This window comes from Musca vetustissima, unplaced genomic scaffold, assembly GCF_032173495.1.
Source record: "Musca vetustissima isolate MV318-11 ecotype Yass unplaced genomic scaffold, APGP_CSIRO_Mvet_v1 utg17892, whole genome shotgun sequence".
NCBI classification, from domain to species: Eukaryota; Metazoa; Arthropoda; class Insecta; order Diptera; family Muscidae; genus Musca; species Musca vetustissima.
The window spans coordinates 1-127,938 of record NW_026889382.1 but is presented as its reverse complement, the minus strand read 5'-3'; the positions used below and the strand labels follow the sequence as shown (position 1 = coordinate 127,938).

Sequence of the window (127,938 nt, the reverse complement as noted above, 5' to 3'; positions counted from 1 at the left end):
CTAACTGAGTCGATCTGAACATGTGTGTCCGTCCGTCCGTCCGTCCGTCCGTCTGTCCATTATAATTTGTAAACACGATACAGGCCACAGTTATGGACCAATCTTCACGAAATTTTGCATGTAGGATGGGTTCTGGCCAATGAAGACCCCTATTGTTTTGGGAAAAGATCGGTTAATATTTAGGGGATGAAATGGACCAAAAACTTTATTTTTGCAGGGTTTTCTGGTCGCTCCAGAGGCCGCAATTATGGCCCAAACACCGCGAATTTTTGCATGGAGAAGGGGATCGGGTCAAAGAATAAGCATGCCTGTTTTGATAAAGATCGGTCAATATTTAGAGGGTCAAATGGACCCTAACTTTTGTGTGAAAAATGATAAAATTTGTATTCTATATAGTATATATTTACCACTGAAGGACATATACGCGAGAAGTTGACAGTATATCCAAGAGGAGTGGTTGACCTTTAAATTGATACCAATTATATTGTCGTAGGTAGGTAAATATTTACAGGTGCTTACGTATTCATATATTATTTAGTAACCTATTACCACACTTGAGGGCGGAAATATAGCGCTGATCGCTTTGAAATGTTCCACGTGGTTCCAGTTATGGTCAAGGATAAAGCCTAAATTGTTAGGTGATACTCAGATAATAATTTTTCGAATGAAGTGGACCGAAAACTTAATTATTTGTACTTTTCGAGTCGAAAGCCGAACATCACAACACAACCCACTGATTATTAGTAATTAGCTGACCTCTTGTCAGTCAAAAGTGTGCAAATATCGCGAAATATTGCCCAATCTCAGAATATAGAAGTACAGAATGTTAGATTTTTATGGAAGTTGTGTAGGGTATCGTATGGTCGGCTCCGTCCGACTATACTGCTCCGCTCACTGGTTTTACTTTTATGTTTAATTATATGCATATGACAGTGCTATAGGACGATATGTACTTTTTTCAAAATTCACAGACTCACACACACGCACGTAGAACAACAATTCCAGATAAATTGTGCTCTCATAACAATTTCAAGGAGAACAACAGAATTTAAAGTCACCGACCTAAATACCCGTAGCTAAAGTACAACAACAGTAACGACGACAGAATGAAAAACCAATTATACAAATAAATAGTATGACAACCAACAACAACAACAAGACAAATTTGAGATATCTTCTATGTATGTACGTGATGTTGTTCGTCGAACACAGAAATTGAACTGCGGGTTTGTTTTGTAATACTGAACACAATATTACGAATAACAAAAAAAAAATATTTTTTCACTTCATCATCGTTATTGGCGTGAAACATGTGTAATTAATGCGGAAAGAAATTAGTTAACCAGAAGAGACCAATAAATAATGAATTCATGTTGTAACAATTTGTCAAACTAGCCTCTATTCCATTTGGAGACGACTCTGCTTCTACCTCAGTTTACAATGTTTGAAAAATTAATTTGTTTGAAGAACATTCAAAAATTTGAAAGAATGTAGTTGACCATTTAAATGATTTTAAACGGAATTTATTTTACTTTTATCGATCAATTTTAATTTCATTTTCACCATTATCAACATAGGTCAGGATCAGGGTAAGACACTACTACTAGCGTAAGTCCACTTTGAAGGAACTTTGGATCGTAGCATTGAAAATCTGTAAAGTGAATTTTATGTCGTCTTTTTTATGCCATTGGGAAGTACGAGATCTATAACTGCAGTAAACTATTGAGATCGTTTAGTTCTGTATAATTTGTAAAAAAATTGGCAAAATGGGTTCGGAGATTCGAAACCTTTTGCCATTTGTGGTCACTAAGTGTAAATACGATCACTAGCACTTGCATCTTTAAGTAATGCATATTTACTACTTTTTATAAGTCTGTGTTTAATTATTTAAAGAAATATTTGAATTTATCTAAAATTTGCCTTTTATTTTTTGTTTTGTTGAAAAGAGCATTTTAATTCCCAGACACACACAGAGTGATATCTAATGTGTACAAATGTTGCTTCGAATTAGTTAAAACTAACAAAAAAGTGTATAAATGTCAAATCTTTAGGCTTTTTTATATAACTAGGCTATAAGTGGTATAAAACAATTCATATGCCGCATTTGAAAAGCGTTAATTTTATAATTTTATTTGAAGACATTCATTATAATTGTTTTGTATAATTGCATTAAGTCGTCATGTTTGCTGTTTTTTGTGTGTTGTTGTTCCTAACGAGGTTTTCCTTCAAGATGATGTTATCTATCGCGGTGTTATGTTTTGCTCACTAAACATTTGGCTTAGTTGTTTTGTGTGGCCGAGATCTTTTTTGCTAGCAAAAAAAGAGAAACGCTTACTACTTCGTTCGCTTGATGTGATTGTTGCTGTTGTTTTCGTTTTCTTTAATTGGCACCATGCCAAATGATTTATTATCCGTACTCATAAAGATGTTGACGAAGATTATGCCTTTTGGAAAAAGATATGAGCTGCTGCTGGTGTTTATGAGACAACTACACAACATCATCTTCATCATCATATTATGTGTCAAAGTGACTACAACAGGCATCACTAGTGTCACGACACAGTGAAAGATATGTTATAAAGTTTTAAGTTTTATTTTGTACATATTTTAATCGATGCGATGCGAAAAAGGTTTCTTTACTTCACTTGTGTCATAAGGAGTTCTCTGAGCGTCATTCTGACCAATGTGATTACATTGCATAGCGCTATTATTTGTGGATCACACAAAGACCTATTGATTTATTCGAGGTCAACAAGGTCTCACAAAAAGCGGTGGCATATGCAAAGGCGACCACACTGTTGGACAAAACTAAAGCAACTAAAATTGCATGATTAATAAATGCGGCATAACTTTTTCAAAAATAAGGATATCGTGTTGATTTTTTTCAGTTTTAAATCGGATACTTTATTCACATAAAATAAAAATAAAACAAAAGCAGTAATTCAAAATTCATTATAAAATAATAATAATTTATGGATAAGATCAATGTCTCAACTTTTGCTTGTACAAAACTAAAGAAACTCTACAGCAGATGAGCTAAAATGTTAGTTATTCTTATCGTTATAATTACTATGTTTTGGTTTCTACACCTATTTCGATTATTTTAAATCATTTTTAAATAGATTTTATTACAATAACGTGTGTCTGGTTTTCAATTTTGTCTTACTGCCAAAAAAATATAAAAATGACTACAAACAAATACCGCACTCCCCGAAACAGCTAATCATCAAAAAATGTGAAAATGATTTATCACAGAAAATGATTTCGAAGAAATATTCCACGAATAAATCCGTGATTTCTCGAATTATGAGTTTATTTTATGGAACTAAATCAGTAGTGACATTTCAGCACGGAGGAAGGCTGTAAAAGAACATCGGTTCGTACTAACCAAAAAATTCCCATAGCAGTAAACTCATATACTCATTTAAGAGTTCAACGGAATTTGTGAGACGACTATCGTTGGATATAACCTCAAGAACAAAGCGTACACGTGCTATGTTAGCAGGCCTACGTACCTCAAAACTAACAAAAAATGTCTTTTTTTTTAAATAATCGGAAAGCCTGAATGGCTTTTGCAAAAGCTCATACTAATTGGAATCCGACTTAGTGAAGAAATATTATGATCTCGGATGAATTAAAGCTAAATATTGAAGACTCATACATGAAAGAAATTACAGTGATAAAGTTCAAAAACTAATGGTTCATGCAACAGTATTGGCAAGCATAGACGAGGGTCAATAATGTATTGGGGGTTTTTTTTGTGGACTACGATATTTTTACGAGATTTATTAAGTAATGGTTCGGAATGTCTATTCAAATGTGTTGGAAAACGCTATGGGTCCCTTCGATGAAGTGTTTAGCCCGATAATTACCACCAAACATACACCAAAACATGTCAAGGATTGTTTGCGGGAGTCAAAAATCAGGGTTTTGTAATCATCAGATCTTTGCCCTATAGAAAAATTTTGGAAGTGTCAAAGATAGCAAAATCAAAAGAGTTTCACAAGCAAACATACATAACCTCTTCCCAAAGGTTCAGGACATTTGGGTATCATTCCATATGTCAGCTGGGGAGCACCCCTGGCTTAGGCGGATGCTGCCGTATTCCTCAATGAGACCAAAGAGGAATTCGCTCTGCCGGGTAAAATTTTCGTTTATGTCGGCCATAATTGGCGTAAAGTCGTCCCCTCCCGCAGTTGACTTTCGTTGCGACTCGCGTGGACATATGCTCATCGATTTGTGAGAAGAGTCCGTGTCCGATCTGACTTCATATTCCGAGTATTTGCGCTTGTGACATTTAAGACTGAGGGTGTCAAGGCAGCAACACCATCATTAGTCGAATATTTTTTTTGGTTTTTGTGGGTTTAAAAAGTTTTAAGACTCCATAGGCATAGGTTAAGAGAAGGGTCATGAGGCCAATCGTGCAATTGACTCTTTTCTATGGCAGGGAGAAGAAGCCATAATTATAGAGGCGCCAAAACACTTCGCCTCCTTGTTTGCACACGGTAATTTCTTCCGAGTCCCTCCACGACTGTTTACTCAATTCACAAGTACCCAATAAACAATATTGGGCTCCGCTTCCTATCGCAGGTATAATGTTAAGCGGCACTGTAACGGTGTTTAAAGATTATATCCGCGATCTGTATGTTATTGTCAGACAAACAGCTAAAAGTTGTTAAGCTAGCAGCGGGGTATACGTCTTTTTGTTATACTTTGTTGGGTTCGAGGGCATAGCGACCTAAGCGGATATCACTATATCTTCATATCCGCTACATTAACATTAAAAAAGCGAGAACTAGATGGTATGAGGAATTTTAGATCTCCCCATGCGGAGGTCTAGAATTGATTTCTACGAGTAGAAAAGAAATAAAGATATCTGTAGGGATAATTACAGGTCATTGCTGGATCAGGCATCACTTTTCAAAATAATAAAATTAAAAAGGTGGAATGCTGTGAGATCTTTCGGTATCCCATGCTTCAAAGAGAAGACATCACTAGACTGGTAGATGAGAGATATACACTCTAAAGTTGTTCGTTCCTGTACCATAATGTTTCATGCTACAGTTTTCAGTTGATTTTTAAATCGCGGAGGTCGCACATAAAATTCTTCTTTGCAATACATGATCCTGAGGTATTTGTCCAAACCCCTATAAACCCAATCACAACCTTAACAGAATGTGAACATTTCGCCTTACCATTGCCAACATTTGCCCATGTAAATATAAATTCCTACCTATTGTAATCCTTTAATACTCCTCGTACACGTATAATAATTTATTGAGGTAGCTGTTCGAAGATCTCCTTGAGGTGTTGTGTTTGTATGCAAATATGACAGTCTAGAACAGGCATGCTTATCCATATACGCTACGGTAACTGAGGGTCGATGGGTAAACACATAATTTGATAATAAACCATAATTTGATAATAAGATGACTGTATCACGCAAATGGAACAAACTGTCGGTCTGTTCCCTTACTGCAAGAATCTACTGATTTTTAATATTTTTTTCTGATATTATAAAGGAAAAAATGTTATCGTATTAAAAAATTGTGCATTTTTGCAAGTATGACAGTATTCCGATAATTTTCGATAAATATATTTTTATTGAATTATTAAACATTCTATAGTAAACACTGTTCAAACAATCCATAAGCCAGCCAGCAGCTACAAATTGAATTGGTTGGTTATTGCATGGCTTCAGATGTACTCAAGAACAACTGTTGCTGCTGTGCCGTCGATGACAAGTGAACTCAACACAAATTTGTTTAGCGAAAAAAATTAAAAAAAATATCAAGAAAAACGCCATTTATATTTAGCCATAAGCTTGGGTGGCGGGTTTGTCCCCATGCTGTAATTTCATTAATGACTCAGCTCTTGTGTCAAGACTACCACAACGACCAACAATAGCTAACTATACGGCTGCTACAACAACAATAGCTAACTAAACGGCAATGACAAAAAACTATATTTATGTCAACTTGACTATAGCATTTATATTATTTTTGTGCATTTGTTATTGTTGTTTATTTGTTGTTGTTGTAAGATATTATATTATATTATCATACTGCTTTATCAGTTCTATATATCGGTAAAAATTTATTTTTATCTGTTTATATTAGATTGTTATTGTTATGGGAATATAGGCTGAGCCAAAACAGTGATACATTTTTATTCTCTGGCCAATGTTTCTGTTCATCATTAATAAATACAACAAATATGGATAAATGTCATCTGTCACAAAACTTTTCCTTACTTCCCTTCCTACAATATTGCATGTATGCATTTTTTTCCATCTGAGTACTGCACACAATTACATGAAGGTGGCAAATCCATTGATGCACGCATGCTCTCTCAATTAGCATTGACCTTGACATTGTTGGCTATTGTGCCACTAAATTGTGTTGCTGTTGTCGTAACTTTGAAGTGGGAAAAAAGATGATGCATTTTCTTTGTACCCTTATTAGTAGATATGACGTAGGCACAGCGACTATATATATATTTTTAATATTTGCATATATTTATTTTTTTAGTTTTTATATTTATTACTCTTATTTATGAAATGGGTTTGAATTCATATTTCTTATTGGATACAGAATTTTCTTATAATCAGTATACTTTTATGTTTTGACTATATCGACGCCTCCGAACCATAGTATGCAAAACAATTGTTGATATTTTTGGAATCTTTTGCATTGCTTTTGATTTTTTATTAGAATTAAAATTTAATTACATTCTATAGTCATCAACATTGCATTCTTATCAAAGCCACAATAGGCAACAGACCTTAACTTTTTTTATTTTGCCATAAATACGACATTTATAATTGAAATATAAACAATTACACTCCTTTGTTTAAATCGCATGTGTGTGCGCATTGATTTCTTTCAATGACAATTTACACATAAATTTAAATGTAACTGGAGGTTTACTTACAGTTGTTTGCTCACATTCCAATTGTATTCAAATTAATAATTATAATAAGAATAAGCAAGAAAACATTTTCAAATTTATAAAGGAAATATGGAAGATATATGCAGGCCATGTAACATAGCAACTGTCTCGTATCACAAGAGGTCACCAACAAATGAATGGTGTACGGCTGTGCCGAGAAAATCAAAAATCCCAATGAAATGCTATGAATTTTAGTTTTTAGGCTTCGTTTACAGTATTCAAAGTTTTGCAGGAGCATATCATCACCTTTTTCAAATTTTATTCGAACATTTCAATTGCAATTCGATGTTATGAATAACAAATGAAATGTTATGTATTTTAAATCAAATGTTAGTATATAAATGGCGTCTACTGTGAAAGGCTAGGCCTTGAGCTTACCTACAAGCTGGATAGCAACTGTAGTGTTTTCCAAGCTGAAGTCTTCGCTATTTGGAAGGCAGTGGAATTGATAAAAAGTCTGGATGCAGCGATCGTTGAACCGGTGACCATCTTTGTGGATAGTCAGGCGGCTCTTAAAGAAATCAAATCATGTAATATCAAATCAGAGGTCGTCACCGAGTGTAGAGCAGTTTTGAAAACACTCACCGTGAAATCATGGGTAATGAAAAAGCAGACGAATTAGCTAGACGAGGATCTCGATCTACAGATCTAGCAATCGATTGCTCAATCAAACAACCAATCTGTCATATTTTTCGGAACTTTGGGGCGTTCTTAGACGAACTAGCCAATGAACTCTGGCATAACGAACCTATGTGCAATATGTCAAAATCTATATGTTCGACTATGTCGACCAAGAGAACAAACTCACTGTTGAACCGGAGCTGAAATTACAGTAATGATTCCTGTCATTTCTTTAATTTCAGCTTTACCTATACCTGTAAATTGGACCATAATGTTAATGATTACTGCAGACTCTGTGCTGACGAGGAGGAGACGGAGGCAATTGAGTATCTCTTGTGTCGCTGTCCAGTTCTGGCCTACAGACGGCACAGACTATTGGGTTCTCACTTTCCACCGTCTCTAAGCTACTTTTCAACTATGGAACCTGCTTAAACCTACAGCATCATTGGTTGGAAAAGTGCCACTTTAGCACTTAATATGTTTTTCTGTCCAATTTCTATAGCCATCGAAACTATTCTCACCTTCCTCCTAATACTTCTTGTTAGATTCTTATCCGTTCTTAGGGGTTTTTTTGCGGTTTTATGAATCTAACAAATCTGTAAATATCAATATTTATTTAAAAACAATCGCAAAGGAATTTGTGGACACATATTAGTTTAAGAAATACATATAAAATGACGTGGTATGAAATATTTTAGAAACTTCTTCGTCGCAATTTGTTATCTATGGAAAAGTCTTAATACCGTGGTGGTTTCAAGTTTAAAAAGATAAGATTTTAGTAATGTTTAGGACAATGGAATTACATATGGTCTCCTGTGTTTTCATTTTTATATCATTAAGATTAGTAAAAAATTATGTCTGATAACTGGTGATAAGATAAATAAATGTCCATATCTTATCATTTTTACAAAAAGGGTATTTTTATAAAAATTAAAATTGGGAAGGCAAAAGTGGACGGACAAAATTTTACGTAGTTGTTATAGACATTAATCTTTGCATATTTTTTAAAATGCGATACAAAACAAAATATTGACAATCAACTTTATTTTCTAAAATTCAGTTAAATTCAATAAAATTAAAAGTAATTTAATTTCAATTAACCCTTTCAGTGCTAATTAACCCTTTCAGTGCTTTTGTCGAATATATTCGACATTTAAAAGTACTCTCTTTCTTTGCGATTTTTCGGTTATCCTATGTACCGTTACTATTGATGTTTTTGTTTTTGCTGGAAAACAGGCGAAACTGGCCTAGGATTAAAATGACAATTGCTATTTTTTCAATACAAAATATTACATTTTTATTTCGACAAAATTTTTCTTTGACACTGAAAGGGTTAAAATAATAATCAATTTTATTGAAATAAGCATTTTACAGATCCAATACTTCCAAATTGGATATATTTTTCATTGCGATTAATAAATTTTATAACAAATTAAAAAAAAACATTATTTTTATTTTTTTTAAAATGCTAAATGAAGCAACCTATAACTACCGCGACACGGCTATTGCACTTTGTAAATAATTGTTCAGGATTTTTGAATATTTTAATCATTTTTCTCTAAACATCCTCCATGAAGTTCATTTTTTGTAAAAAGTAATATTTAAAAAAGATATATCTTATCTCTGTACACGACATGTTAACAATGGCAAATGAAAACACAATAAGAAAAAAAGCGAAAGAAAAACATTTGTTTGCTATTAAAAAACACATTGGAAGACAAAAGTGGGTCAGTGAGACCATATTTCAGTTTAACCTCAACACAGCTTAACAAAAGGAGGAGATGAAGGCAATGGCAAATGACAACGCCAGCATTAAATGAAGTCAAAGAACCACAAAAAATATAAGAAAACGAAAAAAAAAAACGCTAGCGATTAGTAGAATAGACGAAGGCAAACACGAGACGATGGGCGGGCAGTAGAGTGAAAGAAATCTAACCAAACCGAACCTAAATCTCTAAGTACAATATATATATGTAGATAGCTACACGATAATGTTAAGGAGGGTGGTGTAGTTGCTGTAAAAAATATAATTTGAGATACTATTTACATTACATCTTATTATCATAAGTTTAAAATAAATAAACAATGTTAAGTTCAGAGGGATCGAATATGTATTAAGATATATCAAATCTGACCTTCCTCATACGAAGGTCCCGTCATCTAATCAAAGTTATTTAATGTGGAGGAATTCTTTTCACTTTCAAAAGGTGTTCGTAGAAAATCCTTGACAATCTTTCCCTTTATTAAAAAAAATTAATAGCTTTCATATAGTATTGCATATAAATTAAAACCCCTATAATTTGGTCAATAATTACACATTCAGAAAACTGTTAGCTATTTTGTGATAAAAAATAGATTTTAGATTTTTATACATGTTGTGAACTGAACAAATGCTAAGAATTATTGAATAAATTTTCCAAATTTTCAGAATGCCCTATTAAGCTAATATACACGGGTAGCCAAAACTAAAGCAACTGAAATTTGTAAATTAAATAAAAGACCTGTATAACTTTTTTAAAACGGTTTTTTAAAAGTTTTTTAATTAAATGGGTAATTTATTCACTTTTAAATAATGCAATTTTTGCTTGGTCAAAACTAAAGCAACTTTTTGATTTTGCTATGATACTCCAAAGATAGGGTAAAGATCTGATGATTTTGTTGGCCATTATTAAAACCTGGTTTTTGACTCCCGCAACCAATATTCGACAAGTTTTGGTGTATGTTTGGAGGTTATTGTCATGTTGAAACACCCAAACAATCGGTATATATTCTTCAGCGAAGGGAACCATAGAGTTTACCAACACATTTGTAAAAACAATCCGATCCATTACTTCATAAAGTTCGTAAATAGATCAAACACCATAAACAACCCAATACCATTATTGACCCTCCTCCATGCTTACCAGTAGCCTTGCAATAGAGAGGCCTGAGTCTTTCATTTTTTAGGCCTTCTCACCGCATATTTGTTCGCGTCTGAGCCTTAAATATTAAACTTGAATTCATGATATTTCTCCATTGAGTCGGTTTCCAATTAATATGAGATTTTGTGAAAGCCAATCTGGCTTTCCGATTCTTTTCAGGAAATAAATGACTTTCTTGATGGTTTCCGGGTTTGTAGACCTGAAAAACTGACGGTCTTTTGCAGCCTTCCTCCGTGCTGAACTGTCACCACTTATATAGTTGCATAAAAGAATCTTATAATTCGAAAAATCACGAATTTATTCATGGACTATTTCTTCGAAATCATTTTCTGTGATAAATTATTTTTACAACCACTGGTAATTAGCAGTTTGGAACACTGTATTAGTTTCTAGTAATTTATATATATGTTTTGGCAGTAAGTCGAAATCGAAAACCAAACACTTGTTATTGTAATAAAATCCATTTAAAACGATATATAAGTATCGAAATAGGTGCATAAACCAAAACAGTAATTTTAGAGCTCATTTTTTTTATTATATAGAGTTGCTTTAGTTTTGTCCAGGCAAAAATTCTCTTATCCAAAAATTATTATTTATTTCATAATGAATTTTGCATTAATGCTTTTATTTTTTCAAAAGTGAATAAAGTACCCCATTTAGATCTGAAAAAACCAACACAATATCTTTAATTTTAAAAAAAATTATGCGGCATTTATTAACATTGCAATATTAGTTGCTTTAGTTTTGGACACTGGTGGCAAGACATGACATAAAAATAATCCTATTGTTATTCTTAAAAGTTTTTCCTTTAACTTGTTTCGACATTTAAACGTACCATACAGAAGTGTGATATGCGCGGACGACTTTGACGCGCATATTTTCATATGGAAGATTTTCACACCTTCTTGACTTACTGCCCCCACATCGTATATACAAGTTTAAACTAAGGCAACGACCATCACGACCACGAACATGATTAGGCAAATGGCGTCAGTCTCAACCCGTTACATGTTCGAATGGTGGGGTTTCCTGACAACTATGCCAAACAAAAAGTTTGTCAAAGTTTGTCTACTTCTCGCCTATCTATGATTGCAATATTTGGTTGTTGTTTTTGCTGAGTTTCGAATGAACTGTTGGCCTCATAACCGAGAAAAAAAAACTGAAAACATTCTTACATCCCTTTACAACATGTAAAGAAAGTGGATGCTTAAAGCAAAAAAAAAAAAAGGAATTCTTCAGGAGCCTGTCAATTCCGACCTAATAATTTCCTGAAGTTTTCCTCAGACACAGTACGGGCAATAATGGGATTTTAAAGTATTTTTAGCAGTTATAAGTATTTACAAACCAACCCATTAATAATTTTATGTAGTAATAAGTGAGTGAAAAACTGACAGGTCATCACCCAGACGAAGCCGCTGAAGCTAGAAATTTTGAGTGTGGGTTGTGGTTGGTGTGTAGGCGTGAGATAAGGTTGGGTTTTTGGAAATTCAAACTAGAAGGGTACGAAAAGTACCAACATATAGGGGAGAAGGGGGCACCTTTGAACGTGGGGCACCTTTGAACAGCGCTCATAAAATCTTGGTTTAAAATTTTTCCGACCCGCAACCACATTTTTGTATATGGCAATCTTGTTCTCTATCTGCGTAAACCACTTTGGCTTGCTTTTCAAGTTGTCGAAAAATTGTGCATGGGTGACCATGTTTTCGCAGTGTCGTTGTAAACTTTTATTCATTTGGTTGTAAGGGCGCAGGAAGAATTCTGTGATAGTTTTCTTTCGTCAAAAAAATTTTTTGCATTCCAACAATCATTTCAAACATAACTAATGTAATTTCTTTCATAAATATTTATTACAAAAAAAGTTATTATAAATTTCCGTAAAATGTCATGGGTGGGGCACCTTTGAACATGCCCATTAAACTCGAGAAAAAAACGGAGTTTTCAACATTTGGCTTCAATTTCTTAAAATTTCAAATGGGCTAATAAGATGACGAAATTAACTGTATTTTTCACCATATTAATTTTTGTTTTTAAGTCATTTTATGTTTTAATAAATTTTGATCTAAATTTTTTAAATTTGGAAATTTTTTTATATATTTTTTAATGAATAAATGCATTTCTGATATGTATGAATAAAATACATACATATTTGAACATAAACACCCTAAAAAACCATGTCGTTCAAAAATGCTAACCCTTGTTCAAAGCTGCCCCCCTGGGGGTGGCAGTTTTGAACACTTTGACTTCGTCCATTAAAACAGTAATAAAATATATTTATCAAGCTTAAAGTATGTCATATGTATATTCATTTTAAAGGTTACATATGTAACTATTAGTTAAAATTTATAAGAAACCAAAAATTATAAAATAAAAAAAAATTGTAAGGCTTGAAAGAAAAAAGTGTTCAAAGCTGCCCCCTCTCCCCTACTAAATATGGTACCCTTTGTACTAGGCAAGTGGGAGGGAAGAGATAGAATTCTGAAATTCGGAATTTGGGTCACTGATGGAAAGATGTACAAAAATGTTTTTGAAAATTCGGTCTATAAGTGTACGAAAAGTAATATACTTTACTAATTTTAGTTCTAATTGTAAATATATAGAAGATAGATAGAATGTTGACATTTTATATGGAATACAGGTTGGGAACTAGTGTTGATGTATGAAAATGGTTTTATAAATACGTACTTTTGTATATGAAAAGTACTAAAAGGTACAACTATTTGGTACTTTTTGCATTTAGTTAAGCGTATAGAGATGGAATCCCGAAAATAGGAATTAGGATTACTATTGGATTACAGAACTGAGGTAACTTTAAAAAAGTACTATTATTGGTACATGTTGAATTTAGGTGAACATATAGAACTGGAGTCTTGAAATTGGGAATTCAAATGACAGGATTTTGGATGAGCTGAAAACCTGAAAATTGGTTTTGAGGAGCTTTAGATACTAAAAATGGGAAGAAGGCTTGCTATTGGAGTGTAGAATTGAGATATGAATGTATAGTATTTATGTATACGAAATGGTACAACTTGATTATATGTGAACGGATAGGGCTTGATTTCAGAATTTTGGAATTAAAATTAATGTTTAAAATTTAAATTTATTAATGTAGGATTGAGATATTTTAGGAAATTCGAAAAGTACTAAATGGTACGAAATATTTTCCAATCTATTTTTGTGTGAACGAATAGGACTGAAATCCTGAAATTTGGAATTAATACTAGTGTTGGAATGTAGGATTGAAACATGGAGGTCGTTTTGAAATTTCGTAATTATGTGTACTAAATGGTACTAAACTTGGTACAATTTAGATTTGGATGAACGGATTGAAATTTCAATTAAGATTACTGCTAGAAACATGATTCAGGTAGTTTTACATATTCGTACTTAATACTAAAGTACTAAATGGTACTAAATTTGGTACAATTTAGATTTGAGTGAACGTTTAAATTGGGAATTAAAATTACAGGATTAAGGATTAGTAGTGTTATTTCGTACTTATAGAGACGAAACGCAATACATGGTACTAAACATGGTACAATTTGTTTTGTGTGAACGGGCAGGGCGGGAATCCTAAAATGTAGAATTAAAATTGCTGTTGGAGTGTAGGATTGAGACATGGAGAAAGTTTTGAAAATTCTTAATTATGTGTATTAAATGGTATTTAATTTGGTACAATTTGGATGTTGGTCAACGGATAGAGCTGGAATCCTTAAATGTCGATTTAAGATTATTATTGTAGTGTATATCTGAGATAGTTTTTTAAATTCGTACATACATTGGTACATATAGAGTTAGAATCTTGAAATTGGAAATTAAATTGGCTGTTGGAGTGTACGATTGAGGTAGTTTAGGAAATTCGTACTTATGGGTACTAAGTAATACTAAATTTTTTGAAATTAGAAGTACGACTGATGTATCAAGGTGGAAATGTGTACCCATTTGTTCGAAAAGTGTCGAATGAAACTAAACGTGGAGTCTGTAGGTATTTCTAAAATATATAATTGAAATTCTGACAATTTTTCCAATCTGTATAATGGAAATATGAAAAAGATTTCGGAGATTACTGCTTATGTGTATGAAGAGTACTTAATGGTAATAACATTAATATTAGATGTAGGAATACAGGTAGAATTCAAAATTATACAGTATTCACAATTTCCACAGAAAATATTTTTTATTTGTGTTTTATTTCCTTTCCGCATACGAAGTAGCGGACGCATCGCTAGTATGTTATAATACGTTATGTGTATTCCAAAATTATTACTTTTACAGACAATAAAGGGTCTTGAGACGTACATTCAGAATATTTATTTTTCACATTAAACTTTCGCGCAACGGATTTTTTCGATTTTCCCTGCAAGTATCAGTTGAAAGTGGGGATTCTGTGAACCAAATGCCATATTGGGTAAAAAATAAAACCGATGCAGTATGGAGATCCACATCAATTGAAAGGTCTCGAGACGTACATTCAGAATATATACACTTTATGAAGAAAAATAAAATTTCGCCTAACGAATTTTCTCGATTTGTTTGTCTCAATTATTAGTGGGGACACATCCTACGACTGCACATCCTACGACTGCACATCCTACGAGTACATCCTACGAGTACATCCTAAGACTGCAAATGATTTGTTCATTAAAAATATTTGTTAAAATTTCTTTTTTATCCCCTATCCACTTTTGTGTTTTTCAACTCTGTCTATGTTGAAAACAACGTCGATGCAATAATCTTCTTTCGAAATTCTCCAAAAGATAATGAAAAAACGAAACAAGAAAAACAGAAACATAACCAGAACAAAGCCAGTTGTTTGGCAAATTATCAAGTTTTTGTTTTTTTAGCAAATTGTTTATAACGAAAGTAATTAACAAAAATCACATAGAATTGAGATTTTGTTGTCGTCACTTTTCTTGGAGATGAATTCAATTCTAAATATGGTGTGAGTAATTAATTGCTTCTTGTCTTTTTTAGCAATGAACGAGCCAAAAAATAGCTTTTTCAAAATCTGGATGATAGGAGGAGACTTATAATAATCCTAGTTAACACGAATAAATCAATCCCTGCTATGAACAACAACAGATTTGTATAATGCAATTTAATGCAGAAATCTCATTATATTTCATATAAACATAGCTTACAGGTTATAGCCACAGAAAAATGAATTGGCTGTACATTTACATTTAAAGTTTTTAGTCGATTAATGGTTCCCTTATGAATAATTTTAGGTATTTTGAAATTGTTGTCATATATTTCTCACTAGGCTTTTTGATGAAACATGAAATTTGAATGTCCACATTACTAATTACAATGTGACAAAACTCAACACTTGCCCTTCATATAACGATTTTAATAAATTCCCCTCACTTGGAAGGTCCGAATGTATCGATGTTTTTTTTTAATGTGTTGTATGTATTCGCCTGAACGGTTGCAATATTTTTAAAACGCAAAATGTCGTTTTGAAAAGTTGAAAACAACAAAGCATCGTAAATATATTTATTACGTAGGTGTTTCAATGCTAAGCCGAGATTTTGAATATTAATTGAAATTAAAGAAGACGAAACAAGTGTTGAAGTATTTTGTGTAGAAATAAATTTATTTTTATTAAATGCTCACTGGAGTCTAGAGACTTGTTTGAATAGAATGAAATATTTTATTATTTTTGTAATTTCAATAAAAGTCACCAAACTGAATAAAATATTAAAACAGCGTTTTTTAATGAAGGCATCATTCGATAATGTGTAGACATTGTTTTGGAGGCGTTTTTTTGTAGACTTTCAATGTTATGAGATTTATAATAAATTGATCGTATTCAATGGTTCTAAAATTAATTTTTTTGAATATTTTTATAAAGTATGTCTAAATACTGGTTTAGTACCATTTTAATTTTTTGTTGCAACTTACCAGAAACCACATCGATTTTTTTAAACTACAACGTCCCCAATCCTTAAATTCTAGATTCTAGCTTTACTCGAATATACTTGTACTCTTATTGTACTAAATTGTGCACAATATAATACTTTCTGTATACATATAAATACCAGCCTCCCTATCACAACCCTATATGCAAGGAGGTGCTCTTCAACTTCTATATTTCCAAATTCCCTTCCCCTCCAGTTGGTATTAAACTCGTTACATACGCTGATACGATTCGTTCCATGCCTCTGACGTAGATGTAGCGGAAATCTGAGGCAAAATCAACTCGTACTTATCCTCTTAGAAACTTGCAGATTTTTACATCTAAATCAACAGCCACTATCTTCACATCGTGGACACGTGGATGTGTCCAGATGATCCAACCTACAACATAATGTGTTTCTCGCCAGACAGTTCAGTTCACCATATAGTGGTTCAGGATCTATCCTCTCGTCACATCCGGAAGGATATCAAGCGATACAGCAACGACATCCAGGAAGTCATTCCATCTGATATCGACCTATTGCCCAGAAGAACCAGAACCATCATAGCGCAGCTTCGGTCAGTATTGTCAGTCATCCTAAATGTGTATCAAGGAAGAGTTGCCGGGATCGAAGACATCTGTCCCAATTGCAATCACTCCACACATAAACCAACAACCTTCCATCATTTTCGACATACACTCACCATCCACATTCAATCCTGCATCCAACATCTGATTCCATTTACAAACAAATAGTAGACACATGTTCAAAATAAAAAGCATTGAACTATTTCAGGGAAAACGAGTCAGCCAAACTGTTACAACTACAGTTATCCGTATGCCAAATTACCTCCATTAGTTCACCCAATATCAATGGCAACGAATTTAGTACTTTTGGTACCCATTTCTGATGATCATTTAGATTTCTGAAACTACCTGTTCACCCAATACAAATGTGACAATTTTGAGTAGTTATACCCTACACAATTATGTTGTCAGGGTATTATAGCTTTGTGCAGGCCCAAGAGTATATATACCGATCGTCATATCTCGAATAGCTGAGTCGATCTAGACATGTATGTCCGTGCGTCGATACAGGCCACAGTTATTGACCAATCTTCACGAAATTTTGCATATAGGATGGCTCTGGCCAATGAAGATCGCTATTGTTTTTTGTAAAGATCGGTCAATATTTAGGGGATGAAATAAACCAAATACTTTATTTGCGTGTAATTTTCTGGTCGTTCCAGAGGTCGCAATTAGGCCCAAAATTTTCCATGAGAGTCCAGGTATGTTCAAGGACAACGCCTATAATTTCCGATGATGATCAGATAATAATTTTTGGATGAAATGGACCGAAATCTTAATTTTTTGTGTTTTTTTCTCGAGTCGATCTATAGGCCACAATTGAAAGCCGAACATCACAACACAACCCACGGTGAAAGGAAACTGGACAAGTAATTAAAAGGGCTGAACTGAATATTAGTAATATTCGGAAAATATATCAGTGTAAGGAAGAGGTGCTGTTGTCCTCTAATCGGGCAAGAATGTGCAACTATCACGAAATATTGTCCAGGCTCGGAATAAACATCCGCAGAAAGTTACAGTTCCGTAGTAGTTGTGTAGTGTATTGTATGGTCGTTCCCGTCCGACTATACTGCTCCGCTCACTGGTTTTTAATTCTCTTCGTATGTTTAGAGTAAAAATTTCTCCAAAAATCTTCTGTTCATTGTTCAAGACCACATGCTACATTTCCGAATTTTACGCGTTGTGTCATGGAGCAGTATTTAATTATTACTTATTAGTACTAGATTTTTTTTATTTACTTATTTTTTTGTGACCCATCCTTGAAAAACAGCCTGCCGCTTATAACGCCACACTTGTAGAATAATAAATATGTATAAATTCGCTTCCTTCACCCCAATGTACTCAATAAATTCCACAGATTTTGTGAACAAAAAAATCGAACCAAACAATCCGACAAAGCGTGGGTGTGACTTGGTCCATATGCCTATAATTGGTTTAAATAACAAACAAACAAAACATTTATCTTCGATTTTGAGTTGTGGTATGTAGGCTATTACCAGCGATGAAGGCTTCATCGTTTTGCCTTGCCATGTCTTTTGTTTTGCATTTGATTCATGTGTTCGGAAAAGTGTGGCTTCATTCTTCCACATCATCATATCTATTTTTTTCGTTCTTCGTGAACTACATTTATGTTAGTTGTTGCCGTTCTTCGTCGTCGACGTCCAAATATCTTGAAATATGAAATGTTTTGTAATGCAACGAAAACAACAGACGGACGAATGGATGGGCAGACGGAGGAATGGATGGGCAGACGGGCGGACGGTCGAACGTACGGGCATATGGACATTATGAGATTGGCACGCACGCAAAACGCGACTAAAACGAATTGTAGACATTCCGTCAGTCAGTCAGTGAGTCCGTCACCATGAAATAAAATACTTGTGTGTTTCCCTCTATGTTGTTATTATTTTTATTTTCTTCTTGTTGTTGTACTTATATCACGAATGCATGTAAGATGAATATGAACTGAATGGCAATACCGCAGAAAACAAAAAAACAAACAAAAATATGCCAATGTTGGAGGATGAATGCACTTGGCTTTGGCTTTGAGAGTTCACCGCACAAAAATAGTATGCCTTAATGGTGGTAATGTGGGCATATCGTACATACAACAAGCATGCATGATGCATATATCATCCGACCATCAACCAATCCATCCATTCAACCATCTACGGACGGGCTGACTCCTCTACTCATGACAGTGAAGGTATGTGCGAAGAGTAGGCGTTTTTAACTGTGTTACCGCACAGTTGCACTGCTTACAGCTTTGCAATGGAGGCGCTCACCATTTGCCAAGATTGGTTTTTGTTTTTATGTAAATTAATTTTGGTTTTCATCTGGTTTCATATTAAAAAAAAATAATGACGAAGTACAAAATATGGTTTTTAAAATCAACAAAGCTTGGACTTTTTGTTATATATTTAAGGGGATTTTTTAAATAAACGGTTTGGTGATTCATGTGAGGTTTTGTAATCTAAAAATTTGGTTTTTAATTTGTATGCGATTTGACCCAGTAAAATAGAGATTTTAGACTCACTTCGAAATATTATTAACAAATCTTCTCATCTTTTTTCTTGTATTTTCCCGATAAAACACTAAAAAATCCCTAACCTAGTTTTTCTATGAAATTGTAAACCGAGTGGGCCTTGTGTGTCAATAAAGTGGTGCATAATATTAATAAAGCTGAAGCTCTCGTCCTTTTTGTAAACACCACCACCTATTAAGCCGATTGAAAACAAATCGTCGATTTAAGAAGTAATGACAATATTAGTCATAAATTATTTATTGTTTAATTGAGCAGAAGTCCATTTAAAAATATACAGCTTAATGAATTCCGATTTTATTACTCGGACTTAAACGCATTTACCACTTACCTTCATATGGTGGGATTGAACTATTTCTTTTTTCGTTTCTTTTTTTGCGGCTTAAATGATTTTCCATTTAAGACCCTCTTCGAAATGTACAAATCGAACAAAGCAAACAAAACTGGCTTTTTCACATTGTTTATTTACAATTAAGCAGTAATTAATTATTATTTTACCTATATCGATGTACGTTTTTTGTTTGCCTTTTAGGTGTGTTATCGAGTAGACGACCACTTTTTCAGTCAGCCAGGCTGTTAGTATGTCTGTGTGTTATTAGCCACATAGCATGTCTTGAATATTAAAATTGTTTTACACTCTTGTTAATGATGTCGTCTTAAATTGTTGTGTTTTCTTTCTTTTTGCAGTAACCGCTATTGTCGAATATGATTATACGGCCAAGGAGCCGGATGAACTTGATCTTGTGAAAGATGCAATAATACACAGTATTAAACAAATGCCCGGCGGATGGTGGGAAGGTACTCTACAGTCGTCTGGCAAAACCGGAATGTTTCCCGATAATTTTGTACGTGTCGTCGATATGAATGAGGATAATACTGTCGTGCTAAGGTGAGTAATATAAATACTGTACAGAATGTATCGAAAATACTAATTTTTTCATTAAGGTCATTGCTGGGGCAAGGTATCAAATAAACAGAAGAATGTGCACTTTAAACTTCATGTCGGCTCTTACAAATATAGCTGCCGCAAATTTCATGTTTTCAATTTCAATTTCATTTCATTTCATTTATTTCATACAATGTAATATAAAAAAGCCAGCATGGCCAATAACTTATATTAACTTATATATAAAAAAAAAAATAAAAACCCAAACAAAGAATAAACTAAATAAATTAAAAATACATAACAGCAAAAAACAAAATTCTACATAATGAAATTTAATGCAAACCGCTAACATAACAGATTCCAAACAAGAACCCCAATCCACTGCACTCTACTTAACTGTTGCTAAGAAAAGTGGAGGGGAAAGGAAGCTTAAGGAACCATACATATAAATATACTATATATTCCTCTCGAGCCCAAGAGCAATATCAGAACCACAGACATTAAATTCCATATGTATAAATCTATAACATAAATGCTAACGAACTTAAATAAAAATGGCTCCCCAGCCAAAAATTAAAAAAAAAAGACAAAGTACCATTATGCAACCTGTAATCAGCGATTTCTTCAAAGCCAGCTTCATCAAATACGAGACAAATGCCCAAACAATTCCCTCCTATACGCAAAAGTGGAAGAGGTAAACTTACGAAGGCTCAAAGGGAGCTGATTCCACGATCTTACGACTCTAACTACAAATGATCTTTCACAAATTGCAGACGAAAACCTCGGATACAACAACTGAGGGTTCCGAGAGGATCTACACATCACAAACCTACTACACAGTGGTAAATCAACATTTCTCATAATTCTATAATAACACAAAAGGATACGATATTCAACATAAGTATAAAAGGATAGGCCAAGAAATTTAACAACAAATTGGGAAACATGATGACTACGACCCAAACCATATACATAACGAACAATGGAGTTAACAACCTTTTGGAGCCGATGCAAATGACCAGAATTAGAGCCCGAAATAACCTCCAAACAATAGTTAACCTGAGACATCAACAACGACATAGCTACCTTCACCCTAACACCAAGAGGCAAATATGCTTGGACACTATAAAGCCTCCTAAGCTGGAATCGCACACGGGACAACAGAAGATCAATGTGGGTCGAAAAACTAAGTTTGGCATCAATAATTACACCCAGGCACTTCATTTCACCAACAATATTAATAGTAAAGGAACTAACGCAAATATTAGGCATAGAACCGTCATAACAACAATTGAACAAAACAGCTTCAGTCTTATCCCAGTTTATATCAAGACCATTGGAAGAGATCCACATAGAGAGAGATTGCAACGTTGTGTTAGCAAGATTCTCCAACCTGGCGAGATCAGCACTCCTAAAGAATACATGTATGTCATCCGCATACAAGAAGAGACTACAATCACTAGCAGTAACAGAATCCATGATGTCATTAATGAACATAATAAAAAGTAATGGGCCCAGTACAGAACCCTGCGGGACTCCACACCGGATTAGACCAACATCAGATTGGACACCCTTGTGCACAACAAACTGGGATCTACACTCCAGATACGACGAAATTAGTCTACAGGCCGAAACGGAAAATCCAAATTTGACTCTAAGCTTGCGAATAAGCAGCGCGTGGTCAATTGAATCAAAGGCCTTAGACAAATCAAGACCAACAAGAAGACCAACATCAGAACCATCAAAAACATCACGAATAACATCAGTAAGGGATAATAAGTGTACCGTAGTACTGCAGCCACGCTGAAAACCATACTGAGAACTACTCAGGCATTTGTGATCACCAAGAAACTCCAAAATAGCATCTTTAATAATATGCTCAACTATCTTAGACATGGCCGGCAATACACTTATTGGACGCAAGTTAGACTGACTGTATGAAGACCCTTTCTTCGGAACAGGCACCACACGAGCCACCTTCCAAGCTTGCGGGAAGGATGACGTCATAAAAATACAATTAACAAAATGCAAAAAGTGAACAGATATGTATGGAAAAACACTCTTAAAAAATTTAATAGGAATGCCATCAAAACCTACAGCTCCAGACTTAATTTTGCGGAGAGCACTTTCAACATCCTCCATAAACACGCAGTAAAACCTAAATGACTCTCGAACCAAGGCACCATCAATTCCTACACTCACACCAGGATTAGATTTGCCAACATTACAAAAGTAATCATTAACAGTATTAACATCAATAAAAGGAACATCATCACCACAATCCAGACAACCAAAGGACCTAAGAGACTTCCATAATTGACTACTGTTCATACGACCGAACAACTTTCCATAATATTTTCTTCTTTCATTACGCATAACAGCCTTGCAACGATTTCTGCAGATACAATATATACGTCTATTGTCATCAGTAGGCCTTCTGCGCCATTCAAAGTAAGCTAAATCCCGAATCGAACGAGCTGACTTCACAACATCAGAATTCAACCACTCATCATTTTTGGGGCTAATATGACGAGTAGCAAGAGGAACAAAAGACAGCAAACTCTGAAATAACGTCTCAAACAAGGCCAGTTGGCTGTTTACGTTACTGGTGAGATACAGAGGAGAAAAATCAAAATTAAACACAAAATCACAAATACCGACCCAATCCGCATTACAAAAATCAAGATACTCGATTACCTTCTCTTCAGCAACTACAGGCAAATCAATCATCCCAAAGATAAGCGCATGGCGAGATATGCTAGGGCATTGCCCCTGCGAGGAAAAGCCCAGCCGCATGGGATCACTGATCAAACAATAGTCAATCAGCGAGGTAGAACTATGAGCAAGATCAAAGTGCGTAGGCTTGGAATTGTGGACAATAGAAAGCCCAAGAGACCTACATATGCCCCGCATCAACGTAGATTTCGAAGAATTAAATAAGTTACAATTAAAATCACCACAGACAAACACATTTGCATATGAATCAAAAATACCCTCATGAATGCTACGAAAGGAATCTACATCTCCATGCGGCAGGTATACAACGGCAACAAGCAACGTATATGCACCGAAACACAGCTCGACGCACAAAGACTCGCATACACCATAATGATCCGATTTAAAAACCACCTTATATGACAATCTGTCACATACATACAACATAACACCGCCACCTACACGTCCAATGCGGTCACTACGAAGAGCCTTATAGCCAGGAACTCTCAATGACCTCGATGAGACAGCTGAGTTAAGCCAAGACTCAGTCACACCAAAAAAATCAATTCCACTGCCAACAAGTAGACACTTTATCTCATCCAATTTGTTATTGAATCTAGACGGACGAATGCTTTGACAGTTCAAATGGGCATACGTAAGCTTACCATCACCACAATGAATGTTCTGCGTAAAGAATTGAGCATCGCTAATTACAGGCCCTAGATTCACATCAGGGCACATAAAAATTAAATAAGAGACTGGGGAGCATAATTATTAAAGTTCGATTAAACATTGAATGCATATCAAAATAATAATAAAAGAATAACAAATTAAACAATAAAGAATATACCAATTCAAAAAAATAAAATAATTGTTTTAAGAAAAATAATATTAAAATTCAGAAAAATGAGATCAACAATTATAAATATACATCACATGGCTATGTAACAGGAAACTGCACCGCCCCACAATCATTATCCAATACATTCCGCATCTGCGAATCTCGGGATCGATTGGCAAAATTAATAAGTTCCTGCTGCTCGAACCTAGTTTTCGTTCCATCAGGAAGAAGAACTTCAACCAAGGGCTGATCACCGTTAAGCAGCTTAAATTTCCTAATATGCTTCCTTTTAAGCAAATCTCTACAGGCATAGATAAGTTTGGAGGTCGACTTAATTAAGTGATCATTTATAAACACTCGAGACTCCACAATGCAATTCTCAATTACTTCCTTCAGAAGAATACGACCCTTTTTAGAGTAATTACGCATCAGTGAATCTCTATCCTGCACAGAGTTAAATTTCACCAACACCGCTCTACGGTCAGATATGTAACAACAGTGCTGCAAATCTCTAGGCACCAGTTGCATCCCACAAACCTTAGCAATATTTACAGTTAGCGCTCTAAGGTCTTTTATATTGTCCGGCAATCCTCTAATAATGACATTCGATCGATTCAGTCTGCGCTGGAGCATAGCATTATATAATTCCAATTCATGGACTCTGTCTATTAACTTCTTTTCCACACTAATAGAAGTGTTTTTCATTTCACTGACAGTTAACTTAAGATCACAAACGGACTGCTTCAGCTCAGTGATATTGCTCTTCACCTCAGAGAATTCAGCACTGTACAATTCAAAAAGAGCATCTGTTTGGGATTTAAACTCCTGCATACACTGTGCCATGTAAGCATCCATCTTTAGTTTCATGGTAGATAACATATCATTCTGCAAACTACGTAAGGCATCCGCATTAACAAGTGCAACACCATTATCAACAGAAGCACTAGAAACAGGCATCACACCAGCAACCGAACTAACACTAGCGCCATGATCAACAACACCAGCCACACCATCACCACCAGAAGCACGGATACATGTAATGCACGTATATCTCAGAGCCTTATTAACTCGAGCCTCACTTTCAGATACACCCACACAATCCAAGTGGAAGTAATTTGCACAGCCGGTGCATCCAATTTTGTATTTAGATTTTGCAATATGTTCATTGCAGACATTGCAAATACACTGCGACGGCATCTTCAGCAAAATAAACGCCAAAAAAACTGCAGCAACACGGAAAACCCAGCCAGAAAACACTTCAAGGATCACCAAGAATATATTGCTACTTAAATATAGCCAGGAACAACCGAATAAAACTCAAATTTCAAAACTTAAATTATTTTCCTTAAGAGCGCCAGAATTTATAGACTATCCATGTAGGGATCACAAACTCGAAAAAATTGTGGTTACGCTGAAGGTGCTAATTTTATTTTATTCAATAGATTCCCAAAGCAAATTGGCTTGAGGTCTTAGTCATTCTTTCCTATGTAATAAGTTGACGCTGTGGATTTTTGATAGATTATTGATTCCTGGCAAAAAATTATGTAAAAGACCTGTGTAACCATTGTACACAGAGCATCCTACCCGACTATGCCCTTAAAATGTTTATAACAAAATGTTTCATTTACAAAAAAAAAAAACATTCTGTTTTATCCTTGTTTATAGTGTAATGGTATACGAATTGTGTGTTTAGTAGTTGTAGTTCTATAAATATAAAATATTGTTAGATCTCAAAAAAGTGATTGAAAATTTGGTCTTATAAATCAAAGAGTTCTCAAAAAAACTAGTTTTATGCCGTTGATAGTCCTCTCAACAAACCTAATATCATACATACAATGATGATACAAAAACTAAAGCACCTAAAATTGCAAACTGAGTAAATGACCTGTAATTTTTTTAAAAATAAACTTGTAGTAAAAGTATATTTTCAGAAATAAATAGATCATGTATACACTTTTAATAACAACTTATATAGAAAACTAAATTGACCCAATTTTTCCGTGGTCAAAACTAAAGTAACTTTTTGATTTTTTCTTTTTAACAATTAAATTTAGATAGTAATCGACAGCATAACCATTATTTTTCATTACGATCTTTCTATAGGGTAGAGATCTTATTATTGTGCTGGCCATTATAAAACCCTGAGTTTTGTCTCCCTTTACCAATCTTTAACATGTTCGGGTGTCTGTTAATGATTATTGTCAAGCTGAAACACCCAAACAAACAATTTTTTTGATCTTCTCATGATAGTTTTTTCGTGTCTGATTCTTTAATATTAATTTAATATATATATATATATATATGGGCAATATTGCCAATTTTTTAACATAGCTGAAGCGGAGGTCCACCCCTTTATAACTTGGGAACTACTTAAGTATATGGTATAAAGTGAATAGTTTTGGGTTAATTGATCTGTCGTTGCAAACTGTTCATGATATTGACCTCCAAACTTTATTTTGGTGGAAGCTGTGTCTACTTTAATGTAAAGAAATGTGTAAAAAGACGTTAAGGCGAACCAGTTTTTTTATGTTATCTATCGATTTGTGACTAAGCCACTCATTGCACGGTCTTCGTGTCAAAATGGGGACTACGCCCCTTATGTATCATTTTTCAAAATTTTAACTGCATCTTGCTTTAAATGATGCTGACATTTTGAAGCTCGATTTTGAGTGTTTTTTTAATTTTACTTCTAGCTTTAATACGCAAACAGGAATTTATAAAAATCGATTATAAGATTATTGTAGTCGCGAATCTGCGTAATTTGTTATGTATTTTGTGTATGTAGTATGCACAGCTTCAGAGTAATACTCATCCGAAGGTGCGAATTTTGTGCGATCAAATTTCTAAAAAACCTATTTTTCGGGCCAAATTTTTAGATCTGTCAACTGAATGATATGGGTACCAGCGATCAATAAGGTTTTTTACGTTTCGTGAAAATCCATCTACTAGAACGGCGGGAACTGGTCTTCCAAAAACACGAAATTTGGCAAAAAATGTTTTTGAAAATATCGCGGATTTATTTGCGTTTTCTGTGTATCATTTCCGCTTCAATAAATGACCTCATACGGATTTTGATCTTTTTCGAAAAGAGAACTTTAAAAACTTCAGCCGAAAGAGATATGTACGCAATTTATCTCAAAAATAGATTTTGCTGGCACATCCATGGTTCTTAATCATAGGTGCCCAAAATTAAAATGCGTTAGTATGTGTGAGAGAAAACAGAACAGTACCGAACAAAATTGTGTGTACATTTTGGTGGTCGGAAAAATTACTGAAGAATTTAACTTTTGTTATTATATAATTGAAATCATTATTAAAAATGTTTTTATATGAATTACAAATTGTATATGTCACAAAAATCTAAAAAAGAATATAAAGTAGCATATACCGAGATAATAATCATATTGTAATACTAAATATTAATAGTAAATACTACGATAATTATCAAATATTTAATTCTTTCAAAAAAACAGCAATTGTTCTGTTGTTTTTAAACATACAAAACGCATTTTGAATAATAAAATAAAAATCCAAATATACTGAAACACTTTTAACCCTAAGTGTTATTTCGTCGATTTTCTAGTTGTGCGGACACGGAGTCGTGCGGGCACCCCAGCATGTGTTCATTTGTTGCCTGTCAAACAACGACTGACTGAAAGAGCATAACAATGCGTGTGAGTAGGCAGCTACTTTAAAGTATACTGATGGGCACCATAGTTCTTAATGGACCACATTGAAATGGTATAGATCGATGTATTTTTTTAGGGTGCACACCGAAATCGGATGCGCGTTAATGGCATATGGAGTTTTCGGAAATTATTCGCGTTTTACGATTTTTTGGGTACTTCAATGCGACATGTGGCACATCTTAGCCGTCAAATGAAATTTCGCAAAATATACATGGATTGGAAGATAAACTTCAGTACTTCCTGGAAACCGCATGCGCATCAAATGATTTTGAGAATTACGCGATTTAGACGCAATTTATCTCAAAAATAGTGTGAGCTGGCACATCCATGGTTCTTAATGGACCACATTGAAATCGGTATATATCGATGTATTTTTTTAGGGTGCACACCGAAATCGGATGCGCGTTAATGGCATATGGAGTTTTCGGGAATTATTAGCGTTTTACGATTTTTTGGGTACTTCAATGCGACATGTGGCACATCTTAGCCGTCAAATGAAAATTCGCAAAATATATATGGATTGGAAGATAAACTTCAGTACTTCCATGAAACCGCATGCGCATCAAATGATTTTGAAAATTACGCGATTTACACGCAATTTAAAATGTATATTTTATAATATTATTTTATTTTAAGATTTATTCCTATTTATAGAATTCTAAGATTTATCGGAAGGGTCTTGATATAATCCGCAAGGCGTATACTTATACACAAAAAGTGATTATTATATATGCCAATTTTTCGGCGAAATTCGGGTAAAATAGCAGAATAACCCCAACATTTTTTTCTGAAATTTCTTGTATACAATTAAAAAAATAAATATGATGACATTATTTTTTCGAACCAAAAACAAATATTTTTCCTCAATATCTTGTTTTGTTGTCGCTGTGATTTAGAAACCGCTACACGGACTTGTGTGATTTTGATATCATTTGATTCATCATGGTGTTTAGATTATGTAGATATTTTTAAATTATTTTTTAGGTGTGTGTATGTCATTAATATAATGAAAATATTGATGTAATCTGCTATATTTTTTTATTTTTCCCATATTTCGCGAATATGTGCAACTTTATCGTGATTATTATAATATATTCATATTCTTATTTTACGGAGGAAGATATATATCAACGTTTTTGGTCAATATAATAAACGGCGTAATTTTAAGATTTTTTTCTTATGCCCAAAATTAAAACCTCGAAAACTTTTGCGCGCATCAACCAAAAATTTGATCGCGAACGGTTTCGGAGTCAGAAAATTTTTCTCTATATGTGTACCAAAAATCATTGATGTGCCACAAAAACAAAAAAGCTGATTTTTTGAAAATGGAATATTAAAAAATTGGCAATATTGCCCATATAAACTTTTGCATAAACCAATCTGGTTTTCCGACTTTTTTTCAGAAATAAGAGGGCTTTCTTGATGGTTTCCGGGCAGGTATACCTGTTACGATAGCTTGTCCAAGCTCTGTTCTTGATGTTATATCCAACGATAACCCTCTTACCAATTCCGTTGAACTTTTAAATGGGGAATTTTTAATACTTTTACAATTAGTTTATCAGTACGATATGTTCCTATGCAGCTGAACTGTCACTGCATAAAATCAACTTATAATTCGAGAAATCACTGATTTATGCATGGAATATTTTTTTGAAATAATATTCTGTGCTAAATTCTTTTCACACTCTTTGCCAATTAGCTGTTTTTATCGGAGTTCTGTATTTGTTTCTAACCATTTTTATATTTTTTGGCAGTAATTCAAAATTGAAAACCAAACACATCTTATTTTAATGAAATCCTTTTAATGCTGATGTCAGAATGCGCGCGAGAAGCGATGCTATGATATGCCGCTAGACGACGCTATATAAACCTCTGCGTGTGTTTTATTATGGCATAACGCAAAAACTGTCAGAGTGGATGCTACGCTACAAGCGAGACAAAGCGAGTGCAAGCGATAATGCGTGTTGTGCAATGGTTTATAGCAAGAGCTAGCTTTGGCTCTTTTTGAGTTTCTTTGTTTATTATTTTAATTTACCGCTATTGATCGGTTTTTGGCATCGTTCTCTTGCATCTTATCGAATTTTAATGGCATGGATGAATCTGTCGGGATTTTTGTGGACTCAATTCCAAATTTAATTAAATAATAACAAAATAATTTGGAAAAAAATAAAGAAAATCGATGCAGAAATATTTGTTAATTTCATGAATTTGCTTTTAAAAATAGCTTTGAAAATATTTTGCGATATGAAAAATTCTTCCTCTGAATCCTTCTTGAGTCAATAAACACGAGTTTACAACAGAAATAGGCGATGTAAACCAACAACACGCTTTACTCTCTATAGCACTCACTCTGACATACTATAGCATTGAAGTAGCATGAACTATTATAGCATGTAGTATCGCATCGCTTCTCGCTTGCACTCTGACGTCAGCCTATAAATGATCTATAAGACTCGAAACAGGTGTAGAAACCAAAACATAGTAATTATAACTATAAAAATAAATTATATTTAAGGTCTTATCTGTACAGTAGAGTTGCTTTTGTTTTGTCCAAGCAAAAATTTGTACAATTTCCATACCCATAAATTATTTTTTATTAAAAAATTAATTTTTCATTACTGCTTTTGTTTTTTTAGTGAATAAAGTAGCTGATTTAAAACTGAAAAAATCAACACGATATGTTTATTTTTGGGAAAGTTTTACGGCATTTATTATCAGTTGCTTTGGTTTAGGCCACCAGTGTACCTTGGGTAGTAGGGGAGACTGGGGCACCTTCGGCACTTTTTTTTAGAGCTCTATATCTCAGTACTTATTCAAATATATAAAAACTTTATGGCTGATTATTGTCCTCTGACACTTAATTATAAAAAATAGTACCAAAAAGATATAAAAAAATAGTATTAGTTAAAAAATTTTACAGTTTTGTAAAAAAAGTCAAATTCGCCGAATGTGCCCCAATCCGGGGTAGCTTCGGCAGTTGATGAGGCACATTCGGCACCATAGTCATAGCCGGGTAATTGTCATCGCTATCAGTCTGGTTGAAATTCTGATCCTCTAAAGGCTCTATTTGGTTTTAATACGCCACACAATGTTTGAATTATAGGGCTTTTTCTCTAGCGGCGGACGTTTACATCTCAAGGTCGCACACACCATCAGAAATAGGGATTTTCTCTCGCATTTTCGACAATACAAGCACGTTTTATCTTATATATGCAATTTCGAGCCATATTAAAGGATTAGTTTTAAAGACAAACTCAAAAACATTTTAAGGAAATAATATTGCACAATCTGTATATGGCCGAATGTGCCCCACTTTAAAATGACGAATGTACCCCGAATGTACTTTTTATAGTTTTTTTTTCATTTTTTTTCGATTAGATTTGTAAAAACATTATATTTTTAAATATTTTTATAATAATACACATCGTAGTTAACCACTTTTTAATAATATTGTCTTAAAAATTTTAAAAGTTTTATATACGAAATACTTACGAAATGGAATTGAAATATTACAGAAACATATATAAAAATACAAAAACCTATGTATCTAAATAAGCTTATTAGCTATAAATTTCAAACTTTGTGTCAGTTATATATTTCGATATTCGATACCTATGTATCGAAACTAGTGATACGGTAAGAGCTTCATATCGAAAACGCGATTGCCAAAGGTGCGTTTTATAACTCTAATAGTCTTCCAAAATAAATTCTAAAATCCATACTTCTTTAAAATATATTCCTAATGACCCCAATAGTATGTCAATTTATTCCTTAAAAGAATCCGAACTTGAAGCTATATTCTTCAAACGTTATAGGTGGAATATAATAAAGCTATTAATAGTCTGGGAACGATTTTCTTAAAAAAAGTATATACTTATAACACTGAGAATTATTTACAAAATACTTTTTTTTTGAAATAATCCATGTGGAATTCCCCTAGGTGGAATATAATAAAGCTATTAATAGTCTGGGAACGATTTTCTTAAAAAAAGTCTATACTTATAACACTGAGAGTTATTTACAAAATATATATATATATATTTTTAATAATCCATGCATATGGCAATGACTCACAATGCTTTATAAGTATTACATAAAAGGAAACTGAAAATCCTTAAAAATATTTCAAAAAATTAACTTATAAAATTGTTAGTTCTATTATTAAAAGATTAACGCTTACGATAATGGCAGTCCTTTGAAAACTCAGCATTTTTTCCATTGGTAGTCCTTCAAAAAATATTATTTAAAATATCCAAGCTTTTGATATTGTAGTCTAGTCGTACAAAAACGCTGTATTTTACCACTGATAGTATTTCATTTTAAGTTAAGTTCTTTAGTATTTAAAAAATGCTGTTATAGCACTGAAGTTATTTCAGAAAATATAGACGGAATTTCAAGAAAGTTTTTAAAAAATCCACGCCAATAGCACTGATAATTCCTAAAAAGTTAATTATTAACAATTTTAAAATTCATGTCTGGTGTTCTAAAAATAGGTACTTGTTAAAAATATAATAAGCATTCCTGGATATGATTAATTACTAGTATAATGAATATATTTCAACCACTTATTCAATTCACTTTGTTTATCATATGTCACATAGGTCGAAATACATATGTAAATGTTACCATATTACATTGTTATTGTCACATTATTTCTACACATAAACTAATTGCCTGTATTTATGTCTGATTCTTATTCTTCTTCTCGTTTTCTTACAGAGACAAAACATCGACAAGTAATCGACGCTGTAAAGTTATCTACAGTTATACGCAAGTCAATGATGACGAACTATCACTGGCTGTGGGTGATGTCATTGAATTCCTTGGGGAGGTTAGTAAATAAACAAACAAAACAAGAACAACACACACAACTTTAAACAGGAACAGTTAAAACACACCCTCCGAAGGAAACCCACATGCACGGAACACATAGTAAAACAGCTGTAGTCATTTCAACTCGGAACAACTAAAGCAATTCCTTTCGGTTCGTTGGTTGCTTTGGTTAGTTGCATTTCCTTCTTGAGGGGTTATGTGTTGTGTACTGGTTTCCAACGACTGTTGCTGTGGCCTCAATTTAACAATTTTTCATTTAATTTTTAATTGGCTACTTCGTCTTATTCTTTTTCGTTTTTGTGTCGTTTTCTGTGAATATTTAGGTTGAAGAAGGCTGGTGGCGTGGACGTCTTAATAATAGAATCGGTGTTTTTCCTTCGAATTTTGTTAAAGTCATAGAACCATCTCCGGTGTTTGCCAGCAAACGGCCACCATCGTTAGCAAAACCAACAACAATAACAGGCACTGGCAGTGGGACAGTGTTGAGTTCTACGGCAATATTGAACACAGCAACCTCATCATCTATTGTGGCATCGTCATCATCAACATCCTCCTCCTCAACCACAACAACGAAGAAATTGAATCGCCTTAGTTTTCATAATTCCAAAGAGGATCTACTAAATTCCGGCACCACAATTGCGGCCAATTCGACAGCAACCTTGACGGCTGCAGATGATGTGGCTCCCAGTTTACCACCGAAACCCCAAAGAGAGCATTGTCGTGTGGAATTCCCCTATGCACCACAGAACGATGACGAATTGGAGCTGAAAGTGGGCGATATCATTACCATTCATAGCATGGAGTTGCCCGATAAGGGCTGGTGGAAAGGTGAACTGAGAGGCAAAATTGGTGTATTTCCTGATAATTTTGTTAAGCTTATAGCACCGACAGAAGGTGAGTCACCACCACCCAATGCAATATAAATCAGTTAAATTTTTATGACTTTTCGTTGTTCTGTTTTATTTCTATTTATTTGTTGAGCTTTATCAAGAAAAGAAAAGCGAAATGATTTTAGTTTTGTTTGTATTTTTTCCTAAGTTTTTGTTTTTCTATTTTAGTTTTCATTTTCTTATCAATATTTTGGTTTAAATCATTCCATAACTAGTAAATATTTGCCATAACAATTGCGAGTCTTTGCGCACACAATCGGTCATTGTAATATGAGCCAACCTATGGCTCATGGGGATACCAACGACGCATTCAGTTCAGTTTGATTCGGTTGAGCTTTGTGTGCATTGCAAGCAAGCAGCACGTGTTGTGTAAATTAACAATTGTATGTCAATTTAGTGAATTTGGGGTTGTGCGCGGTGTGGAGTGTCATATTGTAGGGGGAACTATATAAACAAAAAAACTTTGCCCTCTTTATATCGCGATACACATGTGTGCCACTGAAAATGTAGGCTATACATGGATATCAAATTCGCAAGACCTTATTAGAAATTCAATGAAAAAATATTGCGCTGTCAAATTGTAAACAGTGCTGTGTGTGATGCAATATTATGTGAGATGGCTATTGTTGCCATCTATTCCCATACATAGTGTAATCTTTTCAAGGTGTAATATTTTTTTGAATATTTTATAAACTATTTTGTTTTTTTCAAATGTTTAAACGAACAAAATAAATGTATGGGAAAGAGCGGTACTTTAGTGGTGGATATTTATAAGATAATAATAAGATTATGTTGTCAAAGATGAAAATATCACGTGAAACATAAGTCGCACTAAGTTTTGGGTGTAACGTCATAACAGTTTTAATCATAAATTAACTTTTTGCAAATTCTCTAAAATGTCACTATAAGGACATAAATAAATAATAAATATAGATTTTAAGACGAACTGTGTGTTTTTGGACTATATGTGAAATGTTCATAGTCTTGAACTATATTTGAAATTGACCATCGAGGTCCCTCTTGTGATCTAGTATTTGCACAAGTCACTTATTTGGCCCAAGGATGAACCCTATTGGGGGAAATTGGTTCATATTTAGATATAGCTTCCATATATTATCGTCCAATTTTATCTAAGTGGTGCAACAATCACCAAATATTAGTCCGATTGGGGCAAAATTTTACACAGCTTACTGAAATAGGTCCATATTTATATATGCGAAGTTTTGTGGAAATCGGTTCAGATTTAGATATAGCTCCCATTGTATATATATTCGTGCGATTTTATGGAAATGGTGCAACAAAACACCCAAATGATTGTCTGATTGAGACAATATTTTGCATAGCGTACTGAATTGGGACCATTTTAATGTCTGTGAAGCTTTTTTGAAATCGGTTCAGATTTAGATATAGCTCCCGTATATAGTTTCGTCCAATTTTATTTAAATAGTGCGACAACATTTTGTGCATTGTACTGAGTTAGGTCCAGATATACAGATTCGAAGTTTTGTTGAAATCGGTTTAGATTTAAATATAGCTCACATTGAAGCACCGAAGAGCATATGTTTGTTCGATTTACACGAAATTTAGAAGAGGCGAGGTTTAGAGTTATGTGTATTATCGGATGTAGATATATCTCCCATATATATTTTCCTGTGATTTTATTAAATTATGCACCGAGGAGCCTACATCTGTTCCATATACACGAAATTAAATTGTGGGCTGTGCTCCATGCTGCAGCATACCAAATGATATATGCCATGGTTGGTTTAAAAATGTGTAAGGTTCTAATTGGTTCAAATATCTATGTAGATGACACAGTTATTGTCGTCCGATTCCATTTCAAAGGTCCTCCAAGTATATGTCGTTTATATCTACAGTATATTGTATAAATTAGCATCATCCTCTACATGCCTTTTCTAGGAATTTTTCTCTTTTTTTAACAAGAAACTTAAATGTCGTTTAAAATGTATACAATCGATAAAAAATAATACATATCAATTATGATTGATATAATCATAATTCGTTGTTCAATTGATGTCAACGATTCATATTTTCTTAAGTGAAAGTTTAACTTAAGCTCTCATTTTTTTGCCCGCCTATGAGACTATATACAATTTACTAGTTTGTATATAATACTGGAATTCATTTATGTATGCAGTAGAAACTATTGCAACATTTCAATATTTCATTTTATTTCCACACATAACATAAAGGAGTTTTTTTGTGTGTGAGAGTTTTTGCTGCTGTCATATCAATAATCATTTGTATTTCCATTAAATACGATTAACTTGTTGGTGTGCGTTTTGTTTTTTTTTTCTGGGTATTTATTGTTGGACGAAGAAAGCCAGCCGTCATTAAAATATTATTGCAATACCCACCCCCCGTTCATGTTATCAGGTAGCTACTGCTCGCTCAGTTAGATGGCTTTGGCTAGCAAACCATCATTTGTTCGAAATCATCATAAACTAGTAGAAAATACACTAAACAAAGAGACAGGAGACAGCCTGGTCGAGCGATGTAACGACGAAATAGTGGCAGTTGCCACCAGCACCAAATTCCAACAAGAAATATTTTTAAATAACCAATACCACCACTGACATGGGAGGAACGAACGAACGAACCAACATAACGTTGGTGATTGTTGGCGTCTAGTTGAATTTTAATTTATTGATCGATATGTTGCAACAAATGATAATAATTGAGAAAAGGTTTTTTTTGTAGTCTTGCCAATTTTTTCAAAAGTAAAATGGCATAAATGTTTGGGCATTTACGAAAGGAATATTGGAGAGTTTGAAGTTAGTTGGAGGCATTGATTAACATCAGTGATTATGAATTAATATGTAGGAGGGCATATTAAGTTTAGCGTTTAGTTGGCAAGTCTTCTAACTAACATTTGAAAATAAGAATTATGCAAAAAAAATTAGTGAGTTTGATCAGTTTTACCACTAGTCTGTAAAATGGTTGGAATTCAGTTTATATGTCAAGGAAGCCAGCCTGGATGTAAAGATGAAATTCTCCTTGTCTTCCTTATCTCGCACTACACGATATCTACTGATCTATGGTTGATGTGAGCCTGTTGATTTTATCTAGATCGAGGTAATTTATTATTTCAAGGTCCACCAACCTTTCCTTTGTCAGAAGAAAATTGGTTAATCGGTCGGTAGTTATTCAGGCCACAATGACTACACTGTATAGCCTTGATATGAATGATAACTACAAGCAACCCCTAAACATTTTTCTTTATATAAGTTAATCCTATTATGCTACGATATGTAGAATATCTCAGAGTTTAGAAGCAGTCTTCGCATTTAAAATTGCTCTATTCGTCCTTCTGGAATTTCTCTAGGGAGGGATTCTCTTTAGTTCCAAAATTATTTTTTAATAATCCTGCTATGCGAGAAGAAACGTAAACTCGTCCACATCTGTGAGTTTAGATTAATACCAATAGCGCTGCTTTAGAAATAGTTTTAGTATTGAATATACCATCAACTCATTTAGTGTCAGATCAGATATATGAATAGAAAATAACACAAGTTTGGGATTGTGATAAAAATTGCATAGTATAGCCAATTTAATTTGGAATGTTATCTCTATTTCCAAACAACAACAATTTCATGACAATCACACGCTTTTATTCTTTTAGTTTTCATTTAGTTTAGTTACCCTTTTCTTTTCCTTTCCGTTCTTTCTTTTTTCTTATTATTTTTTCTTAACACAATAATAACTATATATAACACTTTCACACTTATCCTTGAACTTTTTACAGAATTCAGTTTGGAAAAGGCTTCTATTGAAGTCTTTGGCACTCGAATGGCCAACTTTTTCAATAATTTTTGTATGTAAAATAAACCTGAAAAAGGACTCAAAAAACAACGACATAAGATAATTTTCAATAGCCGATATTTGTTTTTGTCATAATAAAAGTAGTTGCGTTGTTTTTATTACTAATAGCTACATACATATATATAAAAATGCATAAATGCTAATAGTTTTTTTGTTCGTTTTGTTTAATAAAATATGCCAACAAGATCATTTATGCTTAACAAAGTGCTTGAAAAAAAAATACAGTAGTAGTAACATTTCCTGTTTCCCCGACTATTTTTAAAAATGGAAGCTCTTCATTGTCATTGTAGTGTTGAAGTAATTTTTGTAGTAACAGCAGCGCTTCATATCCCTATTGAAATGTCCGCATATTCCAATATCCTAATGATAATTTTTTTTCAAGAACTGTTAGATAACTTTCATATTATACATAGCAATAACCATCGTGTAGTAATTTTGTTATAATTGTTGAAATTACAATAGTTGTCATATTACCTTTTTGGTGCAAATGTTGTGTAAAGATGCACTCCATGTGACCATACCTCACCCATACAATTTTCATAATGTAAAAAATAATTATGATTCTCATAAAATGTGAAATGAATTTCAGATTTCAATAGACTGTGGACAATGTACCGATGCTTTTCAATTCCTTAGTGTTTTATCTAATGTCGGCATTTAGAGATGAAGTGCCATTCAGTATTTGTAATTCTATGAAATATACTACGAAGGGATTATCCCCTTAATAATCGGTGTATTAAAAAGTACCACAGTCAGAATATAGGCCGAATTACAACATCGTCAATCCGTGGCTTCGTTCGTAGACCACCTGTTGATGCTTAGATTTCATAGAGCTCTCCATTGACGAAGAATTCCGACGGAATAGTCTTGGATGTCTTCACGATTTCATCTGACGTATGTGTAGCAGAGTTGAATCAGCCATCATTGGTGAAGGTTGGAATGGGAAATTTGGTTGTTGTTGTAACAAAAAAGTATATAGTCGACCATGTGCTGCATTTCGAGTTTGCTCGAATGTGAAACATTTTCCCAAATTTGGTGTGCTCCATTCCGAATTCCCAAAAAAATATTGGGAATATAATTCGAGCACATATAGCCTTGTGGATTCAAAACGAAATGAGATCGTACGTGTTTTTCTGAGCACGTACAAGTTGAAAAGGAACGCTGACGTAATATTTAACGTGTTTTTACAATATTTATGTAAAAATTCCAGTATTCACATTAGTTTTTATAGTAAAATTAAAGAAAATATAAAAGTTCTCCTTTTATTAAAAACAGCGCGTAACATTTTTGAGATCAATTTGGCAACTCAACCACCATATGATCAAAATAAAAATAGAATCTATAAAACATCTACTTTTAAGATTTCCAATAGTCCTTCTAATAATGTTTCTTGCAGATGTGTGCACTTTATTATATCGATGTTGACAAGATCCATGCTCCACTTGTTTATAGGACGTCAAAAAAATGTTTCTAAAGCGTAACCACTGTCTCATAGAAGCCAACTATTTTGCGTACCATTTCCTCTTTTGTTAATGCTGCCTAGTTGCACTCATATGCCAAATAAAAGCATCATGACTGTATCTTGGTCTGCAGCTGTCCACAGCTTGCAAACACTTTGTCTTTCAGGACTTTCATTACTCTCCACAATATTTTACACATTGTTGTGCGATCAACACTTATATTTAAATCATTTGCCACTACCCTCTGAACCCCACCAACAGCCAGAAAGGTACCTGCTAACTGGAGGCTTTCGGGAATAGCACCCTTGTGTATGAAAGGACCCACTTCTCTCAAAATATCCATAAATGCTTATTTTAACACGTTCCAGTATCATTAGACTTTTTCTGGTAGAAACCAGGGCAATTAATAAGCCAGCAGGCATATTTTTTTCTTAATTTTGTTTGTAAACAAATTGCAAATTCCAATGAAACATATGTTTTTTATTGAACACATTTCGTAAGATATTGAACACAGCTATGCTTTCGAGTCGAACTTTCGCTCGAAATTGAGCACACCATTTTGCACAACATGGGAATTTAAAAAAGTATGGGAATTCAAAAACTCTCGGAACATGTCACATGGGCGAGTATGTGTTATGGATGTATGGTTCTGGTTCCTCTATCTCCAAATTCAAAAATGTTGCAACTTAAATGGATTGTGTCCATAGGAATTCAGCGTTAGGTGAGTCATCTTAGCTGGGCAGATGACGAGGTGCAACGTGTCGTGTGATCTTAGTCCATATGCAGAACATGTGTTAGGTATCGAGCAGTCAATTATTGCCCAATAGAAATTGAGGCGGTAGCACCATCGTGATTTTAGTTGAGCTAAGACTACTCTTGTTTGTTGTTGTAGCAGCTTTTACACAGTGGGCTAAGGTGACAGACGTTGGCCTAGTAAGACTCGGATCGTAGAACCCTCTGTCGTGGAAACGACTCGTGTTTGTCGGGGCTGCTTCAACTCTGTCGGGGATGCTTCAACTCTGCAGCGATTATTTGGGGTTAGTCTCACACGATATTGCTCTACTGCCTGAGCGAGTGCGTCTGTGTGAATGCCATTCAGACCTGTTTGATATGCTTCATTGGATCTCTAGGCTTGATTGGAACTCTCTCTCTCTCTCTATCTCTCTCTAGATCATGAAGATCTCTCCTGATGTGCCTGTGCGGGGGAGTTCTGACAATAACACCCAAGCAAGTACTGGCAAAATATAGTTGTGTCGATGGACGGGTAAGATCTTCGTCTCCTCATAAAGATGGTCCACTGGAGTAATTAGAAGACACCCTGTTGTTCTCAGGGCACCATTCGTGTAGGCCTGGATATTCTTCCACTGTGTATCACTTATATATACCGCATAGCTTACCGGCCTATGAATCTATTGTTTCAATAGGCAGATCATTGGCACCAACATCCACCTCAATGGCTTTTTTCGATAGAATCGGCTTGCCACATGCCGCAATGAAGTTAAGATTTCAATCTCAGCCAAGATCAATATTCTCTCCTAACCCTTTAATAATTCTTGTTGAGTTGGAGCAGTCAACTCTATTACCCTTGCGTTGACCACAGTAATATCCATGGCGTCATCCTCGTCCGCCAAGGACGAAAAATCCAAGAGGTAGGTCGGGATAATCTCTTGACTAAGATGGAATTTAGTGGTTTACTCAATAAAATTGAGGAATCCTCAAGGCTCGTATTGTAAACTGTGAAACATTGATTGGCACGAGGTCGTCTAACATCCCAACGTAAAAGATCCAAAACCTTAGAAATTGATTATTTAAGGGTGTCAATTTCGCCCTATAGCATTAAGCTTTGCCCATCGTAAGCGGTAATCATAATGATATCGGTCCATTGTGGGTAGATTCTTTTCTCCTTGTCGGAATTCTATTGTTTTATTTTCGAAAATCTGACGCTGTTAATTCTGTTCATTACTATTCCAAAAAAAGTGTTAAGAGAAAGTTCGTCTTCCCTGAAAAATATTTTAAATATTAAAAAATATTCATTAAAGTTTTCTTTTTTATGACCGGAAGTTTAAGCATTAAGTTTTTCAATTTTCGATACCCAATAAAATGTTATGTTTTGAAAACTTGTAACTAATTAATGAATGAATATATTCAGGTGTCATTTCCGCAAATAAATTATTTTCATTTGGCTAATTTAAAGACATACAACAACAACAATAACAGTAACAAACAAATGGACACTGGAACAAAAACTTATGTAAAGATATCATGGCAAAGAAACGAAAATGTAATTTGTTTACTTTTAATATTGCCACACGGAAATGGGTAGATCTGCTTGCTGTTGCAGCCGAACATTGGCCAATGAATGAATTTGCATTGAACAGGCAACACCAACAACAAAAACAATCACACGAAGACTGGAAAACAAGTTTGCAACATTTTGCATGTTTTTGTTAACTGCACTTTCGTATGCCAACCACCACCACCGCTGCCACTTATTGACATTTCACTGGAACATAAAGTCAACTCTTAATGCGCGCACTAGTAGTCCATGGCAAAGTCCATGTCACGGTAATCCATACAAAAGCAAACAAAAACAAACTCCAACTCCACCATCATTTGCACTGTTTGAAAATGTCAAAATAAAGTCAGGAAACAGAATTTAAACAGTTCCATCCACCACTAACCTACGCTCGTTCACTGCACAGGTCCACTTTACCGCTTAACCGTCGAAATGTAGTGTCACTAACATTGGCTGCAGAAGAAGAAGAAGAAGAGAAAAAAACAGCTACGGCCACAAACAAACCAATAACCTGAAAACATTTTGTTGTTGTACGGCGAGTGTGATCGAAACTAAAACTGGTTTTAGCCAAAAAAAAAAAAAAAACAAGAACTGGGAATCGTAGTAACGACAACAACACAAAACTGGCAACAGGGGCACGAAAAGTAGCAGCACAATTTGACTGCAGGAAATATTTCCAAATTGTTGATGCCTTCAAGTTAAGTTGTTCGGCAAGCTAATGTTGTAAATGTTGCCACATGGTTTTGAATTTATTAAGGAACATTTTGAAAAGAATATACATACATATATCCTTTGTTCTAAATGTTTTTTTAAATCTACGGTTTTTCGATTCCACTGAAAGACACCGGTCATGTGGTCATGTTAAGAATAGTAGTTTTGATACTCTCTATATCATGGGCGAATATAGACAAGAGAGGTAGGAATATGGAAATGGATTTACCATACCGTAAGAGTTATGACATTTGACTAGAAAGTAGGTGTTGTCTCGAAGATGACAACCACTAAGATACAAAAGCTCTGGTAAGATGTGTTATCTGCGATCCATAACAATTCGAAAACCTATACACACAACTTTTTGATATTCTAATATTTTCTTATTCGAATTTCAATTTGACGCATATATTCTAAATCATCTGGCAACATTCAAAATACACAATTCGTGCAATAGCGGATTTTTTCCCCGTTTTTTTTTCGTTTAGAGGACGATAACAGAGAAAAAAATGAATGGTCGGTTGTATGAGGATATTCCACGACTTTTTAGCTTCATTGTATTTCTAAGTACTACTACCACTGCTGCGCTGTTGTGTTTGTTGTTTGGTTTGTTATGCAATAAAAACAAATTTATGGCATCACATTTATTTGCGTAGTATTTATGGCTAAATGTAACGTTACTTGCTGCGGATAAGATGCCAACATAATCCGAACCCTTTTAACTGTATGTCTACATGTTAATATCAGCTTCTATATCCATGAACTAAAAAAGTGTTTGAAGTGTGTGTGCAGTGTGGTTTTTATCTTATGGCAGAGACAACACTGTAAACGTCTCTTGTTTTGCAACTCATTTTAAATATTCACACGTACAACATTAAAATTAATAAGAACAAAGAGAGAATGGCAAAAATATTAAATTTTCAATGGAAAACAATTTTAGACTACTTAAATGGGAAATATAATTATAAAATATAATACATCTCCATATAAGAAGGACGAATGATCATATATACATATAAGAAAAATCAAAGAAGGACCAATAGAAGGCATCGAGGTCTTTAATAAAGTAATACACCATGTTTATCTCTTTATGAAAATAAAGGTTTTGTATATAAATACCTCATAGTATTCTATATAATAATATTCCATATTCTTAAATATGTACACTGGTGGCCAATACTAAAACAACTGAAATTGCAATGGTAATACTTTTTCAATAATAAACATATGGTGTTTTTCAGTTTTAAATTCATTTAAAAAAATTTAAGCATTTATGCAAAATTCATTTTGAAATAAATAATAATGTATGGAAAAATTAAATAAAAAGCAACTCTACTGTACAAACAGATGAGCTGTGAAATTTTAGTTGTTTTTACCTTTATATTACCATTTTTTGTTTTATATAAAAATAACTAGTAACAAATACAGTACACCGACAAAACATCTAATTACCGGTGATTGTGAATATAATTTATCTCAGAATGTCATTTCGGAGAAATATTTCATGAATAAATCAGTGATTTCTCGAATTATAAATTGGTTTATGCAACTGATAATTCAGCACTGAGGAAAGTTTCAAAAGAACATATATTTGTTCTGATCAACAAATTGTCATAGTAGCAAAAAATACCCATTTAAGAGTTCAACGTTATCATTGGATATAACCTCAAGATCAGTGCGTGGACGTGCTATGGTAGCAGGTCTACATGCCCGGAAAACATGAAGAAAGGCCTTTTATTTCTGATTATCACTAATTTGGCTTTCACGAAAGCTCATATTAATTTGAATCGGACTTAGAGGAGAAATATGATGTTCTTGGGTGAAATAAAGTTTAATATTAAAGGCTCAGACAAGAAAAAAATACCGCGAGAATGTCAACAAATGAAAGGCTCAATTCGCTGTATTGCAAGGGTACTGGGTAGCATGGAGGAGCATCAATAATGGTATTGGGCTGCTTTACTTTGTATGGAGTTCGATCTATTTACGAGATTTATGAACTAATGGATCGGATTGTTTATATAAATATGTTTGAAAACGCTATGTTTCCCTTCGCTAAAGAAAATATACCGCTTGTTTGGGTGTTTCATGTTGAAACAGTTCAAAAATTGGTTGCGGGGGTCAAAAATCGGGGTTTTTAAGGGCTAGCACAAGCATCAGATCCTCACCCTATTGAAACATCTTTGTGGTATCATATATATCAAAATAAAAAACTAGTTTCACAAACAAACAGCTATAACTTCTTCCCAAAGGTTCAGGATGCGAGGAATAGTATACCCAAGTATCAAATTGAGCACCTTATAGATTCAGTACTTCGTAGGTGTACTGCCGTAATCAAAAATAATGGTTATGTTTTCGGTTATTAGCAAAATTTATATATTTATGAGGAAAACTCAAAAAGTTGCGTTAGTTTTGACCAATCAAAAATTGGGTCAAATTAGTGTTCCATGCAATATTTTTTATTTCAAAAAATAAAAAAAATGTCATTTAAATTATTTGCTTTTTAAAAAACAATATATTACCTATTTTTTTTTTCTTTAAAAAAATGTTATAGTTATAGACCATTTATTTGCTTTAGTTGTGGCCACCAGTGTATATTCTTACATATGTCTATATGTAAGAAGAATTCCCGGTTTCCCATATAGAAGAAGCTCTGGGTCCACGAGTTTTTTGTACCCTCAGACTTATGACTACTGAGGGTATATACACTTTGCTACGACAATAATGTACCTCATCGAAATATTGGTTTTTAGACCCCTCCAGTTTTGTTGAACCAAGCCCATTTCATCAATTTACAAATGTCCACCTGTCTGTAATTTTGGCGGGAAATGATTCCATGCAAACAAATCAAAACTTTTCCCATCATAATATTTTTACCAAAATTAGATCAAGTCAGAAAATGGGACTAATCGGTCAATTTCATATTTAATAAAAAAAATTTCTTTCACCTCTACCCTAGACAGGGATACCGTACACCTACGCAAAGCAAAAAAATCTAATATTCTTCTATATAAGAAAAGACTTATTTGCCTAGTGTACCCTGTGGTCTTATATAACCAATATATTTTGTTTCACTCTATCCCTTCTTGTGTGTCCAATTCATTTCATTTCCATCTATCTTCATTGCATACTTTTTGGTGTTGAGTTTAATTTCCATAAAAGCGCTAAAATTGTTTTAAACTGAAATGCTGATAATTTTTGTATTGTCTTTGTGGCGATTAATTAAAACTGAAAATGCCGACTACGCTACAAACTTCGACTAGAAAAGAAGGGAATAGAAAAAACAAAAGAAACAATAAAGTTACTATCAACCACAAACAACTATTGGCATTCCACTCAATAGAAACAAAAAAAAAAATTAAATAACCCAACGAATTTGAAAATCAAAACAAAAAAGAAAAGAAAAAACCAGTCTATAAGTCCCCCACAACCTCTGCTGCCACCTTCTCTCTGAGTTTCGTTGTGTTGTTGTTATTAGCAGCCCGTCAACAAGGTGGCTTGTTGACCATTAAGTAAGCATCGCATTAAGCTGTGACTGACTTGTAGGCTATTGAGAAATCTACGGGCATAAGACGTCATTTTGTTGTTGTCGTGTTACTACTTTTTTTTCTGTTTGTTGTCCCTCATTCTCCCACGAACATTTCATGATTTTTTAATAGATTATATTGGCTTGAATGGCTGGTTGGCTATTGGATGAGAGCACAAGAACATTCACAAAGAAAGCCATAAAACGTTGTATAAAATGTAGTGGCGGTAAGAAAATAAAGGGTAGAATCGAAATAAAAACCATGATGAAAAGAAAATCAAAACCATTTTGGTGGCTGGCTGGCTGCACATGCGCAGTGGGTGTGTGTCGGTGAGACTGAGTGTATTTCTTGTTTCTCTCACCCTCGACACGAAGTGTTGTTGAATCAGCGGTTAGATTCTTACATCAGCAGTGTGTTTTTTGAAATTAGAAATATTAGAAAGTAAATAGAAAGATATAAAATTAAAAAAATAGTTATGTGATTATGATGTTTATTTGCCGGGACTCTAGAATCGAAAACATCTTTAATGAAGAAAAATGTGGGTATTTTTATAGGATAAAGTAAGTGTTAAATATTGAAACTAATGCTGTAAATACCGCAAAATTGTAATTTTGTTAACATATAATTGTTAATTTTGTCTAGATTTCAATTTTAAAATTTCGTGTTTTTTAGGAGCTTTGTTCAGTGTAGGACCACTATGCAATTCTTTTGAATATCAAAAATATACACGTTTCCACATGTAGCTATTGAAGCCTAATGGTCACTTTACACGCCACCTATATAAACATTTTTCAATTCATATCTTTCTTAACTTCCTTTACTTTTAGATAAATTTCAAATTTATCTTATCCTAAACAAACAAAAATAATTATAACAACAAAAGGTGCCATGATGTTGAGTGACCTACCCTAATTGCAGATTTATAAACAATTCTATATATAAGAAAAATATTTATATAAGTCGTATACCTGCCAGCTGAAAATTCTTCAAATATTTGTGGAAAAAACATTTCAACTTCAGTTTGCCACTTTGCTTTGATTTCTTCTATTTCGGCTATTCCCTGCTTTTATTTGTGTATTTGTTTTTTTTTTCGTTCGATATGAATGGTTGGATTTGTTTAGTCGTGAATATTTATGAGTCTGAGTCTTAAATTATACGAACTATTTCATATTTACAATTTAGTGTTTTCTATACTTGCCATCACCATTGTGATTCGTTGTAATTTTAACGAGGGTCGTTCGGAAATTTGGTTTGGCCGGATAAATTCATAATTCTAGTAACTTCGATTTTTATATATGGACCTATAGTGTCTTTGAACCAAATTAGTTTCCGGCAATTTTGAGTCGATTGAGATTTGATGTTTCATCGAGCTCTTCAGTTTTGGAAATAAAACTGTTACAGTGGTCTGGGGAATATGACATATGTGGTCCCATTAATAGGACATAACAACTAAGACCAAATTTAGAAAACAAAGCGGATTCAATTCATTGATTTTTAGCATCGTTTTCACTAATTTTTGGCACGATGAATTTTCTTGCTGAAGCGAAACTTTATTAAACCCTCAGCCTTATGGCTAATGAAGGTATATACACTTTAATACGGTGTAAATGAGCCTCATCAAAATTTTGGTTTTAGACCCCATGTTTTTTGAATCGAATCCGTTTCAGACAATTTGGAATCGATTTATAAATGTCCGTCCGTCTGTTTGGTGGTCGGCTGGTGCGCACGATAACTCTCAAAGGGAGTCATCGATATCATCCAAACTTTGCACATCGTAATATTTCTTCCAAACTTATTTTATGTTCGAAGATGGGGAACATCGATCCACTCTCTTTCTGGCACCTCCCCCACAAAATGCCCAAAATTGTGCTAAAAATTAATTGTATAATGCGAACGTACTATCCGATGTATATAAATTAAATTGCACAGCCTATTATCTTTACCAAGCCAAGATCAAGTACGAAGGTGGGACCCGCCGGCCCTCTCTAGTATCTCCCACACAAAGCTTCAACATATTATATACTTGTAAATTTCATTTGAAGCGCATTGAATAACCGATTTGATCAACATTAAATCCGAAACCTCGTTGATAAATACATATACCTTAAATAAAGCGAATAAAAAAAAAAAACAGTGGGTAATTCCAAAGACCTCCACAAACCATGGGCTGAGGGTAAATATCTGTCGGCATCACCGACTTACTTGTTTCTCTTCTAAATACAACCGTTTTACGATAATTACGTTCATCAAAATTTGAATATGGAATATTGGCTTTTCTTTTCCAAGGCAGTTAATGGAAATTATTCCTGTTCATCCCTTACATATTTTCGTCTGTAACAACCTCTTTTGGGTGAACACTGAGTTCATATTTCCCGATACTTATGTAATCATGTCTAAATTTACGTGACATTATTCGGTAATTCGCTTGCATAATAACAAAATTTTCATAAAATCAAAATTGACATAATTTATAAATGATCCGACAGCTGTGAATAGGCGTACGATTCTTGGACTTCGTCTAAAGTCTACGCTTATTTTAACATTGGTCCATATACCCAATGTTTTAATACTTCCAATAAATCTAATTTCTTTCAACAAATATTATTTCTAATACAATTTATATTTTGAATCAAACATTTAACTCAATTTTTTTATTAAAAGCCAATATTTTTGTTCTTTTTTGCTGCATTCCCTAACTCCTTGAATCTCCCTCATACATATAGTACCTATATTCTAGCGTAATCATAATATAAAAATAATAATAACAACAACAACAAATACCATAACATCAGTAAAACAAAATAGACGTCGACGTCTACGTCTACGGTATTCCTCTGTCCATTGTTGTCGAAACATCATCGACCACCACAATTCAAAGTTAGTTTGATACGTGCATTTGTTACGGCCACAACACGGGTGTCGTATAGACAGACTAAACGACCAACCAACCAACCAGCCAACCAAACAAATCATTTAAACAAATATTCGTGTAAAAATAAAAGTAAGCATCGTGTCCAAGAGTCGTTTTATATTTAGGGTTTAGGTGGTTGGCGGCTATTTGTTGTGGCTGACTGACTGGCTGCCAGACTGGTGGCTACCTTATCCCCGTTTTGTTGTAATTTCGTGTGCTTGTTTTCATATCAAAATTTAACGTTGTCTGGAACTCTTAAGTGGCATTTGTTTTTGTTTCGATTCACTTTAAAACTTGTTGCTTGCGTTTGGTGTGCTCATCAAGTGTGTCAAATGTGCCTACTCCTGGTAAAATCATACAAATGGACACACCAATCAATTTCATTTGTGCCGCAGTGTTACTAAAATGTGATAAAAAATATTCCAAGTTTATTTCAAATATCCGCGTATTTTCTTTCAATCATTGCAATGCGTATTTAAACTTTATTTGAATTTCAATAACCGGCCTTGATCTAATCGATCGAGGAAATAATATTTATAAATGTCAAAAACTAAAGTTGTCCTCATCAACCAATGTCCTGCAGTGGTCATAAATTTGAAGTTGTGTGATTAGTCCAACGTCTTTAAAATAGGCGAAACTGTCATTGTGACTGGAACTGCAAGGCTACAAAAATAAAATAAATAAAGAAAGAAAATTTGTATTTACAATGTATGTGTGTGTGTTCGTGTGTTTGATGTCTTCTCGTACATTGAATGCAAATGAAAATATTTGCTATGAGAGATGTCACGTCAAGTTTGAGTCTTAAGTCTTTCGTTTGATTTCAATTAATGTACAATGGTGTGATAATTTTTTTAATGAGCAACGTGAGATAATATCAAAAATTATAAAATTGAAAATAATAATTGATTGGTAGTAAAATTAAAACAAATTTTGATACAAGCGGAATTGAATCACGAAATTAAATTATTCAAAAATTACATTCTTAAGATTTTTTTTAAATTCAGAACATTATAAGAGGTAAAAGTGGGGATGTTATTCCCACAATCTTTTCTGTTTTTTTTAGTTTGTTATAAAAATACAACGATGGATATTCGCTATATAGGAACAAAATTACTAAATTTGATCCTTTAAAATGACGTTACCTGAAGTTGTAGATTGCTAAGCAATATATACATTTTCGGATATGATCTATGTTCTTGTAAAAAAATATCAATTGAACTGAACTTGAAGGAACTAGTATACAATAACGGCACATACGTACCTATGAAAGGCCCTCCATGTCCTTAGTCAGGCCAAGTTGTTCGAAGGCATAGGGAAGGCCAAAGTTGGATAATCAACTTTAGAATTTCTTCCATCTGAGGGATATAAAAAACTCTCCCACAAAATCTACAACCATAATGTTCATTATTGAGACAGCTACCATTGAACACAATTCTGTACGATATGCTAAATTTCGTGCAATTCGATAAATGATTAGGGGATTTAGTGCGCAATTTACATAAAATCAAACAAAAAAATATATAAGAGCTATATAAAAAACTGATCCAATTTTCACGAAACATAGCGCACATCATTCTAGATTCAATTCAGAACGCTGTGCCAAATTCAATTCAGTACGCTGTGCGAATCTAAGGAAATGTAGGGACCGTGTACCATCGGGCGAAAGTATATATGGTAGCTATATCTAAATCTGAACAGATTTTCACCAATTTCTATAGGGTTTGTCCCTGGGACAAATAAATGAGATGTATCAAATTTCATCTAAATCGGATCGGAAATGCGACCTGTACTTTGTTTACAGTTTAACATCACAGATGGACGGACATGCATAAATAGACTTACAAAGTGATTATATGCATATTCGAAAAAGGAACCATGTGTCTATCTCGTTTCCTTTTGCCTGTTACAACCATATGCACAAAGACATAATACCTTGTACCACAGTGTGGTGAAGGGTATAAATATTGGTCTAGTTTACATCATACTTTAATAATGCCGGCATTTGCAACATTCCAAGGAATTAATTATAATGTCGAATACTACAACTCATTCGCTTTCCCTTTATATGATTTCCCGATTTTCTGGATTTGTCTCTCCTTCTAATCATGTTGTATGCCTTTTTTCATATTATTTTTCTGCAAACATTTGATCTCTATTACTCAATGTCGTCTTGCTGATACTAGTCGGTTACCGGTTTCTTGAATACCATACGAAATTTTGCATTTGACGATCAGCAAGCATCATCGGTAACATTTATTTTGACAAATTCATAGCAATATCAACATTCCAACTTTCAACATTTCAAATGTTCATTGCAGTATAGCAGTTGCAGCAGCATCGAACTCACACACATTCATTTGTTCTCTGCTACGGGCGACAGTGTGACGTATTATTCGAGCTCTATTTGCTGTGATAATATTTCAATTTCAAATTGTTTGTTGTTATTTAAACTTAGTCGTGTCTCGCGCTTGCCTTCGAACGTGTTGAATTATTACAACCGAAAATAATTTCGAAATACGTACAACAAAATTCTTAAAGCGTGTTACGTTATTCAAAGCACTTAACAGTGGACGGACGACAATTGTGTGGTAGTAGCACCTATCTAAAATTAAAAAAAAAATAACAACAAATAACAACCGAATACCTTAAAACAATAATGCATCGTATTATAATTATTTACCCTTTTCAACAATAATAACAACAACAACAATGAGAATATTTTGAAAAAGGTATAGTGAAAGTGTTGACATGTGCGGCATAATTTGTCGATTGCGCCGCACCATATTAAAGTGAATCGTCGTGTTATTGTGCGTTCAAAATTTGACCTCAAATCGGATTATTTTCTTTTTTAAAAGCCTAATCGATTTCTTTGATCAGAAAATTTAAACGAAATTTCGTTGTTCAAAATGATTTGAATAAAAAAATTTGTGCATTATTTTGTATACCAAAGATTCCAAAAAATACATAAATAACAAAGGAATAATATTGAAAAAAGCTCGATTAAAAAGGTCACCTCTTACCTGGTACCTTTTTAGCAAAAATGTCAAAATTTGTAAATCAAATATGAAGCGAACGGATCCAAATCAGAAGAAGGGCCTTTACCCTATAGAAAAAAATATTTTTGTTTTAAATTCATACCTAAATATAGAACTTAAAAGGTATTTTTTTAAACCCATGGCTGCAGGTAGACCTTAGTGGAATTTAAACGTGGACTTTACAAGGGGCCAACAATTTTTGAAAATTGTCCGGTCAAGCCATATATATACATTAGGTTTTTTTTGCCATAACAAAATGTATTTTTTAACTTCAAAAATCTATATTTCCCTTTTTCTCAAATTTTTGTAACAACAAAAACCAAAAACATATAACCCGACAGCTTCAAAATGTATAAACCAGTCTTTGAAGTTCCGAGCTACCTAAAAATCATAAAGATTTAATTTTAGAGTCAAAAAAGTATTGGGACAGTGATTTCAATTATTAGTAACAGCTGATACTTCATACTACTACTATTACGAGGAAAGATGTAAAAATCTCCAACTATTCATATGTCCTCGGATTTCAATAAATCAAATTCATATAACAACTATACTGCAGAATTACTAAAGAATTAATTTTACTTTTATTTTTTCGCTGACCTTTAAATTTAAAAATAAATATTTATAAAAATAAACAAATTTTTTTTAAAATTCAACAAATCATGTGCGTGATTATATGGAATTTGTGTTTATTTTAGTTGTTGTATTTATATTTGTGACGTTATTTTCACAACCTGTTTCGTTGGTTTGACTCTTTGATTCTTCAATAAATAATAATAATAATAACAATGACAACAACAAAAACCTGTGTGTATGACATTCAAACACAAAATCAAATATTTTAGCAAAAAAAAAAAAAAAACAACAACAACAACAAAAACAAATAAGACATCTTAAAACCGGCAGTATTCTTAAACAAAAATACAATTTTATACCTAAATAAGGTAGTGGTGTTTTTCAGTGAGAGTTAAAAAACAACAACAACAAAACAACCAAAACATCAATAACTTCATCTCCATGAAATGAAATCATCAATAGACTCAAATCACCATTTTGGTTGGGTGTGAAATTTGAATTTGAACAAATTAAATAATTTAACAATGTTAATACTAAATCAGTTTCTTTTCGATAATATAAACGAGTTGACTAGTGCTGCATGTGTTGCATTTAATTAATTATAACAATTTTAAAAGTGTGAGATGGTGTCTTCTGGCATAAAAATGATGGATGGTTCGTATTGTTAATAAAAAAATGTGAATATACATTTATAACATTTATATATGACTGAGATTATTAAATGTATTATCAAACAGAGTGCATCTGAATGATCCAAATTTTATTAATTATAAATTAGTGGATAATTTCAACATCGTTCCAAACAGATTTGAAAAGTAACAAATATTTTACAAAATTAGTTTTTTTAGTCAACATAATTCCCTTCAAGGGTTAATTAGACTGACAAATAAATAATTAAATTGGATGGATTAAATAAGAAATGATATTGGTATTCAAATTGAAATAAACTATGCTCTCATTTAATTCGATTATTTTTAACCTACAATATTTTATATAAATAATGTTTAATTTTTGAAACTATTATCTACTACTACATATTGGCATATTTGTGTTTATTTTCAATACATTCATTGATTTCAACAAATTGGTAATATCTATTTGCTCATCTATTTATTTCTGTTTCGATATTTGTATATCCCCAGTAGCGTCTAATGTTGTTTGTCGTCAAATTTGTTATCCAGTCACGTATTTTGAAAATTGCAATAAAACAAATTTCGATTATATCTAGGTATAAATTGTTGTTGCATTCGCCGGTGTGGATAACCTTGAAAACTACAACTTACATCATCCTAGTGTGGGGATTAGCAAAGCTAGCTATTTGCAAATTTACGTCTCTGGATATTGAGCCATAGCCGCCCGACTGTCTTTCTCAATAAATACCGAACGAACTGTCAATATTTTCTGTTGATATTAATCTTAATAATATTCACAATTATTTTGTGTTAAAATCAAAAATTCAAATCGATGTTATCCGGTTTTGGGTGTGTGTGATACTCTTTATTAGAATTTGGTGTCACAGCTCAAATTAATTTTGTAAATAAAAAAAAAAATACTTAGAATATATATTTTTTATCGCTACTGAGTCGTGTGTAAACAAACTATGAAAGTATTGGCAAGGTTGTCATTCCAAAACGCTTGCCATTTTGTGCATTAGTCTTATGGCAAATAAAAAAACATATACCTCTGATTCATATGGGGACATACACACTCGTCGTATGTTGAGAAATATGAACAAAGACAACAACAACAACGGGGAATGCAATTTTAAATCGTTCATTATTAATTGAATTTAAATTATTCATATTTTGTTATTGTTATTACGATTCAATTTTTCTATTCTATGCCACAATTTCAAGATTGAGGTAAGCAATTTGTAAGAGGAACATCTTTGACATTGGGTTGATCACTCATGACATTTTTAATATACTTAAGCGAAAAAATCTGTTTACTCAAAATTTAAAATAAAATAGGTGTATTTGATTTTAATCTCAATTGTCGGATTTGAAATGTAAATTTCTTTACCAAGAACCTTGTCAGATTGATCAACTCTGTACGTGAAGTTGGGACACCTCCTAATCTGTTGTCTGTAGATAAATACTTTTTTCAAAAAAAATAACAAAAAACCAAAAACTTTCATACTGATAAACTGGTATCAGATATAATGTATGAATATTTTTCGATGTATTTTTTATAAAAATGTATTTTTTTTTTTTTTTTGGCTCAAATTCATATACTCTTTTCCTCCTTAATTCATATATGTTTCAAAGCAATAGCTTCTTATCATATCAACTGATATAATGTATGAATATTTTTCGATGTATCCCATAAAAATGTTTTTTTTTTTTTTTGCTCAAATTCATATACTTTTTTCCTCCTTAATTCATATATGTTTCAAAGCAATAGCTTCTTATCATATCAACTGAGGTATTGTGGTATCACTACGTCTCCATTTGAATACAGTTCCTACTCCAACTAAAAAACCTACAACACTGATGCAACACAGTCCTTTTATAATATGACACCTAAAAATCTGTACAGCTTTTTTGAGTAGAGTACAATTTTTCACAACGATCAAGGGAACACTAGCACTACTTAATATTCAGGTTATAAAATCGAATATTTTTCGTTTCCAACATATTAATACCCCAAAATCTTAAAATCTGTTTATATGTTTATTCTCACAAAATTATAAAATTTTAACAAATATAAAATAAATTCTCGACAAACCAGTTGCGGTTGATGATCATTTAATCATATCATTGAATTTATAAAAAGAAACACTATGAATCATTCATAGAATAGCTTTCTTGACACAAATTTTCAACAATTTACTTACTCACTCACTCGAAATCAGTTATTCACCCAAAAACCATTCACCAGCCAACCAACCAAAGTAATTCATTCTTTCATTGCTTATTTTAACTGTTGGGGAAATTACTCCTCGATCGCATATCTTAATGTCAAATTTCCTCTTCTCCAATGCCCTTTTTCTGATAAAAAAGCAAAATAATTTAATAATATTTTGGAAAGTAAAAAATACAACAACAACAATATACCCACCCAAATGTAGAGATTACAAATAACAGATAGTAGTAAAGCCACTGTCGGCAGCAAAACGTTTGGCTCAGCTTTTGTTATTCTTTCTTTTTTTCTTTTTTTATTTAATATTTACAAATTCTTTGTTTGCTGCGTTTGAATCGTTATTGTGGAAATGTGGAAAAGTAGTTCTAAACTGCTACTGTTACAATGTGTTGAGTTCTAATTGTTGAAATAAATAAAAAAAAAAAACCAAAAAGGAAATCAAACGACAATAAATTTGAATTCAAATTTACATAGTTATACTTGTATTATATGCCTGCTATTTGCCCACACTTCAACATTTATGGCTTAATAAAGTAGTTGAATTTAAAAGAAAGTTTGAAATATCAAATCAAAAAGTATTAACTAACATAATCTACATTTATGTTTTTGTTTCTTTGCTTTTACAGTTTCGCCTTTAAATGACACACAACAAACGCAACCTCAACAAAGCCACAGGACTGCCAAATCATCAAATCTTACGGCGACGACAACCTCCACCACCATAACCAATAATTTGGGTACGGCCGCCGCCACAACCACCCATACCGGATCATCGACATCAACGGTTAAAACTCTTATCAAAAAGTCTGGCAGTTCTTCATCGACTCAGTCGTCGAACCGCAAGGATAGTTTTGGTTCGCGTGATTCCCTTAACGATATTCTATCAGAGACCGGTTTACCCACCGGCAATGTAGCAGCCCAACGTAAATCGCTGGAGAATAAAAACTTAGATTTGACCAATACATCCGATGTTGCGACACGTTTGGCACTTAAAAAACAACAAATGCATGCCCAGCAACAACAACAACACCAGGAAGCAAAGGTAGTTACCGCGTCATCGTCGATTAACAGCAGCCACAGTACCAATACGAATACCACCATAACTACCTCGTCAATGGGAGGCGCCACCACCACAAGTGAGCTACGCAAAAGTATGGAGAATATGGACGAAAAATCAACAAAGACCACACCGCCGCCAGTTGTAAATAAGAAACCAACGTTACCCGTTAAGAAGACCACAACTGTGACAAGCATCACAGGTGAGTAAATATTCTAGAGAAGTGTTTTTTTTTTCTTCTAATAGTGTTTTCTTTTTTATGTATCTAGATAGGAAAATTGTATTGATGTTAGCATTGAAATTGAAATCAAAGAATCGAATGTTGACTGTACTCAAGTTTCTTATTAGTAATAAAGGGTTTTGCAATTTGGGCTTCAAATGGTCTATCGACTTTATTTATTGCGTCGGCTTTATCTTGTAAGAGTGTAAACCAAGAACCTTACGCCAAATTCGGCATAGCGTGGTGCAGGCACCTCCGGGATGGGCTCACTGGCTGATCGCACCTCTAAATTGTTCAGCGAAGACATCAAGACTACCAATCTTGGCGATGCCATATTCTTGAGAAGCGCCATGGAATTTACTAATTCGAACGTTTACTACGGACGCCTGAACGGCATTGTAGCTTGGCGAGAATTTCATTCAAACTAATTTCGGCCACAAACTCTGGAATTTTGTAGTATTTTTTATACTAATAATGAAATGACAGTCCGTGTACTTTATCACAACAAAAAGGCTGCGTTTTCTGAATAAATTTGCAGTGACATATCGACAATTAGTGCAATCTAAAATTAATTTCAAATTTGTCAAGTCCATTTTGACAATGCATTCTATTGATGTAATATCTTCAAAGGTCTGATATAAATACCTTCTAATTGTAATTATGCCATGGGTATTGTTTAGAGTCAGGAGTAATTCTAATTAATTTTTTTAAATACATACCACTTCCCACGTTAAACGACAATAGCATTGATAATTAAGGAATTCACTCTTCCACCAACATCAAATTCGCAAATACAGTCTGCTTTGGAGATTTGTTGAGCATCTGACTCTCAGTCTATAGATTTAAAGGCAGAAATTCTGTTTAGATTCCAATATTTTAAAAGAGATTTTTAATAATACATTCTCCACAATATTCTATATTTATTCATGTATATTCAATACAACTTTCTTTCTCTTCTCATTCCAGGCAACATTTTATCGGGCATTAAACAAAAAGTCAAAAGTGTTGAAAATAAATTAACAACAGCAGCATCACATGACTATGCCGACGGTATTGGCAGCAGTAAATTATCCCCAAGCGCTGTGGCCTCCGACAACAGCGGTGTGGTTATGCGAAGAGCAGCCACTATTGCTGCCGATTCGGACTTTGATCGCGTTGAACGCGGTTCAATCTTAACCGATATGCGCGCTGGACGCGTTAAGGCGCCAAAACGTAGACCACCCTCGGCAGCCATTAGCACAATGGGCGAAAGCAATAACAACTCGCTGTATGTCAACGGTAATGGTAGTGATACTACACAAAGTGATGATCAGCTCAAATCCGATGACAATTCAACGGGAGAAGAGCAATTGGCCAAACCAAAACCTCGCGAATGGGAAAAGAAAAAGGCACCCTGGATGGAAGAACTGAAAGCATCACAAGTGAAAAAGAAAACATCACCGAATGTTGATGGTGCAGGCACCTCCGGGATGGGCTCACTGGCTGATCGCACCTCTAAATTGTTCAGCGAAGACATCAAGACTACCAATCAAACAGTATCGAGTACAAACTCCACATTGACGGCTACGTCCTCATCAACAAAAGTGCAATCCTCATCGGTTTCCAGTACTAGTATAATGCAACAATCCATGGTAGTGGAGAGCAGTAGTAGTAGCTCCAGCAGCAATGTAACCAGTAAAACACTCACCGATGCCATGACTAAGAGTTTAAGTGCTAAAATGGCAAGTGATGCAGCCGCTGCACTGGCTGCAGCATCTGCCACAAATAATAATGCCTCCACCACCACCAGCTCAACCTCTAACACACTCCTGGAAGATGTCAGAATTCGACCAAACAGTTTGTCGATACGTAATCGCAGTGCATCACCTTCAATGGGTGGAGCAACTCGAAATGTTTTGAAAACGACCAATACCACCTCTGCTTCTCCCGCCGCCGAAGCGACTAGCAGCAATGCGCACCACAGCAATTCACATGCATCATCATCTGTTGCCAAAACCACCTCCTCCTCTACCACCACAACCTCCGCCGCTGACGCTCCCACCGTTATTAACAATCACCATCCTAATGCACATCATCACCAACTGGACAATGGTCACACCACCACCAGCTCCAAACAGCAGCAAGTCGTCGATGGCAAACGTGTATGCGATTTGGAAGCCCGTGTAGAGAAGTTGGAACTGTTGGTTCATGCTCAACAGCGTACAATTGACGAACTTGTACGAACATTGCGCGAAGAGAGTGATCGCAATAAAGTTCTTCGTGCTGAATTGGATAAATATGCACAGTGCGTGACACAAGTTTAAAAAAAGAAAGCATTCCCTTGCAATGTGTTTTTGTTTCTTGTTTAGAGAGAATTATGTATGACATTTGTTTAGTATGTGTATATGTGCGTGTTATATATATGAATGATTTATTTGTGCAGTAGCTATATTGGTTTGTCCTCATGTCATACTCCTTTTTTTGACTAAGCGCCAGTCTAGAACATAAGCATTAACATCCCCTGCCAATGCATATGCTCACGTGTTTCCCCTCCGACTTTTTTTCATTCTTTTGTTCATAGTCTAAGGACAACGAAAATTATTTCACCTTGCAAGTGGCATTATTTTAAGCCTATTAAGATATACATCGAGTGATTATTAAATGCTCGTTTTCAATAGTATTTTGTTAATATATATAGTATATACGAACACATCCCGATACCTACAAATATACATATATGTATTTTTTAAATAATGTTCTTCTTAAATATATTGATATTTCTTTTTTATTAATGAAATAACCTTTTATAAATTATTATGTTTATTATCGTAATTAAATATAAGTACTAAATGTGGATAAAAATACGTATTCCTTTATGTATGCATTCCATTCAAAAGTTTCGCATTAGCTAATTATTAGGATATTATTCTCTTTCCAACATATTATCATATAGATCGTTGCACGTTATTGATGTGAAAACGACATTGATTCCCTACAGAGGATAATAGGAGAGGGAGTAATATCATATTGAAACAATTTTTTTTTTTAAAGATAACATATTATCTTTCTAAAGAACGATCTAAAAACATTTTAAATTTGTGGGCATTAAAAGTCTATACTTAAAACTAGTGATTTGTTCTATGAAAATATTTTCATTGTGTCCATATAACGTAAAAATATATTGCAATTTACAACATATTAAGATGTTGTAATTTGCTTCTGTATGCCCAAAACTATTAGAACTTCAATTTGAAAATCCACTTTGTAGCTTATATTTAATACGACAATAAAACGGTATTTCCAACTATTACCGCAATACATGCGAGTGCATGAACACATATACATACATATATAACTTATATACCCTGCTTTTAATATACATATTCCAAATACTATACATTACCTTATATACAATTATTTGTTGTAAGTTTTTTTAATGTGTTGTTTTTATTTTATTTTAAACAAATTTCGATAACCCAACACTGCTATTATGGCTTTTCTTTTTGTTAAATTAATATATTGCATGTCTTATTATTATATTTTTATATAGAAATAATGTCTTTATACAATTAAAGGATTTGAAATCCATTGTAATATTTAAATAATTCAAATCAAATATATATATATACCAAGACATTCCCCCTTTGAAAAAAAAAATGTTTTTATTTTTGGGTTCTTTAGTGTATTTTGAAAATTTATATTTTATTTTCAGTAGTTAATACAAATGAAGTGGAAATTATTAACGAGCTAATGATTATTCGATTCAATCTATAATCTGTGCACGCATTTTTCCATAACAAGTAGCACTGCACTGTACCATCATTGAACGATATGATGAATCGCATTCATTTTTTAACTACGATTTTTGAGTATTGTAGTTTCAACATACCTTTTGGGATGGCGTCAAGGTCAGATGTTGTATGAGGCCGAAATACTTTTACATTTCGCTAGTACTCTATTAAAGAGGTTTTGTAAAAACGCATTCTATTCCAATCCCGATTGCAGTGTAGAAAACCCTTCGATTACATTCATTTGTTGTAACTCTTCAGGAAAGAACTTTCGACAGCAGTAAACTGTTTCAAGAAGCATTTACACCCAATGCATGCAGGCATTCTTACGTAAATAAGCATTTATTTGCCTGTCCAGTTCCAATCAATAGAAGTACGGTTAAGAATTACTAAATATTTCTGTCTGAAATGTACTTTAATTTTGATTTATATGAATTTGTTGGTATTGGGTTTGACCGAAATTTTGTAATTATTGCTCTTGTACATTTAAAGTCTGAAGGTGCCATGGAAACCATAATTTAATAAAAACTTTTTGTTTGGGTGTTGTTATCAATGCCAGTTAAGTGACTGTTGCCAGCAATGGTATACAGCCTTATTCTGGACATCAATTCACCGTTAATTTGTTCGCTCTTCCCTTTGAAGTTATTCATAACCAGAATTCGCAGCGAATTTTGTCCCCATTTTCACTTTCCCCTTATTCTGAATCAAATTCGAAAGCGAAAAAATTTGATTTGAGGAAAAGTTAGTTATTATGAAAGTGATGACATTTTGTGCGAAATTGTTCGCTAATAACGATTTTGAATATTTAAATGGCGATTTTGAATATATAAATGGTTGTATGCGTGTTATTAACAGAAACAACAAATAAAATGCCGTTGGATATCCTATTGATAACGACTCAACCAAATATTGCCACGGAATGTATAAAGGCAGTAAGAAATATTTATAACAAGTTTTATGCAATTTGGAGGCGAAATGAAGACATTTTGTACGAGGATCTGTCTCTTCAGAAAAAATACTAAAAATTATGGAAAACCCACATAGCCAAATTTACCTGATGGGCCGCTTAATAGTGAAAAACTAAAATACAAATTATGAAAGAAAAAAAAAATACAAAAGAAATATTGTTTCTTTCAAATTTATCGTGTATTATTCTTAATATTGCACATTTATATTGTTATAAAGTTAAAAAAAAAAAACAATAAATAAAATATTGTAAAATATTACAAAATTAAATTACAATGTGGCAACACACATTACAACTTAAATTACAATATGGCATCACAAATATTTTTTCAACCATCATTTTGTAAAATCCGAATCCGCATCGAACATTGTTAGCTTCTCCCTATTCATCCAGAATAAGACGAGAATGTGAAAGCACAAGCGAGATCTCTCCCTAGCGAATATCCAAAATAAGGCTGATAGTCTCCCTAACATCGTAAGAACATGACAACTAGGTATAACATTGTTTTAGGCGCACGGAGTTCACTAAAGCTCTCTTCAAGTAAAAATAAATTCTTATCATCTGTAGCTATTTTATAAGCTATGTCAAATCAAATAAGCAAAGATCTTCTGAGCCATTTTTATATTTTGTGAGAAATTAATAATTCGAACCAAACATGTATTCTTCTTAATACTAATAAATTGTTGTAAGCGGAGATCACATAAGAAAAATATGTGTTCTCTTTTAAGTCTTCACGATGATACAAAATTCCTTTTTTATTAAAGAAAACCATTATTATTTTTAGAAGATTGTATTGGCTGCAGCTGCATCTCTGATGATTTATCCGCTGAGTCCAATTTGATTGATAAATCAAACCTTTATTAATGAATTTGCATTTGTTGAATCCAAGTTTCTCCCAAAATTATGTACTCGATGCCTTATGAATTGTATTTCTGCACCGTATGCATGATTTATTAAAATGTATCCTGAATCCAATTTTTAAATTAATTGGATGTGTGGTTATTTATTATTATTATTAAATTACTTTTATTTTATTTGCAATAAATAAATATTTGAATAAATAAATTTTATTTTAATAAATTAATTAAAAATATTTTTATTGTTATTTTAATAATGATATAATATCATATGTATTTAATTATTATGTATTATAAATTAAAACTGTATACATATAAACTATAAATAAACTTATATTTTATTCATATACGTAAATTAAAATACAATAAAATAAATAACATATTTTAAAAATTAATATATGTTTTATTTTTCTTTTCTATATACATTCCCTTTGTTTTTCCTCCTCAAATTTTCGAACTTATCTAATACAAGAATATCTGTGTTTTCTTCTATTTTAAATATTATGCTTACAAAATTCGCGCTTGCATCGCCTTGGCTTTTCACGTACTACTACCACTACTACAAATATTACATAAACAGGAAACCAACACGACGTGGCAAATTTGACAATTGGATGTTCTAGGAAGATTTTTCATCGAAGTCTCACATTTGATATAGACTCAATAATTAAAATAAAAATAATGGAAACTCAAAAACAATAGGACTTTTCGAAATGTGTATTGTTCAATTATTATGATTATATTACAAAATATTTAATTTTTATGCTTAAATGGCTTTAATTAAAATAATTATGTATTTTAGTAAATACACAATATATATACATATATTTGTAGTTATGATAATCTATATACATTTATATATATACATACACATAACAAATACAATACTCGTACCAATCTATGTGATATTCAGTTATCAATTTTTAATTATTTATTTTATAAATGAAAAAGTCAAACAAAACAAAAACAAAACAATTTAACACTAACACCACTCTTACAAACACAAAGAAACAAAATCAGCAATTAGATAAATGTTAAAAAGTATATATATATATATATTCATATAATTTTGAATAAACTTAAAATAAAAGAAGGAAACAAATAATAATTGGTTGTAAATATAGGAAATACAACATAAAAGATATATACAATAAAATAATAATGTTTCAAGCATTTTTATTCAAACATGATATTAAAGAAAGTAATAAAAATTTAATTTTCATCTAAAAAAATATATTACATTTTTAGAAACCGTATTTATTGTCCAAACTACAAAAAGGCGTAAGTTATTCAAATGACTGCAACTATTTGGTTTTATAAGATACATTGTGGCACATTTTAAATATGATTATGATTAAAAAATGAAATTCATAAGAATATGAAAAGGTACCGATCAGTTTGGGTCTGAAAAATTACTTTATTCTGTAGAAACCCCATTCAACACAAGCTGAGTTTATTGCATTATTTCATAGCATACTTTTAGGAAACTACAAAAAGATATAATTGCTTTGACAATAGCTCTGTCTGTTTACTCGATATTTGGTAACAATTGTTACCAAATGTTACTAAATGTTGTCTGTTTACCCAAAAATCCAGTAAAAGAGAGTAAAGTGAGAGAGCAAGTTTGACAGTTAAACAACAACAAACTTACTGGAGTTTACTGAATGAATTTTATGCAGTAAGTTTTTGCAAACTCAGCCATTTTTGGATCAGCTGTTTTATGACCAAACACAAAAATTATTCAAAACCTTTTTTTAATTTGCAAAGTTTAATTTGAAGTTATGTTGTATAGAAATTACAGAAAAAGGAAGAAAATTCGTAAGTAATGCAGTTTCATTAAATTAGAGACTTATTCCTTATATATTTTAGGCAAGTTCCAGATAGAGGGCAATGTATTGATGCAGGAAGCTTAAATGTTCCCGGGGAACATACCAAATCGATCACCCCTATTCCGTATGTCGTCGTCGTATTATTTTAAACAGGTTACCTGCCACCATTATGATCCGAACGGGATGAAATTTGGAAAAAATCCATCCAATTAGGATGAAATTTTATTTGGCACATAGACGAGTCCTATTGACATTGGTCAAAATCGGTTCAGATTTATATATAGATCCCATATATTTTTCTTTATTTACACTTTAAAAAAATAACGCTTCAGTCGTCAACAAAAACTATGACGAAGAAATCTTCGACATCGTCGTCGTCACACATTCACCCTTATTCCGTATGTCGTCGTCGTTGTCGACGACGTTTCTCTTTCGACATCACTTCGCATCGACATCACTTCGACACTGATTTGGTATTCTGTAAAGCGGTGTACACACTATCATTTTTGACTGTCAGCTTTTTTATCGATTACTGACTGTCCAACAACCATAAATATTTTTGTGGTTGCCTGATGAATGACAAACATGCGAGGCCACACTATCAAACAAGCAAAATTTGGGCAAGAGTGCCATTCAAAAATGGTAGTGTGTACACCGCATAACACTCATGTGACGATGTCGACTATTTATCGATAATATCAAAAAAACAAAAAACACATCTCTAAAATTGTGGTCAACTTTTTATTTTGTTTGATATTTTTGTACAAAAATGTGTTTGTATCCTTCACCATACTGTGGCACAGGGTGGCACATGTACGACATAGACCCATAGTTACTTTTTAGTATATACATAGAATTATTGTTCAGACGATTTATGCATGTCCCTCCATCCATGTATTATTTTAAACAAGTTACATACCACCATTATGATCCGAACGGGATGAAATTTGGAAAAATCCATCCAATTGGGATGAAATTTTATTTGGCACATAGACGAGTCCTATTGACATTGGTCAAAATCGGTTCAGATTTATATATAGATCCCATATATTTTTCTTTATTTACACTTTATTTTGCATTAAGAATTAAATAGATTCTAGAATGATGTATCCTTTTCTTGTCAAGCCATGTTTTTTTTAATTTCTTACAAAAAATTGTTCAAACTCTTCTGTCGTCAACAAAAATTATGACGAAGAAATCTTCGACATCGTCGTCGTCACACTTTGTTACGGAATACCAAAAATGTTTCAATAGTTATCGATAAATGTCGACAACGACATAGGGAATACCAATTTGCAAATAACTCTCTTCGACATACGGAATAGGGGTGGATGTTTCTTTTATTATTCATATTATTTTTAACATTAAATGCAATACAAATAACTGAACAAACAAAGGACAAACATTGTTTGTTGTTTATTTTGGCGCAAATCAAATGTTTTCTTGAATCAGCTGTTTATTTGCTAAATCTTACTAAATGTTGTCTGTTTACTTTTCTCAGTATTATGGCAAACGAGAGTAAAAAAGGCTTACTCTCTGAAATAGAACTTATAAATAAACTTAATGAATAAATGTTACTGGAAAAGTAACCAGACACACCTAATATTAGGGTACCATTTGTATTTTGTCTTTGAAAAATAGTCAGACTGAATCTCAGTTTGTTGTTTTTATTAGTGGTGAAAGTATGGAATTTTTCACCAAGTGTAAGGCCGGGAAGACTATAGTTTTTAGATCTCGCCACAGTTCCCTTAGTTTTTTGTTGGCGATATTCTCCCCAGAAACTCTTAATAGCTTCTTTACAAATAACATTTATACACAAATAACTCTTGTAATAAAGCGAAGTACTTAGCTAAAATGCGAATTTTGCTGGTACCTCACTTCGGGGTTAACCAGGCGTTTGTAAACAAGACCATACATTTCCTACTGTTGTGTGTCGTTACATCGCAACGAATGCACACAACGACAATTTCCAATAAAATGGGATTTATGCTGTATGCTCTGTACCTGTGCGAGTGCAGAGGCCACGAATGGGTTAAATTACTACACCTATATTTATCATTTATTCAAAACCAACAAGATTTCTATATAAAATAATTTTTAATTTATTTTCTCTTACAGATAACCTAATATTTCCATCTGAACTGAAATTTTCTTTGGTATTACAGAACCCCCTTAATTATAAAATACATAAGTAGTCATTTAATTTCAATCCCATTTATCATGACTTGATGTATTCGATAAATAATTCTCATTCCAGGCATTATGATGATGTGATTCTTCCAAAGTATCCTTTTCATTGAGATCGTCATACGTTGGCGATAAGGATTTGTGATTTTCATAACGATGGGCGTTCGAACGTCGTCGTAAACTCAGTTCGTTGAGATAATCTGCAGCACTCTGAGGCGGTAGCGGTTCGCTGGCTTTTAATTGTTGTTCCAATAAATTGATGTAATTTATAGCTATTCTGAAATGTTTAATAAATAAATGTTATATTATAGCGAAATATAATTCGATATGGTAAGGTATGCAACTTACCGCAAGCTTTCAATTTTCGAATATTTTTTGCCATTCGATTTTGTAATTGGCAATTTGGAACGCAGCAGATCGAATGCACGATTCATGTCTCGCATTCGGGTACGCTCACGATCACAGGCAGTCTTTTTGTAGTCTGCAAAAGAGAAAATTAGAAATTTAATTAAAAATGTTTAGCTAATCATAAGGCTACGGCAATTTATTATCACAAAATATGTTGCTATGGTTTATTTGTTTATTTAAAAAAGAAGCTGTAAAAATTTGTAACTTCAAATATTTTTGGGAAATACTTCGAAGTATCCTTAATATTATAATAGACCAAAATATTCCCTCTGTTTATCTTAGAAATAAACACTTATTAAAAGCGAAAATAAGGTTTATTCCATTTAATTATTTAAAATAAGTCACGCGTAATCCGCTTTGAAATTATGCTTTTGTGACATTTAATTATTTTCAGTCATACATATCTAAAACGAAAAAAAGGAGACATTTTAAAATTTGATCTGGTGTTCAGAAAGGGCTTTATATCTATTGCAGGTTATTTTTGAAAGTAGATAATGTTTTCTGAGCAAGGATCAGGTAAAAGTGGAAAAGGATAATGAAGACGTATGAATATCAATTTTATGAGCGACATTTTTGTAGAATATATAGAAGTCAAAAAATTTCGAGCCAGCATATTTTTTACAATTCGATTTGACTGAATTGGTAAATTTTTACCAACCATGTCCAATTATATACATGGCGCACTGGTGTAATTACACTGTGCGACAAATTCCAATTTTTTTGATAATTACTGGGAAATTCCAACAGATTATGAAAGAGGGGCTAAAAAAAGAAGAGCGTGTATCGGCGTTTTGAAAATTTACGTCGGAATAACGTAAAAGGGGGTTAATATTCTCCCTTTTCATAATTTTCGAATTATGATTTCTTGAAATCCTTGCATTTTGGGTATATAGTGTCTTCGACAATATTACTGATAAAATATCGAGGAATATTTTGGTATACAACTTTAAACCTCAACTGACTCATTGAAGGGGTCTTTTTTGTCCCCTTTTCCAGAAGTAATGGAAAACGCATTCAAAAGGGTGTTAAAGCTGCTCAGAATATTCTACAGAAATGTTCACCATAATTTATTACTATAAGTCTCAGAATAGGCTGAAACTCAAAAATCAGCCTAAAAGTCGAAAATCTTAAAATAAAACAAAAACTCATTTAAGGTTAAATATATTCTCCATCAATTTTTAGCATAAGTCACTGAACAAGAAAAATCTCTATATATATTGTATATATATAGTATATATCGACATACATTCCCAATAAATTTTTCACTAAGCACACAAAGAATATTCCATTCGCTTCATATGAGATTTACAAATTTTCCAAATTTTGATCCTTTTTGGGGGAAGTACTAGTATGAGTAGAACAATAAGCCATACCTTCGAAGATTATAGAAGTTTGGTTAATATATTACATATAATATAATATACTAGAATATGCCCGCTACGTCGTTAGCGAATTTTTTATAATTAAAATAACTAAACATTAAGTTAGCTACACAATATTATCCAAACAATGGATTAGTTGTAAATTTAATATATTTCGAATAATGATAGGTCAAATATTTTTTAAGAAAACCTCAGATCTTACTCCGTATTTCTTTCTTTTATATTTATATTTTCTGAAAGTGTACTATTTTCTCGATCCTCCCGATGTACCGATGCAAATAGTACGTTTTTTTTTAAACTTTTCTGTTCCTTTCCGTAATTTAAAAATAGAACGCCGAAGGCGGTCATTTTGACCGCTTTTTGTACCTCATAGAATAACGTTTATTATAAAAAATTCACCAAATTTAAAAAAAAAGTGTCATTAAATGCACATTTGCTTTTGTACTTGAAATTGGAAAGCGGTCAAAATGACGGCCTTCGGCGTTCTAGTGTTAATGCTAATGGTAAAATATGTAGTACGTTATAGTACTAAAGTACCCTTATAGTACGAATTTGTAATATAATATTTTGCACAGCGTATCATTTATTATACAAGATACATGCGTTTATAGGGAAGATTTTCATTAAAATTGCAGAAATTTAATATTTTGGTGCGTTACGGTATTTTTGTATATCCTCGTCATAAAGATCCCGCCCTTTATACATTACATCGGAAGTCACTGCAGTATAATATATTTCAGTAGCTCAGTGTGGTTGGAAACATCATTGGAATTAAATATAAGTACTGTTATGGTAGAAATTTTAGAAACATGTGCATTTAAAAATGTCAACAATTTGATACTTGTGGTGTTCAGTTTGCTTTTTTGCATAGTTTCGCTTATTTGTATACGAAGCCTCTCGTTTTTCACAACGTTGGAAATTTTAACCAAAATTCACTGTAGTATAGATTCATGTGGAAATGGAAACTATATTTCATATAAATATTAGTAATTTTTAGTAAAAATGTTTGAAAAATATTTCCTTAAAAAATTTATTTGCCATACTCAAAGATAAATACTACAATTCGGATATATGTCTCTAACCTTTCCTGTTTAGTACTTTTTACTACAAATTTTCAAAAAAAAAAGTTTTTTTTTTTTAATTTGTTATAGTTAAGTATACATAAATTTTAGGACTCTACCTCTGCTCTTTCTGTCGTCCATAATATTTACTACTTTAAGTAAAAATGTCAAACAAAATTGCGAAAAGCATTGTTTTTCATAGAAAAAGCCTTGTTTAGAAAAATCCTTAATTTTATTATTTAGTACTTTTTATAACCACTGTAGTACTAATTTCCAAAAAAAAAATGTTATGCTTAGTATTCTATTTGTAATAGTTAAAGCTATATGCGAAGTTTCACATTTAGACATTTTATAACTTTTTAATATATTTTAGTACTAATCTCAAAATAATATGTTTGCCCATCATTCTATTTGTAATAGCATAAGCTACATACCAATTTTCAGTATTAGTTCCATTCAAATATAATATTTAGTTCATTTTAGTACCCTTCGTACTAATTTCCAAAATTTGTTCACACATTCTGATTTGCTTATCATTGACAAAGCTGCATACTAAATTTCCTATTCCATTTAAATATAATGTTTCTATTTGTATTAGTTAAGCTACATACCAAGTTTCAGATGTGTACATCTACCTATTCCATTTAAATATAATGTTTAGTACTTCTTAGTACTAAATTCCAAAAATTGTTTACACATTCCACATCGTTCGTCATAGGCAAAGCTACGTACCAAATTTCAGACTTTCACGTCTAACCATTCCCTCGCAATTCAGTTTTTAGCACTTTTTAGTACCTTTTAGTACGAATTTCCAAAAACCTCGTCTTATCACACGCTTACGCCCCAAACCCCACCTACATGCCAAATTTCAAGTTTCTAGCTTTAGCCGTTTCGTCTAGGCGTTGATAACGCAACTCTTTTATATATAATACTAGCATATGCCCGCAACTTTGTTAGCGAATGTGGGAAATATTTAAAAATGTATTAACATTTTATTTTATTTTTAGAGATAACTGCATATGTCAGAAAAAAATATAATTAGGATTCACCCAAATCCAAATTTAATAAAATTTTCCATTTAGCACACATTATTTCCATAAGTACCCTCCTCAACCATCTAACTAAACTTCCTCCATACCCCGATCCTACATCCCCACAATGATTCCAAATTCAAATTTCAGGATTCCAACTCTATTAATTCACCAACAATTGAAATTGTACCGAATTTAGTAGTAAAATTTCCAAAACTTCCTACATAACCCAAACCTACACCCCGACAGTGATTCTTAATCCAAGTTTCAGGATTTCAATTTCATAGGTTCACCCACAATTCAAATTGTACCAAATTTACTACACAGTAGTATGAATTTTTATAACCTCTTACTTATCCCAAACCTACACCACAGTGATCCAAAATATAAGTTTCAGGATTCCAATTCTATCGGTCCAGCCACAATTCAAATTATACCAAATTTTGTACACAGCAGTGCCACCCACTATTGGTTCACCCATAATTCAAATTATACCAAATTTAGTACATAGTTGTACCAATTTCCAAAACTTCCTACATACCCCAATCATACACCCCCACAGTGATCCTAAATCGAAGTTTCAGGATTCCAAATTTATCGGGTGACTCACAATCCAAATTGTACCAAATTTAGTACACAGTAGTACGAATTTCCAAAATTTCCTACTTAACGCAAACCAACACACCCTCAGTGATCCTAAATCTAAGTTTCAGGATTCAAACTCTATCAGTTCACTCACAATTCAAATTGTACCAAATTGAGTACACAGTAGTACCAATTTCCAAAACTTCCTATATATCCCAATCCTACACCCCCACACATTAAATTCAAGTTTTAGGATTCCAACTCTATTGGTCACCCGCAATTCAAATTGTGCCAAATTTAATACACAGTAGTACGAATTTCCAAAATTTCCTACTTAACCCCATAGTGATCCTAAATCCAAGTTTCAGGATTCCAACTCTATCGTTTCATTCACAATTACAATTATACCAAATTTAGTACACAGTAGTACCAATTTCCAAAACTTCCTACATATCCAATCCTACACCTTCACAGTGATCCTAGATCAAAATTTCATGGTTTCAACTCTATCGCTTCACCCACAATTAAAATTGTACCAAATTTAGTACACAGTAGTACGAATTTCCAAAACTTTCTACATACCCCAATTCTACACCTCCACAATGATCCTAAATCCAAATCTATCGGTTCACGCACAATTCAAATTGTACCAAATTTAGTACACAGTAGTACCTACATTCCCACACTGATACTAAATTCAAGTTTTAGGATTCCAACTCTATTGGTGCACCCGCAATTCAAATTGTACCAAATTTAGTACATAGTTGTACCAATACATACCCCAATCCTACATCCCCACCGTGATCCTAAATCCAAGTTTTAGGATTCCAACTCCGTCGGTTCACCCACAATTCAAATTGTATCAAATTTAGTACACAGTAGTACCAATTTCCAAAACTTCCTACATACCCCAATCCTACACCTTCACAGTGATCCTAAATCAAAATTTCATGATTTCAACTCTATCGCTTCACCCACAATTTAAATTGTACCAAATTTAGTACACATTAGTACAAATTTCTAAAACTTCCCACATGTTTCAATCTCCACAGTGATCCTGACTCCAAATTTCATGACTCTAGCTCTATTGTTCACCTAAAGTTCAAATTGTACCAAATTTAGTACCATTTAGTACCCATAAGTATTAATTTGTTAAACTGAATCCTGACCCTAATTTTACATCCCTACAATGATCCTAACTCCAAATTTCATTATTCCAGCTCTATCGGTTCATCCAAATCCAAATTGTACCAATTATAGTACGATTTAGTACTTTTCGTACACATACGTCAAAAAATTCCAAAACTACGTACATATCCCAATCCTACACGCCGACGGTAATGTTACTTTCAATTTTCAGGATTCCGGCTCGCTTTGTACCTCTATATCAAATTTGTACCAAATATAGTACCATATAGTACTTTTTGTACACATGAGTACACGCTTTCCCAACTCTCCTCATCTCTTCTCAACCTTAATTTGCATTCCAAATTTCAAGTTTTTAGCTCAATCCATTCACATGCTACAGAATTGTACCAAATTTTTTACATTTTCGTACTTTTCGGATAGTTGTAGTTCGAATTTCCAAAAACCCTTTGGTACATCTATCCTACACTCCATCAACGACCACCAAACCAAATTTCAGAGTCCACCGGTTCGCCAAATACAAATGGTATCACATTTAGTACTTTTTAGTACTTTTCGTACCGTTCTAGCACGAATTTCCAAAAACCCAGCCTTATCTGTAACATTTGGACCAAGAGTGACCCTCACCCAAAATTAGCTTCAGCCGTTTCGTCTGGGCGTTGATGAATCGTTAAATCAGTCAGTCAGTCAATCACTTTACTCTTTTATTAGTATAGATAATGGACAAATTGATGGACAGAATGAGCTAAATCGTTTCATCTAGTCGAGATATGACGATCGGTATATTAAAAGGTGGTTTGAGGATCCTGGGTCCTCATAACATAGTTGTGAAGGGCATAAATATTGCCAGATTCTAGTTTCAGCTATTCAGATGCCCCAAAATTGGCAAATTAAAATTTCACCTAGTTTACATTACCTTTTTCGCTTTGCAATGCTTTCTCCTTCCAAGAACGATTAACCTCTGTGTTTATAGAATGTTCTTGGACGTGATTATAGGACATATAAATTGGAGCTGGTACGGTTTCATGACCACTATTGTTATTGCTGATATTATCTTCCAAGCGAACATTGGTTATGGGCGCTGCCGTCGTCCATGTATGGACAGTATGTGGTATATGACCCGAATATGTTGATCCGTTCATTGATCCAGGCATAGAATGTAATGGTTGAATAGAGGGTGGCGGTATAGCTACTGGTTCCATATACGAATTATTACAATGCATCGGTGTATACAGATGGTTCATAGCGCCCGATTCGACCGAATTTGTATACGACGAATGTTGTGAACTGATGGCGTAATTATTCAAATGCATATCTATGGGATATTCATCGGAATAGGTTGTCGGAACGGAGATATGTGCACTGGCCATTGAGTGTGTTGTATTATTTGTGGATGTTCCCAATTCAAGGATTACAGGTTTTTCATTTTCCGTATCCGAATCGTACGATTTGACAATAACTGTTGTTGGCATTGGACCGTCGGTGTTACATGTTGATGTCGTTGTTGTTGTTGTTTCGGTTCTAGTCTCAGTTTGTAAATGTTGCGTTGTGGGAGATATTTCGTTTTCCCTATGTTCCGAATGATCTTTCATTATTTATATTAATATAATTATTTTTTTAATTTATATTTTGTTATTCTAAATATTATTAGCACTTTTCTATTCAATTTCCTTCTATAATCTACTAACGCTTTTCACACAATTTCTTATTTTTCATTCGTTTCTAATCTTTGGCCTTTACGAGTGTAGGTTTTAAATTTCATTTCAAAAGCCGTAAAACACAAGGCAAAAGGTACTTTACAAACTCCGAGACCCGCTTAGCATCAATCCGTTCGATATTCAATTAAACGCTTAAATGATTTAAATGGATCTCCCTTTTGTGGTGTTCGACTGTCGCATAAGCGCCTCTGTTGAGTGACACACGTCAAGTGCTGTTCATCAAATATTTGACTCAATGATATGAGTCGCTGGCTGGCTGGCTTGCTGGCTCATATACTCAGGTGTTATTGTGTTTGTGGGAAGGAAATACTATGGTTGAGAATAGGGCATTGGAGTCGATTTGCATAAGAAATTGCTAAAAAACTATTATGAAGCTGATTGCTAAAGTCAAAAGGATAGGTAAAGGATGCCTTAGATGGGAAAAATAGAGAGAATGCAATGATATAATAGAAGTAAAACATTGTGAAGTTCGGTCTAAACCACGAGGAGTATGAGTCAGCACTACAGTATAGTCAGTTCCAGCCTTGGAATTCCAGTCACTACAAAGGGTTGCCAGCAGGTTAACATGGATACCGATGAGGTTGCACTTCCAAGCAGGACCAATGATCCACTTAAATGTTAATGGGTTAACACAACAACAGGAACTATAAACACTGGACGTTTACCGTAGACACCGGTCAGAAACCAGACTTTATGTATTCACTGCGAAGAAATTTTGGCCGTATAAGGAGTTGATTGCCATTCCAAAGGCCTACAGTATATAAAAAAATTCAGTTTAGTCAGCCTTCACTATTTGTAGACTCCTGCAACCCCCATTGGAACTATAATGGAGCCACTAGTATATAAAAAAATTCAGTTTAGTCAGCCTTCACTATTTGTAGACTCCTGCAACCCCCATTGGAACTATAATGGAGCCACTATTGATGGATTGGCGATATTGGATTGAGGGGCCGATATTGGGCAATGGGACTTTAGAAAGGTTATTGTGAAATTGTTAATATAAACGTATCAAGCTTAGAAATTGGCCACCACTCCAGAATTTCCCCTTTTCAGAGCATATTCTTCTTGGCATACCCTTCACCAAGAGGATGACATTCAAAATATGGAAAATTAATGGTGGATCATAGGAGAAAACTCATATTATGATAGGACCTTGAATATACCGAAAAAAAGGGAGAAAAAGATGATTACCTAATAGTGGGGCTAGCGCTTTGTGTGACTATACCAAAACGAGGATCAATATTGATAAATTTGGCACAGCCCATTTATTTGGCCTAAGGACGGTCCCTATTGAAATCGCTTTGCATTTGGATATAGCTTCCATATGTATTTTCGTCCGATTTAATGTAAATGGTGCACCGAAGTCCCTATATAACTTACGATTATTGAGTCTTGAGTTTCGTGGAAATCGGTTCAGATTTGGATATAGCTCCTATATACATTTTCATCCGATTTTATGGAAATAGAGTATCAAAGTTCCTATATTTATTTCAATTTGCACGAAATTTGGCATAGCGTACTGAATTGAGTCTAAAATGATTTGTGGGGGTTACCCTCAAAAAAATTCATAATTTTTAGTACAAGGATGCGCTATACAATGAGAACCCAAAATACCATATTACAGTCAATTCGTTTGAAAAACGTGTCAAAAATACCGAATCTTTATTATATGGAGACCTCCCTACGCTATACAATGAGAACGCAAAATTCCAAATTACATCCAATTCGGTTGAAAAACGTGTCCAAAATTACCTAATATTGGGGGGTTACCGTTATATGGAGGGTACACCAAAACGTGGACCGATATATGCCATTTGCAATACCAAACAACCTAGAAGTACCAGCAATATCTGTGCAAATTTCAGAGGTCTATCTTAAATATTGCGATCTATATCAAGATTTCAACAGACGGACAGGTATAAATAGACATAGAATTTTATTCTTATCAAGAATATATGTACTTTGTAGGGTCTCCGGTGAATATTAGAGGCATTGGAAACGGAATGACAAATTTAATATACACTCCACCAAATGGTTGAGGGTATAAACATTTTTAGATATCTAACAATACATTGGCAATGATGAGTGGGTACTACCATCCCCAAAGCACCACGGGATGGACCTGTCTAAAAACATAGTTCAGCATACACTCACTCATTTGAGAGAGCCTCAGGATTTACATTTCAATTGAGTCAAAACGCCCTGAGTGTGAAATTCAAAATCAAACTCACAATTCGATCGAGGGTACTATCAAGGAACCCATTAATTACCCATTCTTCTACTGTTTGGCCGTTAAGTGTTTACATAGTTTTGTGTGTGACAGTGTCACTGGTGTTATATTCACTTATTATTCACCCCAATATTTATTTTCGACCATTGTTTTCGTCATTTGTCATGTTGAATGCAACAAGTTGCAGGTCTTTTATGTTTGCATTTGGATGCAACAAGATCAATACTAGGCTAGCCACCATCACTTGAGCTGTTGGATGTGTGGCACAGACATGTGTCAATAAAAACACACAAAAATACCCACACAATGTAACACAATACGCAATTGACCAGGTATTCCTGGTCATCTCCATCAACTATTGTGGACGATGGATGTCTGTCGTTCGTTCAGTTCACGGCTAATAACCATATCCAATGTCTATTGAATTCTGCAGCATTACTCTTTTGACTGACTGTGCCGAACGTGGCTCATTGAAGTGGAGTATAGTTTTTGTTTTAACGTTTTTGATGACTTATTTTTATTAGTAATAAAATTAATCTTGTACGCATTTCTTCTCACCTAATATATTTCGGAGTATTCTATTTTATTTGTTCGCCAGCGCAACTTCTTCTCACTTGCTTTCACGCTCTCCTATTGTATGTCTGTCTGTTCGATTGAATTCTCCATTGTTTTAATCGCATTTATCATATTTGGAGCTATAAGAAAGTCAACACAAGTGTTTTCCATTAATTGAAATTTTAGTATTTCAGATACAAATGTATGTACGGCAGAGTGAAACGTCGAGGTTACCAACCTCTTTTGTTTTGACAGTAAGCGGGTCGCATGTATCATCTTGATTTTTGGGATTCAAAAAAATATATTTAAATTTTCGTTTAAGAAAATATTGGAATTTTTAGGGATAATTTATTAAAAAAATAAAAATTTTACTTCAATGATTTTTAACAAATAATTAGGAGACTTCATAAACTCTGTTCGAAAATGAATGATTTTTTGAAGGGAAAGAACTAGTTAGGATGCAATTGTGGCATGTGTAATATGCACGCATCTAATGTTAATTTTTACAGTTTGTGCCAGGATTGTGACATATGTGCTCAATTTTGTTGTCCACCTCTGAACTTATTTCAGTTTGATAAACAAAATATTTACATTTTCGAGTTAGGCTAGCTAAAAATCAGGGTGCACAAAAATTCGCTCGCGAATGATACAAAAATACGATTTTTTCGTTTGAACACACATTTATTACGATAAATTCTTTACCCAACGAGCATTCGCCAAACGAATGTTCGCATACACACATTACAAAAGAATGACGGTCGTTCGTTGCGGTGGTGGTTGAAATCATTTCTGACATTCATGTTCGCGAATGCACATTGTGTTTAGTTTATTGTGATACATGTGAAGAGAACAACACGCCGTCGGTATTTTTCTTTTTTGTTCAGATACGCAGTAAAATGGGCAAAGTGACAAATATAGATAAAAAACGCTTGTTTCATATAATAAAGACACAAATATTTCGATATGCCTCTTGTGTCACAAGGATACCTTTTAGGAAACATTAAAAGGCATTACGAGTCCATGCATAACCACAATTTTATTTTAATTAAGGCATCTACTAGTGAAAAAAATCTAACCAATCGTCGTTCTAACCAGTTTAGTGCAAAATTGAATGAAAACAGTTTTTTAAAGTGTTGTGTTGGAATGGTCCGAATTTTCGACGACGGTCTGTATTTTAAGCCAATAATTGAAGACACAAATATTTCGTTCGTGCTCATTCTGCAAATGAATTTATCACGATAAATTCTTTACCCAACGAGCATTCGCCAAACGAATGTTCGCATACACACATTACAAAAGAATGCGAGCACACAAAAACGGTCGTTCGTTGCGGTGGTGGTTGAAATCATTTCTGAGATTCATTCGCCAAGAATGATCGCAAATGTTCGCGAATGCACATTGTGTTTAGTTTATTGTGATGCATGTAAAGAGAACAACACGCCGTCGGTATTTTTTTTTTGTTCAGATACAAATAAAAAACGCTTGTTTCATATAATAAAGGCACAAATATTTCGATATGTCTCTTGTGTCACAAGGAACTTAAAGGAAACCTTTTAGAAAACATTAAAAGGCATTACGAGCCCATGTACACAATTTTAATTTAATTAAGGCATCTACTAGTGAAAAAAATCTAACCAATCGTCGTTCTAACCAGTTTAGTGCAAAATTGAATGAAAACAGTATTTTTAAAGTGTTGTGTTGGAATGGTGACTGTAAAAAATATTCCATTCCGAATTTCGTCTGTATTTTAAGCCAATAATTGAACCATATGAAAATCAACTTAATTTACATTTAAACTCAAATAATATTTTCGAACACATAAATTGTTTTTCCAACAATATTAACAATTATTTAAAACAAAACCTATCGAAGAAAATGGTAAGTTTAAATGTTGATATTGATACCAGAATGGGCAAAAGTATTTTGGGAATAAATGTGCAATATATTAAAGGCTTTAAAATTATTATAAACACCATTGGCATAATACAATTGGAGCAGAGCACACATCACACTTTTTAAAAGAGGAAATATTAAAATATCGACCTAACACAAATTTATTCAACAACAACGGATGTTAAAAGCGTCAAAATTACTACAGCAAGATATTGTAGATTTACAAAATGAGATAATGGAAACAACATCTGTCAATGAGAATGATTATTACGAGCTGGTACACGACCGACTAAACTCGGTAACGGCTGTAGTACGATGCGCAGTACACACTATCCAATTGACAGCTAATGATTTTTTAAGGACATGCAATGAAAACTGGAAGATTGTAGACAAGTTGTGAAACTTTTACGGGGTAGCATAAAAAGCGATCGATGCCCTGTAGATATTCGTTTGCCACCAATTGATAATATTACTCGATGGAACTCGACATTTGATATGATGGAATCATTTCTCAGTTTTAAGGATCAAATAAATGGAAACAATGTAGAATTTTCTATTGACTGTGAAATTGATTGGATCTTCATAAACAAGTTTGTCAATGTGTTTGCTCCAATGACACAATATACCAAGCAACTCCAAGCTGTAAGTTTGCTGGAGTCTATGACAAGAAGGAAAGAAAAATTGATTGACAATGTTGCGTTTCTTTCCGGAATCTACTTCGATCCATGGTTTAACTTTTTGGATTCACCATATATTAATGTTGACCAGAAGAAAACTGCTGTGGTATGTTGTACACACTCTTTTCATATCATTACTATAACAATTTTTTTCTGTAGGCACATATATTAAGGACAAATGCAAGGCTTACTTCCTTATATGGGGAAAGAACTATCACTGCCGAAGAAAGTAATGCCCAATATGGTATGCCAATGTCCCATGACAATCCTTATCACATTTTGGAGGAAAAATTAAATAACTTGACTAGCAGCCAATTTTCAAGCCAAAATAATGCTAATATTCGCCAAAAACTGGCAAATTTATCATATGGAAAATGATGCCTTTCGCAACGAATATACTTGACTACTGGAAAATCTGTCAATTAAAGAATAAGATTTGTTTAATCTGGCTGAAATAGTTTTAGCAGTTCCATCAAGTCAAGTGTAGAAAGAGCATTTAGTGCACTTTCCACAATTGTTACCGCAGTACCACAATTAATAATTTAATAATAGTTAAGTTGAATAACAATATAATGGAAAAAGTTAATATCTCATAAGAAATTTAAGAAAAATTAAATGTAATATCTTTTTTTTTTTGGGTTGAATTCATTTTTATTGTCATTTGAATTACACTTTTTATACCCTACACAACTATGTTGTCAGGGTATTATAGCTTTGTGCAGCCCCAAATGTTTGTAACGCCGCGAAATATTGGTCCTAGACCCACCTTTAAGTATACCGATCGTCATATCTCGACTAGCTGAGTCGATCTAGACATGTGTGTCCGTCCGTCCGTCTGTCCATTATAATTTGTAAACACGATACAGGCCACAATTATGGACCAATCTTCACGAAATTTTGCATGTAGGATGAGTTCTGGCCAATGAAGACCCCTATTGTTTTTGGAAAAGATCGGTTAATATTTAGGGGATGAAATGGACCAAATACTAAATTTTTGTCGGTTTTTCTGGTCGCTCCAGAGGCCGCAATTATGGCCCAAACACCCCGAATTTTTGCATGGAGAAGGGGATCGGGCCAGAGAATAAGCATGCATGTTTTGATATAGATCGGTCAATATTTAGCGGGTCAAATGGACCCTGACTTTTGTGTGAAAAATGACAAAATTTGTATTCTATGGCATATATATTTACTCCTGGAGGATGTAGACCCCAAGAGTTGATAGCATATCCAAGAGGAGTGGTTGGCCTTTAAATTGATACCAAACATAGTGATATATCTACTTAGATGTGGGAGTTACAGTCAAATATTTACAGGTGCTTACGTATTCAGATATTATTTAGTAACCCATTACCACATTAGAGGGAGAAATATCGCGCTGATGGCTTTGAAATTGTTCATGAAGTTCCAGTTATGGTCAAGAACAACGCCTACAATTTTCGGTGATGATCAGATTAAAATTTTGGGATGAAATGGACGGAAAACAATTATTTGTGTGTTTTCGAGTAGAGTATAATCTGAAAATCACAACACAACCCACCGTGAAGGTAATCTGGACAAGTAATTAGAAGGACTGTACTGAATATTCGAAAAAAAGTAAGGAAGAGGTGTTGTTAACCTCTAATCGGACAAGAGGGGCAAATATCACGAAATATTACTCAGACTCAGAATAAACATCCTCAGAAAATTAGAGTTCGTGGTAGTTGTGTAAGGTATCGTATGGTCGGCCCCGTCCGACTATACTGCTCCGCTCACTGGTTTTATCAATATCTTTATGTTCTGTAATACTTGAAGTAAAAAGATTTTTTTAATAAAATTTACATAGACACATAAATTATTATTTTCGTAAACAGCATCATAAAATTTTCCAAATAAGAACAAAATAACCCATCATAAAATATGTACAGATTTGCAACATAAAAGAAAGGGTTTTTGATTGCACTCATGTTGAAGAACTCTTGCATACATAAACGTACATTCATTATTTTGCTGTGTGTTTACTTTTTTATTATGACCCTCTTGTTTATTGCTGCGCACGCAAACATTCGCGAATGATTCTTTTTTAGGATTTTCAAATAAACTCTCTTCAACAAAGAATGCTCGCGAATGAATGAATCGCCGACGCTTGTAGAGAAGTTTTATCGTTCGTGAATTTTTTGTGCAATGAGAACATTCGCGAGAGGTTGCATATGTTTGTTCACATTGTAACTTTATCATTCGCGATAAATTGAAAAACATTCGAATTCTCGCCGTGAACATTCGTGAGAAAGAGTGTATTTTAATTATTCTCCGCACCCTGCTAAAAATATTACCATAAGCTTAACATAGAGCAAATTCTCTTCAGCTTTCCTTTTATTGGCCCCTTGATGGGAGGGACGGAGTAAGAGATTGGAGATTTACAATTGTTTAAAAATTTAGCACCTTGGTATTACTTTATGCGACGATTGGTTCAAATCGGATGCTTAATTATCTGCATAGAGTCGACCGAAAGAACCTCTCTTTGGATTTGATATATGCACCGTAATGCGAAGTTTTGTTCAAATCTCATATTCTGTTCGGTTCAAATGATATTTAAATGATCCTAGCGATCTAGGCACATTTTGGTGTTAAAGAGTATATTCCCACGCTTTTCACGATCTAAAAGTAGCCGCATAGTAAATAATGATGATTCCGAATTGAAGCCACAATAACATTATCGCGTAACAGTCATATATTGGATTGGATTAAGACTTCCATTGAAGATTTACGTGTGAGTGCTAAGATCACATTATAAAGGAGTATCTTGTAGTAACTGTATCCCTTCCAGACCAATATTAATCAAATATGAGATCTGACAATTCAGAGAAGCTAGTGTGTGTGGATCTGTAAATTAATATGTATTGATTTATTATTACTTGGAAATCCCTTTAAAACATAGAAAATAAAAATAAACAGGGAATAAACGTAACATGTGGCTCCTGCTTCCATTTTTCTTCAAATACATTCGACAAACTATTAGTGTATTTGGGTCTGAAAGGAATATTTCAAGCTTAAACATTTCAATATCATTTTATTTTACAATCCCTATAAGATTTGTGAAGTGAATTTTATGAATGTTGATCTGTGCTATTCGTTGTCGGTTATCGATAAAACCAAACAAGTAAAAATTAGTTGATTTCAACATATTTAGAGGATAAATACAAATTCACTGTAATTTACACAATCTAATATTTGTTTAAATATATATGATAAACTATTAATTGGACATCACTTGTTTCTGATAAACATAACACCAAATACTATGATTTCCGTTTCCTATAACTATGTAAAATGTACGCTGTTGTGTCACCCTGTGCGAACAGCATATGCCATATATGTGTCTCACTCTTTCGTATACAGAATAATAAAACATATTTATGTTTTTATAATTCAGCCAACATATTCAGAGTTGTATAGATTAGTACTAAACTGAAAATACCGTTTTTTCAAATTTTATACTGCATATTTAGCACTATTATTTCTATTAACTCTGAGGCTACATTTATGGGATAGTTTCTTGTATTATAAGACTTTGTATGGACACGAAATATTGGTCCTAGACATACCTTCGGGATACCGATCGTCATATTTCGACTAGCTTAATCAATATATCCATGCGCGTCGGTACGTTTTTACATTTAATCATAGTACAAACCGCTTTTATGGACCAATCTTCACCAAAAATGGAACTTTAATATAAAGACGATAAATTTAATATGACCCGACCATCGCGACATTTTATATGGAGACGACTTTTTTGGCCGGTCAAATTGACCAAGACATTTGAGTGAAAAATTACAAAATTCGCATTCCCTGGGATATGCTTTACTCCATAAGGCATAGCCCAGAGAAAATGGCAGTATATCCAAGAAAACTTGTAAATTAATACCAATTATAGTACGTTTACATTGTACTGGATTTCGTTAACCCAGTCGGATTAAATTGTCAATTCTTTTGAATATATTCCAATGTAAATGCCGTTTTATATTGATGTATATATTCGGATGTGGGAGTTATACTTAAATATTTACAGGTAACATGTAAATATTTAAGTATAACAAAATTTTGCAAGTTCTGGATGATGTTCAAGGATAGAAACTATAGTGTTGGTGATGATCAGTAAATATTGGATCGAAGTGGCCAAAGAAAAATAATTTGCAAAATTTGGTTGTTGTTCTTGGTGATTAAAGAAACGTCCTTATTTTTGATGTTCCTCATTGGATATATCACTTTTGGAACTCAGTGCTAATTCAAATACCAAATTACAGTTAATAATATACAGCAATTACTATGTTTTGAAATGTATAAAAAATGCGCCAATTGTATGTAACACAATACTTTTAGATTGTATGTCGGATGTATCGACCTATGGACAATATGCATTTTAAAACGTTCAAAAATAAATCATTTTATGTTCTGGAACACGTATCGGGTAATTACCGAAAACAAAAAGTTAAGAAAATTCCTTTGTAATATGAATTTAACTTTATAATGTAAGAATGCACAACCGCGCTGATCTTCATTATCCAGATTTTTTTTTAAATATAAGAATTTTTTACTGTTTATTGGGATTTTTTTTATTCCATTTTTTTAATTTTTTTCACAACACTTGTGAACCAGTCCAAAAATATATCTCCAATTATAAAACCGACTTCTCTGAAATTTCCATTCCTTCTTTTCTTTAATTTTCTCCAACTAGATTTTGTGAATAAAAAATCCAATTCAAAAATATTTTTTTCAATTGGATAACCAACAATGTGATTCGTTTTAGTAACAGCGTACAGTTTTTTGTACCCCCTTACAAGACAACAATAAAAGTGCCAACACCAACAAATATGCATTGTTTTTGGCAATAAGTACTTAGTTTTCCAACAGTGTTCGAAGGCATCACAACAAGAAATTCTATTTCTGTGGCTGACGTAAATTTTCCTCACCCAAAAAGCGCAAACAACTCCCTCTGTGAAAAAGGAATAGCAAGGACGGATTCGTAATAAAAATGTAGGTTGAAATTTTCATTGTCACTTCAGAAGTGTCAATTTGTTATTGAAAATGATTCGGTTTTATTTGGCCTTCCCTTTGCTAGAACTTGCATTCACATTTTTCGTAAAATTGGCGACAAGCTATCGCAACGAAAAGACAAGACGAAGCGAAAGGGTACGCTATAGCAGAGTGGTGACTGTTCTACTTTCGTTGTAAGCCGTTTGTACGCCGGGTGCTAGAGCGAGACAGACAGTGCCTGTGGCAGATTTCAGCACAAAAGCCGGCTAGTGGCAAGAAAAGAACAAACGCAACGCAATTAAATCGTCGACAAACGCTAGAGCAAAAGTAGTGCTTGTGCCGCCGATCAGAGGAGAGCTCCAACGAACGGAAGAAAACGTGGTTTTGCCGCAAAAAGAAGAAAACACGAAACAGAAGAAAAAACTGGAAACAGTGTGCAAAAAATAGAAAGAGAAAAGAAAAAATAAGAAGAAACTGAAATAAAACGTAAAGAAGCGGGTTTTTTCTATTTGAAGCCGTAAAAGGAATACAGAAATACCGTTAAGAGAAGAACGAACGAAAGCGTTTTGTTCGTGAATAGAGTACGCAAAAGAAACCCAAGTTTAGGAAATTCTTTGCAAACGGGAAAAGATGGAAACTCAAACTCAAAACACTACTCCAACTCCTGCCGAGGCAGCCACTACCAATGGCGGCAACGCAACTCAAGAAGTCTCGTCCACAAGTAAGTCGCAAAAAAAAAAAAAACTAAGAACTAAAAATCCAAGATAACCAACGTAATTAACAAACATGATGATGAACGATGACGACCAACTACCGGACAAATTGTGTGTGTGCGTGTGTCTCCCCGCCCATATTTCGTTTATTTTTTTATTGTTTCTAGAAGAATTGGTGAAAATGGCAAACAACAACGCACAAATTTCTTTTTCGGTTTGATTTACAAAAATTTCTATTCCATCTGAACGAACGAACATTTCTTCTTCTTGGGTGGAGTATTTTCTTGTTGTGCCCCCCTTCTGTTTCTTTTACCTACTTGTGTGTATACATTTTGACAAGAATTTGCTCTGGTAAATTTTAATTCTGTTGGAATATACGACCACGGCCAGCCACGGCTATAGAAAGCAGCCAGTGCCACTGACAGTGTGCAGCGGCAGTCGATTTTGTTTTTCGGTAGTTTTTTTTGGTGGAGGAGCAAACCAATTTGTATATACACCTCACACAATAAATATACATACACAAATGTTGTATGTATACGTGAGTGTGAGTTAGCAGCAATGAATGACGCATATAGTATATTTCGTCGTCGTCTAATATATAGTATAGTAGCACAAAAAATAAAAAAACTAGCGAACAAAAAGGAGGACAAATTTTGGCATTACTATTCTGATGTTTACCCCATGTTGTACCACCTTTTGGTTAGCGATATATGTTGTTGTTGTGCCTGTAAATTGGTGGAGACATTTGGTTAGCCAAACTGTCTCGATTTGTGTTTATTGTCGTGGTTCGGAACTGTAGATTATAATGAAATGTCATTATATTTATATATCTATTTATATGTGTTTGATGACGCGTTTTATAAGATGACATCCGCATAAAAAACGAAAAGAAAACACACAAATAGCAAAATTATTATTCATTTTCTTATTTTGCATACCTGTAGTCTTCATTACCCACCTTATCGTTGTTATAATTCTTATTCGAATATAGGTTGGTGCTGCTGCTGCGTTTGTATGTATGACTGACTGTGTTTGTGGTTTGAAATTGGAAACGAAATACCGGTTTAAAATTATCACTAGGTTTGTTGTTTACCTACTATGCCCTCACGAACAATTTGCAAATGAGTTGTTGTTTTTATGGTAAATATTTTTACCATTTCCAATTTGATAATGAAAAATTGTGTTTATAGCATAGAAATTTATAGAATTTTAGTACATTTGGTGGTAAGGAATACAATAACTAAAGAATGCCCTTTCGTTGTTTATTATTGAGTGAAAATTATTTTTTAGGTTATGTATTTCTATTGTGATGGAAATGATGACATGTTTGCCATTAATCAGCTGTTTATCTAACAGGGTTACACAGACACAAATACAGGGGGAGACAATGTAATGCAGTAACGCGCACTTTTGAAAATGATTGATTTAATGATTTTACTACGTTTATATTATCTAGATTAACTGAATGATAATGAAATAACTAAATAAGATATAGGTATGGAAGAAATATTTCTATAATTTTGTAGTTTTATTTAAGTAATATTTCGGTGAAGTGTTTGCCAAGTTCAACGCTTATGAAGGGCGGCATGAACGACGGTATTTTTTACATTAAATAAGGTCATTCCTACATACATACATGTTCGATGTCGTGGGATTGAAATTTAAGTATAGGTAATTCACTTAGTACTAATGTTTACGCTTATGAAAGCATTTTTTTGAAGAGTTTGACTGATTTGGAAGCAAATGAAGTAATTGTATTAATTCATGTTTAACATCCCAACTTTGATATGAGCCCTAAAGTATGCAGTCATTTATTATTTTGTGTCTCGTCATTATTACATCATAGTTACATATTGTGAGTTTTGGAGGAATAATTTAACCCTTTCAGTGTCAAATAAAATTTTTGTCGGAATAAAAATCTAAAATTTTGTATTTAAAATCATACAAAGGGACATAGTTTAGAAAATATAGCAATTGCCATTTTAACCCTCGGCCACTTTCGTCTGTCTTTCAGCAAAAAATAAACCATCAATAGTAATGGTACATAATATAACCGAAAAATTGCAATAAAAGAGAGTATTTTTAAATGTCGAATATATTCGACAAAAACACTGAAAGGGTTAAAATTTGACCGCGAAAAAAAAACCTGCGTAAGAGTTTTGATAAGAATAAAACTCGATTTTATTTTGGTTAAGATAGAACTATGTGTTTTCCGCATTGACAATTATGTTGCGGACCATTGGAACATCAATTGTCGAACTTAGGGACATACTTGCTGGCAATTGACACATATGTGTATTTTTCATAATTAGATAATTAGTAAATTAATAAAATAATTATTTATGAAACGTTTGTAAAGTGTGAAACAGAAACCTTTGACAAAGTTTATATTTAAACTTTTGTTTAAATGTACTATAGGAAGTGATGCAAATGTGGTATACCCATTTGTTTTTAGATTGCCAATTTTTTATTTTTTATCCGATTACATTGAAATTTTGCACATAACATGCTACATGTGTTGTCTTTCCATGTATCAATTTGAAAATAAAATTATTGTAACAATTTAAGAGATATTTGAGAAAATATTTGAAATTCCATTAAAAGTGATTTTAAAAAAAGTGAAGGTAATGTGGTATACCACATGATGTTAATGTGGTATAGTATAATTTTCACTTCCAATTGATATCTTATATAATTTATTATTTTAGTGAATGCGAATTAGCTCGAGATAATATGTAATAATGTCTACACATGGCAATATTTAATTTTTGTATGGAGAAGTCGTTAAAACTTATAGCCTTTGTTTTTCATCCTTGTGGTTCGTGGTAGACTCTCGTAGAGTACAAATGTTTCAAATTGTAATGAGATTTTGTCTAGTGCTGGCCTTTTTTCATGCAGAATCAAGGTATACCACATTACCTGCACTTGTGTTTACTGAAGAAATGTTTAGTTTTTTTCCTAAATTGGTTATAATGTGGTGCAATCGCGCATATTATTTGATTTTTAGTTCATACTAATTATTTTAATGCTTTAGTAATAACGATTAAATTACATCCGTAAAACAAAAAATTATTTTTAAACTTGAACCGAAAAAAAGTCATTTTCATGAAAAATTTAATTTTTGGTACTGATTCTCAACGTGATTTAAATAAATAAAACAGATCATTGCTATCTTATTTTTTTGAGAACAGCAAACTATAGAACATGTTTCAGTTGTTCTAAAATTTTCAGTTTACAAAAAAGTGACTATACCACATTACCAACCTATACCACATTTGAATCACCTCCTCTACTCTCTCAACGATTGTCAGCAGTTGCAAAATGAAAAAACTTAAGTTGTTTTTTCAGTTGTTATATCCTTACTGGGGGTTTTTATACCATTAGATCAATAACATCAGAATATTCATCACCTATAATGGTTAACATTTCATAACATACTATTTTCCATACAATGTTTAACTAATAATTCACTCTTTCGTCAAATCATACCATCACAATTGTCACCAACAATAACTGGAAACAAGTTTCATTCATTAATGGATAAGGACAGTATTATTGAAGGTTATTCAAAATAATTTTTTATATTTAATAATAGGATTTCGTCTTTATTATTCACGTTTAAATGCAAAAGATATCGACTACTGCAGGTACATGCCACTAAGTTTGAAATATCAATTCGAATTATGGATGTTTGAAATTGAAAATCACATTAATCGGTGTTTTTTATAATATCTCCCAATTGCTACAAAATTTAAAAAATAGAAATAAATGCTGTTTTTGTCTATTTAAACTTTAGCTAACCACAAAAACACTGTGCTTTTCAGCCTATTAGTATATTTTTGTTTCTTTCTGTTTGTTTATATATATTTAAAAAATGTTTTATTATGTTCTATATTTTGTTCATTCTTATCTACTAATATAATTGTACGTTAATATTTATTACCTCATAGAGGAGAATATCGGCCTCGTTATCAACATGCACTGCACATTCAATTAATCATAACATATGTGCCATATAACAAAAACAACAACAAATGATAAAGATTATTATTTAATAAGGCCTCCTAAGATTAATTTAACTTGTTTACATTGTGATGGGTGTTTAAACTTCAAGTTATCATAATTCAATTAGGATTAACTAAGTTGTATTTTTTGTAATTAATACAAAAAAATCAGATATTTTAAATGAACATCTTTATCAATATTGCGGTTTTAATATACTATTGAAACATTTTCCAAAAAAATATATTTTTGTAAATTTATTATTTTCTATAACTTATATATCGACGCCTCCGAACCATAGTATGCTAAGTCGACTTAGCATGTTTTAAAGTTATTTACGTTTTTAGATACTACGGCCCTTAATTTAAATTCTCTGAAATTTTGGTAATCATCGGCCAATCTAAACCAAAGTTATAAGCAAAAATGTACTTAGCATGGCACGTAAGATTTAAGAAACTTCCATATTTTGAGAACTTCTGCTGAAAAACTTACTTTTCAGACTTAGCATACCATTCTTTGGAGGCGTCGATATGATTATTATCACACAAGAAAAAATATTGGCAGAATATTTTTCTAAAATACAAGTAGAATAACAGATCATTGTTGTTATTTTTAATATCTTATATTTTATTATTGCATTAGCAAAAGACAAATGTTGGTAGAATATTAGGACATTAAACCTTTTTGACTATGGACAATTTTCAACAATATATAATATAATGATAGTTAACTCATATTTTTATATGTTGAAATTTGTGTTTTCTTCAGTGATGCAACTTTTAAATTTCTTGCTATTTACAAATATATGCTATATTTTTATAGAGGACCCTTATCTTACAATAACATTCTTCTAATTTCTTCGCATAGCCGGCCTTCTCTATGAAATGCTCTATATGTCGAGAAAGTCTGCCAAGATAAAGTTGTAGTTGTTCATAATACATTTGACTACATCATGTAATATTGTGTCCGTGAATCTTTCAGATAACCCTTCCAGTTAACCAATATTTCGCACTTTCTCTCCATACGAAATTTCACATTGCTAGTAGGAACATTAAAAACTGTTTTTGACAAACATTTAGATTTGCAGTATTTGCAAATAAATAAATAGGCCAAATACATTTTTGTTTCTTTTTTTTTGTGACTAAACACAACAAAAAGCAAACATTTTAAGAATATAAATAACATAAATATGTGTATGTATGTATATTTCTTGTTTTTGTAAGAAAAAGAAAGGTAACAGCAATTTTTTTTTGCTGTTTTCGTGTTCGTGTTTTTGTCTTTTTTGAGAGGCATATGGTTGTTGTTTGCTAATCTTTACAATAACAAAAGCTATTGCTTTGGAATATTAAAGATGTTGTTCAGTGGCAAAATAATGATCACTTGAGACGCTCTGTGCGAGAGGAGGGTAGACAAATATACTTTCTTTCGTTATATACAGAAACACATTTATGTAAACATATGTACTAACGTTGTTCATATGCCCCCTACCTCTTTCTCTTCTTACCCCCCACCAAAGCAATACAATTGTATGTGTCCAAAAGCACGCGCCATACCGCTACTACTTACTGACCAACCAATAAACCACAGCAAACATTACCAGCCAGCCACTACATTTACCAATCTAACCACATTATAGTCACCTCATCATTCCCCTCTGTTCGCTCTCTAATATCAATTCATTCAACTGCAATTTTTTGCCTTTCATTTAGTAGTAGAATAGAGAGTAAAGAATGAAAAAACAGAAACAGTAAAAAGCACATAGAACAAAAATACAGAATATGAGTAAATTTGTATTGTGACGGCCTAGCCGGTGTGTTGTTGTCGGTTGTGTGAAGGTAGTTTTCAAAGTGTATTGTATTTTTATTTTTAAGCTGAGAAGTGCGCGGCGAAAAGTAGAGGACTTTTTGTTTTCATTTGTATTTGTGTGTTGCGGCTGGCATATATTGACGATGAGCGCATCAAACTTTAACAATTCTTTCCCGGCACTACTAGTAGTCATCGTCGTCGTCGAATTCCTCACTCATTCGCTGTTCTCGATTTTATATTTCAACTATCGGCCAATGTTTTTTGCATTACATTTTGTGTTGTTGTTTTGAGAGGCATGGAATATCGAAATAACTGGAATGCAATGATTACAAATAAAATTGAGTTGTATGTATGAATGTGTACATCAGATATATACTATATGTTGGTATTATTATCGGTCAACAGTATGGTAGCAATATTTCTCTAGGTCTTTTTCATTAATTTCTGAAAATCATTGAATGCAGAATATAAACAAAACAATGCAATGGCATTGGTTGTACAAAACACACAACACAACAAAGTTGGGTTCGGAAAATTTCAGTCACTATAGCTTGGGAAGTATGAACTTCTCAGACATACATATGTATATGTACATTCATGTATGACCCTGCTTTTATATTGAACTTAGGAAGACAAATAATCTGTCGTTTTAAAACACTTTCTTCAATATTGTTTTCTTTAATTGTAAATTGTTTATGATATTTACATTAGCATCGTAATCCTATAAGCAAAGTAGTGGCTTAGTTTTGTTAAAAATATCTTAAATTTGCGATGACATTGAAATTAATAGTAATCCACCACTTCATTTAATTAAAATTTCAAGGTCAAGTGAAGGAAAAACTAAATTTTATAATCAATTTTAATTTCACAATTAATATTTAAATACATTTTTAGATTGTTTCACGCACTATTCTATCTATGAATCATTCATTGTTGGCGGCGAAAAAACAACGACGACATTAACTTAGTTTGCGATGACAAGAATATAAATTTATTAATGATCGTATATGTATATCAAATAGATTATTAGAGAGGAGTGATGGGAGCGTTAAAGATGGAGGATGAATAAACAACAATGACAAAGTCACAATTAGTTGGTTTATGAACACATATATACTTACGTACATATAATAACATTTTAAAATTTTAATTACATTCATTGGCTATAATATTTAAGGATGTTTGGATTTTTAATACATTAAAACAACAGTCACTAAACGTGTTTGGGACTATTTATATAAATATAAAATAAATTTATATTATTTGATTTTAATAATCAAACGAAAAATAATCCGTTTCGTAAGTCTGGGTTTATACATGCAACTTTTTAAGCAACTCTGCTGCTGATCTCTTCGATTCTCTTTTGAATTTCATCCCCTTGTCACTTTTTATACCTCTCACTTCTAAGAACTCAGCAGAGTTGCTTACAAAAGTTGCATGTATAAACCCATACTAAACAGACGGACTGAGGAGCATAAATCGACTCGGAATGTGTTTCTAAATCTTTCTTTGAAATAACTTATCGGTCTAAGTGTAGTATATAAAAATGTTTATATGTCGAATTACAATATAACGATTTCCAACATTAATCGCATACAAGTTTGTTAACATTATTTTGTATTGTTGATACCACCATCATGAAGCAAATGCGTTGTGGTTAGGTTAGTGATGTACGGTTGTTAGTAACAACCGTCCACTCGGAGACTATGTCCATTGTGATCATCCTTTGTGTTGTGGTCAGCAGCTTTTTGATGCTTGGTGTTTAGAGTCATTGTGGATAATCAAGTGCCCATTTGTTTGCTGCACAATATTGGTTAATAAGTCTAGGTTGTACTATATAATATGTTAATGGATCTCATTAATAATAATACCACAGAAAAGATATGTGCTAAATAGTTTCGGTTTTTTACAAGTTTTTTTCATCAAATCAATACTACACAAATCAATACTACACAATTTTTGTTGTTGATTTAATCAAGTGTATTTTTTCTCTTCGAAATACACAATCAACAACAACAATAACAAAATTTTTTCACATAACAATAACAATCATAGAGGTTCTAGTTTGTTCCATATCGACACCAGCAAACTGGTTTGCTATTTATTTGTTGTTGTTTTCTTATTTTAAGTCATGTTTCACCAAACAAATCATACTCTACGTGTTAAACATATTTATGTGAGGTGTGATTACACCTTTTTTGAGAATATTTGATGAATTATGAGAATTTGCATATTATTTTGTTGGATAAATAAAATAAGGCATGCAATAGAAATATGTTTATGAAACACTTCATAGTTCCAAGGTTAATATACAATAATTAATACATTGCTCTAGTGATATTGTTGTTGTAGTTTTTCACCGTATGTTGGATATTGTTACACATGGCAGTCAGTTATTGCTAACATTGAAGTGTGGTTGTGTGATTACTATAGTAGGAGGGATTGAATTTCATGTGTGTGTCATAATGGTCCTTCATTTGTAGTACTACATACAAATTACAATTTAAAATAAATATTCCTCTTATATAATACATTCTGAATAAGGTTGTTTTTTCTTAGTTACTACCAAATAAAATATGCTAGTTAAAAATGTGATAAAAAAACATTGCTCCACATTTTCACGAAATATTTTTCCAGTCATTTTTAAAAATCAAAGTAACTCAGGGTTAACACATTCAACTTTTGTAGGCAACTCCGCTGCAGCTTTTTTACGATTCTCTTTTGCATTTGCCCCTTGTCACTTTTTATACTTCTCTCTCCCAAGAACCAAGAATAGGGAAGAAATATAAAAAAATATATATATATATATATATATATACAGTGGTGGTCATAGAATTAAAACATTTACTGTGGTAAACATTTTTTGATCAGCCCTACATTCGTTTGAAGTATTTTTGAAATTTTTTTAATTCAGAACACTTCGATATACTGCACTTAAGAGATTTAGTGTGAAAATGGAAAATTATTGCATGCAATTTTTCCATAAATAACGGTTTTTATGAAAATACATCGACTTTGAAGTGGCCATATAATTAAAACATTGTGTAATTTTTTACTTTACTGCATTTTTTGAAAATATTTTTAAAAAAAGCTCTTTAACTTAGTTAAATTATGTAAACTAAGCACCGATAAAATCATTTACTGATAAAAATTTTTGAAAAAATCTGTAAAATCTATCAAAATTGCCAAAAATTTGTACAGTACACCTTACATTCAGAAAATAACCCTTATTATAGAAAATAAAGTTCCGAATGCACCAGAAATTGCTAGAATTAGTAGAAAACAATAAATAATTCTCTAAATAAATAAATATTTGAAATAAAAACTCCAAAAATTGGAATTAACCTAACGGAACGATTCAATTTCGATAGCCTTTATTGAAGAAGGCCGGAATATTTTTGCAGTATGTGAGGAAATATCGATTGATATTGGCATTTATTATATCAAATCGATTGTTCGAGTAGTACAGAATATATTTTATCAAAAAATATACCAGTCACAACAGAAAGAACAGAGATCAACGCCTATGTTGATTTTCACACTAAATCTCTTAAGTGCAGTATATCGAAGTGTTCTGAATTAAAAAATTTTCAAAAATACTTCAAACGAATGGAGGGCTGATCAAAAAATGTTTACCACAGTAAATGTTTTAATTCTGTGACCACCACTGTATATATATAATAATTATAATAATGAATATTATTATTAAAAAATGTACGACCGCCGAATAAGATGGTCATCCATTTGTAGACCTTTGATACATTGTGTTCATCGTGGATAATTGAAAGCAGATTCTGATTTTGAAATGTTAAGATTTATTATCGATTGCTAACAAATATTGACAATTTTTTTTTTTGATTAAACTTGGCTGAATATTCGCGCCTTTTTCTCTATTGCCATTTTTCTTTTCTTCTTCCATTTTTGTTTTGTCATGTACTGCATTCCATTTTAGATACTTGCTGCTGCTAGTAGTATTATTTATGTGGTGTTAACATTTATTTTTAGCTTTGAAACACAACAGCACAACGAAATGTTTGCATTAACTCAAACAACTTTGACTCATCCACCCATCCATTCGTCTTAGCTAGCTAACCGTCACCATACATTGGTGTATTTATCTATTTATCTAAGCATTGCAATCAATTCCATATATTCTTCGATTTTGGTTTTTCTTTAATTCTACGATCTACTCTATAGTGATTTTCTCTGCCGGGTATGACTGTCAGTTTGTCTGTCATTCATTAACAAGCAGTTTTTTTTCTTTTCTGTGTATTACTATTTTGTTTTGCTCTTTCATTCGAAAATGAAAGAAATGAAAAAAATATGTATGTATGAATTTATTTTGCCATATTGTTTTTGTAGCATTTCGAATGATATCATAGCATTTATGCATATGATTTATAAGTGGAATATTCAGTTTGCACACACATACATGTACAACTAAAATATATATGTGAAAATGGTTTAACATCTTTAAGACGGACATTCAAACAGACATTCATAAAAAAACGAAAGAAAACAGAAAATTTTGCTTTCCCATTTAAAAAGATGATGATGACACACATCGTTATGGCTTGCTTGATCTTAAACTTGCCACAAATTCATAATGAAATTAGTCCAGTTAATTTCAATTGGAATTTAAATACGAATGAGTAATTGACAAAAATGTTAATTGACACAATTTAATGATAAAATGTTTCCAGTATTCACAATCACAAAATTATAGCTATTTTATTCTGTTTATAAAAACAAAATAAAAATGATGTTATATTGATAACCACTGTTGTTGTGGGAACTACTATTTATATATTTTTTGGGGCTGCTTTTTTCCAAATTCTAACGTTTTGATCGATTTTTAAAAGTAAACCAAATAGCTAATTTATTGTTCTATAAGATCCACAGATATACTTTGGTGTGATTCATCAGTATCACTCTGATTTGCCCCTCTGTTGGAAAATTAAAACATTGCCTATTGAAGAATAACAAGAACCTTTTATATTTTGTTATTTTTAACCATAGCCATACAAAATTATTGTTTTAGATATTTTTTATTTGCATTTAAGACCGCGTACCCTCATATCCACAGAAATACTTTGGAGTGATTTCTCAATATCACTCTGATTTGCCCCTCTGTTGGAATAATAAAATATGCTTATATGAAAAATGACAGGAGTAAATGACTTTCCTGTTATTTTAAACCATAAGCACACATCAGTGAATTAAATTGTTGTATTTTTAATTAAATTGGACCACATCTACACTGATTTCATTAGTAATTACATAACCACAGATATACTTTGGAGTAAATCTTCAATGTTACTCTGATTTGCCCCTCTGTTGGAAAAGTAAAACAATATCTATTGAAGAATGGCACGAATCTTCTATATCGTGTAATTTTTAACCATAGACATACATATCAATAGAAATGTATTTTAGTATCCGATTTCTCCTCCCACAGATATACTTTGGTGTGATCTGTTAATATCACGCTGATTTGCCCCTCTGATGGGAAATTAAATCTTTGTCTATTGAAGAATAATTTGATCTATATGTTGTCATTTTATTTTTGACCATAGACATACATTTTTTTATCATGTTTTTATATTGTTTTACATTGAGGTTAATGTTTTGAATATATCATTAATCCCCACAGATATACTTTGAAGTGAACCTTCAATATCACTTTGATTTGCCCCTCTGATGGAATATTAATTACGGTCTATTGAAAACTAGCCTGGGGTAATATTTCTGGTTAGTTTAAATCATAGGCGTACAAACACATACATTTCTTCAAACTGAATATTATTTTCTTTGAGTAGCAGATTCGATAATAAAAACTAAATCAATATATTTCTCGTTATCATTTCATTGGTTCCGTATCTTGTTACTATCTTACTTCTTTAAAATATCCCTTACAAAACGAATTTCTATTATGCTTATAAGTTTCCGTCAGATGTGATTATAATTTTTCTTCTTCTATTTTTCAGCTCAATCTGTGGAACCAACCAAGCGTTCACTTCGCCTACAAACTTGGAAGAAATTCAAAGAAGCAAACTTAGGTCTTCAAAGAGGCGGAATTTTCAATCGTATGCCCGCATTTGTGGACAGCGATAAGGCCGTCACTTTGTTGACCGAAACCGAAGAATTTAAAAAAGCCAGTAAGTAATTTATCATTTCAAGACTGTGTACGATTAGAATGATTTATTAACGGCTTTACATGATTATTTTTTTTTACAGAGGAAGTCAAAATTCAAATTGATCGTGCATTAAATGGCGCCAAATTGCAAACATTGAATGCTGGCAAGAATTTGTATTTGCCCAGCACTCGCAAAAGCAAAGCATTATTCTTGAAGGTCGAAGTACCAGCCGAGGCTGACGACGAGAAAAAGAATGAAATTTTGAACGTCAGAAATGTCGAAGAATATCGTACCGAAATCGGCAAGTTCGATCCCTTAAATTTGCTGCCATATTTCAGCGACTAATATTTTGTTTTTTTTTTTGTTTTTCGTACATACAAATAGGTCTTGACAACAAAGTTGTTTTGGATATGGTTATCATTGGTTCGGTAGTCGTATCTCGTGATGGTTATCGCCTTGGTCGTGGCAATGGCTTCATTGACTTGGATATTGGCCTTCTCATTGAGGCTGGTGCTATTACACCAAACACACTTATTGTCACCTTGGTCCATGACGCTCAGGTTGTTGATAATTTGCCAACAAATCTCTTCCAGAAACACGATGCACCTGTTGACCTAATTGTAACACCAACTGAGGTAATTCGTGTTGCCAAACGTCCACCACGTCCCACTGGTTTGTTCTGGGAATTGATTTCTGAGCGCCGCCTCAAAGCTGTACCTGTACTTGAATCGCTTAAAGAAGCTCAGGAAAAAGAAGGTAAAATTATCACACTCAAGGAAGAAGATACAGATGTTGAGCACAGTCGCAATCGCCGCCGCTTCCCACGTCGTCGTTTCGGCAATCGTGGACGTTATCCACGCCGTACTGTATCGCAAAATAATGCCACCGATCAACAACAAGGCGATAATGCTCAACAGCAAAAACGCAATCCCTCTCGTAGAAGACGTTTCGTTAACCGCCGCAGGCGTCCAACAAAGGTAGGTTGTGTAAAGGTGTAGCGTTGGTGTGTGTGTGTATTTGAATGTTTAGCCACAGATATACTTTGAAGTGATTTTTTAATATCACTTTGATTTGCCCCTCTGTTGGTAGAGTAACATGTATGCATCTATTGAAGAATAATTTGAGTAATTTTCCTCAGGTTGTTTTTAACCATAGATGTACATTCGTATATTTTTTATTACGTATGCTATATAAATATGTATTATTCGTGTAGCTTACATTTTGATATAGACATGATTTATGTTCCATTAAGAACATCAAATCATCATATATACTTTGGAGCGTTTTTCCAAAACATAATTTGTTGAAGACAGATCAACAAATCATGTTTTTTTAAGAATAACTTTATATATTTCTCATAGTTATTTTTAACCATAAATATATACTTTATTTTTGAAAATTAGATTAATGTCTCGATTGCTATCCACAGATATACTTTGGAGTGTTTATTTCAATATCACTCTGATTTGCCCCTCTGTTGGAATATTAAATGTCGTGACTGTTGAAGAATAATTGAAACAATGCTTTTCATTTATTTATAACCACAGTCATACACCACAAGCATTATGATTTCAATTAAAAATCATACTCATGTAAGGATTAGGTCGTGATCCACAGATATACTTTGGAGTGTTTATTTTCAATATCACTCTGATTTGCCCCTCTGATGGAAGATTAATAAAATCTTGTTTATTGAAGAATAACTTTAAAATATTGGATAGAGATATTTTCAACCATAAACATACATTTGATTAGTAACATGCGACCAGTACCAGTTTCTACACTAATACCCATTTAACCACAGATATACTTTTAGAGTAATTTTATTCAATATTACTCCGATATGCCCCTCTGTTGGTAGAGAAACTGTTGTCTATTTGAATAGTAGCTAAATTATTACATATTTGGCTATTATAGACCTAGACATATAAATGTTCATGTGATTACAATGTGTTTTAGTAAAAATATATTTTAATATTAGAATTATTGTATAATTTTGAAACTAATTGTATTTGAAAATGTTTTCCTTTACAGTCCGAAGGTGATCAATCTGGCGTTGAATCCAAGAGCCAAGAACGCAAATCCGATGGTGGAAACAGAAGACTGAGACAACGCAGAAACCGTCCAAAACGTGATTTCTCAGTTAAACTCACCAATATCTCACGTGAAGTGCGCGTCAAGGACTTGAAGACTGAATTGCGCAAACGTCAATGCCAGCCATTGGCTATTACATGGAAGGGTAAGGCGGTCAATAAAAACGACCAAATATTAAATTCAACATTCCATTTCAATTGCAACTAATATTTGTTTCTATTTTTTTGCTATGCAGGAAGTTATGGTCGTTGCTATTTACACTTTGGCAATCGCAATGGCACTCCCAGCACCGAAGAAGATATGAACAAAGTGTTGGAATCCTTGAACAACCTCTCGCTGACCGTTACACCACCCGAAAAGAACACAGCTGAAGGTGGTGCAACAAATGGCGGCGAAGAAGGCGGTGCAACCGATGCCAACAACACCGCAGCACCCAAAGTTGTTAATGTCAATGTTCAGCTGATCAAGTACGATAAGGCGGCAAAGAAAACCGGTGATTCCGCAAATGCTGCTCCTGGAGCCGGTGCCGATGCCACTGTTAACGGTGGTGAGGCAGCCGCTGGCGGTGATGCCAGTTCGGCACGCATTGAGTCTGTCGATACCACAACGGTATAGTGTGAGATGCGAGCTGTTTTAAAACGGCTATATTTTTGGTTTGGATATTTGGAAGCGTGCATTTTAGCCTCAAATGGAGAAATATATTTTTAGCATTCATAACCAGCGTGTAATATGAACGACGTATAGAAATGCCTATTATGACCTCAAATGCTATTAACATTTATTAATTTTTGTTTGTTTCATTATTGATACTTTTTTTTACAAATTATACATAACTAATGTTATAATGATATATATTTTACTTTTTCATTATTTATTATATGTAATTGCTATTACTGATTATCGTCCTGTTCATTATTATGATGCAATAGTTTTGTTAGAAATTTGATCAATACTCTCCTTGTTTGTTTTAAACCTAAAGTGTGGAATTTGCCTCCATGATTTCCACATGGTTAGATTATTTATAATGTTGCTGGCATCAATGATTATTTACTTCTTTATTATTAACTGATTACTTTTTTTATTATTGCTAAACGCTAAAATACACGCTCTCCAAATGTCCACTACCGTTGAACAACAACACCAAACAACAACTATTATTTGTAATGGATTTGCTGCGTCTCATGCAGATGCAATACGCTTTTTCCGACAGCTGAGCTGTCGGCTTAGGTTGCGTATCTGTGTCTGCTAAGCGCTCATTTTCATTAAACATTTTAACAACATCAAAGAAAAGAAGAACATCAATTGATACTTATTTTGTAATCAAAAAAGAAGAAGAAAAACTTCAGAAATGAACAAAACTACATGAAAAAAAAAATAAATAACAACTCAATTATTAAAAATTAAAAAAAAAAAATCTTGAACTAATTAACATCAACAACAATGTTCATAAAGAATCAAAAAAGCAAACATGTCGAATATCATCATCGATTATGTTACTTTTTTAACATTACCGTATTTTTTATTTTTTTTTAATTTGTTTATTAAAAGAAATTCTCTACAATATTTTTATATATTTTTTTCGTTTATTTTTCCCCATCATAACTTTCACTTTACTCCATTCTTTTTTCTTTTTTTGTTTTAACATAAACAATTTATAATTACACAAAACATAAACTAAAAATTACTTTCCTTTTTTATACAAAGAAATTTAAACAAACAAAACTTGTGAAACTTGAATTAAAACATGAAATATATATAGAAACTTTTTTGAACAATTATTGCCATGTGTGTGTTTTTTGTTATGCTTTTTATACATACATATATATGAATACACAAATATGTATAAGATCGGATTGGATTTCCGTCTTGTATTTAAGGAATAAAAAACTGAAACTAATAAGAATAATCAATCTCATATTGAATAAATCATCGATCTTTACCCGCCAATGTTGTTTTAAAACGTTGGTCCATTGAATTGAATTACTTTTAATGAATATCCTAAGAGTAATTCGTCCGTATATGTGCTATAGCATATTCATTCTATACTAAGGTAAATTATTGAATTTAGTTATAATAAATTAAAAGTAAAATAAACTTGCTACAAAAAAACAAAAAAACATGAACGATTTGTTTCTTTTTTCTTCTTAAATTAGACAGATAAAATATTATTCGGCTCATATTGTGGTAGAAAATGTATATGATATAGTATATATTCAGTTAATTTCTTAGACGTCGTATTTGATTTCATATCCATACATATACAGCCTTATTCTGGATGTCAATTCCATGTGAATTTACTCGCTCTTTCCGTTCGCCTTATTCTGAACAACATTTTCCTGTGAATTTTTTCGCATTCTCGCTTTCGCCTTATTCTGAATGAAGTTCGAAAGCGAAAAAATCCGCTTTGGGGAAAAATTAGGTATTCTGAATTACAGGGAGTAGGAGAATGAGATGAAATTTTGTGCGAAATTTTTCGCTAATAAATTTAAAGTGAGTTGACTACAAAAACATAAGTAATAACTATTTTTATGAAAAATATTTACACAATACTTATTCTATGACGTTTTAGAATATTATAAATGATAGTAAGCAAATATTTAACTGGAAAACAACCAATAAAATGCCATTGGAAATCCCATTGATAACGATGCATGCTGAACCAAGTATTGCCAAGAAATGTATGAAGGTAATAAGGCATATTTAAGTCGAGTTTGATTTTTGGAGACGAAATACAGACATTTTGGGTGAGGATCTGTCTCTCAAGAAAAAATTTTAAAAACCCAAATTTGCCTGATGAGCCGCTTAACAGTGAAAAATTGAAATACTAATTATGAAAGAACAAAAAAAAAATTTTTTTTTTCAAAAGAAAATCTATGTTATGATTTTAAAAATTTGGGGAGATAAAATATCGGAATTAAATAAAAAGGCACACAACTATGTAGTGAAATAATAAACTGTGAATTAATTAATTAAATCGCAGATTCCTTCCTATTATTCGTTGTGTTTTTGCCATCATAAAAAATTTTATTTTATTTGTAATCTATTGTAGTTGTTGCAACAATTGCATCAAAACAATGAACAGCTGTTTCACATGCCATATTGTAGGTTGCCATATTTTCAAACTTTAATTTATTTTCTTTTAATTACAAAGCATTTATACAGCGGATTCTTGATATTTCACATTTGTATTGCTATATAGTTTAAATAACAATAAAAATTAACAATTTTTAATAACAAAAATCAATAAATAATATATTGAAAAATGTTACACAATTAAATTACAATGGGGCAGCACACATTGCAACTTAAATTACAATATGGCCACACACATTGCAACTTAATTTACGATATGGCAACACGAATCTTTTTTTCAACCACCATTTTCGAAAACTCGAATCCGCATCTCACATTTTTTGCATCTCCCTATTCATTCAGAATAAGGCGAGAATGTGAAAGCGAATTTTTTTTACATGCGAGATATCTCCCTAGCAAATATCCAGAATAAGGCTGATAATTGTCCCAATTTGGCAGTTGCAATAGATAAATAACTCCTGGCGCAAATATCTTCCATTCATATGAATGCCCAACTACTGATAGAAGGTATAAAAAGTTCATTTAACATGTCATGTCCATAAGTTTTTAGGAAATTATACCTCCTTACATGTTTTATTTATACTTTACCTTTAATATGAATAAATAAAATAAAACACCACGACACTTGTTATTTCAAAATGTATTTTTAAATAAATAAATAGATAGCTCTTAGCACAGTTATTCTTAGTTCTGTTTTTATTACAAACATACATACAATATTAAAAAATAAGTTTTGGAATTTCATTAGATTCAATGTAATTTTTTTCGTCTTCTTTCGCCTTAATACTAATCTAATACAAATATTGTGCTGGGGTTTTTTTCTTTTGATTTTCTACAGATAAAATTACAAATAAATACTTGTACATACATTTTAATGTATGTGTATGTTATACTCGTATATAACAAATATAGGGTGCACATTTATAAATTCATTAATTTACATAGAAGTTTAATTCAATTTTATTTGTGATCTTTGTTTTTTGGTCATGTTTGGTTTTTTTACAATTTGTATACTAATTGATATTTTTGTTAACTGGGTTTCATTTAAAAACCATGGTTTCATGTTTTGATTTCGTTTTGTAATCTTTTGGAGAAGTTTTGATTTTTCGTTTTAAGAGTTTATTGGGAAGTAGTATGTTAGGAAATGTTTAGGGGAAGAATCATTTTTCACGAGAGTGAAAATATATGAGGAGTATTAATGTCCTTGTAAATATTTGTGGATGTTTAATGAGTAAATTTTAATTGTAAAATATGTTAAAATATTTGGGTAAGGAACATAAAGTTTGAAATTGTCAGGTCAGGTGTGTTGGCTATTCAGATCATTTAGTGTATTCGGTCTAGACATTGGAATACGTGTATCGAATTGATAGAAACCAGCGAAATTCTGGAATTTATGGAGTCGAAAAAGAGTTACAGTCGCTGCGATTCAGGAAACAAAGCTAACGGGGAATCGTACCAGAATCGATGGTTCGTTATTTATCGGGTTTTAGTCCGCATTTAGAAGGTAACGCCCATCACAAGTTATGACATTTTGGAATAAACAGAGGGATACAACATTGGACCCGCAAATTCAAATATTCCGTCTGATCGTCAGACATCCCTAGATCTCTTTTAATAGACATATCGGACAAAAAGTGAAATTAAAAAATCTAAATTTAGAAAAAAGGGTGTGTTACAACAACATTTCATTCGAAATAACGGTTTTTATAATCAAAGAACTCAAGTCTGAAACAGAAAGTTCCAATATATGACTATATTTGATTTGAAATAGAACATGATGGCATCCTTGAAATATCATCTGTTGTTGAGAGTTTTTTTTTTAGAAATTCGGGTTTATATTCAACTTTTTGATTAAAGGACAAGAGCTGATATATCAATGTATATCATATACCTTTAACAAATTGAAATCCAATAGTACGTTTGCATTGTACTGGATTTGGTTAACCGAGTGGGTTTAAATTGCCAATTCCATTGAATATAAAATTATCTAATGTACATGCCGTTTGACGTAATTTCGACAGACGAACAAAAAAGTAGAATTAAAAAGTTTTGGGGATTCGATAGTACATGCTCCTAACAACATTCTGACATTAAATTGACATTAAATTGAAACCTGTTTGGGAAGAAATTCAAAACCTAATTCGATCTTTGATCGGTTAGACTTGATTTGTGTTGTGCTCGTCTAGACTCTCACAGAGGCCGTTGGATATTTTGTCATACATGCACATTTACTAGGAAAACAATTAGCCGCCATTTCACTACGTTGCACCACCGATGGTATTCGGTGACGGCGAACGATCAATATATTCTAAACTTTCTGCGTTTTTCGATTTTCTCGAATCGGATCTCTGACAATTGGAGCACATCTGTAAACTGGAACTAAGCGTTGTCATTGTTGTCGATTTCTTTGACGATTGTCGATTCGTGTTATTCGTCGTATTTGTCATGGTGTCATTTGGTGCGTTTTCGGCATGCGGCATGGAAGACACAGTTAGGGTTTCGGAAGGCTTCTCCATTATGGGTGCCAATGTCGTGACAACCGAATTTGCCATTGCCTCCTCCAGTTCACGTTCCCATTCGCGCTCCTTCTTCTCCATGTCTTTACGTTTGAGTTCCTTGAAACGATTATAGACAATGAATTCCTTGACTAATGCCGTTTCGGGATCGCTGTCACGCTGGGCTGAACGTTGTTTGGCGAGGCGTTTCTTCTTTTTGTGTAGGGGGCGGGTTTCAACAATCATTTCCTCCAATTCAAGGCAGGGATCACAATTCAAATGGTCCTCGGGGGGTTTAAAGGGAGGTTTTGTCTTTTTCTCCAGCACTTCTTTGAAATCGATATGACGCAACAGTGGAGTTTGTTGTAGTTCTTGCTGGGAACTTATGCGACCACCCGGATGTACGCACAGCAACTGAAAGTTAATGGCACAGAAAATTACTACGCTCTACAATTAATTTGCCTCAATGGCGAGGCACTAACCACCATTGCCACTTACCTTCGTTAATAAATCCACAAAATCAGGACTCCAATAGCGTGGATAATGTACGGGCGAACTTAGTATGTGCTTGACATCCACCAAAGCCGTATTTGAGTGTACCGAAAATGGTCGTATGTTGGCCCGCATTTCGTAAGCCACAACACCCAGTGACCACCAATCGACAGGATATGTGTAGCCAGCTATAATGGAAACGATGGAAATCACACACACACACACACATACCAGCATACACGAGTAGATAAATTATTATTGCCCAGAGTGGTGTCAGTTCGGATGAATGCAAGTAAATAATGTCAACAAATAATTAAAGTTTATCCTGCGGATAGCCAAGCAATTATAGTGAACTCACCCACTTCGTCCAGGGCGCACATAAATACTTCTGGTGCCATATAGGGTTTGGTGCCGGACATACTGCACGCCAGAGCATCCTTGGCCAGTCTTGTTGCAATGTTAAAATCAGTCAAATGTGCATGACCTGCAGCATGAAATGTGGAAAAAAAAAAAGAGAAATTCATCAGTTGTTGGAGTGACTGCGAAAGATTTATGGAGTGTTAATTACGGTGAATGGAATAACTTTCCAGCAGAATTAACAGTTCATTTTTTTTGTGAAACTAGTAATTTTACTGGATTCTATTAATAATAAATCGCAAATATTTTGGCATGCGAAATCGCTTGCAATATAGCGATAAATGTCTACATTTAAATATGACATGATTATTTTGCAAAACATCAAAGTAGATAGGGATACTTTTATAAGAACTGACCCAAATATCTTAAAAAACCTTAAATAAACGCAAATACATTTTTTATTTGCAATATATCGATTAAGCGAAACCTTCGGTGCTGTGTCTACGAGCAGCAAACATTGCCCGAAGGTTCATTTATTGAAGTATTGGAGTATTATGAAGTTGGATATATAGGTTCACACAATTTGACCCAAACTTCAAAAAACATATATGCGACTAGAAAAACATATCGAAATAATTGGTCTCCATGCTAATATTAGTGTGAATTGGACAGACGTAGCATCTTCAGTGCTCCATTTATATGAACGTTTATATGAATGGGAGTTATATCATTAAAACAAACTTTACACAATTTATTCTAGACTTTGTAATTTCTTTAAAATAATACATGGGCAGACAGATAGGCATCTGTTTTCGGCATATTGAAGATTTTAGCCACATTTCCCCATCGAAAAACATGTAATATGACATGCCAGTTTCTTGGAAGATAAAAATAACTTCCCGAAAATGTTCAATATCGGGCAACGTTCTGCTTATTTGTTCGTATGTTAATTTCATAGCCCAACTTTCTGGCCGATAATTTACTATGAAATAGTCTAATTTAGGGAAATGTTTCATTTTGTGTGTACCACTTGCCAATGGGCCTGGCGAGAAGTGGCCTTGTTCTTAAAATGTTTACTCAGACCATTGTAGCATCTTTTGGCCAACACTATTCTTCTCCGGATTTCAATGCTGATGTTATTAGTTTTCTTTATGGCGGTACCGAGGTATATAAAATCGTTCACTACATTGAAGCTGTAGTTCTCCTGTTCCACAGTTTATCCGAGTCTATTGGACGTCTTGCGCGTTGATACCATCAGCTTGGTCTTCTCGCCATTTACTGCCAGACCCACATTGGTAGACTCCTTTTCAATTTGTTCAAAGGTGGCTGTTATCTCTGGCAATGTTCGACCCATTATGTCGATGTCATCGGCGTAGGCGAGTAAAATGTGTTGTTTGGTGTACAGAGTGTCATTTCTGTTCACCTCTGCCTCTCGTATGACTTTTAACAGCAGGATGTTAAAAAGATAACTCGAAAAACGGCCTCCCTGTCTGAATCCTCGTTCGGCCAGCTAAAGTTATTCTGCATAGCCGTATTTATTTTGCAGACATGGCTTTAAACACCTCTGAACGGATAGGGCTGTTGAATGCGGTTTTATAGTCGTCGTCAAGCAGGTGGGTAAGTTAAGTTTGGTAAGTTTAGTTGACTGGAGTAGGTCTCACAAATAAGACTGATGTGGAAGAACTTCGCTTATATACGGATGATAGCCATTCGCTCATCTACTGGAGTTAATCTGGAGACGAGGTATTTTATTCTCCTGTTAACCATAAATCTGCAGCCAAATTCATGTCTCGTTTCTTGCAAGTATGATATACTTACGCCGTTTGCAGGGTTTGGTCAACATTAGGGGATTTGATTTTATTTTTCGTTGCTTTTTCATATTAGGAGGGGTTTTCCGATTATGGACTACTAACCCGACGCACAGTGGGTTAGATTACCATGTTTTCTTGGATCAAATCAGGGAAGCTATGTTAGAATAATTTTTCTTTATTTTTCAGTTAATACCATTAAAATAAGTTAAAAAAAATGTTTTCTAAGTATATTTGAGTATAATTTTATTAAGTAGTGCCAAATATCAGTGTAGGTATATAGTGCAAGGAGTACAATATGATAACTTAAACATTGAATTTTATACATCTTAAAGTTAATCATCCACATCGTCATCATCCGCAGCCGGGGATGGTCCGTATGACGAATTTTCAGGATTTCGACTGTCAAAAAGGTGTAAACGTCGAAAACGACATATACCTGTATAAAATGTAGTAAACGTCATTTATTTCAATATTATCACCATATACAGTCATTTTCAAGAACATATATTATTTTTACTGTATATCTGGCTATTCTTTACTAGAACTGATAAAAAATTAAAAACATAATGGTTTTGAGTGGGTGTATGTCATTTACGTCACTGTTTCTCACAGGCCACCTCTGTCCGCAGCATCACCAACTTCTGATAATTGCTCAATATGTAAAAGGGCATTTGACACAATTTCGGGTCCGTGAATAAAAAAACTTGTGCAAAGTGGTTGGCATATTATACAAAGGATACGTTTCAACAAAAAGTCGTCCTGTATTGTGTGCATATATTTGAAATTTTTCATTATTAATCTCATGGCCACTGGATACAGCTATAACCGACACGTGCATTTTTATTAAATTAACATATATTTTTGTTATTTCGGCAGATTTTTCTAGCGTTTTGGTGCGTTTTTTTGATTTCTTTAGCTAAAAATGTCATCTTGTCATTCATTGTTTGAGCGCTCGAATTCATCACAAGCTTCGACGATTATAAAAAACAACGTTCGAACTTGTACCTATAAAAAATGCTAATAAAGAACGCTTTTACCCGACTACTTGAAACTGCACAACACAATCACTATTTGTCAAAACAATGAATATTATTAAAATAAACAAAAACAAAATATTATTGTAACAAAGAATATCATTAAAAGAAACAAAAATAACAACAATAAAATAATTAGAAAAAATAACATGAAAAACAAGAAAACACAACACTCAACAACAGCACCAGCCACAAGATCAATGTGACTTTTAGCTAATTTGACTGCTACAACACTTGTATTAAACAACGCATAGCTTCTAAAAGGCACAAAAGGGCAGCGTAAAATTTTGCAATATAACACAGATTTATGTCCTCTTTAATATAAACCAAAAATTATGACACGAATGTGGACGAATAATAACTATTTATCCATTTAAAATATAAAAATATTATTTTTTTTGGCATTTTCAATATAAATAACTAAATCTTAATCGCTTCCAAACACAATTTCATACTCAAATGTTAACGAAGTATTTGCAAAATAATCTAAACTTCATGGTTCCGTTGAAAAATGTTTAACTTTTACAATACTTTTTAAAATAAATAAAATTTTCTACGGGAACGTTTTCACTTTTTTCAGCCTTTTTTGGCACAAAAATTTGTATGAAGTTTGACTTTGAAGTTTCACTACAAAAACACCAGTCCACTTTTGACATTAATTTCAACGACAAATGATGTAGAATTTTATATACTTTAACCGTGTGCAAAAAATTTTAACGATACTTAAAATTCAATTTTTTAATTAATCCAAGGAAACAGGGTATTCTAACCCACTGTGCGACGTCTCAACAAATTTTCCAACGGGTGATGAAAGTAGCTACCCCAGGTGACACCTTGAGGAAAAGAGGGACCAATATAAACCAGGGCTTTGCCATTTTAAAGCCAATCATATCCGTGGCTTGGTATCTATCACCCCCGTCATGTTTTCATCGTCCTTTTTCATTTTTACTAGATCCTTGTCCAGAACAGCATATATCTAAGGACACTAATAAATTTCGATGAAATTGTACATTATTAGCCTGTTCCCATACTACAAGAATCTACTAGTTTTTACTATTTTTTCCGATATCATCAAGGAAAAACTGTTATCGTAGTAAAAACTAGACGATTCTTGCAGTATGGGAACAGGCCATATATATGTCGAATTTGTCTGAAATATGTTTTTCAAAAATATTGCTCAGTCGACTCTTTTCGCTACCCTCTGATATAAATTTTGTAGAACCAAAAACGGCTTCTGGTACCTTGCCCACAACGTGTCAACATTTTGAAAAAATTTAAAATCCAATATCAAGAGGAATTTGGGGTTTAATGTGCTTAAATTTCTGATAGCAAAGAAATCAATAATAATGATGTGTCTACATAGGACAAATTATTGATTGCCCATATACCGGTACGGTTGAAGATATACAAAGTTGTAGGTATATTAAAAATCTTTCGCCTGGTCTTGTTTTTTTACGTTTCTAAATTATTTATTTGTTTGTTGTTTTTAAATTTAACAAAATTTGAACTTTAACCTCTGAAAATTTATTACGACAAAAAGTTTTTATTTAGACAAAACATGATAATAACAATGACTTTGTTACAAGTCATCCTTTCTCCATGAGCGACTGACTGGCTTACTATACACAGTGATTCATGCACAACGGTAATTTGGTATTTATTGAGAAGAATGAATAGAAAGCCTTTCACAAAGCACAAAAGAAAAAGGATGAGCAAAAAAAACAAAAAAGAAAATAATAAAATGTAATTATTGTTCTATTCGAAGACATTGTTTCCAATGCGCTTTGAATTTGTTTCTCTTTGTTTTCCATTAAATTACTATTTGTTTTTGTTTGTTGTTTTGTTATTATTTTTGTTCCCGTTGTCCAAGAAAAATCAACAAATAGTAATTTGAAAATTATTTTCCTTTTTGTTATGGTTTTTCCATTTGTGACACGCGTCACTGCCTTATTTCAATGTCGCAATGTGAATAGACGACCGACCGTCAGAGTCGCTAGAAATTAATTCACAAATAAATGGTCATCGTTGGATTCGGGTAATTTTTGTTGCCATTGCCATTGTTAATGGCAAAATTAATCAACGATAAGAAAGTTAATTTTATTGCAAAAAATTAACCTTTCGCTGTGATCCAGTCCTGTCGAATGTTTATGACCAACAGACGTATGTGGAATATTAAATGTTTGCCCAAAAATATAATACTTATACGTTATGTTGGCAACTGATGTTGTTGGTAAATTTAATTGTTATCGTTTACACTATGCAACAAAATTTAGTTCATGGTCTGAGGGGTGGAAATGTCATTTTTATGGATGAAAATCTTTGTCGAGTATTTTAAGAAACCCGATGGACAAATTCGTCATAGGTCAAGTTTTTGAGTTGAAAATATTGATTTAAAATTGGAAGAACTATTTTTATGTGCAAAGATGTGACTAGCAATATTTTGCTGGTAACTCAAATATTCATGAGTTAACATCTCATCCTTCGGTATCGAGTCCTTATGTGTATTATCCTTATTGTATTTTTTTTGTTTTGAACCGTAAACTAAATCATCGGGTCCTTGAAATTGATGAAAATGATCTGAAATTTAATCGAAAAGTCCTCTGGACTGCTGAAGCCCATTTCTACTTCTGACGTTAACAAGCTAACTTGATACATGAGGGGCTCGGAAAACCCAAGGGCTATTGTTGAAAAGCCTCTTGATCATTCACATGTGACCATTTGTTTTTTTGATCCTTACTTATAATGTTGGGTAACAGTGAATGGAATCGAGAGATGATTGTTTATGGTAGAAGATGAATGGTATTGATTTGGATAACGTTTAATTGCATCAAGAACTCACTACGAATCACTCACGCAACAAATCCAATGCTCATTTAAGGGAAAACTTTGGAGCCACGTGAAGGACACATTCCACGCCAATGGCCCACAGTCGACTCAAGACATCAAATATAGAATTCTTGAGACTATCGAGACCATAGTGCAGCTACTTTGCAAATGTAGTTATGCAAAAGGGATATGGTCCTGTAATGTTTCTGTTCACAAACTAATTCGATTTTTGCGTGCTTTATAATTTTTTGCATTTTTTTCCCATTTATGTGGGAGAAATGGAGATATCCAGTTCATTGGAATCTCCATTTGCTTTATGTATGTTGTGGAGGATTGGGCCGATATGCTCTATTATTAGTATTACCTAGGATAAATAAAATATTACAGGGTAAAAATATCGGATACTCCATACATAGGATATTAAATATTTGTATTTCTTTAAAAAATCGACCATTTTTTTTACCAACTTCGAATTTGATTCAGTCTTGACCTAATAAGTTTTGCATCTTTTTGAAAAATCTGGCGCACCGGCTAGCCAGCAAATATATTAGGTTGGAGAAAAATAAATCCAATATTTTTATATGAACTATATGACTTTATTAAACATGCTTCGGAATGTCTGATTTGGGCCAAATATGCACCGTTTTGTTGTATGCTTTGTTGCCATTTTAAAGGTAACTTCATAATGTCTCTTTCATAGAAGTCCTGCTCTCTATTTGCAAAAAACTCTAGTAGTCGATTTTCACAATCCTCCCTAGATAGCAATTTTTATCATTAAAGAAATAATGCAATGCAAGAAATAGATGCATTTAAAAATTCCCAACCAAGCTCCCGAAGTTTCTGGCGAGTCACTGTAGATGTGTGTAGCCTAGCGTTGTCCTGGTGGAACAGGACACCTCTCCTGTTGGCCAATTCTGGCCGTTTCTGGTCAATTTCTATCTTCAAACGGTCCAGTTGTTGACAGAAGAGATATCCGCTTCCAGTCCTACCAAATGCATAGCAGAACCTTCTTGACCATTAGTCCTTGTTTGGCCACCGTTTGAGGTGCTTCATCGCTCTTTTACCACCCTTGTTTTCGTACAGGGTTATCGTATGTGATCCATTCTCATTTCCAGTCACCATCCGTTTACGAAATGGGTCCATCTCATTTTATCGATTTTATCCCACTTGTTTCTGTTAAAAAAACGTGGAAATGATTTAAAATTGCTATATGATCGATTTTTAGCTCCTGGGCATTGTTACGACTGCTAACATAATATATTTTCAAATTGTCTAAAACGGGTTATTCCAAATAACTGATATTTCAAAGAGGCATATTTTTGGTTTATCAATGTATATATCCGCAATAGAGTTAAGCTGAGATTATACAAATTTAGAATCAACTTGTTCCTTATGTCTTTGTGTCCTACACAAGCATTTGTGACTGCATTTTTGACCGCTATGAAAAATGTATACCTGATCCCGCTCGCACAAAAAATAGAAGGTAAACTCTTCATGTATAATAGGTTCGCCAGCAAATGTTCATGTCTTATCTCCGAACTTTGACCTATGGCAAATTTTCCCTTTTGGGGTTTTCATATACTCTCCAAGCTCTTTCATCTCCAATAGGAATTTTCCACCTTCCAGACCATGACCATGTAATTTAGTAATCAAATTTGATTTATATGGAATATTCCGAATAAATATTTCGTTGTAGGTTATAAACATGTGAATAGAATTGTTGTGAAAAGGAACTCTCTCTTCAAACGCATCATGCGTCCATCTTTTAAATAAATATATTTTTTTGATTGCTGGTCATTAGACAAATCGTTTTTTTATCTGAATTTCTTAACAATACATTTTCATGACCACTGAATTTACTTTGTCATCCTCCAGAGGTGCAGATGTCAGCAAATTCTGCCATAGAAAGCAAATTAATCTATCATTAGCAGACTCCAGAGACAGAGAATAGAGTTTTTGATTGCCAACTGTTTGCAACCTCAATTAATTTCAATTGGCTTGAGGTTTCACACCTTGAAATAACAAATGTTCTTGGTGTTCCTGTTGTTGTTGTTCGGAAAACGTGTCTAGTTTGGTTTAAAGTTATTCGTGCAAAGTCCTCTGGTTGTGTTTCTTTTTGAGAAAAAAAAACAACAACAACAGTCACAAATACAAGTGAATGCTCTGAAATTGCTTAAATTAAAACAAATGTGTTGCTCGTTTCATGCAATTGTTAGATGAAATAAACATTAGTCAGCTGTGGAAAAGTTTCTTTATTTTTCATTGTTCACGGTCACTGAACGTATAAGCAACATAAACTGCTGTGTGTGTGGAAAAATAATCATACGTCCGGGGGTACCGGATTTAAGTCGCTATTTAAAAAGAAATTTAAATATTTTTATAAATTTAAATTTTAAAATTTTGATAATAAGGGGAAGCACATTAAAAATGTTCATAAGTCTGGGTTTATACATCCAAAAATTTTAAGCAACTCTGTTGCTGCTCTCTCTTTTGAATTTCTTCCTCTATTTCACTTTTTATACCTCTCACTTCTAAGAACTCAGCAGAGTTGCTTACAAAAGTTGCATGTATAAACCCAGACTAAAAAAAAAATAGTTTTACGGTTTCTTTGTAGTTCAAGGAGAGGGAAATCTCACTTCCCATTTTGAAAGTATAGCCTCGATAAATGACTAGTTGATATCCTAAATTCCAATATGGCGGAGAGATCATTGTGTAATGAAAAAATATAAATTATTATTCATTTTAAAGTTTACGTGTTTAAACTTTGTTTCGCTTAAACCAAAATCGACACCAGCGCCTCATACAAAGTATTTTTTGTTTTTGGTATAAAAATACATGTATGTACGTATATAGTCTCCGTTCCATTGCAACTAACCAAGTGTGGTTAAAGTGAAAAATAAACAAACAAATAATACTTGAATTTCTGTGACTACATACGTTCGGTTTTTGTTGCCAATCTCTTCTTATCTCAATTACCCTTCCCGTTTTCCGAGAAAAGCCAATATTCCATCACTTGCAAATGGATGTACATGAACGAATTGAGGGACATCAGATACCATTATGGATGGATGTTGATGTTCGTATGAATTCCGCACAATCCGACAACCGGAAGTACGAGTAATTGTATATCCTGAACCATTTTTTGCGGTTTTATTTGTTCAATTCAATTCAGTTCAAGTTGTAGTTTTTGTTTTCTTCTTTTATCAATCATCGCCAGCGACAACAATGGCTTTCGTTTTCAATTTCATTTCATTTGGTTTGATTAAGGGTAGACGGTTTCGTGTACGTGACATTTGCTGATATCAAATGATATATCACAGATATGCTGGGGGAAAAACTTTAAAGCAAAAAAAAAAAAAAAAAAAACCCCAACAGAAGGAACAGCTGCGAATGAACGATTGTTCTACTAACCCATATCTTGTGAGATTTCTAGTTTTTGTAAGAGGGAACGTTTTCCTTTTTTGAAATGATAACAAACAAATAGTGTCATCAATTTTGTCCGAAAAAATGTAAACCAACATCGCAAATTTTTAAATTTTGAAAATTATCTCTCTTGGGATATTTAATGATGGTAATAAAGGATAAATTGCTGTATAACTATTATGATAGGCGTTCTTGTATGTATTTGTTTGTATGTAGACACACAATACATACACAATTCATTAGTTAATTGGTTGAATGTGTGTTCATTAATTCAGCCTTCGCCCTTTCTTCGTTATCTTGGGGATGCTATTATGGGTTATGTTTGAAAGCATTACGTACTAAGGAATGTTGCTTGTGACAAAGGTTGCAATTTATTATGATACGTAGTTTACATCAATTGGACACACACTTTGGAATTCTTTCAATGTATTATTTAAATAAACAATGAAATATATATGCATATCGTCAGCTAAAATACAAAAAGGCGTAACTAACAAAAGCATAATTGTGTAGGAGAAGTAAAAAACTATAAACATGTCACGCGAAATGAAAAAGTATGCCCGGCAGGGTGATATTGCATGTGACGAATAATAGACTATAATTTTTTTAACAAATTTAGTTATTTAGTTTAATGGCAGTCATAACAATTAAGTAAAAACGTGAATTTTTGCATTTATCAAATAAAACCACTTGTAGTTACGTCTTTTTGTTTTTTGTTAATAGAAGCTCCTTTTTTGACCGCAGACGTGTACAACTTTGTCAACACCTGTAGTTTATTGACATTCACAATATTCATTCAAAAAGTCAATTTTCAATTTTTTGTTAGTTACGCCTTTTTGCATTTTAGCTAACGATATGTATTTTAAATAATTAGAAACAAAATCACCGAACCTATTCAAAGTATATGAATTTCAAAATTTTGTGAAATAATTCTATAGAAGACATCTTTCTGAATATGGAATGTGTATTTAATACAGTTATTATCTTGACTATTTAAAAATCCTTTTTATAGCCACGGAGTTGGCGTATCTCACCGTTGCGTTGGATCCTTTTTATTAGCGAAATACCACAACATGGTATTTAGAGATTAAAATTATTACATTGATTTCACATTGATAGTCGGCTTCGAAAAATCTTAATTTTAATTTTTATTTAATGTGAGCCTATAACTTCTCAAGAATGTCTCCTTAAAATTTCAAAATCTGTTGAATATATAGTCGATTTGTTGTGTAAGCGACAGGTGGCAGCGAGAGCGTTTCTCAACACTTTAATGTTTTTTTTTCTCGAAACAGTGTTTTTACAATTTGCTGGTACGATAACTCGGAAACTATTAAACCAATCGATTCCCAATTTGATTACGTTATTCTGGACCTACATAGCTATCGTATGACTAGGATAAATATAATCGGTGAAGACCATCCTTATTTTCCAGGTTGGTTAATATCGAAAATAGATTTGCCAACAAATTGTTTTCCTAGGTTCGCCATTATGCTAATTTTCGAGCGAAGTTAATAATCCTAGTTCATACCAGAGTACGAGATGTACTCGTTATAATTGCGTTGGAATTGAATTGTGGTTCTCTTAGAGTTACTCTGGTATATGAAAATCCGGTTAAAAATTAGGGAACCGGATCTGTTTCCCGTGCTTGAAATAATAAAATCTATTCTAAATTCGTATCTAAAATCTTATACTAAGGAAAAACAAATCCATTTTTTGTCGATAATATCGGAGAAATGATCGAAGTTGACCGGCATGTTAGCAGTCGTAACATCACCCAGGAGCTAAAAATCGACTATATAACTGTTTTAAACCATTTACACAAAGCTGGATTCAAAAATAACGTCGATGTTAGGGTGCCACACAAATTAACAGAAAAAAATAGGATGGATCGAATTTCCATCCGCGAAGCCTTGGCCAAACGGAATGAGATAGACCCATTTCTTAAACGGATGGTGACTGGAGATGAGAAATGGATCACATATGATAACCCTGTGCAAAAACGATCGTTGTCAAAGAGCTCCTAAAATGGTGGCCAAACAAGGACTAATGGCCAAAAAGGTTCTGCTATGTATTTGGTGGGACGGGAAGGGTGAATACATTATTAGTTGTTTCCATATGGCCAAACGCTAAATTCTGATCTCTACTGTCAATAACTGGACCGTTTGAAGAAGCAATTGACCAGAAATGGCCAACAGGAGAGGTGTCGTGTTCCACCAGAGGTGTCGTGTTCCACATCTACAGTGACTCGCCAGAAACTTCTGGATCTTGGTTGGGAAATTTTAATATAACCGCCATACAGTCCGGACTTGGCACCAAGCGATTATCATATTTTTCTTGCAATGCAAAATTTCTTTAATGATACAAAATTGGTATCTAGGGAGAATTGTGAAAATGGACTACTGAGTTTTTTTTTTTTGCAAATAGAGAGCAGGACTTCTATGAGAGAGGCATTATGAAGATACCTTTAAAATGGAAACAAATCATACAACAAAACGGTGCATATTTGGCCCTAATAATTTTATCTAAAATCTTATAAGCGACATTTTTGTAGAAGATTTGAAAGTCAACAATTTCGTCTTCTGGCATTTAGTTTACGGTTTAAGAAAATAAGGACGAAAAGAACGGACTAGGACTCGAGATATTTCGCATAAATACTCATGTCCGCACAAAATAATTTTATATAAAATCTTATAAGCGACATTTCTGTAGAAATATTGAAAGTCAACAATTTTTTTTGGACGTTTTTGGTAATGTTCATATTAGTTTACTGTTTTATAGAATATATATAGATTTTCCAAGGTTTCAAACACGACCGAATGTTGGTCTTATCCAGGGATGGTCCGTGTGACGAATTTTTAGGTTTTCGACTGTCAAAAAGGTGTAAACGTCGAAAACGTCATATACCTGTATAAAATGTAATAAACGTATATCAATATTATCAGCATATACAGTTATTTTCAAGAATATATATTATTTTTACATATATCTGACTATTCCTAGGACCAAAAATTTTTTTTTTTGGACCAAAATTTTTTTTATATGTTCGGTTAATATTGATTAATGGAAATAGTATCATAATTTTAGTTATATATAGTTGATTTTCCAAGGTTTCAAACACGACCGAATGTTGGTCTTATTCATGTCCTCGAAAAGTTTGGTATAGCCGCAATGAAAGACTGCAATTTCAACAAATGTAGAAAGAGTATTATTTGTCCTTTGGAAATGTCACAAGGGTAAATGTATGGAATATAGAGAATATATCTCAATTAATGAAGGGCTTTAGATTAAAAATTTAAGCTCAAAAACATTACTTGAGATAATATCCGGTATTCACAAGGCCTCATCTTCTAAAAAACTTCGAATATTTATATTTTTGACAAATGTGACATTTTGAGTATGCTGTTGTTGTTTGGATTTTATATCAAAGCAAAATTTGAAGATCTTTTCTTTTTTAATCGACGTTCCCACGCCTCTCTTTTTCACCCCTACCGACCGAGGGGGCGACCTCCCCTTACGTAGGGATCGCGTACACATCATGATGGGATTTGAGAGTGGAATAGAAAACCAGCTACAGAATCTACTTCAACAGCCAGTTTGTTATTAAGTTTTACTACTCATTTAAAAATACAATAATGTTAGATTTATTTGTTCTACGCTCAAGCTAAAATCTTCATAAGAGTATACAGAGTTAAAGTCAATACACATTTTACTAAGAGGATCTCCCATAGAGTAATTCGGGCGGTGGAAGTCTACCTATAGCAGTTGATAGTGTCTACTATGCCATCTGGCAATGAAAGTGGCTTTCATTGCCAGATGGCATATTAAAATCCTCAAGAACTAATATTCGGTCCGAATCATTAATTTTATTAATTATGAATTGAATTGCTAATATATGCTGATTATAAAGATCAAGCTGCGATGAAGGAGGAATATATGAACAAGTGACGAATAATTTAAATTTACCCAATTCAATGGTTATGCCGAGAAATTCTATATCAGTTAAATTATTTAATTGAATTACGTTAGGGGAATATTTGGCGTCGACTGGATGAGGACACCACCACCCCTTTTATTTATCCCATCCTTTCTAAAAATATGATATTTTGAACTTAGAATTTCACTATTATTAATTTTAAGCCAAGTTTCAGAAAATACTATAATATTATAATCAAAACCATGGCTATCAGTATATAAACGAGTTAACTTTGTTTTAACCCTCTTACATTCTGGTAGCAAATAGTAAGAAAATTATTTATTTTTTTAATCCGTTTCAGGTTTACGAGGCAATTGAGCCAAATGTCCTTTCTAGAAATTCTTTTACGAATGCTCAGGCCAAAAATCTCTCGAGATCAACTTTGTATATATATCTTCATGCAACTATTATTTTAAATGAAGACCTACTCAGAGTATACTGATCGAAGCTTAAAGCATTGTAAAAAATAACTTCCCTCAATTTTTTGATTTAATATAATAATTTATATCACCATCTTATTAGGAGTAAAGCATGGCTGAACAGTAAAAACCAATATTCCGAGTAGTTCACGTGATAAGCGTATGTATTATTTGAAAAACCACCCCAAATCGTGTTATAACAAAAACTTTATTCAAAACCCAACTAGGGGTTTTTTCAGATTTCGGTGGTACCGATTTGTTCAATATTTTAGTCAATTCATTATCTTATCTTTTAAGTCCTCAAATGCTTACATCCAAAGTTAGAATTCTTCAATGTAATACACGTCCATTTTCCACCCGCTTGAAAATCATACAAATTTTAATTTGAGAATGGGGATAGCTCTTTATGACATTGTAGCCACCCAATCAGTGTATGTGGAATCCTGACATCAATAAAGCATTCTGTCAACGACAACCCTTCTATCTACACTTTTAGCAGCCGTTGAATTTCATATTTGTGAGTCGAAAATCGACAAAACAATTATTTCATGAATAATTTGGTTCGTTGATCGCAAATTATGAATAGGCTTTCTACAATAGTTGTATTTGCATACAATACAAGACAATACAATACAATGTTTGCATTTACATCCAAAAAATTTACATACTCATACAAAAATTCTTAAATTACCTTTTTGATCCCCTTTTTTCACTGATTTTCTTCCATTCATTTTTCCATTTTCACAGTAAGCATTCCTCAAATCTACCTGCACAACATGACATCCATGAAACTACCAATTTCTTGTACATCACAGACATGCCCAGATACACATATCCCATTTCATAAGGTTTCCATGATAGTCATTTTGTAAATGCCTTCATAAGCAAAACACATTTTTTTCATTGTTCGGATGCGAAAATTGGATTTGTGATTTATGAGGACAGTTACATGAAATGGTGAAGACATGCCTTCGACAATTCCCCTTCACATGTATCTTCTACATTCGTCCCCTCGAGTCATGTCGTTCATTCATTAATTGCAAATTGGCATCAGTGGCAATAATGTGATTTATTATCGGGTGAAGATATTGATGTAAACCACAAGATTCCCTACAAGATGAAGATTAAAAATGAATCCGCACTAGCACTAGTTAATGATAAAGTTTTGCGGGGCAAGCGCACAAAAACAAAAACGCTTACAAATGTAATGTCTGTTTACGTCATTCATTTATAGTGAAAATAATACTAATACTAATTGAATGCGTCTAAGGACCATTCAATTAATATTATTTTTGATATGATAATGGAATTATCTATGTGACCTTTAGTCGGAATTTAGGATAATGTCCAAAAACAAGAAGAAGACAAAAAACACGAAATTATTCTGATTTATGTTAACATAAATTAATTCAGCTAACGATGTCCTTGCCAAATTTGGAAATTTCTCAGAAGAAAATAAAAACAACAAATACAAAAAATGCATGTACTATTAATGATAAATATAAATTAATGATAAATGTTTTATTTCATTTGCATTTTTAATTCTAAGAAAACAAATTATTTTCTAAAAATAATCAGCAGATATATTTTAATATTGTCCTCATCGAAATATTGATTTTGGGCTCAAATCTTATTCAGGCAATTTGGACTCGATTTAGAAATATCTGTCTGTTTGTCTATCTTGCTGGCTGGTGGACAGCTTTTTGCTGGCTGGTGTGCAACTTTGCATATCGAAAATTAAGTTGGGGAAGATGAGGAATTTTATGAAAATGAATTAGCCAACTTGAATCAAACTTTGCAAATATTTCAACCAAACCTGTTTACAAAAGTCTACTCTATTTATCCAAATCGAAGATGGTCTATATTTAGCCCTCTAAAAATTAAAAAAATATAAATGTACTAGCATATACCTGCTACTTCGTTAGCGAATGTGGGAATTATTAACAATTGTCAAAACATATTTTTTCGCAGAAGTTCCAAAACTATTAACATCACACATCAATAGGAATCTTATTTCCCAATATGATATGTATTCCAGCTCTATCGGTTAGTACAATCAAATCCTAATGGTACAAAATTTAGTACATATTTTTCAAAACTTCCCACATATCCCGATCTTACACCCCAACACATTCTAACTCCAAATTTGAGGGTTCCAGCTCTATCGGTTCTACCAAAATTCAAATTGTATCAAATTTAGCACCATTACGAATTTCCAAAACTATATACATACCTATAATTATACAATAGTTAGTTATCTTATTTCCAAAATTTCAGTTTTCCAATCCAAATTGTATTGAAGTTAGTACAATTAAGTACTTTTCGTACACATAAGTACAAATATCCAAACCTAATTTCAAATTTGAGGATTCCAGCTCCATCGGTTCCTCCAAATTTAGTACATTTTAGTACTTTTCGGATACTTATAGTTCAAACATCCAAAAGCCCTTTGGTACATCTATCCTACACTCCATCAGTGACCCTCATTCCAAATTCCAAGGATTCGGTTCGCCAAATACAAATTGTACCATATTTAGTACTTTTCGTGCCATTCTAATACAAATTTCCAAAAATCCATCCTTATCTGACACCTCATAGGTTGAGCCGTTTCGTTTTGGCGTTGATGAATCGTTAAGTCCGCCAATCAGTCTGCCAGTCAATCACATTACTCTTTTATTAATATAAATAGTCCGTAGGTTTTTAAATGTTCAAAATATCCAATTTAAAGTAACTTCAATGGGAGACGAATCCAACCAAGCTCTCTTTTTAAAAGGTATTTTGGAAAATGACAGAACTCATGAAGTACAACGTTCCTTCAGATTCGACCGAACTTGTCTCGGGTTTTTTCTGTCTTTTGAAAGTTAGAACAGAGTTAGTTGTCTCCAATATCTCGCGAGCTATCAATTAGAAGTTAGAACTAGATCTTAGAGAAGTACCGAAGTGATGAAAACCATTATATTTAAAGAGCGTATATAGGCAGATATCAACAAATGTTCGGTGAGTCTATATTTATCACCACAGCCACCTATGTGAAGACGAGAAGGAAATAGGGAGATATGTAACCTTCCATCTCACCTCGTAGGTGAGATAATAATTTATGGGTCTAAATTGACTAATTCATAATGCAATTTTTGCTTTACCTTAAATGATATTACGAATTAAACATATATAAATCAAACCCATTTCATATTCTACATAATTTCATAAAAAATGCACGTCATTTAGAGGTTGCAAATTACTTTATATGAACGTTATACAATTAAATTTAAAAATACATTAATTTTATTTAAAACATTAAATTAGTATAACAAAAATAGCGACAACAATGGCTGGAAAATGCAACAAACTTTCTGGTAATATTTTTCATATAATCTGATTATATTGAAGGAAACTTGCAACGCATATATCATGCGGTTGATTTAACCAACTTTGATGCCCTTAAAACATATTCTCGGGATTTACAGAAAGACATACAGACAGACCGACCAACCTACCGACAAACATAAGTCAGATTAACGTAACGAAGTTTTCACGCACGGCTCGGTGCGTATTTAAAATTGTGTACGCACATCTGCTGCACGTGGCATGTCAAAAGCATTCAACGGCAGATTTTCACTTTTCGTCATTATCTTCTTAAGACATGTGATGTGAAGAAGAAGAGGAAAAAAACTTTTGTAATATGTCTGCTTAATAGGCTGCATTTCGTTGGAAAGAAAAAAGTTTCTTTAAACTGTCATTCAATAATCAACCGCTTGGAAAAGAAATTAATTTAAAACTAAGAAAATTGTGTCTTTTTCGTAGAACCTTTTTTAAGGCAATCTTAATCTTAAAATGATGTAGATTATGTTGAATGCATATATCCGTTATCAAGGTGTACAAGGTTTATCGAAACTTGTCATAATAAATTCCACCATATTTCTTTTATTGAAATTATAAACTCTATCCCAAAAAATTTTAACTTTTACAAATATGTTAAATTAAGATATATCATTAAATAATAAATTGTGCATCGTACTGTACTTTATTATTGAAAACATTAGAAGCTTATATATCTAGAAATTTGAATATTTTCAAGTTAATTAAAATTAGTAAATGGAAAGGATTTATTTGAAGCGCATAAAAAAGGTACACCAAGGTGAAATTTTAGAACTTTTATGAATTTAATTTTGGGGTACAATTATATTTTGGGGAGCTAAAACAACACACATAACTATTCAACATTTATCCTTTAAAAAATCAAAAGATGGATTTTTGGTTTTTATCCCCTACATCACTTTGTGTCTTTGTGCATATGTTTATAACACGCGGAAAGAATCAAGTAAGACTCAAAGTTTCGTTCTGTTAGCTGACTTATGACAGAACGGTTGTTCCATAAGCCGAGCTTAAAAAAAATTTCCAAGCTCGTCGGTCTTGTGCGCATCTTATCTAATTTGGTAGACCATTTTCCGAGATGTTGTCTTCTACTTGATCTTTCCATCGGATTCGAGGTTTTCCCCTTCTGCGTGAACCATCACTTGTCTCGCTTTTTCACAACATGGCCTAGTTAACGTAGTCGCTGCAACTCGATCTGTCTATGGCTTTTGACGACGATATTCACCGTTGACAAAGATGGACCCTGTAACAGGAATCGGCGAGAGTTTATTATGGCTATGTGTCATACTCAGCTGTTGTTGGTATGCCATTAATTGTGTTTATTTTTACCTCGGCTTAGCTCATCGTCCTCACCAGACCATGCACAATAGTATATCAAAAAAAAAAAAATATCATTAAGAAGTCACGAAAACGATACAGATGCTTGATGTTGTTGTTGTGGGTACCCCAGATGGTGGATGGGTACCTTGAGCCCTCCCACGGATTTCTTCAAAATCCCCTGCGGGTTTCTTATTTTACCGGAAACCCCCTAAAAACATTTTTATTTGGCTGAACCTACCTTATTTCACCTTTTGAATAAATCACTAATACATGACTATTTCACTTCATCATTACAGAAATTCATTATTCCCTTTTATTTGCATTGGGATTTTTATAAACATTACATAGGAATATAAATATATATCTATTAATATATATACTTATATATAGGAACAAAATATTTATGAGGCTTTATGTTTATCCCCATATAAATTCAACAAAAAGAAATATGTAAGAAAATAAGAATTTGTAAAATAAATCTCGACCCTATTGAGCTCAAGAGGTAAGATATTCGGTCACCTTCTAGACCGGGTATGACTGGAAAGCTATTGGTATTTAATAGGGATCAACATTTACATACGATTATAATGAGACTCCAGAAAATATAATATTAAGAAATATGAATGGCAATTAGGTTAATGTAATTAATTATTAATTATTATATAATTGAAATATCAAATAAATTTAAATTTAAATAATTATTTTAATGATAAATTACAATTCAAATAATTAATGTATTAGTCTTCAAAGAATTTCACTCGTCCAGCGAGTTTAAAATAATTAATTATATAAATGATTTGATTTTGAAATTATTATTATTTAATAAATTTAATTTAACCAGATTTAATAAATAATATAAAAAGTTAAAACTATCTAATAAATTTCAATCATCAACTCACTTAGACAACTATCGTTGCTTATAGCTGTACTGTACTGTACTCGAATTTTAGAAACAACAAAAAAAAATGAAACGAAGACACATGTGATTTTAAAGTAACGGTCCTATGCCGTTATATTTGTACTATATATATACATATGTACTTATGTACAATATATGTTTTTCACATCGGCTGTCCGTCGATGGATATGTTAGAAATAATAGTATTCGTATTTTCCTGCCTGTGGCAGAAAAATGCGAATAACTAATTATGATACAATTTTGTTCACCAAATGCTTACTGTGGTGATGGGGGAAGCGCACCCAGGCCTTTCAAAAAAAGGAAATCAGCAACTGGAAGCTGGAGTTTGTTGGAAGGGTGTCTATGGTTGATGCTGGTTAATGGTGATGTCCACTGTTAATGGTTTTTCGGTGGTGATAATTTTCAGTGGGTTGTGGTCAATATCAATGGGTTATGGTGGTGGTAAATTTCAGTGGGCTGTGGTGGTGGTCACTTGCAATGAGTTGGAGTGGTGGTCACGTTAAATTGATTTGGAGTGGTGGTGACTTTAAATTGATTTGGAGTGGTGGTGCCGGGGAACAAAATTGATATTGGCAATGGTAGCGTTGGGCAATAGGAGCTGGTTTAGGTCGAAGCCTACGTGCCCAGTGAAATACTTTTAAAAGAAAATCCCGGACGCCGTTACCAATGGTGATTGTTGTTGGAGCACACACTTTTATTTTAGAAATTTATAATTTGCACAATTCACTTTTTATTATTTGTTCCTTGCTCAATTGCCGCCTCGATGAATTTCAAACAAAAGACAGAATGCAAATGGCGTTCTTTTTCATTCCCTTTTGCAAATGATTAGGCTATTCGCAATCGAAAATGTCACCTTGCAGAAAAAAGGAGTAATCGATAACCGGTAGCCGTCAGGCTATCAATGCATCGACCACAATGCGGGCGATGTTTACGCTGCGCATTGCGTTAACCGGCTGACATAACAAACCCGAACATGTTGACGCAGGCCAGCCGAAGTCTAACTGATTCGGGAAGTCAACCGTGATGTGTAAAAAAGAAAAAAAATGGGGGAGAACTGCGACCCTGAGATTAAGAATTCTACCGACTGAAATAGCCCTGCGACTACTTGTTTGGTACCATATGCTGCAGGTCTTTCGAATGATAGACCCCTATCGTCCTACCGTTCAAATCCTCAATTTCGTAAAGTGAGTTCCCTACTTTCCGAACAACTCTGCATTTGACAAATTTTCGACATAGTTTTGAATTAAGATGGCGGGAAGCGTCACTCAAAACAAAGTTCCTCCTCAGTATTTCCTGTCCCGGTTTGTAATTAACTTCGCGAGATCGAGTGTTGTAACGTGCTGCCGATTTTTCGAACGAATCGTGCAATTTACTTTTGATCGTATCTCGGACTAAGTGCAAAATATCGTGTTTCGGAACAATATCTACCGTGCCGTCCTCTAGAATCCCAAGTTTGTGTGCCAAATCGTATTCACTCGCATGTGTGATCATGTGTGTGCCAAAAAGTGAAAAATATGGTGTGAAGCCGGTCGAAGTGTGAAGCGTGGATCTTAATGAACATTCGATTGAGGATAAATATCTATCCCAATCCTTTTGATCCTCCGAAACGTAAGATCGAATCGCTGCGATAATGGTCCGATTGACCCTCTCGGATGCATTCGCTTGTGGAGAGTACACCGCGTTACGAATCTGCTTACAACCATACTTTTGTAAAAATGAAGTGAATTCAGTCGAGATAAATTGTTTTCCATTGTCCGAATGGACTAATTGTGGTACACCAAACTTGTGAAATACTTCGGATTCTAGAAATTTAATAACATTTTTCGAATTTGCCTTAGCTAGTGGTTTCAAAAGAACAAACTTCGTCAAGTGATCTAAAACGATAAGTATAAATGCGTTACCTAACCTCGATCTCGGAAACGGTCCAATAAAGTCTATAAAAATCTTTTGCCATGGTCTATGTGTGACGGTTTCATTTCCCATCTTGGCTCTTAAAATTTTATTTGTAGCTTTTGTCTCCTTGCAGACGATACAACCATTGATAAAGTCCCGAACTTGCTTTGCCATTTTAGGCCAATAAAAATACTGTCGAAGTGCCGCGATCGTTCGACCTATACCACAGTGACTAGAAGATTTGTGTGTGTTCTCAATAAGTGATTCGGTTAAGCTACTTGGAACCCAAAGTTTCCAAATGAAATTTTCGTGGACTGAAGTGCCATCAGACGGAAGTGTCTTTTTATAAACAAACGAATCGCAAACTTTAAAATCGGGTAAACTATCTTGATTCTCGAGCACCATGCTAACTATCTGTGAATATTCATCACTTTTAAATTCGGGAGATTCCAAATCAATTAAAGGTTTTTCATCGATAAACATGTTGATTTCGTCCATGTGCAAACGGGATAATGTGTCCGCGACTACATTTTGTGATCCTTTGCGGTGCTGGATATCAAAATTAAAAGCTTGGAGCTTTAGACTCCATCTTGCCAATCGACCGCTGAGATCCTTCTGTCCCATCAACCATTTCAAAGCGCTGTGATCGGTAATTACAGTGAAAGGCATAAGTTCAATAAAAGGACGGAACTTTTTGATAGCACTGATGACAGCTAAGCACTCGCGCTCTGTTACACTGTAATTCCGTTCTGCCTTGGACAACTGAGCGGAATGAAATGCGATGGGACGTTCCAGACCTTCAGCGTCCAGTTGGAACAAGACTGCACCAAGACCCAAATTAGAGGCGTCACATTGGACATAAAATCTTTTATCAAAAACAGGATGGTTCAGTACAGGACTTGTAGTCAAAGCTACTTTCAACTTGTTAAAAGCATCGATGGCCTGATCATGAAAACAAAAAGATTTACCTTTCTTCAACGTGCTTGTGAGAGGAGCTGTAATTTCGGCATAGTTTCGAATGAAACGCCTGAACCAAGAGGCCATTCCTAAAAATCTGCGAACATCGCGTGTGTTCTTAGGAATCGGAATGTCTGTAATGCTGTTTATTTTTGAAGGATCTGGCTTGAGTTTCCCCTCACCGACAATGTATCCTAGATACCGCAACTCTCGACGACAAAATTTCGATTTCTTCAAATTGATGGTCAGGTTTGCTCTGGACAACATCTCTCCTACCTTGCGCAACAGATCGACATGAGTCTCAAAATCTGGCGAAACCACTAAAAGATCGTCAAGGTATACGAAAACCTTGTTCCGCAGTTCCGGTGAGATCACTTTATCCATCAACCGACATAACCGCTGAGCTGCATTACACAACCCGAACGGCATGACAGTGAATTGATAATGTGGTCTCCCCGGTACTGTGAACGCAGTCTTCGGACGGCTGTCAGCTGCCAGAGGTACCTGCCAGAAGGCATCTTTCAAATCTATGCTTGAAATGAAATATGTGTCTTGCAAACGACCTAGCAATGCATCAATAAAAGGTAATGGATATGCATCCTTGATGGTGACCTCATTCAACTTGCGTGCATCCAGACATAACCTATTCTTCTCCCCACGACGCACAAGAGTAACTGGTGAATTCCATGGTGAATTACTCGGCTCGATAACTCCCAAACTAAGCATGCGATCAAGTTCCTGATAAATTAACGATTCCACTGCTGGAGAAACGGGATAGTGACGTTGTTTAACTGGAACGGCATCACCAGTATCGATGACGTGTTCCTCTAAATGAGTTTTCCCCAAACCATATTTGTCAAAATCACGAAAACTTTCTTTACTCTTCTCGAGCAGAGCTATCTGATCATCATTAAGAACATGTAAATCGGAATCATCAACTTTTGGACTGATCTCTAAACTGCTTATAAGCTTCGGAGCAATATTAAATGCTTTCCAGAAATCGACACCGCAATACATAGAGTTTTCGAGACCCGGGATAACATACACTTCCATGGCCTTCGTCATATCATCGAAGGTGAGGTCTACCCTAACTTTTCCGACACAAGTAACACGCTGTCCATTAGCAGTACCTACACTACACTTGAAAACAGGAATAATCTTAAGATTCAATTTTTCAATTAAAGAAATACAATTTTTGCCTAAGCAGGTCACTGTTGCTCCACTATCAAATAATGCCAAAACAGGCTCTCCATTAACTAGAACTTCTCGAAATGGACGAGGATCGTTAAATCCCGATTCAGAAAATTTTGCCGATGAAATAGAAATTCGTTTTAAACGACGGATACGATACCGCTCTCGAGCTTTCAAAATACGTTTGGAAATAAAAATGGGTTTTACGGAAACTTCGGAGTTGAAAATACGCTCACGAACTTTCAAATAGTTTGCCATTCGAATATGAAAAGGCTGAGTTATGTCAGGTTTTGTTTTTGCAGAGTGTTCAGATGGCTTGGTTATAACAAAATTCGGGTCAACAACAAAAGGATCGGTATAAGTAGACTTATCATTTACAGATAGTCAATCTACTGTTTGAGTAGAAACAGACTCAGATTTGGATTCAATTTTCGAAC

The 127,938-nt window shown here is 33.3% G+C and overlaps 3 protein-coding genes and 1 long non-coding RNA gene across 4 annotated transcripts; 3 read left to right on the top strand and 1 right to left on the bottom strand.

Annotated features, from left to right (window-relative positions):
* Positions 1-20,210: 20,210 nt before the first annotated feature.
* Positions 20,211-58,172, top strand: LOC133337089 (serine-rich adhesin for platelets). Its single transcript, XM_061545354.1, has 5 exons — positions 20,211-20,408; positions 32,370-32,481; positions 32,807-33,377; positions 55,218-55,850; positions 56,835-58,172. Exons 1-5 carry the CDS (start codon positions 20,296-20,298, stop codon positions 58,169-58,171), a joined length of 2,766 nt encoding a protein of 921 aa, XP_061401338.1. The 5' UTR covers positions 20,211-20,295; the 3' UTR covers position 58,172.
* A 24,865-nt stretch (positions 58,173-83,037) lies between these two features.
* On the top strand, positions 83,038-83,318 carry LOC133337090 (uncharacterized). The gene is made up of 2 exons (XR_009754571.1): positions 83,038-83,174; positions 83,260-83,318. It is a non-coding gene; the product is annotated as an uncharacterized LOC133337090 (long non-coding RNA).
* Positions 83,319-83,787: 469 nt separating this feature from the next.
* LOC133337087 (uncharacterized) lies at positions 83,788-98,627 on the top strand. The gene is made up of 6 exons (XM_061545351.1): positions 83,788-83,895; positions 95,683-95,853; positions 95,933-96,133; positions 96,217-96,809; positions 97,867-98,071; positions 98,162-98,627. The coding sequence occupies exons 1-6, from the start codon at positions 83,805-83,807 to the stop codon at positions 98,539-98,541; spliced, it is 1,641 nt and encodes a 546-aa protein (XP_061401335.1). The 5' UTR covers positions 83,788-83,804; the 3' UTR covers positions 98,542-98,627.
* Positions 98,628-103,277: 4,650 nt separating this feature from the next.
* Positions 103,278-104,498, bottom strand: LOC133337088 (serine/threonine-protein kinase 32B). Its single transcript, XM_061545352.1, has 3 exons — positions 104,365-104,498; positions 104,013-104,194; positions 103,278-103,928 (listed from the first exon to the last, which is right to left on the bottom strand). The coding sequence occupies exons 1-3, from the start codon at positions 104,423-104,425 to the stop codon at positions 103,278-103,280; spliced, it is 894 nt and encodes a 297-aa protein (XP_061401336.1). The 5' UTR covers positions 104,426-104,498.
* Positions 104,499-127,938: the final 23,440 nt, after the last annotated feature.

Excerpts from the sequence above, each read along its gene's own strand:
- LOC133337089 (XM_061545354.1), top strand. The coding sequence starts at position 20,296 with ATGCCCGGCGGATGGTGGGAAGGTACTCTACAGTCGTCTGGCAAAACC. Across the intron at positions 20,409-32,369 it reads GATAATACTGTCGTGCTAAG|AGACAAAACATCGACAAGTA; the intron begins GTGAGTAATATA and ends GTTTTCTTACAG. Across the intron at positions 33,378-55,217 it reads GCTTATAGCACCGACAGAAG|TTTCGCCTTTAAATGACACA; the intron begins GTGAGTCACCAC and ends TTGCTTTTACAG.
- LOC133337087 (XM_061545351.1), top strand. The coding sequence starts at position 83,805 with ATGGAAACTCAAACTCAAAACACTACTCCAACTCCTGCCGAGGCAGCC. Across the intron at positions 83,896-95,682 it reads TCAAGAAGTCTCGTCCACAA|CTCAATCTGTGGAACCAACC; the intron begins GTAAGTCGCAAA and ends TCTATTTTTCAG. Across the intron at positions 96,134-96,216 it reads AGAATATCGTACCGAAATCG|GTCTTGACAACAAAGTTGTT; the intron begins GCAAGTTCGATC and ends ACATACAAATAG.
- LOC133337088 (XM_061545352.1), bottom strand. The coding sequence starts at position 104,425 with ATGTCCGGCACCAAACCCTATATGGCACCAGAAGTATTTATGTGCGCC. Across the intron at positions 104,195-104,364 it reads GTGCGCCCTGGACGAAGTGG|CTGGCTACACATATCCTGTC; the intron begins GTGAGTTCACTA and ends TTTCCATTATAG. Across the intron at positions 103,929-104,012 it reads TTGTGGATTTATTAACGAAG|TTGCTGTGCGTACATCCGGG; the intron begins GTAAGTGGCAAT and ends ATTAACTTTCAG.